At 39.6% G+C, this 144179-nt stretch overlaps 1 protein-coding gene across 9 annotated transcripts; it reads right to left on the reverse strand.

Moving 5' to 3' along the window:
• Window positions 1-1601: 1601 nt before the first annotated feature.
• dock10 (dedicator of cytokinesis 10) lies at window positions 1602-104484 on the reverse strand. Of its 9 annotated transcripts, none has more exons than XM_026282959.1 (57): window positions 104034-104484; window positions 48252-48371; window positions 43062-43151; window positions 42208-42290; window positions 40410-40482; window positions 40151-40291; window positions 39235-39369; window positions 38950-39136; window positions 36026-36111; window positions 35074-35157; window positions 34811-34963; window positions 31889-32134; window positions 31678-31800; window positions 29960-30042; window positions 29732-29854; window positions 29197-29276; window positions 28882-29069; window positions 28355-28420; window positions 28172-28264; window positions 27947-28070; window positions 27703-27824; window positions 26251-26334; window positions 26069-26161; window positions 25804-25922; window positions 25636-25705; window positions 25434-25547; window positions 25278-25349; window positions 24178-24324; window positions 23864-23947; window positions 23425-23521; window positions 23294-23326; window positions 22776-22954; window positions 22565-22681; window positions 22324-22441; window positions 21479-21600; window positions 21253-21367; window positions 21066-21132; window positions 20915-20962; window positions 19445-19546; window positions 17414-17526; window positions 17188-17303; window positions 16578-16715; window positions 14779-14961; window positions 12763-12873; window positions 12046-12261; window positions 11280-11337; window positions 10671-10769; window positions 9157-9263; window positions 8957-9079; window positions 8770-8883; window positions 8001-8006; window positions 5325-5471; window positions 5019-5229; window positions 3645-3835; window positions 3440-3540; window positions 3099-3237; window positions 1602-2074 (listed from the first exon to the last, which is right to left on the reverse strand). In XM_026282959.1, exons 1-57 carry the CDS (start codon window positions 104139-104141, stop codon window positions 2027-2029), a joined length of 6510 nt encoding a protein of 2169 aa, XP_026138744.1. In that variant the 5' UTR covers window positions 104142-104484; the 3' UTR covers window positions 1602-2026. The 9 variants fall into 9 exon arrangements, with proteins under 9 accessions (XP_026138744.1, XP_026138743.1, XP_026138740.1 ...); XM_026282958.1 differs by lacking the exon at window positions 104034-104484 and adding an exon at window positions 61944-62650 and having other exon boundaries at window positions 22776-22942; XM_026282955.1 differs by lacking the exon at window positions 104034-104484 and adding an exon at window positions 61944-62649.
• Window positions 104485-144179: the final 39695 nt, after the last annotated feature.

Consider the following 144179-nt stretch of genomic DNA (forward strand, 5'->3'; position numbering starts at 1 on the left):
ATTATATATATGTATATGTGTGTGTGTATATAAATGATAAACTTTAATTTCACATTATGGTTGATTGCAAAAAAAAAAAAAAGGATAGATAATTAAGTCTATAAGTATCTATCAACAAACGGATAATAGTGCCGAAGTACTTAATTTCTAAGTAGAAATCTTGGCCAGCTGAAAAGTATGAGCATGTACAGCATTGGCTCCTTTTCCCTGAATTACTGCAGCAATGCGGCGTGGCGTGGAGTGGATCAGTCTGTGGCACTGCTCAGGTGTTATGAGAGACCAGGTTGCCCCTGATAGTGGCCTTCAGCTCTTCTGCATTCTTGGGTCTGGCATATCACATCTTCCTCTTCACTATACCCTATAGATTTTCTATGGGGTTAAGGTCAGGTGAGTTTGCTGGTCAATTAAGAACAGGGATACCATGCTCCTTAAACCAGGTACTGGTAGCTTTGGCACTGTGTGCAGGTGCCAGGTCCTGTTGGAAAATGAAATCTGCATCTCCATAAAGTTGGTCAGCAGCAGGAACGTGAAGTGCTCTAAAACTTCCTGGTATACGGCTGTGTTGACCTTTGACCTCAGAAAACACAGTGGACCAACACCAGCAGATGACATGGCACCCCAAACCATCACTGACTGTGGAAACTTTACACTGGACCTCAAGCAAAGTGGATTGTGTGCCTCTCCTCTCTTCCTCCAGACTCTGGGACCCTGATTTCCAAAGGAAATGCTAAATTTACTTTCATCAAAGAACATAACTGTGGTCCACTCAGCAGCAGTCCAGTCCTTTCTGAAGCGAGATGCTTCTGACACTGTCTGTTGTTCAAGAGTGTCTTGACACAAGGAATGTGAAGCTGAAACCCATGTCTTGCATACGTCTGTGTGTAGTGGTTCTTGAAGCACTGACTCCAGCTGCAGTCCACTCTTTGTGCATCTCCCCCACATTTTTGAATGGCTTTTGTTTCACAATCCTCTCCAGGGTGCGGTTATCCCTATTGCTTGTACACTTTTTTTTTCTACCAGATCTTTTCCTTCCCTTCTCCTCTCTATTAATGTGCTTGGACACAGAGCTCTGTGAACAGCCAGCCTCTTTTTGTGTCTTGCCCTCCTTGTGCAAGGTGTCAATGGTTGTCTTTTGGACAACTGTCAGGTCAGCAGTGTTCCCCATGATTGTGTAGCCTACAGAACTAGACTGAGAGACCATTTAAAGGCCTTTGCAGGTGTTTTGAGTTAATTAGCTGATTAGAGTGTGACACCAGGTGTCTAAAATATATAACCTTTTCACAATATCCTAATTTTCTGAGATACTGAATTTGGGATATTCCTTAGTTGTCTGTTATAATCATCAAAATTAAAATAAATAAACATTTGAAATATATCAGTCTGTGTGTAATGCATGAATATAATATACAAGTTTCACTTTTTTCATGGAATTAGTGAAATAAATCAACTTTGTGATGATACTCTAATTATACAGTTTGAGCTCAAAGATTTTTTTTTTATATATGTTTTGTATTTGTATTTTTTCTCATCAGTTTGTCTGTTCAGTTTTGGACATTAAAATGTTTATTCAGTCAAAGCGCTGCATTAAAACTGACACAAACAATCATATCATATTTTAATATATAAAAAGAAATTTTATACTTATTTACAATTTACAGCAGTACATGTAATAACAGTAAAACACTGTCAATCATTAAAAAACGTATAAAATAGCAGATCTGTGTTTGTAAAAGGAAAGAGCTGGGACTGTTAGGAGCTTTACATTCACTAGAGATGAAATCCATGAAACATTGAAACACTGCAGTAAACCCTAGAAAATATCTGCTTAGTCAAACACAGCTGGAGTTAATTAAGCTCACTGCTTCTACAAACAACAGGGTTTAGAAGAAAACACCGCATCCTGCTTCATCCACACGTCAGGATCACTTTTCCTTTTAGGTTATTTCTGTTTCATTAAAATCTAAGTTTTTTTAGTCCCTCAGGTCGGAGAAGTCCTGGAGCCGTGTCTCTCAAACTCTCTGGCAGCTCAGAGGGCACTGTGTCGTTCTGTTCCTGGCTGTCTCGAGTACGGGATCTGCACAGAGAAGGAGACAAATTAGGATATTAAGTAAAGATCATGCTCCATGAAGATATTTTGTAAGTCTCCTACCACAAATATATGAAATATTAATTTTATGCATTGCTAAGAACATTATTTCAACAACTTTAAAGATGATTTTCTCAATATTTAGTTTTTTTTTTTTGCTCCCTCAGATTCCAGATTTTCAAATAGTTGTATTTCAGACAAATATTGTCCTCCGAACAAACCACACATCGAACCATAAATCAAATAAAAAAAAATTTGGTAACATTTTTCTCAATAAATTCTTAATTTGCTGCTTATTAATAGTTAGTAAGGTAGTAGTTAGGTTTAGATATTGGGTAAGATTAGGGATGTAGAATAAGGTCAAGTACAGTAAAGCATTAATATGTTCTTAATTAGCACTAATACATAGCTAATAATCTAGTAATATGCATGCTAGTAAGCAACTAATAGGTGTTACCTATTCTAAAGTGTTACCATATTTTTTTTGTGCTCTAGGGTTACATTTAACATGCATTTAACTGTTTCCTTACAAGTTTTTTTTTTTTTTAAGTTGCTAGCTAATGCTGTAATTTTTTATCATTTTAACAAAACTTTCATTTATAAGTAAATAAGTAAAAAAATAGATCTGAACCTTTGCTTTTAAACAAACAACAGCAACAAAAATATTTTATTCTAGCTTTATGCATTAAATAAATTCTTGAAAGTGGACTGGTTTAATAAAAAAATAAAATAAAAAGCAGCATTTTGAACGAAAAGTACAAAAAAAAGGCTTTTATTTTAAAGACTATATTAGTACTATATTAGTTTTAGATGTGATGGTCAAAACACCCAGAGCTTCACAGCACTGAAACACTTCCCGAGTCGACATTTGATTCAGTAAGTTTAGCCAGTTTTGATTTCTATTCTGTTTTATATCTGAGGATCATGTAATGTTCACATGCGCTCGCTCGCAGGCTTGTGTTTCACTCCAGAGATCCAGTCCTCTCTCTCTCTCTCTCAGATGTGCTCTGACCTGCTCGTTCATGATGGCCGAGAGCTCGCTCAGCATGTCTTTATAGTGAGCTTTCATCTCCTCCTGATACTCCAGCTGATCTTCTTTAATGAGACGCTCGTTCACCTTCAAGGCCTGACCGCACGCGTCTGCAAACTGCCTGCAGGAACACACACAACACACACGGATCACAGTCACTACAGTCCTGGGCAAATCACTCGGTACACGCCAGAAACTCTGAGCATTGTTTAGCTGTCAGTGCATTTATAACATCATTAAAACATGATGATGCTTCGATAAACATTCTGATGCCAGTTATCATGGTGGCATTAAAATATGAACTGTGCGTGAGGAAAAGGTACCTGAAGATCTCTTTCAGGAGTTTGACTTGGTTGTCTGGGTACTTCTTGGCGTTCTTCTCCTCGAGGAAGGCTCGGGCGTAGGCCATGGGCCCAGCGTTTACCTACAACAACAAATACATTCCTGGAAATCAATCCCGAGATTTCATTTAGAAGTCCTTTTCTCATTTCTCAGTAATGTTGATCAGGAGATGTGCTGCTCCCTCACCTTGACGCTGACGCTGCCCTGCAGTTTGAGCTGCAGCCGGATCATGTCCACCTCCTCCATGCCACACAGCTGATTGAGCTCGGACACCTTCCGGCTCATCTCCTCGATGGCCACCTCGATGGGGTTCATCTCCGTGCTCTGCTGCTCCACCACCTCGATGCGCTTCTTCAGGAAGGGGAAGCTGGAGCTGGCTGCAGAGGCACACACACAGCACAGATGGGAGTTACTGGGTCTGTGACAGACAGTATTGGCCAGGCTTGCAAAGAAATAGATTTGCATCACGTTTTGTGGCCAGATATTCAGAACGGCCATTATTAGATCAGTGCTTCTGGCAATGTTCTCAATATATCCGTGCATGCATTAACAGGAGGCAGTCCAAACTGAACACGGGTGCCTGATGGATTTTACAGAACACAAGAGTGGTTTCATGAGCTGGAAAGGTGCAAGTTAAGGGTTTGCAATTAGAGAGGGGTGTATAATTCAGGCAGAAGCTCTAGAACAGTAACATCTCTAACTATGGAAGCCTGTTTCTGCCACAGGAGAAAAACAAATGATCTATAAAGCTATTTTATCTCACATTTCTGACTTTTTTCTTCTAGTGATTGTGCATTTATATCTCAAAATTATATCTTTTGTTGTTGCAAATTAATCTTTTTTTTTTATCTCAGAATAGCAATATTTTTGTTTTGACATGCAGAGTCAGAATCACAAAATAAAAACTGAATTCTGACTCTTTTCCTTGCAATTTTAAGCTTACATCTCACAATTCTCACAAAACTATCTGAATGATTTTTTTGTCCACTACAAAATTTAAATAAAAAGGTACCCTTAATTTTACGTTTCTGACTTTCTTTTTTCTTGTTATTCCCAGTTCATCTCACAATTCTTGCAAGAGGAAAGACAGAATTGACACATTAAGATATAAACTCACAATTCAGATTTTTAACTTTCAATCCTGGGTTTAAATCTCACAATAAGGACTTTTTTTCCTCAAAACCCTATTATCGCATAAATCTTTTTAGATGTTTTATTTTTATTTTAGAGTTCTGACTTTCAAAAAGACAGATTTTTGACACATAAAGTCAGAATTGCAAGATGTAAACTCAGATTTTCCAGATATAAACTTGATATAATTTTATATAATCTGAGATTTTCCGGATATAATCTCACAATTCTCACTTTTTTCTCAGAATTTAGATTTTTCGTTTCCACTTCAGAATAAAATGATAAAGGTAACTTTATATCTGACAGTTCGGAGTTTATATCTCTCGCAATTCTCATTTTTCCCTCATAGTTTAGAGCAGCATTAAACAGTTTTCACAAGATCAAAAGCTGGTGTCAGTGTTGACTGAATCTTATTCTGAAGCGTCTCACTGGTCAGGATGGTTTTTCTCTTGCACTGCTCCTCCACGTCTCCGTGTTTTTTCCCAGAAAGCGTGAAGGGCGTCTCGAAGACAAAGCGGCTGATGTTGTGATGGCGCTCAAAGTCGGTCTTCTTCTCCAGCTGTTCCTTCTCATTGAAATAAGGCACTACGTAGGTCACCTGGATGTAGGCGAATCTGGGGTCCAGGTCTTTAGGATTCACCTGCGAAAAACACACAGCAAACAACAGTCTTCCTAGATTTACTGATTCAGAATAAGAGACTGTTCATGGGTCAGAGAAGAGCCAGCAGGACAAACCTTGTTGGAGTCTTGGATCATCTTGACGTTGTCAGCACCGAACTTGTCTGAGTAGAGTTTGAGGAGTCTTTGAGAAATCTCGGACAGTCCTGTGAGCTTGGGCTCTTTATAGATAAACTCCTTACTCTCCTCTTCCTCAAAGAAGCCCTGGTGAACACAACACTGCTCATGAACAACAGATCAGCAGTTTATGGAGCGTCTAGTGCAGAGCATCCACCTTAGTTTGCACGGAAGTAAGCTAGGTTTCTGGGAATGTGTGTCTGGTTTCAGGTTGCTCATATGTTCTCCTTTAAAATCTCTATTTTATATTTTATACAATGGTATATAATAAATAAATATATGTAAATGTTATGTCCGTTTTTGACACACTATTACCAGTATGGACAGATCTGCTGTATTTCACCAATTACTTCTAAACTTTTCATGTACATGTTAAATGGCTTTAAATACATATATCAAGAGCATGCTCACAGATGAGAACAAAACAGTGTTGGATGACGTGGATTAGAGCCCTGCACGGGCCTCAAATATAGCCCCTTCTAAACTGTAAAGGGGCTAGTTTTATTTGCGTGCAAGCACAATATCAACAAAATGTTGTGCTTTTGTAAAATAAAGAAAACAAACACTTCTGCCGCCTGGGGTTTGAACAGGAGCACTTCACAATGATGAATTTAAACTCAGCGAATTGCTTCACAGACCTTATAAAGAATAAAAAATAAATATTGAAAGCTTTAAATCACTAGCATACTTTAAAAATAAATAATTCAAATTGTAAATAGAAAATCTTTCATTATGGAATCCGCGCATTTCTCTTTAAAGGCAGGTCCAATAAGGAGATGAGTAATTTTTTTTATCACAATAATTTATGGATATCTAAAATATAAAAATAAGGGAACGCCCAATTAAAATGTGTGTTTTATTTTATTATTCTGTACAATAAAAGAATAGAACACAAATTATTATGGCATAAATACAGTAGGTAAAACTTTGTCTTATAATTGCATAGCTGCTTTTTCTCATTTTTTTTATGTTGCTCTGTTCTAAATACCTTAAAATGTAAAGGATTTTCTGAAATGCTATTTTTTTTAATGATATGTGAATTACTTATTAGCCTCTTTTTTTTAACCCATGTCATGAATTTGTTGTATTTCCATTTATAAAACAGCCAACCAATTAATTGTTGTAGGCTAACCCGATTTCATTTCTCACCCAATTTTCAAGTGCGTATAGCACGATTTTCTGCTTCTATTTGGCATTATATTTCGATGCAGAATTTTATATTGGCATGCAAAAGACATGGCTGATTCAGTTGAGAAATACGGGATGCACACAGGCCTATGATAACTGCTGAAATGTTTGATGAGGTCAGTTTGAGCGCTCGTGGTACTCAAAGCCGTACACCTGCAGGCGCCACGGACTCGGACGGTTGTTGTGCTATAAACACCTTAAACATCAACCATTCATGTGTCAGCACCTAATCCACAACTTTTATATGAAAAGCATTTTAATGGGTAAGTCCGCCCCTGCCTGAAGGATTCAGCATTTCTGAAGGAATCAGGCAAGTCAAAAATGCATCCATTCATCCATTCTAAACTGCATACTCGTATGCCACTCTTACTACTTTAGCATATCTTTATATGGTAGAAATAGTAAGAGTAGTATCTAAAGTAGTTCACACTTCTGAAATCAGCAAATCACTCACTTTATTCCTGAATCAATCAACCGTTTTGAACTAATTGGTTGAATGAGTGAATCAATGACTCATTCTTTAAGACAGTGACTTGTCGCCACCTCCTTGTAGCTTTTGGTTTCATATTTAAAGTTTAATTTGTTGTATATATACATAGTTATATATTCTGTATATTTTATATGAATCTTCTAACATTATTAATGCAATTGTATCTGTGGTGTAAATGCATTCATGGCATCTCCGGGCTGCATTTATGAAGTGCCAACATGGATTATATTGATACTAATTTCATTTGACTGGTGCATATAGTGTCTTATTATTTAATAAATATATGAATTTACATGCATACATCTAATACAATTAGAAAATGTGCCTTTGTAAAGGTTCAAAAAGTTGAAAAATATAATCCCTTAATGGGAAAGTTTTTATTTTTTGCTGGTATTATTGTCACTGGTTTAGGATTTTTTTCCTGAATCCTGCAGAGTATAGAAATGGCCATCCTAATGTTAGATGAATAAATACAAGAATAAAGTACAGTTAACGGTAAAACTTTAAGAATTTACTCTGTTTACGCTAAAACCAGGGTGTTTATGAATAACAGCATATTCAATCTACAAATAACCGCACATTATGTTAAAAATAAGGTGGATATAACAGCTTTAGCTGAGGCCCAGTTGTTAACGAGCAACTGTTAAAAACACAGCAATGTTTGACAAAGCACAATGAACTCAGCTTCTGTAATGAAGGTTAACCGTTTAACATTTAGATATCTGTGTCTGAAACTCAACTTCATTTACCTGGAATACCTCACAATGTACACACACAGTATTAACGCTCAGGATTAGATCTGCAGAGGAGAACGATCACGTCCAGGAGAAACATTACACAGACCATGTGTGACGTGTGTGTGTCACACATATTAATAGCGTGTAGGGAGAGATTAGGAGAGTTAAGAGTGAGAGCAGAACAACGTAAACTAAACTTACCACTGCCTGATAGATACACAGCACACAGGAGAGAACAGAAGAGTGTTTAAACACACCGAGAGTACGACAGGTAATATCTGCTTGCCTTTGTGAACTCATACAAGCCATGCTCATCTGAGTTACTGCAATGCTTGATACTCCACACTCATTTCTATCTGTTTACCGAGTTCGTTTTTTTCATTTGTGACCCTTGAGCACAAAACCAGTCACAAGCGTCCATTTTTGGAAATTGAGATGTATGCATCGGCTGAAAAGCTTGATGTATGTTTTTTTTTTTTTTAGGATATGACTATATTTGGCTGATATACAACTATTTGTAAATAAAAAATTCTAAATATTGAGTTGTCCAAATGAATTCTTAGCAATGCATATTGCTAATCAAAAATTAAGATATATTTATATAACATTTACAAAATATCTTCATGGAACATGATCTTTACTTAATATCCTAATGATTTTTATCATAAAATAAAAATCTATAATTCGACCCATACGATGTGTTGTTGTCTATTGCTACAAATACACCCCAGAGACTCAAGACTGCTTTTGTGCTCCAGGGACACATCAAATATGACAATTTTAAACTCTTTTAAGGTTTAAGTCCCATTCACAAATCAAGACTTCGTTCTCACACCAAAACTTGTTGCAAAGTAAGTCCACCGACAAAAACGGAAATAAATCAGCTAATGCCAGCATGTGATCAGTGCAGATTTCATCAGATCTCTGCCGTTTCCTTTTCACGTCTCCTAAAGTATGAAGAGTGTCTCACCTGTCCGTAGAAAGCCACGCGGTAGTAGCGTCCGAACAGGCGTTTCTCCGAGTTCACCACCTCCGTCACCTTCTGGTACGAGCGATGGATGTCGTAGTACAGCTCTGATAACCGCTGCAGGACACACAGATACAGTTCACACACACGTCCCTGCTGTTTTCCCATCACTGATGATCAGTGGACGTACCTTGAAGTCCCGTCTCTTCTCGAAGACAGCTATGACAGGTTTGTTGATGTCTGCGATGAGCTCGTATCTCTCAGACTTCCAGAGGTAGTCCACACACATCTCCAGCTGCTCCACCAGTGTGTCCTGCAGGAGAGAGAGAGAGAGAGAGCTCAGCACATTACACACACTCGCCGCTCTGAGATGTGAGGGGGGTCCTGTACCTCTGTGTACGGGGTGTCCTGAGTGCCGGCGTCCTCCTTCATCGCTCCCTCCTCTCTCACATTAGGAGAGATGTTCATGAAGGCGGCCCAGCCCATGCTGAATGAAGCTGCGGGGTCACACACAAACACTCATTCATCCATCAGTTTAGTCATACATTAGGAAACCGCACAATAATTTAGTTTCATACGATCACTGGTTCTGTTCATTGTAAGCAGACACTGTTTGTGTTGTGATACTCTGACAGTGTGTGGCACGTTACAGGGACATCTGTGTCTTCAAGCAGAAAACACAGGGAGAGCTTCCCCTTCATTCAGATTCAGCTCTTACATGCACGCTTCACACTGTTATTTTGACAAGTACCTCGCACAAGCCAAAATTCAGGAAGACCTCTTTTTTAAAACAAACCTCATTAAAATATTTCCTTTCTAAAATAAAACAAGACAATTCCAAGAGTTCAATTGATGAGTAAAAAAAGGGGGGAAAAAGTGTATGATGAATACTATTTGGCAATATTTACATTCATACAACAAAAATGTAATTCTTAAAGGAACAGTTCACCCAAAAATGAACATTTTGTGAAAATGTACTCACGCTCAGGTAATCCAAGATCAGGATGAGTTTGTTTCTTCATCAGGTTTGGAGAAATGTAGCACTGCATCAGTGTCTCATCAATGGATGCTCTGCAGTGAATGGGTGCCGTCAGATCATCAAAAGCCACACACGTTTGTTTAGAGCTGTTTTGGACTGTTTAGGCTTGTAAACGCTGCTTGATCTGAGCAGATTTCTCTCCTGATTCAGACCAGAACACGTCTTCACTGGAGGAAGTGTTATTATGGATTATAGACTCTATGTGTTTGTGTTAAAATCATCTTAATGCTGGATGTGTTTCAGGTTTTGTCTTCTCCAGATGTTCACTGATGGACTGGAGTGATGTGGATTATTGGGATGTTTTTATCAGCTGTTTGGACTCTCATTCTGACGGCACCCATTCACTCCAATGCTACATTTCTCCAAATCTGAGGAAGAACTCATCTACATCTTGGATGGCCTGATGTTTTTTGTTTTTTTTTTAGTTATCATTTACCTAATTGTCATTTTTCATTTAATAAGGGTGTTTGTTTTATACTGTTAAAACCTTAGGTTTATGCTATGCCTTCTCTGAAAAGCAGATTTATACTGTACCGTGCAAAAGCTTACAGACAGTGTACACTGACTTAACTTAAGTTTCATACAATCCCAAGTATGTAACTAAACATTTTAGGGCATCTGTTCTTTGCTAAATTAGCTTTTGGTTCACTAACTGTGGCACTATTTTCTGTAAAGCTCCCAGGAAACGATAAGCTCTGTGAAAAGCTCTACACAAACAAAACTGCCATGACATGTGGGGGATAATATAAACTAACCCGCTTGAGAAGTAGCTCTGTAATAATAATAACTCAGTGTTTAGATTAGACAGAAAGACAGACTGGGACCCCTGATGGGGTGAAGAACACTCAGGCGCAGGTGCACTCACTTTCTCCATCTCGGGGAGTTAGTAAGGGGCTAGAGTTAATAACACAGGCTCCCTCTGTGCTCACACTTGAGATCCGACCCTTCTCAGACTTCCAGTAACCTGTGATTGCAGAGGGGCATCAGGTTTAACACAGGTTTACTCACAAGCTAGGGCTGAGCAGTATGACATTCATAAAAGTAAAAATAGCTATATTAACATTATGTTCAGTTAGCCATACTGTAATGAGATTTTGTTCATACTGCTCAGCCCATTTCATAGTTCTTCCGAAGGCAAGCGCTCCAGCCATGCATCTATACTGTACACTCATGCATCTACTGTACACCAGCCAGCCACATAATGAGCTGGAATGCATCTAATGACACAAGGCCACAAAAACTCACAGTATAAGGAATAAAGCAAGTGGCAGGAAGGAGCTAGGAGCATTTTTCATTATGAAGTGCAGCACTGAAAAAAACAACAACAACTGAGCAGCAATGGTCAAACGGCATGTCCAACGAAAGCTCGGCAGGAAGGATATTTATGCGATGTTTGCAACAAAACTAAACAAAACTATAGCATTGATATAAGCAGGCATAACTGAAAAACTGATGGCCACAAGTAGCTGCTCACCTCTCCTCCGCAGAGACTCGGCTATAAGTGCTGAGATGTGGATATAGCACATGGCCGCCTGGGGAGCACAAGGAAAAGAGTTTTCAAAATGTCATTCTTAATGAGATGCAAAAAGAACAAAATCAAATCTGAGTTTCTGCATGAAAGAACCTTTAAAGAAATGAATTGCATCATCAATGGATGTTCTGCAGTGAATGCAGCAAAAAGTGCATCTCCTTGATCTGTGCAGATTTCTCTCCTGATTCAGACCAGAACACTGTTTCACTGGAGGAAGTGTTATTCTGGATTATAGACTCTATGTGTTTGAGTTAAAATCATCTTAATGCTGGATGTGTTTCAGGTTTTGTCTTCTCCAGATGTTCTCTGATGGACTGGAGTGCTGTGGATTATTGTGATGTTTTTATCAGACTCTCATTCTGACGGCACCCATTCACTGCAGAGCATCCATTGAAGAGACACTGATGCAATTAAACATTTCTACAAGTCTGATGAAGAAACAAACTCATCCTGATCTTAGTACATAAAAAAAAATCAGTTTAAACTTTTCCTTTAAGGAATATTTCCGCAAAAAATTGTAATTCTATTATTAAATTATTCAACCTGTCATTTTTTTATTTGTTTTGCAGAATGTTAGGCACCAACAGTCATTCATCACATATATTATACTGTGACTAAAGCTATCTTCTTCTAGCATCTGGTTTTGTGTTGCACAAGCTCCATCATGCATGCAGGCAGCTAAAGATCCGCTGGATGAAGTCCTCCTGACCTCAGACAGGTCTCCGTTTCTGACGTGGATCTTGGCCATGCTCTCCAGCCAGGTGCGTCTGAGCTCAGGTGTGCTAGCGTAGGAGTTAGCGAGGCTGTACTGCAGGTCCACCAACATCTCCGGGTCCTTCTCGTGCTCTTTCATTTGGGAGGTGGCCATCAGGACGGTGCGTATCCTCTTGGTCAGGTCCTTCACCTCAGCCGGGAACGTGGTGTTCTGGAACAAATCAAAAGATCTGCTGTTTAACATTAGGTTTCTGGGCTGTTCTTGTCTGTAAATCTGGTTCTCCGAAATGGCTTGCAAATCAAATGAGTTAAAACTATCACTTTGTTTGCAATTATATTTGATGGCACAGAAGTTACACACTATAGGTTTAACCCTTATTGTCTGACTTTGCAAAAAAACATAGAATAACTACTTCCGCCCCAAAATGTAAATTTTTAGCAATTTGATTTTGGATTTGCTCCCTACCTTGTTCCACTAAAAACATAATTTATGGATTAATTTTGACAATGTTCAATCAAAAACTAAGGTGCATAAGCTCATATCAGTGAGGCCTATGATCAATCGGTTAAATCAAATAAATAGATCAATAAAAATACTGAAATTGCAAGCAATTTTTAAATGGCGAGTAATTATTATTAGTTTTTTAAATGCTAAATTAAGTAAATGATTTACAGCTCAAAGGTTAAAGTGTTGTCTTTGCTAAACCCTCACTTTGAGCGGCGTGTCTCCGTTGGCGAAGTTGTTGATGATGGCCAGAGACTGCTGGAAGCGTGAACCACCTATACCTGCATCCGCGATCAGCTGACTTACAGATTTAATCACCTGCAGGAGAACAAGACAAGAATACAGATCAGTTCCTCACATTCAGTCCCCAGACCAGACAGAAAAAGCATATTGTCATTTATCTTGAATACAAGACTGAACACACACCTGCACATAAGGCACAGAGATCTTTCTTCTGATAGTCCACGCTAGAGATTCTACTAACTAGAAGTAATTTGTAACTCCATGTCATCGAGCAGTTTTCCACTTACAGCATGTTTGTAAGTACATGTTAACTTATTCTACACTTAGGCCCAATCCCAATTCTACCCCTTAGCCCTTCCCCTTTCCCGTACCCCTCCGTTCCGGTGTTGATTCTCTGTTGGTCGGAGGGGAAGGGGTAAGGAGAAGGGCCAGACAGCCCTTCAAACGAAGATTTTTTGGGACCACACTTCAAACAAAGGGGTATGAATTATCTCTGCAACATGGCTGCTACAGCGAACAAAAAGACACATAAATGTAAGCTTTTTTGGCATAAATAAAGATTTTAATGAAAATAATCATTTGTTTTATGTACATTCATTTGTGAGTTCATATTAACGGTCATGTCAAAATCACTAATATTTGCTAACGTCATATCGTTACAGACTGCATGTCTGATCAGGGCGATAACCGCTGTAGACATGGATGGGGGTGTATCCCCCCAATAATTAGAAAACCATTTTCTCAAATATTCATTTTCAGTTTGTTCACCAAAATGATTCATTGTGATTCGTTCACTGATTTGTTCAGAGACCATTTCCCTATAGCTATTTCACAAATAGGCTAGCAAGTGGCGAAAAAGGTTGTTTTACGTGTTATCTCTTAAGGCAACGAATGTATTTACTTGTGACAAAAACTGATTTGGCTTTATTAAAATGTGTGCATAATCGCATTAAATATATAGTCTAAATAAGTTGTTCAGGTGAACAAAGCACAAGGTTTTCTTGCATAGTCAGACAGTTCATATATATTCACATGAATAAATCAGGGATTAAACGTAGAGTTATGTTCTGTATGCTAAATAAGCGCATGTGCACAGTACCTATAACTTTGTATCTGCTGATTGCTGATCGAGATTTACATGCTTGGCTGACTGAACCGGGTTACTCTCATTCATTTTGTTCTTGAAAGAGAAGATCTCTCGATCTCGTTCAGTGAAGGGCTTATTTGTTCACTAACGTTACATTCAACAAATCACATACTCCGTCCATAACTCTTTGACTTGACAGGATGAAACAGTTCACAGAGCTTTTGAAGAGCTGCGCATGCACTGCTAATAGCGTCGCGTTCGCGCGCTGCTGTGGAGGGAGGAACTTCAGTGAACGAGAAATACTGTACGAGTCAATGGTTTACGAGAATGATTCGTTTACCTAAAAGACTCGTTCACGAACGAACCATCACTATTGCAATTCCCTATAGCCTATATTAAATATTTGGAATATATATATATATACATTCATATTTTATTAGGTTCTTTGATTAAGGTTAAGTAGCAATGTAACTTGCGTGATGTCCCGGATGCACGGGGCGGGTTAAGCAATCTTACTTTATTTGCGGGGCGGGCCAAATTATTTCAGAAAAGCTGGACCCGCGGGTTGGAAAAAAGTCAGACCCAAGCATCACTATCGCATGCCTCTGGAGCAACTAGGGGTTAAGTGTCTTGCTCAGGGACACATTTGTGTCTCATAGTGGGTTCGAACCCGGATCTCTCACACCAAAGGCATGTGTCTTATCCACTGCACCTACAAGTGTCACATGATCTTCAGAAATCATAATATGCCGATATATTATCAGAAATCATAAACTTTTGAATGGATTTATACTTAGTTTAAAGTCACTTATAGTCAGTAAATGTTTAGATATGGAAAACAAAGCATAACCCAAATGCAGACACCCACTGGCACAGAGTAACTGAAGCCTGACCTGCAAGTGTGAGCGGACGATGCATTTGCCCTTGGTGAACTCAAAGTTCCTCCTCATGAGGTAGTAGAGCAGCGCAGAGGCTTCGGTCTGAGTGGAGCTGGAGCGATGGTTACAGCACTTCAGGATCTCGTAACACAGACTGCCACACAGATCCGCTGTTCCCTGGAAAAACGTGGACGGGAACTGAAGAGGAAGAGCATGAGAGTCAGAGATCAGTACAGAGATCTGCAGAGTTCAGTGTTGATGCTCCTTAATGAACCCTCATTATGTTTCTATTTATTTATGCATTAAGATAAAAAAAGTATGTCAGTTATTTTTGGTGTGGTGACTTAATTCCAGTGGACACCCAGCACTGGAAAGCACGGAGTACAGACGGCAGAGCACCGAGCACCCGTGCACCTCACCTGAACACGTGTTCAATTGCCTTCAATAAATTCACCCTCCGGGGCCTTTATTGAGTTCCCCTTGTCGTGTGATTCTTCACCCCGTTACATTATATATATATATATAGGAGTCAGAGGAAACTAAATTTTGCTTTTAAACTATATGGTTAATCAAAATCTTAATCAAAAATCTTAAAGTGGGTGAATTCCATTTTTTCACTAAAAGGGCCAGTTGTTCCATATAAAAGCAAACGTACAGTATGGGATTTTTGGCCACCAGGGGTCACTCAATCAAAATAATAACATAAGACGTACTTTGATGACGTGGGGAAAGAGCGTAGGCTCATGGGAGTTGTTGTTCATTGGATCACGCGCTCTGTCGCTCCCTATCATTCCTCACTCATTGTAACTTAGTATTTTGACAATCACGTCTTTTCGAACGGAGAGATATATGAATTATGAGACCCTTATCAAATCAATATTCCATGTAGCTAGTAGTAATATATGTTAAAAAACACGGTCGCCTTCCGTTAATAATTATAATTACGTTTATACTATGATATCGAACAAGTTAAAGAACTGCATTTGAAACTACTGTATTCAGCTAGATATAGAACAAATGTAGATTTACATGAGAGCTAGTCCGTCTGCGTTTTACACAAGACATCATCGTTTCACAAAATATACGGATAGACACAGTTAGCTGAATGGATGCATACCTGTTTATCAGAATGCAAGCGAGTTCGGCATCTCTCTGTAGTTTCAGCTTGTCACGAAGCTCTCTCTATCTTGGAAATGCAACTCCAATATTTACCCGTGTCTTGTTGCTTCTCTTGTCCCAAAACCTTCTCGGGTCATTTATTTCACCCGTGCGTTTGCGCTTCACAGAACGTGCAGGCAAAGCATAATCATGATTCATAACTAAGTTATTGATTGAGGTTTAAATACAAATATAAACAATATAAATATAAAATATAATAGTCTCGATAAAGGCTACTACTTTTTCTTCTTCGTCTCGTATTTGTTTCTGTTCACCTTTGTATTTGGCGGTTCTGCAGGACGTTAGATAAACTAGAGGGGTCAAAGTTTATATGACATCATAGACGGGCGACAAAACGGAAATAAAGAAACGTGCCGTGTCTTCGAATTAAACTATAATTTTCTCCGGATTTGAAAGTTCGTGGAAACTGTCGGGATGATGTAAGTACACAACTAAAAAATACATATAACATAGATATAGTGATTTCTGCTATTTCTAAAGCAGAAAAATTAGATATTGCGCCTTTAAAGAAACGCCCTCACAAAGTAATTGTCAGAGTGATCAGAGATGTTCTACTTTATCATCTGAATTCACCCAATCACTTTTTGCACCCGCCAATGTTGGGAAGAAGAAAGTATTTGGAGAAAGCGTGACACCTTGTTAATGAAGAGGCGCAGGGTGGTGAAGACGTGTCTGAGGGTGCTGGTGGACTGGTTGATCTGGAAGAACAGCAGGTACGTGTCAAACACTTTCTTCATCAGAGAGTTCTGCCCGTCCTCGTGCTGCAACCGTTTCTACAGAAGAAGAGAAGACGTCTTGAAGAAGATGCACCATGTGTCCATCAGATGGCCAGATAACCTCCTTACATTCAGAATCAACTGAACAGTCAGACTCATTATGAATATTGCAGTGATAATTGATTGATATCTAAATTGACATTAAACGAGTTCATGTTGGCATGTGTAGTGTGACATGAAAATACTTGTGTCCATCCAATCAAAGTGCAGTCATTATGAATATTATTATAATTACTTTTATAAGATATTTAGGCTCATTTTTTTCAGTTTAAACAGAGAAAACTGCTTTATACTCATGATAAAAAAATTACAATAATAAAAGAAAAGAAATAATAATCTCATAAAATGTTTGATTTAAAAAAAGATTGTAATGCACACTTCAAGTACAACTTAAGTATTTCTTTAATTGAAAAACATTATTATCATGAGAGTGTATATTGAACACATCACAAAGCTGTGTCTATATTACCTTGTGATGATGAACAAACAGATCCAGAACATCTAACACGGTCAGAGCTACTTCGGTAGAAAGATTGGCTTCAATATCTGTAGGACTGACGCTTTCTCCTTCAGACGCATTTCCATCTAACACACACACACACACACACACACAGTTACGATACACGTGCTTTTGCTCCGTCCAGTGATTGTAATTTTGTCGTATGTATCACAGGTCTTCACAGGCGGGTGAGTACCTGTTGTCTCCATCATGTGCAGTAGTTTGGGGTTGGCGAGGGCGTTCTTCCCCCTGATGATGGGCATGGTCTGTGAGCGGGCGTGTCTGTGCCCGTCCTGAGCAGAGAGCATCCTGGGAACAGCAGCAATAACATAATCCTCAGATGTCATGATGATAGCAGAGAAAATGATTCAATTCTCTTTTTCTCTACTTTCTTGCTCGGAACGGCTGGAAATTATTATAGTGTTTACAGAAAGTCAACCGTTGTTTTGAAAATGTGTCTCTTAACCTGTGAATGTGCAGTAGGTTTGAACTAAAAAGTATCCTAAATAGCTTTTAATTTTCTCTGTTTCAAAAGAGACATGTAACAGGGTTTCTGCAGGCTTTCTGAAGGTAAATGTAAAGCTTTTTACAAAATATATAGAACACTTTATGTAAATATGTTTCTACTGTAAATGTTTTGTATTGGCAACACTTCAAGGTTTGAAATACAACTTGCAATAATTTGATATAAAAGAGCTCTGCTCCCTAACACTAGAAAATGAAAACAGTTTTCTGGTCACATTACACTTAATTAATGAATGCACTTGATCAATCAATATTTTTGTCTTGTTGTCAGTGCAAATGTCTTAATATTCGTAAAATTAAGATTAGCACATTTAAGGTATGTCTTGTTTTATGAGAAAATTTGTCTGGCCAAAGGAGAACTGCACACTATTTCCCTGTTTAATACTGTAAAGCTGCTTTGACACAATCTGACTTGTATTTTAGGCAAAAAATCACTTCACATTTTTTCAGAAAACAAGACTTTACATCTTCAGTTTGAATCTCGGTTAAATGTAGATCTTGACTGAAAGGTATAGTTCACCAGAAAATGTACATTTCTGTCATTAATTACTCACCCTCATGTCATTCCAAACACATAAGACCTTTATTCATCTTCAGAGCACAAGTTACTTTTGATGAAATCTGAGAGCTCTCTGACCCTCCATAGACAGCAAGGATATTAACATGATATTACCACAGCAAGGACATCGGTGAAATATTATGAAGCTATAAGAATAATTTTTGTGCACAAAGAAAACAAAAACGGCAGATTGGATGAGGAGGTGAAGAATTGTTGATTTAAGTCATTATTTTAGTTTTCTTTGCATTCAAAAAGTATGAGGGTGAGTAATAAATGACAGAATTTTCATTTTTGGGAGAACTATCCTTTTACGGATGTTTGCACTGGAAAACAAGACAAAAATACCAAGGAAGATTTATTTTTTGCAGTGCATGTCATATTTAATGATTTTATGAAAGAAAGAATGAAGACCTTTATAAGACCTGCAGAAAGCCTGTATGAACTACATCAGGAGGTGAATGAGACGGGTTTACTGGATACAGACCAAAATGGTTCCCACACTATGGATGTGACATGATGATATTTACACAGGACGCTCCCACTTTATACAAAGTGTCTTTAAGCACCAACACAAACTGCACTCACTCTATGTCATGTTTTGTGTGAACTTACATTTTAAAAATATCTGCATGCAGTAATTTCTGTAGTTATTACACTGTTATTACACTGTTATTACACTGGATTTCTACCCCTTGTAACCTTCCTCAACATCAGCAAAGGTGAACACAATGAGTACACTGTGCCAGAAAATTAACGTGTTACACAAGCACAGTTAAAGACACCTGATATAAAGCGGGAGGAATGTTTAATGCATGTGTGAGTGTGTTTAAGAACGTTATATTCAGGGTTATAACTCATTTAGCTGAGAAATGCATTCATTGCAATACTTAATTCTATGCATTGCACACTTTGTGTTTCACTTTTAGAAATAAAGCTTCCAAAAGGGTTTTTTCACAGCCGATTTGGGTCAATGTGAACATTTTAATATTCTCAAGAAGCGTTTTCCAATACGCAGACCCTGAAATGGAAAGGTTGGACTGATGTTAAGGGTTCTTCATGGAAACACAGATGCCAGTCCAGAAGCTTTATTTTTAGGAGTGTAAGTGGTTTTGGGAGCTCTGTGTGGACCTGTTAGGTGTTTACCATTGGGGTAGGAGCCCTGAAGACTGGCAGGACACGTTAGACCCCTTCAGGGTGCCATTGTTCTGTGTGGCCTGAGCCAGCTTAACGGCGGCCGCTAGCTTCCTGCGCACACAACGAGCCAATTACAGCAGGGTTAACGCCAACCTTCATCCTCACAGCCAGCACAGACAGGAAAATGAAAGCCAAGCTTCTAGAGCAGCGTTTAAGAGCAGGACAAGTCAGGTTTGTCTGTCAGATGCTGGTGCTGTCAACTTAAGAGACTGCTGTGAGGATGTGAAGTTATGTGTGGAAGCCAGACAGAGGACAAGATGAACGAGGGAACAGAGAGCGTGATGAGGGAGAGATGGAAGATCAAACACACATCAGAATACAAACACAACATATGAAGTGGGAACAAAACTGCCGTTCATTTATGGCTGCTACTCATTATAAAGTATTGGTAAGCAAGAGTTCCTCTAGTTTTAGTTCGTGCTAAGAAAAAGCCTGTGCTAGATATTTCAGACACCATTCAGTCTTTATACCAGACCTGTTCAACACACAGAAAGCAGTTACATCGTGAACTTGCTATGGACCAAATTAGCTTTCTAAGAAAGGCTTTATAAAGTTTTGAAACATCTGCAAATCGTTTGTTTCCAACCATTGTTTTGGAGCGTTTGACTCAAACTCATGTGATTTCAGTAAACAAGGCCCTGTAATGTCAGAAGTGCTTTCGATTTTTCATTTTAGTTTATTTCATTGGTTGATCTCTGTGGACCCATGAACCAGTGCCTATGGTTTTTTACCTTATCTCAGATCCGTTTCACATTTTAAAATGACACGTTTGTGTAATAAAAAGGAACAGTTGTGTCTCTCTCCAGAAAGCAAACAAATGAAGCCTTGCAAATTAAGTGAGTAACGCGTGTTATACAGACACTTCATATTTGATGGTGTTTGATGATTTGTTAATTGCATTCCATACATTTCACTTTCAATAAAACATTTGCAGTTGGTTTGTAAAAGGTGTTTTTATCCATGTTTTGGTCGCAACTGATTCAAGGTTTTGAAAAAGGACTGTGATTCAAGCAAGTTATATCCACTTTGCTTCAGCCACAAGGTACAATTTCTGCTGTATTACTTGATATTAGCTTACAGGATAAAAGTTCGCATTTATTTGACATATACTGCCAAAGCAGGAATGATCTATCATTTTCAGGCTTGATTTATTGAACTCTGGCTTGTAATAGTCAGACAAATTACACATAATACATTAGAATCGTGTTCTCTGTGATATGTTTATTTCAAAAAGCACTGGAATTCAATGGAAACGTGGTTTTGTGTATTCTCTAATTCTCCATCATTCATTCTCTCATTCCTGTTTACAAGCACATATACAATCAGAAGAGAAGAGAAGAGAAGAGAAGAGAAGAGAAGAGAAGAGAAGAGAAGAGAAGAGAAGAGAAGAGAAGAGAAGAGAAGAGAAAGAGATCTTACCTGGCAATGTGACGCTTTCCAAGGAACCGGAAGTGTTGGAGGCAGAGTCTGTTTAAAACAGAAGTAAGCAAAATAATGAAAACCCGCTAGGAGTTGATTCCTTGTTTCTTCTTCATTCCTCAGTATGGTGTTTATGAACAGAGTCACTCACTCCAGGATGTTGAAGAAGTCGCTGATCTCCTGGTGGATGGCTCGATGCCAGTATGAAACCAGCACCTCTGCAACACCAGAGCAGATCATCCTCACAACAGAGCATTGTGTTACAGCTCGCTACCGTATGAGATGTGGATGTGTGCAATAGACATGTTCCTTCAAGGTTCAGTCATTTAAAGTCTCACCCTCTGAAATGCTCTTCATGATGTGCAGGAAACACATGAGCAGACTTCTGGTCTCCGCTTGGTCCAGTTTGTCAAAGCGTGCACCGAACCCAATGAGAGACTGCGGCCTGGCAAACTGAACACAGTCATCACAATCAGTCTCTGGTTATATGAGACAAACCAGTCTTTCTTTCTGAGCGTCTGTTTTTGTTCTGTCAGTCAGTCCAAATGTCATGTGCTTGCTCACCTTTTCACATCCATCCATCTTCTCACTATTGCGGTCGCTGTTGCTGGGGTTCGACTCGATGCTGATGAGGGAACCTCTGGAGTCTGCATGGTTAGCGGTTGATACAGCCAATGAAGAAAAGGCTGGGGGAAAGAAACTCAATATATGTGACCCTGGAGCACAAGAAGTCTGAAGTCTCTGGGGTGTATTTGTAGCAATAGACAACAATACATTGGATGGGTCAAAATGATTCTTCTTTTATGCCAAAAATCATTAGGATATTAAGTAAAGATCATGTTCCTTGAATATATGTTCCTACCGTAAATATATCAAAACTTTAATTTGAAAGATTTGAACAACTTTAAAGATGATTTTCTCAATATTTAGATTTGTTTGCTCTCTCAGATTCCAGATTTTCTAATAGTTGTATCTCAGACAAATATCGTCCTCCGAACAAACCACACATCAATGGAGAACTTAACCTGATGGCAAGCAACCACTGAATCAATTAAAAATAGTTGATTTGTCAATGTTAATGACTTTGAAATAATATCACGTTTGCTATTAACTGCAATTATAGTCAAAAAAAAAAATATGGTGGAATTTCAACAAACCATCATTATGGTGATCAGTGTTTGCTTTAGTTAATTCTCTTTCAGAGATGTTTTAAATTCATCTGCTCTCTTGCAATCTGAGTATTTATTCAGCTTTCAGATAATTCAAAACAATTGACCCTTATGACTGTCTAAGGAGCTTTTATTTTGGGATGTTTCTTCTGTATAATGACAGTTTATGATGAAAAAACTCCAACCCCCCCCTAGCAGTCACTGAAACACATGCACACAGTCTAGAGAGCATCACTGTACCTGTGATGGAGTTGAGCACCTCCTTGGAGAAGGACGCATCCATCGAGTTCCCATGGCGTAAAACGTGGGTCACCTGACCTCCTAAACCCACCCCGACACAGAGGTCATCTCTGGAACCCTGAAAAGGAAATCTTATGACTTATTAGGCCTCAAGAACTGCTTTCGTTTTTTACTTTAGATGTGTACTGTTCCCTGACGTCCACTTCTAATGTTATCAAAAGTTGAGCTGACGGATGTGTACCTGGTCACTGGCCGTCAGACAGATTGGAAACAGATCTCGGAGGAAAAAGCGAGGCATGTTGTCAAGGATCAGACCATAAAGAGGCAGGTACAGAGAGGCTATCCGTGCCTGTTTCTCCTAAACACACAACACGGTTCAAATCAGTTCACAGACGAACATGAATGGTGCACAACGACTGTATACTTCAAGTGTTCTCAGTCTCAAAGTTCACCTTTGTGGCATAGCGGGAGTCCAGTGAGTGTTTAGCCATGAGGTTCTTGAGGCAGGCCAGGGCCAGGTGTCTCAGGTCCTGCTCGTCTTGTAAAGCGAGCCCCAGCTCTCTCAACAACACTCCTGTGAGGAAATGTTTCCTGCAGAACTCCTCCGTCAGAATATACTCTGGAAAGTCCACTGAGAAATCAGACAGAGCGAGAAACCACGTAACCGACCGTTGCCCGTTCTTGACACTCCAGAACACGTTTGGATAAATGAGTCTTTTGGGAACTTCTGCTTGCGCGTCATTAAATTGTAAAGCACATCTTGATCCTGATTATCCTTGTAGCACAAGTTAATTTATTCCTCGTGCTGTAAAACTGCTGAGAGACTAGTCGACTAAAGAGAAGAGCGGCTGCTACTCGATTATGACTTTGATTATCAACCAGACTAAAAAACAGCATTAAACTTCCTCAGAAAACTGTGCCACAGCATTGAGGAATAAAATAAGTTCAGTAAAAAACACTTAATAGTTACCCAGAGCACTTTGGGTTTCCGGCGATGCCTTGTCTGACAGAGAGAAATGAGACAGACAGAATACATCAGGGGGTGTGGCCTATAGTATGCTAATTAATCAGGAAGTCATGTGATTGAGACACATCTCTGACCTGTGATTCGTGCAGACGGGACGGGAAGACTCAGAGGGACATAGTGCTCATAGTTACACACTTCCCTAATGAACTCAAACTTCAGCTCACACAGCGTCTGGAAAAACAACACACACACACACACGCGGTGCAACACAGAGACAGTCAGTGAGCTAGACAAAACACACATAAATGATACATAAACCCATGTCAGCCATTACATAAGTAAAGATCTTTTTAATGTGTAGTGTCTTGGTTTTAATGCTAAAGCCGTGATCACACTAGACTTTGAGCATGCATCTTCTCACAACCAACAGGATGTGATGTCACAATCTTGGGCTTGTGTTTCCACAAATCTGAAGCTTTGACATTTGCGTCATCAAGAGGTCATCAATCGATTCCTCTAGTAGTGTTCACACATGCTCACGTCCAGCGTTAACTTATTCAGAGATTCAGGTACCTTATTGTCACCGGCTGTGATCATGTTTGTGTAGTTGCTGATCAGTTTGAAGGTGAATCCTCGGTCCATGAATGTGAAGCACCGCTGAGGACGGGACATGCATTTATTGAATTAATCACTGAAACAAGTTTATAACATTATTATGAACAGGGAGACTCTGTTGAATTTCAAATGCATCCACACACAAAATACATAAACCTATTTATGTGCTTTAAAAACAGTCCTGCATCTAATTTAATTATTTACTTCATTGTGCACACATGTACAACATTTATAAGTCTTGATTATCTGAGTCGTCATGTGCCGTTCCTGACCTTCACAAAGACAGCTATGGCCATATTAGCGCTGCGTGTCTCCTCTGCCAGCTCTTTGTTCTTCCAGAAGATGTGATCGGACATGGACATGATCAGGGTCTCCAGTCGACTCTGGAAGGTGCCGGGAAACCGCTGCGGTCGAGGAAGCTGAGCAAACACACGTGTCACACATTTCTTATTAAAGGAACCGCGAGAAAGACACAGAAGCAGTTGCACTTGATGTTGATGAGACTGCAGAAAAACATCTTTCATTTATTCGGTTTTTATTCTGATTTGTTGGCTGTTTAAGGAAAACGGTAAAGATGATCACAGCTTGTGAACAGGGCAAATATTACGGGTTTAGCAGCTATAAATGAGATTCTTTGGAAAGCAAAGTCTGAGTATTTACAGTAATACAGAGTTAAGGACTGTAATGCGCATTTAAAGCAAACCCAGGTTCATTTGTAAACTCTTATCTAAATAACTAAAAAGCAAAGAAAGTACTAATCTTGTATCTGGTGTAATTTTACATTTAACTTAATCTCAAAAGCTTATATAAAATCAAACCAAGAGTTGATGACATTTTAGTTTGTGGACCATTTCCAACTATTAGCTACAACCTTTACCTTAATAAACTCCTAATTACTGCTTATTGATAGATAAATAAGTTTATGTATAGAGTTTAAGGATTAAGGGATCTGACACATGGCAATGCAGAACGAGGCATTAAGATGTGCTTTATTAGTACTAATATTCACTGTATTTGATGTCAAATCATTTTATATTTTCAAACGTTTTAAATTCATTTTAAATAAGGTTGTTTTTTTAAATCATTTTCAAAGTTTTTAAATTGCTTGTTTTATTTTTGAAATTATTTTTCTTCATGATTATTACTTTCTTTTATGTAAAGCACTTTGAATTACCATTGTGTATGAAATGTGCTATAGAAATAAACTTGCCTTGCCTTGCCTAATAAACAGCCAGTAATATGCATACTCATAAACGAAGAAGAATTAGTCCTCAGACTTCATTATAAGTCATTATTTTAGACTGAGCGACTACTGTTAAAATCACACACACACACACACACATGAATTGATGTCTGCTGACTCAGTATTTACCGTAAGCTTATCTGAGTCCAGCAGATGCTGCGCCATCGACTTGACTATGATCTCCAGAAAGAACCAGGAGAACTGCAGAAAACCCAGCAGATGTCAGTCGACAGGCTTTAAACAGTCGGAGACTTCTGTGAGAGGGAGAGGGTGATGTGAGCTCACCTTGAGGATATTGCGTATGACCGACTGGTCGTTGCTCTTCAGGTCAGAGGTCATGCCCTTGGCCAGCTCTTCATGAACCGTTCTGAAGCCACACGCTTCAGTCTTGAAGACAAACTGGTTAAACCAAAGAGAAACACAGACGTGTCCCACACACATGCCACATGTTTCCTCAAGAACAAAAACATGACTTTTTTTTGTGTACCTTTATGTAAGAGTGCAAATAGTGGGCCAGGTTCTCCTCGTGGCACTTAGCTAAGATGTGCACCAGGACCCTGATGGAAACAGGTTAAATGTGATGTTAAAGAGAGACTCAGATCTGCCATGTTGATTGAGTTGAGTGTGTTCAGAAGAGCGAGCGATGGGCCTGTACCTGCTGGTGCTGCTGGACACCTCGTCCGTGTCGTTCTGAGTGAGCACTTTAAAGAGCTGGTTGAAGATCACAGGAAGGAAGCGGATTATGACATGAATCCTCTCCATACTCAGGAGGCCCTGAGAAGACGAAAAAGAGCTACATCAGCTACATGTCTGTCTCTAGATAATATATGTATGAATGTGTATAAAATGGGTTGGATTTGTAGTTATAGCTCAGTTTCGATGCCCCAGACCTCACAGATTCAGGCCCTGGATGCACTCACTTTAAGGCAGTTGAGGAAGTTTGAGGTAGGAGCTTGAGAGAGGTCTGCCTCTCGTTTCTGGCACTGCTGGAAGAAGCGGTTTAGATGGGGGTCCTGCACACAAAAAACAGGGGAATTATGAAATCACAAAACATGAGCAAGATAACTGTACATTTTAATCTGAGACTGTGGCTCTTTTTAACCTGAGTATAAACTGTAGACAGCACCAAGGTGGACACTTTGAAGATGGGCTTGCCCCCATCGACCCACTTCACATCCGAGCCATTCTGCAAGATAAAAATGAAAAACAAACTATTGTAATATTTTGCATGTGATTTATCATTATTTGTCTTTGGGTCTCCTGTTTTAAGACTTTTTTTTACAGATTAAATTCTTATATAACATCAACATGTATTGTGTTACAGAAACACAGACTACTGTATGTCACAGTCTTGGACTTCCGTTCTCCTGTTCCCTTTGAGCTTTCCTTATTTGGTCATTTTCCTATTCTTGTTTAGTTAATTGATTACTCCTCACCTGTTTCTGTTCTTCTGATTACTTCCCTTGTCTTTATAAACCCGGTCTCTTTAGTTCATGTTTGTCGGTCCTTAAAGTATTAAAGTGTTGAGTAATATGTAAGGTTATGTATGTGTTTGTGCTTCACCCTTGTGATCATTAAAATCTGCTCCTTTTGGATTTTCATCACGCACTTGTTACACTTTAAGGGCCCTTTCACACCAAAAGTTACATTTAATAAGCCTCTGGCCGAAAGAAAGTGACTCAACACTGGGACAGGACAGCTGTCAGTGAATAAATGGGAAAACAAAGTAACTGGTATTACTTATTTGCCAAAGTAACTCAGATATTTAATTGTAAATTTTAAAGTACTGCATTACTTTTGTCACAAATCAACCCTCTCAGAGGGAACCATCACTAGAATACTGTTCTACGGACTTCATTTCCCCTCACCCCGTGATGACTGAGACTGATCACCTGCACAGGTACAAATCATTATCTTGACTGTTTAATCAGTGCCTACCCTACCCTCTGTGTGAAGTCTTGTTTTGCTTCTGCTGACCCTTCTGAGTGTTAACCCCTTGTTTGTTTACCTGTTGTCTATCTGGATTGTTTATACCCTTCTGATCGCTCTCTGCCTTCCTCTTTGACCTTGCTTGTGTATTGGTTTGATCTATTCTCTGTTTGCCGCCTGCCCCGACCCCTGCTTGGACTCAGGTTATGAATCGGTCTTACCTAATTACCCTTGAATTGATTGAACTTTGCCTGTCTGAGTCGTACTGTTTGTTAATAAAGCTGCACATGGATCCCAACGTCACTGAATCATCATTACAACTTTACTCACGTTACTTGCAATGCATTACTGTTGACAGGTTTTAGGATGGATATAAATGTACATGACATACGTTTATTACAGTATTGGCTAGAAGACTTTTTTTTTTTTTTTTTGCAATTTGCTATCACTCTATTAGAAATATGTTATATAACAAAAAGTATAGAGATATAAATGTAATTTTTTTTTTTTGCTACAGATTTATGATGTTAATAATCAGTCACTTCTACTGTATGTCTTCATCCTTATTAAATCTCCGTCTTCATCATCATGCTTCATACATCATACTCTGGATTCCTGCACTCACTTTGGTGGATGAGGGCTCTTTAATGTGTAGATATCCACCAGGCAAATTGCATGAGACTGGAATACTGAAATCCTGAGAGGAAAGACGTCCATCCTTCAGAAGAGGCAGCCACGCATAGCCCACTGTAACACACACACACACTATCAGAGCACTGTACAGCACAACACACACATACACACACTATCAGAGCACTACACACACACACACACACACACAGCAAAGGATAATGTGCATTTGCACACACCTGGAGTCTCAAGAGCCTCTTTCTTCTTAGAGCTGGTCTTGGCATTGATGTCACAGGTCACATGATAGAAGGAGAAGAGTATGTGGTGTTTCTCATGAAGATGTGTGGGCAGCTCAATCTTCACCTGATCAAGCATATCACAACAAACGGTAAAAGACCCATAACCTTCATCTTAATGTAACCTACAACAGCTGATAAAGCACTTGAAAAGAACATTTTGCAAACCTCATCACAAAAGTCTGGGTTCTGTGAGTGATGCAGAACTGTGGAACAGGCCGTCGTGGTAAAAACTGGACCTCCTGGCTTTCCATAGATGCACTGTGGAAATGCATTCACAGCATTTATATTCACGAGTCAAATTTTAAAGCAGATGTGGATGGAAACTGATGGAAACTTGTGTTACGTTACCTTAAGTGGCTTGGCATGTTCTTCATCAGAGCTTCTGAACTCCACGTAAACGGCTATGTTTCGAGCCTAAGAACAGACACAGCATGACTGTACACTGCACGTTAACAAATGAGGACTGAAACAATATAAACTGAGCACATCTCAAGCAACTTCAGCATGACCAGTCACTCCACAGCTGCCGGTCAGAAGTTAAAATTAGCTGCTTATTAAAAGTAAGATAGCTATTAAGTTTAGGTATGGAGTGGATTAAGGGATCTAAAATATGATCATGCAGAAGAAGGCATTAATATGTGTTTTATAGCTGATATGCTAGTAATATGCATGCTAATACACAACTAGATAATAGTGAGAACTGGTTCCTAAACTAAAGTGCTACTTATATTCTTCAGAAAGTCTTGTTTGTCTAGTTTGGACAGCATTTGAAGCCCTCTGTTGGTCTGACATGGGCAAGTTTATGCAATTTCGATCCATTCAGATTTCACAGCATTTGTGAGTCTGAAGGTCCAGTGTGAATGTGTCTTCCTCACCTTCGCGAAGCTCTTCTGGCTGTCATACTTGAGGTGTTTGGGGTAGATGTAGATGTGATTCTTGTAGACTCTGTAAGGCTGGGTAAACTTAGAAGAGTCCTGCAGGAACTCGTCCACCTCCACCGTCGGAGCGTGAAGAGCGCAGTCCTCGAACGGCTTCAGAGCCACATACGAGGACGTCACACAGTCTGAGGAACATGTGCATGCATGATGATGAGTGTGTGCCACACAACAGCGCTTAAAACTCAACATTTATGAGTAAAATTGCATCAAATTGGCCTCAAATGCGAGGGTTGTGGTGTTAGTTGGACGTACTGGGACACTCCATGGGAACACAGTCCACGTTTATTTCAAGGTTTCCAGGGATGATCTGGAGTTTGCTGGCCTTCTCTGCCCTGTAAATACACTTGATTTTACTGAGGTGATTTATGATGACGTGAGATTTGTAACCCTGGAATCCAAGAGCAGTCTTAATAGACAACAATACATTGCATGCATCAAAATTATACATTTTTATTTAATGCCAAAAATCATTAGGATGTTACGTAAAGATCATGTTCCATGAAGATATTTAGTAAATATCTAAGCATAAATACATCAAAACTAAATTTTTGATTAGTAATATGCATTGCTAAGGACTTCATTTAGATAACTTTAAAGACGATTTTCTGAATATTTTATTTTTTTTGGCACTCTTAGATTCCAGATTTTCAAATAGTTGTATCTCAGACAAATATTGTCCTCCGAACAAACCACACATCAGTGGAAAACAAGCTTTCAGATGATTTACACATCTCAGTTTAAACTGGTTTGGTGTTCCAGGGCCACACGTGTGTGATTTCGTCTGTACCTCCTGTACTCTGTGATGAGCTTGATGAGGTCTTCTGTGGAAATCTTGTTGCTCTCTTGTTTGAAGAGAGGAGAGAAGCGACTTTCCCTGTCCACTGTTCCCTGGTTGTCCTTAAATACTGACCTGGAATATACAGAAGGAAGAGATGCTTTAATAGTGCCAGAGCTTGTATTTGTTGAGTGTTTGATCCAGTATAGCTGAAGCACCAGAGATTTAGGATCCCCTTACCTTATAGACCAGGCGAAAGGCATGCGGTACTTTCCAAGTTTGCTACAGAACTGTTTATTGGATTTCAACATCTTTTGCACAGTCTGGATGGAACAAGCAGAGAAACTGGAGTTCAGTGTATTTGATTCCAGAAGGGACAACGCATTGCAGAATAAAGGTCAATTATGTGTAAAATAATGCTTTTTTAAACCAAACATTAAGACGTTAGACTGCTCCCCAAAAAACACAATTAAGCCTAGAAAAAAAGTGGTCAACCAGCCTTTTAAAGGTTACTAAAACAACTGGACTTTGAGTTTGTTTTCTCTCCTCATGTGTTCATTGACCTAGTTTCCCCATTCTTCCCTTGATTATGTTGGTCAGTTCACCTGTGTCTGGTTAATTCAGCCTTTTTCCTCGTTTGCCCGTGTGTTTAAGTTCCTGTGTGTTCAGTTCTAGTTTGTCGGGTCTCGTCTATGGTATACGTGTGTCACCAGCCGGTGTCCTGACATTTATCCTACATGTCAGATTTTCCTACCAGGGTTTACTGCGCATGAGCACATCAGTATCGCCTCCTTTTTCTCATGCTAAACAATGATTTTTAATGGATCTGCATTACTGTAAGGGTAGGTTTAGGGTTGGGGTACGTGTAGACATCAATAAACCATAACTTTACAGATGCAGTTTTTGTTGTTGAATTGTACTACCCCCGGTTTATTGGGAGGTAAAACAGAGCAACGGCCTGTATGTGGATTAATTAAAGACTGTGTACCCACAACCTTCCTCTCCGTGAGTTTTCATTCGACACAGTTACGTGAAAACTATTTTCTGATAATTTTATCTTTGAAGTTTATTTTTAATTAAAAGTGTTTTCTCCCAACATTAAGAACATTCATTAAGTACAAATGTTTTCTCCTAAGGACATTTTTAAGTAAAAATAACGGTATGCGGACATTCAAAGAATGTGGTTTCTCAACGTTTTATCCAATATTATATTAAGTGATAAGATCATTCTATAAACAGTACTTTAAGAACATTTAAGAACTTAGGGCCCTATTTTAACGATCTAAACACAAAAAGTGTAAAGCGCACGGCGCAGGTGCACTCAGGGCGTGTCTAAATCCACTTTTGCCATTTTACAGACGGTAAAATGACGTAAATATTTATAGATATTTAATTAGCCTACACAAATTCTTATGCATTGCATTGCAATCCTTTAATTTGTAATATTTGTCATGTTTGTGTGCTACTGTGCGTCCCTGTGTTTAATAAGCAGCGCGTGCACTCTTTAAATAACAAAGAAAAAACATTGCTCCTTAAAATAGCAATGCACCAGAAATGTGCCTGAAGACACCTCTTTTTTAGACCAGCACGCCCATGGGCGCACAAATGAGCGCAAATGCATTTGCTAATTAAACGACGTGGTGCTGGACGGGAAAATGCGAACGGTGTCGGACTGAAACTAGCAAACACACTTGTTCTGCGCCTTGCGATTTTTACAAATCATTGGAGAACATTTCCTGTTAGCTAGGACTGCTGCAATTATGGACCAACTCATATTAATGTCGATGCATTTAGAAAGCCATGCCGTTAACATTACTGTTGGTGTAATGGTCAGGTGTCCCAATACTTTTGTCCCTACAGTTTATAAATATCTACATACACATTACATGACCTGTATGCATTTAGCAGACGCTTTTATTCAAAGCACTTTATGATGTAAATTCATTGAAATGACAAACCTTGCTGGAATCTGTGTTTTTGATGTAGGGTTCTGCACCGCTGGAAATATTTCCCGTCAACACTTTCTCCACCCGTGCCACCATCACGATGTCTGTGTGTGGGTTCGTAATGGAAAAAATCGCCTGCAGAATGATCAACCACATACACACATGAACACAGATCCCTCCTCTGAAGATCCACCTCCGTATCAAAGGGCTCCTGCACTCTTACCTGTTTGGGGAAGCGCAGCCAGTTCTCCAGCTCCGGGCTCAGCTGGCAGTCCTCGCTCTTCTTCTCCACCGGTGAGCTCAGGCCATTTTCCTGCGGAGCACCATCCGAGCCGTGATCTCCTGCACTAGCAGAGCCACTGAGCATCTGCCGCACCACCTCGTGGTTTAGGTCCACATGGAAGTCAGCGGAAACCTTCCTGCCCTCACGGATGTCCAGCAGAGACACCGACACGAAGAAAGGCTCGATCTGAGGAGGGACAGCAGTCATTCAGCAAACACATGTGACCCTGGACCACAAAACCAATTATAAGGGTCAATGTTTTGGGGGGAAACTGAGAAAGCTGAATACATAAGCTTTCATTGATGTGTGGTTTGTTAGGAGGACAGTATTCAGTTGAGATGTGTAAAAAAAAATTTAATGTCCTTTAAAGGTGTTCAAAGAAATTCATAGCAATGCATATTACTAAACAAACATGAAGTTTTGATATATTAATGTTAGGACATTTACAAAATATCTTCATGGAACATGATCTTTACTTAATATCCTAATGATTTTTAGCATCAACGAAAAATTTATAATTTTGAAATTGGTTACTCCTACACATATCCCTGTGCTACTGGTTTTGTGCTCCAGGGTCAGATATAAGGAGATTAATAAATGATACACTATATACAGCTGAGGGTATATGTTTGCACACCCTTCTTGTGTCCTACATTTCTAAAGCCTTTTGTAAACTTTATAGTAATATACATACATATATCCCTCTATATAAGATATTTAAGTATTTCCCAGAAGACAGAATAATAACGATTTATTTGATCTTCGTTTACAAAAGTTTGCATTCTCTTGTATCTTTCTCGAGCAACAAGCAAATGCAAGTTTTTGTAAAAGTTGATTCCCTCAGTTGCTTTAGATGAGAAAAGCAGGATCTCAACTTCTGTAGGCATCGATGAGACAAGAACAATAATCACAGACACTGATCAAGGGGATGTAAACTTTTGAACAGGATCATCTGTGTAAATGCAGTAATTATTTTTGTCTTGCACAATATACATGAAAAATGAAATACAAAATATATTAAATGAAAGTAGTACACTGCAAATTATATTTTCTTAGTAGTTTCATTTTGTTTTTGTCTTCTCCTGTACAAATCAAGATACATGAGAAGCAACATGATTTAAGATATTTAGGCTTGTTTTTCAATAAAAAGTAAGCGAGTTTATACTTAAAGGGTTAGTTCACCCAAATAGCAAAATTATGTCATTAATAACTCACCCTTATGCTGTTCCAAACATGTAAGACCTCCTTTTATCTCCAGAACACAGTTTAAGATATTTCAGATTTAGTCCGAGAGCTCTCAGTCCCTCCATTGAAGCTGTGTGTACGGTATACTGTCCATGTCCAGAAAGGTAAGAAAAACATCATCAAAGTAGTCCATTAGACATCAGAGGGTCCGTTAGAATATTTTGAAGCATCAAAAATACATTTTGTTCCAAAAATAGCAAAAACTACAACTTTATTCAGCATTGTCTTCTCTTCCATGTCTGTGTTAGAGAGTTCAAAACACAACAGTTTGTGATATCTGGTTCGTGAATGAATCATTCGATGTAACCGGATCTTTTTGAACCAGTTCACCAAATCGAACTGAATCATTTGAAATGGTTCGAGTCTCCAATAAGCATTAAGAGAACTGAAGATGAACACAGAGCCGAGCCAGATAACCGACACACAGAGCGTCTGAACCGAACTGATTCTTTTGGTGATTGATTCTGAACTGATTATGTGCTAGTGTTATGAGCGCGGGTAAACCGAAGGCTTGAATCCGGGCAATCATCGCCGATGACGCCATTACTTCGAGCGCAAAAGAATCGGTTTATTGAATCGAACTGTCTGAAAGAACTACTGGTGATACGAAAACTGTTTAATCAAACTTTTGTTCGTTATCTGGCTCGGCTCGGTGTTCATCTTCAGTTCTCTCTTCACAGCAGTTCAGTCAGTGTACTGTTTGAGTACATGAATTACTCCGGGATATTGGTTTGTTTGAACTTAGAGGGAGTGTCAGCCACATTAAAAAAGTTAACAGCTTAAGTCATTTGTGGATTAATGCATATTAGAGATGAGAACCGTTTAAAACGATTCAGTTCGATTTGGGGAACTGGTTCAAAAAGATCCGGTTACAACGAGTGATTCGTTCATGAACCGAATATCACAAACTGCTTGTTTTGAACTCTCTCACAACAGACACGGAAGAGAAGACAATGCTGAATAAAGTCGTAGTTTTTGCTATTTTTACACCAAAATGTATTTTCGATGCTTCAACAAATTCTAACGGACCCTCTGATGTCACATGGACTACTTTGATGATGTTTTTCTTACCTTTCTGGACATCGACAGTATACCGTACACACAGCTTCAATGGAGGGACTGAGAGCTCTCGGACTAAATCTAAAATATCTTAAACTGTGTCTGAAGATAAACGGAGGTCTCACAGGTTTGGAACGACATGAGGGTGAGTTATTAATGACATCATTAAGATTTTTGGGTGAATTATCCCTTTAATAAAAAATCATTTATCCATGGAGAAAGAAAAAAAAAACCATATTTTTTAAAACATGAAAAAGCTATTTTCTTAAGAAATTTGTTTATCAAGTAAATGTCATAATAATGTCAAGTAAAGTCATGATTAGAGAATGTAAGATATTTAACAGAAAAATAAAATGCTAAGAAATATATATATATATATATATATATATATATATTTCATAATGTCCTACATTAAAAACAAAATGCATTGTTTAATGAAATCTGTTCTTTTGAATGATAAAGATTCTGCAAGGAGTATGCAAACAAATATATGTGCTACTGAACTATTGTATTTCTCTGAATGAATGTTCTGTTGTGATAGAGGACATGAGCTCGTACGTTAGTCACAGGCTCGGTCTCGGCCTCGTTGACGCAGCCCTGCAGTGTGAGGTTGAGCGAGCAGCAGGAGATCATCAGTCTCTTCCCGAGCCTCTCATCGAACGGCTGGACAGAAGCAGACTCCCCAAACTCTATCCTGGGGCTCCTCGAAACCTTCAACACAAAGCATGCGCTTCTCACACACCAAAATAACAACCACAGTGAAATGCCCTGCACAAACCCCCTCAAACAATACAATCTCTTCATGAAACAGAAAGACGTACTGGGATATCAGGATCCAGAGAGAACAGGTTGAGTCTTTCCTCTCGTCTGGCAGCTCTGGCTGATTCCTCTGTCTCAGAAATATACTGAAACATCACAACATCAGTGTTAGTCATGAACAGTGCTCTATCACAGAATGTTAATGAGATGTTTATGTCTCTATTTGTTTGGCTGGAGGTGTTTTTAAGATTCTAAACAGTAAAAGAGTGACATTTACTGAAAGGATCATGAACTGCATTTATGCATATATTTACAGTCATATAATTTATATGTAATTTATATGCATGCATTTGTTTGATTTTATATGTACATGATAAATATACACCGTACACACAAATATTATGTGAACAAAACCTTTTTTTTTTGGATGCAATTAATCAATCGTTTGAAAATATATTATAATATATTAGTAAATTCATTTCAGGGGCAAGAAAATACATTTCAGTAGTTTTATTTAAGTTAAATACAAATGTGGATGGCCTAATAGAGAATAAAAATATTACTAATAATGGTTAATCAAATATATGAATGCATTTTCTTGGACTGAAATGTACAGAGGTCAAAATATATTTTTGAAAGCTTAAAAAAATAAAAAATAAATAAAACTAAATATATATATAGGGCCAAAATATATATTAGTAGAGAATACATAAATATATTATCAGACAATTTTTAGCTAATATATTTTGAAAAATATTTTATAAAATATAAAATATATAAATATATTTTATGAAATATATGTTATATTTTATAAAAATATATTATACTTTTAAATTTTTTTGATGCATGTGAACTTTCACTCACAATATTAGCAGGATCTTTCCTTTTTCTACGCTGTTTTTAGCCCTCTGATTTAATAACTGTTCAAAGGTGAATGCATCAAGGCCGTTTCCGTTTTTTTCAGAAGGAGGATGTAATGATTGCTTCTCTAAGATGTAACAACACATTAATTACCTTGGCCAGCTCAGGGTGGATTCCGTTTTCAGTTGTTTCCTCATTTTTTTGAACAGGGACATGATTCGATGATGCATCAATGATCTCTGAGCAACAACAAAAACACATTTCAGCTGAAAATGCAATTAACAAAAGCTCAATAAAATTATATAGTGATGGTCACAGATTGGATTCACAGATTGGTCACATGGATTTTGATCACACTTCATGTGTGTTTCTGTATCAGGTGATCACTTTAATCAGACTGAATATGCTTTTTTTAGTACCAGCTAAGTATGAGAAGGATTCTGTCCCAAATTCAGCCTCTGTGGCCCTCTCCTACCACCACCAGAGGGAACCATCACCAGAGTACTAACCGGCCTTTTCAGACTTCACTTCCCACAATACCCCATGCCTGAGACTGATCATCTGAATAGGTGTTTCCCATTGCACATGGATCCTAACACCACTGTCTCCTCGTTACAGAAGACTTCCCCTTAGTGTTTTGAGAGCCTGGATGCTAGGTTATTGTGAAGTCGAATCTGGTGAAGACCAGTGACCATCGTGCCTTTCTGTGAATGAGTCTTATTGTCTGATTTCAGATATTGCAGATTGCGGTGATCGGTGAGTAAAGTAAAGAGGTGTTTGGATCCCTCGAGCCAGTGATGCCACTTCTCAAAAGTGATCTTCATTGCAAGAAGTTCTCGATGGCCCACATCATAATTTTGTTCGATGGGATTGAGCTTGCGGGAGCAAAATCTTGATGTTGTCAATAGAAAAGAGCTTGCAGGAGTAAAAGCATGATGTCTTCAATATAAACAATGACCCAGCGATTTAACATGCCTCTGAACACATTGTTGCTGAAGGCCTGGAACACTGAAGGGCTGTTGGCAAGCCCGAAAGGCACAACAACATACTCATAGTGCCCAGTTGTTGTAGAGAAAGCAGTCTTCCATTCATCACCCTCACAGATGCAAATGAGATCGTATGCACTGCGAAGTTTCAGCTTGGTGAAGTATCTTGCCTTTTGGAGCTGTTCCAGGGCTACAGGGACTAGTCCCCCCTTCCTCAAATCTTACCCTGGAGGTCCAATGCACTGCAGAGTTTAGCTCCATCCCTGGTCAAAGTCACCTGCCTGTGATTTCCTAATGATTCCAAAGACATTGATTGGCATTGATTAGCATGCTCAGGTGTGTTTGATTAGGGTTAGCGCTAAACTCTGCCGGAAAGTGGATCTCGAGGTCCTGATTTGAGGATCCCTGGACTAGAGGAAAGGGGTAGTGAAACATGATAGTGATGTCATTGAGTCCTCGGGAATCGATGCAGGGACGAAGACCTCCATCTTTCTTTTTGACAAAGAAGAACCCAGCACAGGCAAGTGATGTGGATGGTCTAATAAAACCTTTAGAGAGTTCCTCTTCAATATATGACTTCATAGCCTCAGCTTCCGGTTGAGATAGGGGAAAAACCCTTGCCATGGGACAATGTGAACCATGTTGGAGATTGATGGCACAGGCACCTGTTCTATGAGGAGGTAGTTGGAAAAGTTTGATCTTGCTGAAGGCCTCTGTGGTATTCAGCAGGGAGTTGAAACACAGGCGTGACATCCTTCTCCTCTCTGACGTGAGTAGCGTTGAGCCAATTGTGATGGCAGGACTCTGACCACTGAATAATCTGTCCTCTGGACCATGAAATACAGGGGTTGTGCTTCTCTAGCTAGGGATGATAGGGGTTCGTGGAGATTGAAATATGAAGAGGCGGATAGATTTGGTGTGAAATTTCCAGAAAGGAGATTTAGAAAATGATGACAGATCTAATAGAAAATGATGTGAATTAGGGAGATTATCAGATGATCTATCTGAAGGATTTGTGAGATCACTTGTAGAGCCTATTAAGAGCTTTTTACACACACAACAGTTCCTTAGCAGATAATGTAGACAAATAGACAAATCTTACTACATTAAATTTGGTGTTTCAAACCGGTTTCAGGAGAACAATATACAATAAATAAATTAATGAAGTCCTCAAGAGACAGCTTTGCATAAAGAATTTGTTAAATGTATTTATTGTATCTTCCTATGCATTTTTTAAAGTAACTTAACACTGAAAGTAATAAAGAATCATTTGAAGATTTTCTATTTGATTATAAAATCACACCTTCTTCATCTTTAAATTAAAATCCTTGAAAATATGTGGCCTCATTTTGGGGGAGGCTCTTGTTTTGAAAAAGACCCAGAGTACTGTGGATCTTATAGGCCAATTTCCATGTTGGACATAGATCTGAAGTTGCTTTCCAAAATCCTTGTGCTATGGCTGGAGAAAATACTTCCTTCTATCATTACTGGAGGCCAAACAGAGTTCATCAAGGGTAGACGTTGCAGTCATAATATTACGCCTGTTTCACACATGATCCGAACGCAGCACGTACAGAAGCCCACTGTGCTTTAACATTAGATGTGTTTACAGTGCACGAGCGTGTTGTTTGAGTAAAGGTGTTGTTCTCTGACCACCAGCTTTTTGCACAGATGCAGGTGTCAGGTTCTCCTTCACACGAAATCACATCCTGTGCAGTGCATTTCACATAAAACATTTACCTTATCATTTAGACCACTTTAGTTATTCTTGCAACTCCTGGTAAGTGTTTTAGTTTTCTTTGCTTTGTCAAGAGCTTAATAGGATGACTGTGAATAACTTATGGAAAAATTACTACACTTTAATTCAATGTGTGCGTCATAGTAAAAACAGAATTGGTGCAGAAATGATCATTGCACTGATCCCTTCAATGCATTTTCTGTGCCGCATCTCAATGCATGGAAAAAAATCCATGGTGCATATACAGATCATAGGTGAAACAGCATTAGACAACTTTTAATCGTCATTGACCTTTCTTGCAAATGCAACATTGACACACATCATTCGTTCTGTACTTGTCTGTAAGCCCTCACCCTGTCTGCTGTCGCTCAGGTCCGTGCTCTTGCGATCCAGAGCCGGGCCGTCCGGAGGGCTGATCTGCAGGATGCGTGTGAGAGTGTTGATCCAATCGTCCATGTCTTGCTCGTTCTCAGCAGCCAGGACAAAATATGTCACTTCGTTCATTTTCAACTCAAAGGCGTGTTTCCTCAGCCGGTTATTCTGAGGGAACCCAGAAACCAGAATAAATATCAGTTGCTGGTCACCTCAAGGTTATTAATGTATGCTGAACCGCTTTAAAAACGTATATCTTTACTGACCTGAACCACCCCGGTGCACGAGTCCAGAAATATACAGCCTTTAGGCTCTTTTGATATTTTCTCATCTTTATAGAAGTTCATGATGTAAGAGTTGTCAGATAGTTGAGTCAACTGAAAATACCTGCGCTTGAAGGACTGGGAAAACACAAGCATCAAGAAAGTCAAAAACAAGCAATGGCCAATCAGCAATATTTTTCACTCCAGTAGTTCTTCTGATAGCATCGAATTTGTGAATGAAATAAAATGAATAAATGAAAATAAATGAATGAAAATTTGATGAATTTAGAGAAGAGAGAAGTCTACCATACTAGAAAACACAGTCTGGCCTAATGAAAGTATCAGTGCAACTATGTAAGTACTCAGTTCATCCAAGAGTTTCTTCATCAGATCTGGAGAAATGTAGCACTGCATCAGTGTCTCATCAATGGATGCTCTGCAGTGAATGGGTGCCGTCAGATTGAGTCCAAACAGCTGATAAACACATCACAAAAAAATAAAAAAAGTCCATAATCCATAATAACACTTCCTCCGGTGAAGAAGTGCATTTTCTTGATCTGTGCAGATTTCTCTCCTGATTCAGACCAAACACTTTTTCACTGGAGGAAGTGTTATTATGATTATAGACTCTATGTGTTTGAGTTAAAAACATCTTAATGCTGGATGTGTTTCAGGTTTTGTCTTCTCCAGATGTTCTCTGATGGACTGGAGTGCTATGGATTATTGTGATGTTTTTATCAGACTCTCATTCTGACGGCACCCATTCACCGCAGAGCATCCATTGACGAGACACTGATGCAATGCTACATTTCTCCAAATCTGATGAAAAAACGAACTCATCTATGTCTTGGTTGGGATTTTTCATTCTTTTTAAATGATCACACGTCAAATGCAGATGTGTGAGAGATGTGCATCTCACCCGGACGGTGATACTGTTGTTGACAGTGCTGTTAAAGTTTCCTTTATAGAGCCAGCCGGACTTAAAAACCCCGATTCCCCCTGCACCTCCACTTCCTGCTCCACCTCCTCCTCCTTTAGACGACGACAGAGACGTGGTGTCCTACACAATAAATAAATCAATAAAAAATATTATAAAGTGCATTTGCGAATTTAACACTCTCCAGGTTCACTTTATTTATGAATCTTTGTGTAAATTCAGCTTGATGCGTGGTGCTGACCTCATCTTTGTCCACGTCTTCATGGTCGATCTCGAAGGAGTGCGAGGGCAACTTCTCTGATTTACACAGCTTCCTATCAGGCAGAAGAAATACAGAGAGACGAGTTTGTGATTAATACCGGCACCTTCTAACATTTTCAGGAAGGCAGAAATATACATCATATCATATCTCTTTTGAATATTTTTATATATTTCAAAAGAGATGTTTCATGAATCACTACTCCCATTCATTCAGAAAACAAAAGCGTCAGTGACAAGGCTGTGAATACACTACAATCATCAGTGTGCTGATAAATCCTGCTCTCCTACTGAAAGAGGTTGTATTTTCCACATCACGTGGTGCTTTCACTCCTTTCAGTCAGCTTTACTCTGACAGGACCCCACACAGGTGCCCTTTCTGCTGCCTGCCTCAGTGCTCTTGAAAAGCAGAGCTCTTTGTGTCTGTCCTGTGTGTCAGAGACAGTTTATCCAGCACACACACAGACACACACACACACACACACACACACACTTTCTCTGCTCTGAGCTGCTCTCAGTTCACAGCACCAGTGCTTTCGTCCCGTGTGTGTTGTTGTTATTGTTAGACTGCACATCTGGACATGTACAAATACAATCACAGGATCTTTATTTATTCACCTGTTTACTGCAGTTAAAACTATTATATTTAAGGAATTTGTTATCTTGTTACTTTCTTCTGTTGGAGATTGTTGTTATAAACTACAGCAGTGTTAGTGCCGATCTATCAACACAATAACATTCATACGGCTCTTTGTAAGAAATAATAATATATTTATACTGATAAAGCATTGTTGTTAAATAACTGTGTCAAATAATTGAATATGTTTAATATAATATTGCAAAGTGATGATGACATAATTTCAATAAATCTCCTGCAATGTTGAAGTGATACAGTTTTTGACTGTGGAGCATTTTCTGATTTATTTTTTCTAATAAACTTGACCTTTTCTTTCAGTTACTGGCAGTGTTGGGAAGATTACTTACCCTATTTAAAATGTAATACGTCTTGTAACTATTTCAGATTCTTTATTAAAATAATGTAACTTATTACATGTGATTATCTTTTGATCATTAATTCACTTTAGTTAAGATTACAATAATATCCTCAAAACCATACTTCACCTCTTTTTACTTTGAGATCGTTCTGAGGTTAATGCAATTTGGGAAAGAACTCAATTATATCTGTATGTGTGTGAAAATATTAAGATGTGACCCCTTTTGTATTTGTATCTTTTTCATAAGTAACTGTAATTTAAAGACACTTTTCTCAGTAACTGTAACAGATTTGAGTTACATTTATTTAGGGTAACACTTTATTTAAAGGTGTCTCTGTTACACGTTACATGTACCTTATACTATAATTACAATCAGTTAAGCATAATTACATCAAAGTAACACTAAACCGAATCCTAAACCTAACCATATAGTAAATGCATGTAGTTAACTAAGTATAATGACTCTGTAACAATGACACCTTAAAATAAAGTGTAACATTATTTTGTTTCATGCAACTGTTTAATCCCAAACACTGGTTACTGGATCTTCTTCAAGTTTAATCACACCCGAATATGAAGAAGAAGCAACAAATATATACCACAAATACATTTTCTACTGGTTATCGCTTCGGAAATGTGCTCCTCATTTGCATAAAGTTAAACATTATGCAAGGTCGGTTCTGTTTTGTCTTTGTCAAGCAAGGCACTTATTTTTGAATGACTAGATTAGATTTTTTCTTTCCCACATTAAAATCCTCATCTGTAAGAGAGATGAGTGAGCTGTACCTGGGCAGCGTGCGGTAGTCCCCTGCATACTCTTCATACTGATACTGGATCACATGCAGCTGAGAGTTGTAATACTGACAGGCCTGTAGAAGAAGAAGAAGAAGAAGAAGTAGAAGAAGAAGAAGAAGAAGAAGAAGAAGAGACAGAGGTTCATCTACTGGAGCAGCTGAATGAATGACAAAAAACATTCCCTGCACTTCAAACACCCTTCAGAAGTGTATCATTTATGACCGCTTGAATATTAAATATGTTTGATGTAAATTCCAAAGGCTAAACGTTTCCTAAACAACAAATAAGCAAAAATAAAACAGTTCTACAGTTTTCCCACCTGACAAATGAACAAGAATCTGTTACTAATGTTTAAAAGAATTGTAAGCAGTTGATAGGTTCTGCACCCAAACATGCTCCTTAATGAAACAGACACGCACCTCAGACTACATTATTCTTCTACTATACACTATTTTAGTACATAATGTCCCGTCAGGTTCAGAACCACTGGAAACGGAAATGTATGTGAAACTTTTGACGGTTCAAGGATAAAAATGAGGAGATAATATTAAAAATATCTACTCTTGTGTTGTTCTGTGTGTTAACGGAAGTATTAGTAAGAAATCTGGATGACATAAGTGTGAGTAAATGACGACAGTTTTCATTCCTGGCTGATGTTTCTCTTAAACTAAACTAAGTACTGTTTTATGCCAAAAAACATTAAAAATACTTAATCTTTGATTATGCATTGCTAAGGACGTAATTTAGACAACTTTAAATGCGATTTTCTGAAGATTTGTGCACCCTCAGATTCCAGATTTTCTAATGGTAGTATCTCAGTATTGAGAGTTATGATCTGAAGTCACCTGTCTGACCAGCAGACATTCAGCGTGTGTGTCGGCTCCCTCGGGGACAGTGGACTTCAGCGTTCTCCGCTCCACAGGAACAGTGGACACCTGGAGACACACAAACACAAGAGATGAAAACTGTCTGACCCTCACTTCAACAAGAAGCTGCTGGAGCAAGACGTGTGAGTGTGACGATGAAGTCAGAAGACTTTTTCAACAGAATCATCTCTGCTTTTTCTGTCATTCTTCAGAGCACCGAGCTGATCATGTAAGCAGTCGACACAGTGATATTTGTGCCCATTACTCTGATTTCAGATGTAAACAGAGTAAGCTGTGTTCTGCTGGTTTACTGAAGTGCAGATGCATGATATGTGACAGGAGAGCATCCAAAAAATTAGACTTTTTCTTGACCCGAGACATTTTTGTAAAAATGTTCTCATCCCATGCAGCTAAAGAATAAGTGGCACAGCCGTAGAAACTTGAAATATGAGAATGAGTCTCTGCAAGTTTCCCGCTGACATTTTGTAACACCTTTAATGCTTTATTTAACATCACAACTCAAAAAACAGAGAATATGGTAGTAATCCACTGAGTTTCTCATATTTGTTGCTTATTCTTCACATACATGTGTGATTTGACCTTGAATAACATCCAATATTCCAGTAACAACTTTTTATTAAGACTAAATCATCTGAAGAACGTGTATTGAGAACGACACTGAAGGAGATAAACTCTTCTGGCATCAAATAGGGACTTTTCCTCTAGAAAAGGCCACAGAAATATTTAATTATTTTTTTCCCCCTTCTGGGAAAGAACCAAATATTTTTTAGACTTGTTAGGGCAATTTACTTGCATTGATGGGATAATTTACATGCACTGGTAAATTCAATAAATTGATCTTTGGTAGTTATCAGTGTATTGGTTTGCGCAATGCTGGCAAAAAATGCCATTAAAATTTATAAAATGCCCCAGAAATTCAAGATATGGGTGCAAAAATATGAGTTCTTGTTTTAGTTCTGCAATATCACACAAGCAAGAATGTGGTGGTTACTGGCGGTTTTAATTTAGTTTCATATTTAAAAAATATGACCTTTTAATAATGTGATTTTTAATACATTAATCTAGGAGAATTATGTATGCAGTTGTAATTGCAATGTAAATGCATTCATTTCACCTGAGCTGAATAAAGCAGTCTGGGTAAAAACATCTAAACATCTTCCAGCTCATGTGCCAATTCTGCTCGGCAAAGTTGATATTGGTTTTATTCGATTGGTGCATGTCTAGGGCTGGGATAAACGATTATTTTTTAAACGATTAATCTAGCGATTAATTTTTTCAGACCGATTTGATTTCGATTATCTCCCCATTAATTGACTACTAACAATTTATACATGTTGATTTAGATATCTGAATGAAAAAAAGCATGAATTCCTTAACATTGCAATATATGTTTATTGCTCTTAAAATTACAAAATAAAAGACTGACTAAGAATGCATTACTTTGCACTTGTATAGAGATAGCGTTCAATAAAACCTTGAAGACTTGAAAACACATAGCTTACTGAAACAAGCTTACTGAACACGTAGGGCCTAGCTTACTGAAAAAAGTTCTTCTTTCAGATGAAAATAACAACAACTTGATGTCTAGCATTCAATAAAAATGGTCACCCAAAATACTTGTTTAGAGCAATTGAAAGAATACAGTACCCAATGTAAACTTGAGGGCTTTAAGCTAATACAGAGAGTGCTTTTCCACTAAAAATGAAAAAAAAAATTGAACAGTGGGAGCCAGCAGCCTGTCATAGAGAAAAAAAAAATATCTGAATGCTCCACGTGAAACTTTGGCGTTCCACCCTTTTTCTATCGTGTCTAAAGATTTTGGTTAATATGCACGAGGGAGAGAGAGAGAGAGAGAGAGAGAGCAAGACAGCGCTCGTGTAGTTTGAAGACTGTGAGTGTGAGAGCGCGTGTGAAACTTTGGTGTTTCGCCCTTTTACTATCGTGTTTAATGATTTCGATTTTATTAATATGCACAAGGGAGGGAGAGAGCAAGAAGCGCTCGTGTTGTTTGAAGACTGTGAGTGTCAGGCGCAACAGATCAATCACCGATCAAATAAGGCTTTGACAGCCGCCAAAAAAAAAAAAGATCAATGCAGAAAACCCCCTGGATTGGTTATATAACGTTGGACAGAATGGTGATCCGGCCATTGCGTATATTCAGCGCACATAAGGTAAATGTTTTGCAAACGTTTTTTAGAGAAATAAAAACAGATCGACGAATCGATGCGCATATTTTGCGTCGACGTATTTTTTGCGTCGACGTCATCGATGACCTCCACGCATTGTCTGACGCGATGCATGTCTTATATTGCTTATTATTCTTATTTGATTTAGAATTGAACTTGATTCAATTTAAATTGTTAATTCACCCCAAAAATTTTATTCTGTCATGAATAACTCACCCTCATGTCGTTCCAAAGCCGTAAGACCTCCGTTCATCTCCGAAACACGAATTAAGATATTTTCGATGAAATCCGAGAGCTCTCTGACCCTCCATAGACAGCAAGGACATCAGGGTGAGTAATTCATGACAGGATTTTTTTTTTTTTTTGGTGAACTATCCCTTTAAGAATTTTTTTTTTCTCATTAATGGAAAATTTGTGGTAAGTGTGTGTCACTGATGGTAAAAGATTATCATTACTTAAATGCTTAAAGTTTATGTCATGATTTTATGTGGAACAAGGTCTTTGTCCATCTATCTATATTATAAAATATCTATATCTACCTTATTAATCCTTTGCTTTTGCATAAAGATCTTGAAATCACTTTCTCATAACAAAACAGAAAGGCACAAGATGCAACCCTCCTGAACACCAAATATACTATTGAAATGTATCTTAGTTATATTTTAGTTACATATGCCTCGTCTTTCGAGATGAGCGTGACTGTCTAAACTGGAATCAGATCATGAGTTTTCCGTTTAGTGTCTTTAATCCTGTCAGAGTCGTTTTACATGTTGCTTCATGGAGTTCTGGAGAGAGAATAATCTTAGTTTCATTTGCGTGCAAAGCTGATTTTTAGTCTTGTGCTGTTAACTTTGAAAAAGCTGCTCAGCACAACTGTCTTCTCACTGCAGCACACTAAAAGCAAAGCGACACGGACAAAAGTGCAACATTGTAGCACAATATACCATGTGGAAATACATTATGATTGTTATTTTCTATCAGGCCTGTATTTGTGCTCAGTCTGTAGAGCTGCTGGCAGAACTGTTATTGTGGAAAGCATAAAACACATAAAAAACGAATGTTAGGATTTACTAAAGACACGCTGAGATATGAGCAAAGAAAGGGGGTAGACATACTTATTTCTGCACCCTGCCTTATTGCATATGCATTTGTAGGAGTTTACCTTTCAGATGCAATATTTATGAGAGGAGAGTATTTCAATAAATCATTTACCACCAGTCAGTATTTACGCCATTACTAAGTGCCCCCCAAAAAGCACATTTTAACCCATTTGTGCATGGGTTGTTAGCAGATTACACACACATGATTGTTGACTCGAGCTAATTAGCGCTGCTCTTGGTGGATTGTGTTGGTCATTATGGAACGGATCTGCATCTGTTTTCTTTACTTTGCACATTGTCAGTAAAACACCCACAGAACTTTCCACTTCTATTTGTGCTTTTATGTGATTGCGGTCTCAAACTAATTTGTTCTCACTCTGCAAGCGTTCACACCTCTCTCTAGTACGAGACATAGAGTTAATTCATCTTTTGTTTTATTCACCTTTATTTCTTGCCAGAGAAAGAGTGCGGCCCATTTTCAAGCCAGTAGTTAAATCAGAGATGTTCGTATTATGGAGAGACAACTTCAGCGATTGGAGAAAGTGTAATGACCGGCTGGGGTCACATGTGCCTCGATCAGAAGACATCAATCAATCACACATAAAACATGACTTAGTCTTTGCCTTTCTAATGCACTTTATAGATGCGTGTTTGTACGTGAAATTAAATCTGTTCATCATATAAAGCAATTGCATCTCTCCACAATACTTTCTATTCATATGGATTGACACCTTTTTGATGCTTGTGACCCTAGGTTTTGATTACCTGGACTGGCATACACTGTGTATTGAAGATAAACCAAAGTTTCTGTCGTCAGCAAGTCATTTCCTATGGTGCCTGTAGTTAGTGCAGTCAGAGGAAAGACTGCAACATCTGGCTCAGCCGTCTCTCGAGTTTTCTGCGTGTGTCAGCATGACATCAGAGCAACATTACTCATCTCAAATGAGCCTGCTGTTTGAGCATATCACAGAAATGAAGTGCTAACAACTGAATTCTACCTGACTCTAAATTATCTGTGATTTAAAAAAAGCACTTCGAAAAGATATGAACATAATCTGAGAGTATATTCAGCGTATTAAAGTCTCTCCTCCATTGACATTCATTTAAAAAAAGTGTCTCTCATCTCTTCCCCAGTCAACCGCAAGAAGTTTTTTTTTTTTTTGGTATTTTCTTTCCCAACCTTAGAGGCTCTGCTTTAATGAAGATGTGCGGTCGGGGAAGATGTAGCTTCCCCAACCACATGTGCTTTTATTTTGGAAAATTACGCAGTACTTTCCACACAATGACTGTTTATAGTGACCATGTCCATCAGTCTCCAAAAATATAACACAAGTTGTAATATATCCACAGCAACAGTTCCACCGTCCACCAGAAGAGGTCCCAATCACATCTGACGTGGACTCGAGATACGCTGCATCTGGAATTCATTAACGCTGTGTGTGTGTATATTCACTGTATCTACTGCCGGTTTCTCTGGATTATTTAGCTTGATTGCTGATTTGTTGGCCTGTCTTTCTCCATCTTTCATCATGAACACAGTAATACGAGGTGTTATGTTAGTGTGTGCCCACTCAGAAGTCGCACTAGCCGTATTTATATTTGTGCAATGTTAAGCCCAGATCTGTGAAAGAGGATGTGGTCAGAAAGACCTCGGCTGTTTTCAGTTTTAACGCATGCACGCAGTCATTCAACACTTACTTCATGACTCTTTGTACATTCCCACACCTTTCAAAAAAGACCCTTTTTTAGAGCACTTTCTGAATGTCAGAAACACACACACATCATCGTGAGATGTGAATGTGTGGATGCCACAGATCCGCACAGGCAAACACTCGCACACGAAGAGAGAGCGAGGCACTCACGGTGAAGTCGAGGTCTGGGAACAACAGGAGATCTTGAAGAGGATCTTCTCTGAGCTCAGGCTCCAGCTCCGAAATCACCGCCTCGTAGTCCAGAGGGTCGATCAGTTTGGGCTTCTCATGCTGGGACATACAGAGAAAAACATCATCACCAACAATATCAGAATGCAAGAGTGTCAGTGACACTGATTTTACATTTGTACCGAGTGTTAAAACTGCTTAGAGGGGTCAGCTGATGCGATTTCAAGTTTTCCTTTCTCTCTGGAGTGTTACAAACTCTTAGAGCATAGATAAGATCTGTCAAGTCTCAAACCCAAAGAGATATTCTTTATAACAGTTAAGATTCGTCCAAGACTTCTTCGTTTAAACACGCCCCCACATCTCTACATCACTATGTGGGAAGATTTGCATGACACCGCCCAGATGTTCACGGAAAGAAAGAGAGCGTAACTTTTATTCTGGCTGTGGTTTTGTTTCCTCCGCCGCCGTGTCGTGGAGATGCTGTGTGTTTCTAAATATGGTGAGGGGCGTAACATTTCCATCACATGCTTGAGGTATTCAGCCAATCACAATGCACTGGACAGCTAGCCAATCAGAGCACTCCTTGCTTTTCAGAATGATGAGCTTTGTAAAAATCAATGTGTTTCAGATGGCAGGGCATAGAGGAGAAACAATAGTGTAAAATATGAAGAACCCTACACATAAAAGCTAGTGTCAGTGTGATAGTGAACCCTAAACACATTGCATTCACCAAATACACCAAATAAAGTGATTTTTAGCCTCGTCATATGACCCCTTTAGATGTATCTTTGTATGCGCTTGCTTCATCTTTGATGATGAAGAGTGTAAATCAGGGTAACCAGCAACACATTACTGGTCTCTTTGTTTCAGGCACAACAATGCAACCAATGACCAAAAGTATTGAAATAAATAAAAATACTATACTTCACAAAACTTCTGATGGTGAAGCTTTAAAGTGGAATTAAATCCACTTCAGAATAAAGCTACACGCATGGAAAACATCCTTCACATCAGTCAAATATGAACCTGAAACAACGTTTATAAGTAGGGGTGCTCCGATCACGATCGGCCGATCGTTAATGCGCATCTCCTCAGTAAAGCCGGTTTTCTAATCAGCGGTTAATTCCATCAGGTGCGTGATTTCACATAGAGCAGCTGTTACTACACAGAGCCGTTGTTAACTGAGAAGATGGGCCAATAAACGCTGAAAATTAACGTGATTTGCGCATCTTCTCTATTAACAACGGCTCTGTTTAGTAACAGCTGCTCTATGTGAAATCACGCACCTGATGGAATTAACCGCTGATTAGAAAACCGGCTTTACTGAGGAGATACGCATAACGATCGGCCGATCGTGATCGGAGCACCTCTATTTATAAGTACAAAGATTCAGTAGACTGAATGATGAAAGGACATGAGCGATGCTCTTCCCAGATTTCTCAACTAAAAAAACCCACTGTAAACAGATCAACCCTTGTGCATATAAACTGAACTGTAAGGTTGTGTATGCTCTATTAAGGGAAATCACATTGTCCATTCAGAAAGTACCCAAGATGACACAGACTGATTCATGCTTTGTTTCAGATCCTCTTCTGCTGTGTCAGGTTGAGCAGACACAGACATTTTCAGGTCATGTTTGATTGGGTTCCAGTCTGATCTCTGACCGGGCCACACAAGCCCTAAACTACTCTTGGTTTGTCTCATCTGTAGGGTCATTAGCTCTCGGGATCATGTGTTCATCAAGGATATGTCCTTCTACCCTGACCAGTTCCCCAGAAAACCACCATCCTTCACCATCACACGGTTGTGTTTCAGGTGATAAGCAGTGCTTCGGTTCCCTTTGAAACAAAAATAATGGCTTTATACAACAATTTCTTCTCTTCCGTGTCAGTATTCACCGCATGTTCACAACAATACCATGACACACAAGAAGCATTCTTGTAGTTACAGTAATGTGACATTTCAGTGTTTTCTTTAAAAACAAACCCCAAGGGTTTCACAATCATGAAAATATGAGATGCAGAGTGTGGGAAAAGACAATATTTAAAGCAGTGGTTTCTAAGTCATCAGCTCATTAGCTGAGAATCCAAGACCTTAAACTGGTTTGTGAGACAAAGGAGACGTTCAAAATGTACCGTGACAGTCAAATGAAGGGTTTTGGAAGGAAGTGTCTAATCTGATTTCACTTCTGGTCACTTGTAATCACTTCTTAACACCCACCAGAAACAGAAGCTGTTCAACCCTGTCCCCAACATTACGAATAATAAAACAGTTCATTTTTTCTTTGTGGTAAAAAATATTTATATATCTATATATCTATAAGTGTAGCCATTTTAATCACAAACATAATGAAATGGAAAGATGATGATCAATGAGCCAGAATAACAAAAGACCCATCATATAACCAATGGGAGAAACTGTAAGCCTCAACACAGCAGATGGAAACTCCAACTATTAGTTAAAACTACCTTTTCAACAGGTACCTTTTATTAAAAATAAAACACTCCTTCCAAATCTTTAATCAAAACATGAACATGCCACTTCTCTGAAGTATGAGGGCTGTCCTCTAAAGCAAGCTGTCACTCAGGTGAAATTACTGCAGCAATTACAACAAGGATCGAGAACCATCATCCAGACAATTCCCCCTTATGTTTTATGAGTTCATTTTTCAACCCAAACACTGAGCTGAGACTGCTGGGAGAGGAAGCTGGGTTGATAATGGATCATCATCAGTAACCCAGTGGTGCAGGATTGGGAATGTGGACGGGAACGAGAGCATGCATGACCCCCAAGCTCAAACACAAACAGCTCTCTGTGAGACTATCTGACAGGAATATGTGTGGCAGATAACTGAAAACTAAAGCAGACAGAAAACTTTACCTGGAACTGAAACAGACATCCTTACAGTTTACAGAAGCTCTAAGAGGCCTTGGGATTTGGTTATTTTTCTTTATTTTTTTTCTTTCTTATACTTTTGTGATCACAACTTAATTTTCACATAATATCAACTTAATAAAAGTTGTCTTCTCATTATCACAAACTCATTTTCTTTTGATGTCGATATGACGAAATGCCATATACAGTGTTTGTGTTAAAGTGAGATGCATATAGTAGTAAACAATACTACACGTCACTAACATAGCATACTGTAGATGATAAACGAGAAGTGAACTCAGAATGAGGAGATTACGCAGCGTGTTTATGGAGTCTGGGAAAAGTTATCTTTCAGTACATCGAAAGCAGCTTGAAACTGTTCAAGAGATGGCAGTTCAGTGCCAACAATCTCCTGTGCTGTTTTTCCAACACGCTGAAGGGCTTTTTGTCAGCTTTGCACCGGACTTGACTGTCATCAAATAAGATGCTCTTCACAGCACATCTGTGAAAGATGACCGACCACTTCTGAGGAAGGTCAGCTCTCCGTAGTCTTCTCTGGGGCTGTCCCCTAATAGTCAACTAATCGTTAGTCAACCACAATGTTATTAGTCGCTTAGTCACAGAAATAATTAGTAAAAATCCACTGAAGTCACACAGTGGGTGATGGACAGATCATTAACGGTCTGCAGGATGGATCACTTACTCTTAAAATAGTCCCTCAGTTTTGCTCATATAGATAGGTGTACTACATCTTTCCAATCTGTGAAGACTGCGTTTATTTGTGTGCGCTCACAATACCGCGCTTTTGTACAATAATGAATGCAAACACCATGCGCTTTCTGCTGTCTCGGTCTCTATGAACTTTAGAAACTCCATGTGTATCTTTGCCTTACAGACATTATAATATATATCTATAGAGAGTGAAATGTCTGTTTATAAATGAACCGATTCAAATGGAAACTGATATTCTCAGATGATGTATCTGTCTGAAAGATGCATACAGGCACGTCCACTACTGCGGAGGCGATGAGTCAGTGTCGCCCAATTCATCTCTTAAACCCAAAACAAAGAAAGCACTAGTTTATCAAAGTATTAAAACGTTAATGCGGCCTCCTTACTGTTTTTCCCTGACACATTCATAATCATTACTTCTGCCAGTGTGCTGTGGAAAGCTTTATGCGTGTATTAGAGCGCATATTAAGCAATGCAGGCAACTAAAACGCTCATTATAATGATTTAAATGGATTCTTAATAAACATGTGATTAGTCGACTAATGCTTCAACTGAACGACTACGAGTCGAGCCGAAAGCAGAGGCACCAGGAGAGCTCATCTGTGATGCTGACTCCCAGAAACATACAGTTACTCCTCATGCATCTGAAATGAAATCATATTAGAGTAATTCACTGTGTTTATGATTTTGATTTGTCATGCAGGCTATCTGACTAGGACCTAAACACACTCATGATTTCTCGTGATCATTACTGCTTTATTTGGTCACACTTTAATCCAATTCTTACTATTAACAAACCATTAACTCTGGCCTCAATAAACTCATAATCTGCTGCTTATTAATAGTTAGTAAGGTAGTTGTTAACTTTAGGTATTGGGTAAGATTAGAAATGTAGAATATGATCATGCTTTACAGGTACAAACAGCCAATATGTTAATAATGGGCACACTAATAAGCAGCTAGTTAAAGTTAGCATTGATGAAATGTTCATTCAGCATGATACGTTTGAAGGAGATCCTCTCACAAGTGAGGAGAGGGAGAAGCATATCAATACACGCTCCTTCCCTTCGGACTGTGCCTAGCTCCTCGCACTTTTACGAAGTAAAAAGCTCTCAAAAAACAAACAAACAAAAAAACATAAAAAAAATTTATATACTGATTTTTTTTTTCATGAAGTAAAAACCCTTTTAAATCTCTTTTTCCCAAATAAACCAGCATACCCACATCAGACACTGACAGCAGCGGTTAATATCAGTGCCTTCAGTTATAAATCGGCTTTAAACAGGAGAAATCAAACTGACAGCGCAGTCTGAGACTTGTGCAATGACAGAACTGTAATCTCAAGATGTCTATCATGTTGTTTATTTGGAAGTATATATAAAACCTACATTTTTAAACCTGTTCTGTGAGTCAAAAAAAATGCATATACATCTATATTAAGAAAATTAAAAAAGATGTATTTTTATTTGTTTGATTATGCAGTTGATATGGTAAAAAATAAATTAAATTCAAGTTTATTTGTATAGTGCTTTTCACGATATAAATGGTTGCAATGCAACGTTACAGAAAATGAAGTTTCAACAATATATTTAATAGTAGCTTATCAGTGGTAACTGTCAGTTAAAGTACATATGTCCAGAGAAATAAATTATTATGATGCAATCAAACACCTAGCAAAATAGTTCTGTATGTTGTTTCAGCATGCATCTCTTCTCAGGTGTAAAAAAATCTGTAATTCCCTAATTAATAAACAAACTAGTCGAAATATTTTGTAATTGACTGCATTATAAGAAAATTTTCATTTTAAATATATATATATATATATTTTTTTACATACCTAAAACCATATATCAGATCAGTAACTTCTCATTAATAAATGAATGTGCACAAATGCACCTAAGTTGCATGCATCTAAATGTCTAAGTTTTGTATGGTACCGTGGTTTAATATGTTATACATTTACCCCCTTTTTATAACTTAAAAAAAAAAAAAAAGATTATTTGAAATTATGAATTTTACAAGAATTTAGGGCTGCAAGATTGTGACAAAAACATAATGGTCGATTATTCCCTTGAAATTGCGATTATTAATTACAATTATCACAATTTACACTGAATGATGTTTATACCATTGTTTGATGCATGCCGTATTTTTACATGAAAATAAACAAGCTGAAAACACTGAAAAACCTTTAGTGCTTTTCTACAGTATAGTATTAAGCCCCAATTGTCAGATATACATCAGATTGGCTTCTTCTTTAAATAAAAAAAGTATAAATATGAATGGTATTATAATGTTATACTAAAATAAAAGATATGACTAAAATCATATCTTAAGAAGATCATAAATGGCCTCTGAATGATTAATTGCCCTGTTGAATGATTACGTAATTGTGGCATCCATTGTAATCGCGATTTGAAATGTGATTAATTGTGCAGCCCTACAACAACTAGTTTTTTTTTTCTTGTGATGCAAGATTTTTTTTTTTTCAACATTCATGATAAATTTTATTTCAATATATTATATGAAATGTGTAAGAACATATAAACTGATAATTACCAGTATTATCTCCACTGGAATCAACTACATTTAATTAAATTGACACTTTATTTTTACATTATATTTAGATTGTGACACTTATATCAGAGTATATAATAACGGATAGGTTAATTTAGCAAATTACTGAATTATGAATGTGGCTAGCGGTTGCTTGGGAACGATATCCACAAAAATAATCTCATAATCTCATCGTCAAGACAATATTATCCTCCGTAAAGTCAGGCTTTGGAGAACGAGAAACAATCCCTATTAGTAACACAACAGAGGAAAGTCTCTCTCCATAGCAAATACATATTACTGTCCATCAGCCAACGGCATGTATGTTAAAGAAACAATAAACACAAGGCTCATCTATAATTCACCAGTTATACTCAAACACTGAATAAAAGAAGAACCAACAGCACTCACACCTTTTATAAAAGAAATAAAGGGAAATTTCTCAAAAGCAAACTGTAATTGTAGGCAAATCTAAACCATACGAGAGCATCAGATGTTGGGTTAACTTCAAAATGCAACAGCCTGACGCGAGTGCAAACACACATCAGAAATGAATATATCATTCAGAAAGATGAAATACATACACAGCTCACTCGATTGCAGTCCGCCCGCACCCGCCTGCTTTTTGTCTTCTTCCGAAAAGTGATTTTACTCTTAAAACTCATAATTATGCATGAGTTCGCGTGTCCGCGCTGATATGCAGAGGTCACAGAGCGCTGACTTTAGCGAGAGAAGCAGAACTTTGCTGAGAGCAAGTGAAACCTGTCAGACGGAGCACGTGGTCGAGGGGAAGGAGACCTGCAGTGACATGTGACTTCAGCAGCAGAGACAGATGGAGAGCGACAATGGGTGTAAAACACATACATCAAAAGTGCATGGCTCACTCAGGGTTTATTTGAGTCCAAATGTGTTTTTATATTATCAGAGAGTAGATGGAAGTAGTGTAATGACAGCTGTGTGTATCTTCGAGTGTAGAGTAGAGAGAGAGAGACTGATGCTGTGTGTTGGCTGGCCAACAGAGTGTTGTAGGCATGATGTATTTTTGTAAGCCAAAACCCAGAAACGAGCTGCACTTTACCACTACCACTTCCAGTTCCCTCGTCCCAAAGTCAATGGGGTTTTGGTTAAATGCCTGACGTAAGGTCTGTGGTGAACTCAAGCTCAAGATATCTTCACAATTTATTCTCTGTCATCAGTGATGCCCAATCGTGCTTTTAAAGCTTTTGTCTTGAAAAAGCAGTTAAATGCGTCTTTTAAACATCATCAGATCGAACGTGTTAACACATCTACTCCCTAGCATGCTTTAAAGGCCTCGTCATGCTCTTAAAAACTAGTCTAACTCAAACTTTCAGTAAAAATGTCTCTTAAAGACAGGAACATTTGCTTAATAGATTGGTTATAGTCTACATTTAACTTTTTATTAGTGCTGGGCAATGATTAAATTTTGTCATCGCAATCAATCACATTACTGTCTTAGCACAATTAATCGCATTGTTATGCACAAAACTAATGATGCATTGAAAAGTAGTGTATTGTGCACTTTTGTCATTTAAAGGTTTCTGAGCGGCAAAAGCGATATATTGTGAGAGGGACGTGTGTTACCGTGTTCCATATGTCTCAAAATAATACACTGTAAAGTTAACTAAATGATGTACTCCGCTGTGTTGAGCGGGAGCGCTTCTCTGCTGTCTTCACGTACAATTATTCTATAGAACTTCCTATTTCCAACTTAAAAAATAATGATTACGAGCTTGTTGCATTCTTTTCTGTTAAAAATAACAGTGACTTGTGAATTCTGATGCTTAGCTTAAATAATTTGATCAGGAGCATCCACTCCTGTGACCCATGATTTCTCTGGATGTGTATTCAGAGCCAGTGAGCAACAGACTTTCATAATAATAAAAAACTGCGTTAACACGCGATAAAATAATTTTCGGCATTAATAATTTAATGCGTTAACGCAATAATAATGCGTTAAATTACCCAGCCCTACTTTTTACTTTTGCTGATTCTATTTAGGTTTTACATTTTTATATTGATGCAATTCTGTTGTCCACAGAGCTTTTTTTCTTAAATTATCCAAAAGCCAAAGGAAAAGCCCTATTGGGTTTTTGTCGAGGGGAACCACGGTGATGCTCACTTACGGGATGGCCTACAAACTAAAGATGATAAACTGCGAAAGGAATTATCTCCAATGGTCCAATACATTTATGGTAAAAAAAGACAATCAGGAATTGTTAAATTTCCAATACAGTCTATAGGTGAGATGCAATATGGTACTACTGTAGTTGTGTTTGTAGAGACTAGAGTCCTGACCTTCATGACTGACCAATCAGAATCAAGCATTTCATGGAGCCATGTAACAAAGATTATTAACACATAAGCCATACTGTACATTGTGAGGCCCTGAACTTTTCAGCATTTTTTTTTAAGTTTAATTAGGGGAAACATCTGCAGCATAAGGCCTACATAAGTTCAGTTCGTCCTTACAACATTGCTTTCGTGCATGAACCGTGCTTACTGTAAGTCTTCTTTATTTTATGCAAAGATGATAGTTATGGTGTTAGCTGTGGCAGTGAAACACAGCGGACTTCACTTCCTTATTTAAATGGTAAAACTGCTACTTTTTTATGTCAACCCATGTTCATTTAGACCATTAACCCCACTCTCGCATGCTTTTTCTTCAGCGAGCATGGCCTAAAAACACACACAACTTTCGCTGTCAGTCATTACTCGCTCTACTCTCTCTGTCTGCATCTAAGCTGTGTTCATTTTTTCCCCACTTTGACATATATTTGGCACATTAATTTGGACTGTATCGGCAGTGCGCACTTACACATGCATATCTTACTGATAGGATCAATCAAGCAGCCAGACACACACCACGATGGTTGGGTGTCCCACCTGTGGCTATTTATCTTCAAATAACAAGTAGAGAGGGGTGCAGCGGATCACAAAACCCACAACTCAGATCATATTGCATCATTATCATATATTTTGCGTAACAGACAGTGTTTGGAATAACGGCGTTTAAAAGGACGGCGTTAGGTAAGGACGTTATTTTTTCAGTAATGGGGTAATCTAACTAATTACTTTCCCCATCGTTACAACGCTGTTAACGTTACTGAACGTTAAATGCGGTGCGTTACTATGCATTGATTTAATAAACTATTTAATCCAAGCGCACCCCTGGCTCACACAGCGAGTGAGCAGGTGGGTTAATAACGAGATAAGTGATTATGATTGGCTAAGGCAGAGTCATGTGTTTCATGGTAGCCAATCAGAGCCAGTGTTTTTACACACATGCTGGCACACGCGGCAGCGCCAGCGGCTCCAAACACACACACACACACACACACACACACACACACACACACACACACACACACACGCAACAGCTACCCAGAGATTCGCAGCAGCAGCAGAAATGGCGAGTCAGGAGCAATCCGATGAAAAGTTGGCATTTTCAAGGTAGAGATATAAGCTCTACTTCAAATTCACTGTGGTCAAAGGCAAGAATGTGCATGTAATGTGTGACACGCATCTACAAAGATAGTGGCCAAAAACACTTTTCTTACTAAGATAATACTTGAAGTGCAAGATAAAACTCTTGCTGTCTGTTGACGTGCAATAAATATGGAAAGTTATGTACAAACACCTGTCTGTTCTACTCATTTTAACTGACTTGTGAAAACTGCAAAAAAATATATATATATTTTTTAACAGTAACGCAAATAGTTACTTTCCCTGGTAACAAGTTACTTTTATCATAGAGTAATTCAGTTACTAACGCAGTTAATTTTTGGAACAAGTAGTGAGTAATTATAACTAATTACTTTTTTAAAGTAATGTTCCCAACAGTGGTAAGAGATGAGGTAATTTTCAGGATGAGGCAACCACTGCATTTTAATAATGATCCAAAAAAAGATGCTACATACATGCTATTTAGATTGCAATTAGACTGTATAATTTCCACATTTGAAGCAAAAACAGAATGGTTTGATTTATGCTTTGTGAATGAGATGCAAATGTCACTCTCTGACAGCAGGTGGCGCTTATGGAACAGCAGGTATTTATAGGCTGCTGGCCCTTTAAAGGGGTGCTATTATGCATTTTCACATTTTCAACTTTAGTTATTCTGTAATGTTGCTGTTTGATCATAAAAAAAGATCTGCAGTTACAAAGCTCAAAGTCCAATTCAAAAGGAGATATTTTATTTAGCAGAAATCACTTTTCAAAAACTACAACAAATGGGACGAGACCTGGTTGAGCCGCACTAGAGAAGGCAATGAGTGTTATCACTATGTTGAAGACACACTAGCTTTCCCAAAGCAAAGAAACTTAAGAGTGGTTACAATTGGGTTTAAATCGCGCTCAAATCTTTCAAATCAAATCGCGCTAGCATTACCCTTCCTTCCTGAACACTACCTGCCCTTCAAATACCCCGCAGCACAAAGAGAACACTAGATTCCCTGTTCGTGGTGGACAATTTCCCCTTTGGACACTTTTATTTCTTGTTTTGGTTATTTTTCTGTTAATAAACGGCTCTCCCAGGCCTGACTCCACCCCCACTGTCCCTGTCATTTGCTCCTCGAGCTACAGTGTTCATTCAGATGCAAGGATACACGAAAGAGGAATCAATTCTGTGTATTCTCACTGTCTGAAATGTGGCTCTCTGTGCACACTTTTTGCGATTTTGCGAGCCCTGGTTTACTCAATATTTAAATACCCTGGTTCAGTGTTGGCTGTAAGTGGACATCAGAGACTGAAACCCTCCACCTCCCCCAGCTCCACCTGTCTAGATCCAATATGGGATTAATGTAACATTCAAGCTTATAGCAGCATGGCTGTGTATCTATTTGCAGTAGCGCTTGCTCTGCAGTAAGCATTTTACAGGTTATTAAAATTATCATATCAATTAACATGCTGAAACTATATATAATTGCTGACCATAAATTCAGCAATTGCTCTTTACTTCAAAGAGGGTTTTTTGGAGATATGATATTCTAGAAAGCCTGATTGATCAGTTACCAGAAAAGAAACATGTCAAAAGTATTCAGGAGAGTACGTTTTAGAAGTAATAGAAGCAATTGGGGGAAAATTGTAAGGAGACTTATTTCATTGCGCAATCTGATCTTCATGTTAAGCTTTCATTTTGTGAGAGTGATTTTTACTAGAAAAAGAGCAGGAGAAATACCAGTCAGGTGTCTCATAGCCAGCAAAATCTATGAAAACAGTGACTGTTTGTAGCCAAAGAACAGTAAAGTATTTTAAAAAATATAGACTTATCATTATTCACAGTACTCAAATGATAGAATCCATGCTCTGGTCTCATGAGATGCAGTAAATCATCTGAAATGGTATGGTGTTGCTAGAGGAGGACAGTCAGAAGTGCCTGGTTCCCAAACTAAATGTTAGGTGGTAGCACGTGCTTTATCAATGCTGTCATGAATTTACGCACCACTACGTGATGTAATTGAAAAAACGGAAACAAAAGATGCTACCCTCTCCTCATTCCCTCCTTTTTTTTAACATGACAATGACAATATACATTCTCCCAAGATGAAAAACCTTCAGTGTATAATCATTTCATCCCACCATTAACACTCCTGAGCACCTGTGAGGGAATTTGAAGAGCAACACTTGATAAGGTAAAAACACTTATATTTTTAGACTTTTTAAAGTGTCAGAGAAAACAATCAGTTATCTTGAATGTATATTTGCAGTTCTGTGGCTGAAACATAAATCATTTTTTCTAAACGCCCTCTTAGAAGAACAGAGCAATAGGAGAAAAAAGCAAAATGATGAAATGAATGAAGGCATAAGTAACTCCAGATGTAGAGCTGTTTTCAGGCTTGCTTTTTTCTTTTTCTGTTGACCTGCATGGAAAATCACTGCAACAGTTGACATGTATTCTTACTCATTAGACTGAGAATGAGCCATATCAACTTAAACATAGTAAATGAAACACAGCGTGGGTCACTCGCTCTCTCGTGCATCCAAATCTCAGATCTGTCCCTACAAAACATAAGCACAGCTGTTGCTCGGTTTTTCCCAAAGATCCCAACATTTTTCCAGGAGTTTCAGTTCCCATGGGTGTGCCTGCTGCACTACTTCTTCTGCTCTCTGTCGGTCAGAAACAGGTCTGCATGCTGGATCAAACCCTCCCCAACTCTTTTCTAAACCTCTCATACACACAAGACTAGATGGACAGATACATGAAACACTATAATGTGGAATGCACTAGCATGTTAGCATCTAGCATCTGTTAACATGATAAAGCTAATTCCAATTTAGATCATTAGGTTTGGCACAGGAACATCTGGACTGAGCTGTCTCAGATAATTGAACACTTTATTTATGTTGTGCTTGTTACACGTTACATGTTCTTACTATAGTAATAACAATAAGCTATACATAAGTACATGCAACTAACCTTAACCGTAAGTACATGTAGTTAATTAATATTACTCAGTACTTAAATGTATAATTACACTGCAATAAGGACACTTTATTTAAATAAAGTGTAAAAAGTACATCTAATAACACTAAAAAACACAGAACTACTGTGATTAGTTGGTGAGACTTGCTAAATGTAAAATGTAAAACTATTGTAAATCACATAACCCATTACCAGTTAACCAGGTAATGAGAGGTTATGCAGAATTTCTGGACTTTATATCAAAAAAGCAAACAAAAAAGAAGATGGTAGGAATTAAAATTAGAATACATTGTGTTTTATTTATTTATTTATTCTTTCATTTCACATTGTTTTATTCATGCTTTTGTATTTTAGCACAGGTTTTATGTGTTATACTTAGACATGTTAAATGTATAATGGCAGGCTGTGCTTTACAAATGATTTTGTAAATGTTGCAATGCACGCAAGATTCAGATTCCTCTTTAAAACATTACTTTAACAAATTAAATATATACTAATGTTAAACTCTCATTGTTGCTCTTGTAGGAATGGCACAGTGACTGGAGCAGATGTCCAGTATCACTGGTTCTCCTGTTTATGTTCAATAAACTTGATCCTAAGCAGATTTGAGCTCATGATGACACATCTATTTAAATGCAGTTGTCCACATACAAAGAACAGGCATCAACATCCTAAACTCAGGAATTACAACCTTATATACTGAGCTGGGCTAGGATATAGTTACAAATCAGTCAGTTGAGCTCTGCTTAATGAGATACATCACTTTCCATGACTTTATGGATGCAAAAAATTTTGAATACATATGTCCAATCAAAAAACAAAACAAAACTTAACTACTGAAGAAAAAAATGATTCTATACATAAAACTACATGTTAAATTTAAAACAAAATTTCATTAAATCAATAAGTGTTGTATGTCAGAGTTATAGTGAAAATTTGAGAGTGAAGAACTAAGCATGCAAATTCCATTCTAATTCCAAAATATGCAGTTTTGAAATGTTTTAGAATTCTGGAAGGTTCCAGTAATTGCTGCATTCATCAAATATTGGGAGGTAAGAAGCTCTGGTTACCATTATGATAACGGGTTCGCTGGTGACCATCCCCTCTTCTGGTGCAGTGATTTCCAAGAGAAGTTGTTCCTTCTGGTTGGAAAACATGTGTGAATGGTTTCTTCTCATTATGGAGTGTAGCAGACTGGTGGTACAGCCCATGCCTGAAGATCCCAAAACCAGCATAGAGCTTCAGGGGATTCCAACCTGAAGCTGTATCCGCTGAAGAATCACTTCTTAGAGTGAACACTAGCTTAGTTTAAATGGTTCACAGCTAGAACTAGTTTGGGGTCATCAAAAATAATAAAATTACTTTTTAAGGTTTAAGATCAGAATTAGACTAAAGTAAAGTCTCATGATCATGTTGAATAAGTCCAGTAAGTGTGTACCCTCTCATCGTCTTCTCCTGGCATTCTGTCCCCAGCTGTATCTGTCTGCCTGGCCAGGTCTGCCTCTGCAAATCCACTAACATCCTGTGAGCGTCTTCCAAAACGACACACACACACACACACACACACGCTCTCTCTTTCTGGAGAAGTGGAGCGCCACAAACACTGACAACATTGTCTCACACAGATCAGCTGCAGCTGTGCACAGCTGGACGCACCAATCAGCACCCGCCCTCCACATCAGCTGACCAGAAAAAAGAGCCAAAATCACGCTAGCAGTATACACACTCCCACAGTCTGCTCCTGGACCCTCGCTCTCACATACTCCTATTTTTTACCCCTTATTTTCTCCCATTCTGATCTTTTAGACTAGTGAATTATGAGAAAGCTTTAGGTTTATCTCTAAAAAAAAAAAATAATATAATCAAGTTTGGTTCCGTTTAGCAAATAGATATGTATAAATGTGTCTGATTACATTAGTATGGATTAGTGGTAGACCGAAATGTGTGTGTGTATATATATATATATATATATATATATTTTTTTTTTTTTGACAACCGATGCCGATATCTTGGAAAGCAGGGTGGCCGATGGCTGATATAATTTTATTTCTTTGGAAATTGATTTAAAAATAAATGTTGTTAAATAAACATACTATTACTGTAGATAACAAAGTATTTTTTTCACAAATAAATAAGTATTTAATAAAAAATTAAAAAAGGAAGTGACCACTTGTAACCAACATGGAACTCAGTAATCTGGGAAGTTTATGTGCACTGGGAATCATATTTTTTAAAGTAAAGCCAAGATAACAGCGGCAGTATAGGGTTAAGCGAAGCACTGCAGCGGCAGTATAGGGTTAAGTGAAGCACTGCAGTAGCAGTATAGAGTTAAGCGAAGCACTGCAGCGGCAGTATCGAGTTAAGTGAAGCACTGCAGTGGCAGTATAGAGTTAAGTGAAGCACTGCAACGGCAGTATAGGGTTAAGCGAAGCACTGCAGCGGCAGTATCGAGTTAAGCGAAGCACTGCAGCGGCAGTATAGGGTTAAGTGAAGCACTGCAGCAGCAGTATAGAGTTAAGCGAAGCACTGCAGCGGCAGTATAGAGTTAAGCAAAGCACTGCAGCGGCAGTATAGAGTTAAGCGAAGCACTGCAGCGGCAGTATAGGGTTAAGTGAAGCACTGCAACGGCAGTATAGGGTTAAGCGAAGCACTGCAGCGGCAGTATAGGGTTAAGTGAAGCACTGCAGCAGCAGTATAGAGTTAAGCGAAGCACTGCAGCGGCAGTATAGAGTTAAGCAAAGCACTGCAGCGGCAGTATAGGGTTAAGCGAAGCACTGCAACGGCAGTATAGGGTTAAGCCAAGCACTGCAGCAGCAGTATAGAGTTAAGCGAAGCACTGCAGCGGCAGTATCGAGTTAAGTGAAGCACTGCAGCGGCAGTATAGAGTTAAGTGAAGCACTGCAGCGGCAGTATCGAGTTAAGTGAAGCACTGCAGCGGCAGTATAGAGTTAAGTGAAGCACTGCAGCGGCAGTATCGGGTTAAGTGAAGCACTGCAGCGGCAGTATAGGGTTAAGCGAAGCACTGCAGTGGCAGTATAGGGTTAAGCGAAGCACTGCAGCGGCAGTATCGAGTTAAGCGAAGCACTGCAGCGGCAGTATAGGGTTAAGTGAAGCACTGCAGCGGCAGTATAGGGTTAAGTGAAGCACTGCAGCGGCAGTATAGAGTTAAGTGAAGCACTGCAGCGGCAGTATCGAGTTAAGTGAAGCACTGCAGCGGCAGTATAGAGTTAAGTGAAGCACTGCAGCGGCAGTATAGGGTTAAGTGAAGCACTGCAGCGGCAGTATAGGGTTAAGTGAAGCACTGCAGCGGCAGTATCGAGTTAAGTGAAGCACTGCAGCGGCAGTATAGAGTTAAGTGAAGCACTGCAGCGGCAGTATAGAGTTAAGTGAAGCACTGCAGCGGCAGTATAGAGTTAAGTGAAGCACTGCAGCGGCAGTATAGAGTTAAGTGAAGCACTGCAGCGGCAGTATAGAGTTAAGTGAAGCACTGCAGCGGCAGTATCGAGTTAAGTGAAGCACTGCAGCGGCAGTATAGGGTTAAGCGAAGCACTGCAGCGGCAGTATAGGGTTAAGTGAAGCACTGCAGCGGCAGTATCGAGTTAAGTGAAGCACTGCAGCGGCAGTATAGGGTTAAGCGAAGCACTGCAGCGGCAGTATAGGGTTAAGCGAAGCACTGCAGCGGCAGTATAGGGTTAAGTGAAGCACTGCAGCGGCAGTATAGAGTTAAGTGAAGCACTGCAGCGGCAGTATCGAGTTAAGTGAAGCACTGCAGCGGCAGTATCGAGTTAAGTGAAGCACTGCAGCGGCAGTATAGGGTTAAGTGAAGCACTGCAGCGGCAGTATCGAGTTAAGTGAAGCACTGCAGCGGCAGTATCGAGTTAAGTGAAGCACTGCAGCGGCAGTATCGAGTTAAGTGAAGCACTGCAGCGGCAGTATAGGGTTAAGCGAAGCACTGCAACGGCAGTATAGGGTTAAGTGAAGCACTGCAGCGGCAGTATAGAGTTAAGTGAAGCACTGCAGCGGCAGTATAGAGTTAAGTGAAGCACTGCAGGGGCAGTATCAAGTGAGGCACTGCAGCGGCAGTATAGAGTTAGGTGGAGCACTGCAGCGGCAGTATAGAGTTAAGTGAAGCACTGCAGCGGCAGTATCAAGTGAGGCAATGCAGCGGCAGTATCGAGTTAAGTGAAGCACTGCAGCGGCAGAATAGAGTTAAGTGAAGCACTGCAGCGGCAGTATCAAGTGAGGCAATGCAGCGGCAGTATAGAGTTAAGTGAAGCACTGCAGCGGCAGTATAGGGTTAAGTGAAGCACTGCAGCGGCAGTATAGGGTTAAGGGAAGCACTGCAACGGCAGTATAGAGTTAAGTGAAGCACTGCAGCGGCAGTATAGAGTTAGGTGGAGCACTGCAGCAGCAGTATAGGGTTAAGTGAAGCACTGCAACGGCAGTATAGAGTTAAGTGAAGCACTGCAGCGGCAGTATAGAGTTAGGTGGAGCACTGCAGCGGCAGTATAGAGTTAAGTGAAGCACTGCAGCGGCAGTATAGAGTTAAGTGAAGCACTGCAGCGGCAGTATCAAGTGAGGCAATGCAGCGGCAGTATAGAGTTAAGTGAAGCACTGCAGCGGCAGTATAGAGTTAAGTGAAGCACTGCAGCGGCAGAATAGAGTTAAGTGAAGCACTGCAGCGGCAGTATCAAGTGAGGCAATGCAGCGGCAGTATAGAGTTAAGTGAAGCACTGCAGCGGCAGTATCGAGTTAAGTGAAGCACTGCAGCGGCAGTATCGAGTTAAGTGAAGCACTGCAGCGGCAGTATAGGGTTAAGGGAAGCACTGCAACGGCAGTATAGAGTTAAGTGAAGCACTGCAGCGGCAGTATAGAGTTAGGTGGAGCACTGCAGCAGCAGTATAGGGTTAAGTGAAGCACTGCAACGGCAGTATAGAGTTAAGTGAAGCACTGCAGCGGCAGTATAGAGTTAGGTGGAGCACTGCAGCGGCAGTATAGAGTTAAGTGAAGCACTGCAGCGGCAGTATAGAGTTAAGTGAAGCACTGCAGCGGCAGTATAGAGTTAAGTGAAGCACTGCAGCGGCAGTATCAAGTGAGGCAATGCAGCGGCAGTATAGAGTTAAGTGAAGCACTGCAGCGGCAGTATCAAGTGAGGCAATGCAGCGGCAGTATAGAGTTAGGTGGAGCACTGCAGCGGCAGTATCAAGTTTAGAGGGCATGCATTGGATTAAGTATCTTAAATGGATTGTAACTGGCCTAAAGAGATGTGTAAGTTAGATGAGCTTGTTTGAGGAGGCTGAGGTCAGAACGAATGTAAGACTGAAAGGCATCTGAGGACCACCTACCCAGCAGTATAATTTGATAGTCAGGCAGACCTTTTTTGACTGCTGTGCAGGCTGCTCCAATGCAGAAGGAGTGAGATGAATACAGGTGAGCTTAGATACCAGAGTGGGTGAGGATATGTTTAAGCTTTTCATGGAACCAACCAATGCCTAGTGACTGGAAGGTTGTTCTTATAAATAAAAAGTGGGTAGAGCAGAGGAGATCTGAACCTTTCTATGTGCAAGGAAGAAGGAAAAAGATTTATATGACTCAATGGGCGGTTGGAAGATTAAAGATATAAATGGAATGGACGTTTTTTAATTGATTGGTTTTGCTAAATTTGATGAGGAAATGGATGGTGTCCTTATCTAAAACCTGAAGTTCTGAGAATGTTGGGTGGATAGCTGGGTTGAATTTAGAATTGGTTGTGATTTCAGAAACTCTGAGGAATCCGAAAAAGGCCAGGGTAAACATAGCATCTAGAGTTCTTGCTTTATAGGTGGGCATGTGACCGGAATGGATGAAGATCAGGTATTTAGCTAAAAGATCAATGGTGAGAGGTTGCCTGGAATCAGGGTGAATGGGGTTGGTTTTTTGAATTCCTTTGATTAGGAGTGTGATCTGAGGGTTTGTTATAGCAGCAGAATTTAAGTGTTCTTTGTGAGATGGCATGAAATACTGAATCAGAGATAAGGTTTGAAGATGTGAGTTACAGGAATATCAGTCTGATTAGGATGGAACTGGGGTTGGGTCTAGGTCCGTCTCTGGGGATAATGCTCCGAATTCCTGCCAAAATCTTGGAGCGTAGATTAGTGGAGATGGGTGGTGGATCCAAACCAACTAAGTTGGAAGGACCAAGAAGAGCTGATGCAGTTGAGAGTGTTTATTTTGGGAGGTGAAGAACTGCTGAGGAAGCAGTAGATGGATGTAATGAAGCCGGAGAAAAGACTGGATCAGTTCTGATAGCTGCAGAGGAAGGGATGGGAGGAAGGGCAGGACCATTAGCAAAGGCAGCCTTATGATAGGGTCTGCTCCGATAGCATAAAAGAAAGAAATGGGGGGGGGGAGCCATTCGCAAAGGTAGCCGTAGATTTAGAATCATTCCATGTCTTGATGGATTCAAGAGAGAATGGAAGACAGGAGGAAGAGGAATATTAGAAGTGTGGACAGAGGAAGCTGTAAGAGACTCAACTATGGAAGGAGGAAAGGTGACAGTCACGATCAGAAAGGCCGCAGAACTCTTGTGAGCGACCGCAGAAGAGCGGAGGCAGAGTAGTTTGGTCATAGCGAACGAGCAGATTGTGAAGTTGCAATCTTGAATTTCTTTGCGATAAATGGATGCCAGCATTGCATAGGGCTTGCCTGAGCCCGTTGATGGACCATTTCTGAACAAGTGGGGTGGAAGGTCTTGGAGCTGAAGAAGATGAATGATGAGATGCATCGCGGATAGTAGCTGGGGAGCCCCGAGGTGATAGGTCCAAAGTAGGGTGTTACTGAAAGATTTGAGAGTTTGTCGTCAGAGGGGAACAATTAGACTTCCTGGAAGTCGGTCATCTTGTGGGATTGGGCAGGCCAAACGCTGAAAGAACTAATAACAGGAAGAGGTAAGACGCGGGTGATTAGATGGAAGATTAGATTGCCATACTCCTCCCAAAACGTACAACCTAAACAAAAAGTTTTATTTCAATTTTTTATTGAAATACCTTTTTACAGTGTATTTGTATGTATCCGTTTATTTAAGAGTGCTAGATCTTTCTGGCATGATTCTTGCTATGAATGTAGAGAGTTTTGCTCACTATTTGTATAAACCACACTCTGCAAGCCACACATATGAGTCATTCCCATGTGACTGTGAAGCAAAATAACTGGTTATTTCACATGTTGGTCACTAAAAACAAAGCATTTGTGGACAGAAAGCATTTACACATGTACTCGCAACTGCGTCAGCTCAGCATGTTTACAATGTGTTTAGCCGTTTAATGTCTGAGATCTGCAAAAGAATGTACGTGTGTGACACATGAGGTTACTTCTGTGTAAAACCTCAACACACAGGATATTGCACACCTATCAAAACTTCTGAGAAACAGAAAGCAGGAGGCGCTGTGTGAGTGTGTGTGCTTTTGTCAAGGTCCTGCAAGCCATGTGACCAACATTAGCACTCTGCAGTGGTGGCTGCATGTCAGACGTATGTTAATTGCACTGCTTTTGTGCCATCTAGTGTTTATCCATCTGCACCACAGGAATTCCCCCTTTTCAATAGTTGAATAATTCATTTAAACAGTGAATCAGTAGGTCATAATCAGCTTAAACTAGATAGCAATTGTTTTAAAAATTGATTTCTGTCCGCCTGAGCTGTTTAATGCAGAACCTGATGCATTTTTTTCACTGTGCACATCGTTCAACCATGCAAAAGTGTGAATGCATGCAAATGTGTTACGTATCATTGCTGTTTTTATTGTTCCTGTGTAAGTGCAGCCAATGTGACAGTGGCTGCTCTTGCTTGTGTTGCCAGAAATGGCTAGCTCCCACCGAACATGAATGAAGTTTGGTTGCTGTGAATCGTTGTCATTAAGAGGCACTCAGAGGGACAGGGATAAAAATCATGTTACATTCAGGTCAGACAGAGGCGACAGAGAGCCAGAGAGAGGCCTGCAGGTGGCGCTCTCAGTCTTACTTGAGCATGAGTAAAGAGATGTTTTTCTTTTCTTTTTTTTTTGCTTTGAGAAAAGGAAACTATTAATTTCTCCTTAGGGAGGCATTAATAGACCTCAGACATGAAGAAGTAGAGAAAGATAAGCACTGAGTTTCCTCTTTCTCTCTATTGCTCACTCTCTCTTTCTTAAATCTCTATTTAGTTTTACTACATTTTAAAACTTTTTTTCTACATTTGTGATCTCAGTGACTGGAGATTGATTAACTTTATTCACACTGCCAGTGTTTCTTTTTTTTTTTTTTTTTTTTTTTTGCCTTTTCGCACCCACAGCAAAACCCTTGGAGGTAAATGTACACAGTCTGGTGTCTGAGTCCAGTCTAAGGACAGTGAAAAGTAAAACTTAAGCAGTGTTGCTGTTAACTAGGTAATTAAGTTCTAAATAAAGAAATGATTGACCAAGAGTAATGGCACCTACTTTTTCAACAAGCAGAATCACTGAAGGAAAAAGAAACAGCAAAGAAAAGAAAAAGAGGAGATGAGCAGAAACACAGCAACTGCCTTTGACTTGAGATAAAATAAGGCAAATAAAGAAAACATTAATATCTCAGTAGAGGATGATTTAAGAACTCCACAAACAGCATTGCCAGCTTCACTCATTACCATTCGTGTACTAGTGTTTTTGCTGAAAACTAACAAATGTTTGGCTCTAGTTATTATTTAAGTCTCCATTATGGTGATTTGAATCTCGATTTGTTCTGTGTAAAATTGACCAGTTTATCTGAAAATTGTTTTTGTTTGTATGACAAGTGTATATGTCTAAGCATGTATCAATGCCCAATTAAAAAAGTGTTGAGATACAAAATTGCAATTTTTGTTTAAAAGTGTAATTTTCCAGGGTCATGCTGTGTGCGATTGGTGCCATTCTGAGAATCACTGATCTATTACAATAATCCTTTCTTGTATTCATGTAGTCTGTTTTATAAATCAGCAAAACTGTGCTATTCACTGAAGAGTGAAACCCAAAAGATGGCTGCACCAGCATCATGGTACAGTACAGCACTCCTCTGTCACTCTCTGAGCCCGGTGTCTGCTCCTCAAAGAGTATTTATCAGATTCAGAGATGCTCTTGTGACCGTCGGGCCAAGCTCAAGCCTCTGACAGTAAATGGTGCAACTCCAAAGACCAAGCGTACCTGAGCAAGTATCAGGACCTGGATTTTGAAATTTGAAAACTGATTAGGTTTAGGTGAATGGGTACAAAGATTTCCACTAAATGGATTTCATATCATGAACAGGTGAAACCAGGTTCCAAAGACTGTTGAAGGTAAATAGTGGCATGTCTAAATGGGTGGCCCTAAAATATCACTGGTCATGGTAGGTGACACCCTAATATTCTCCACTGTGGTTTGTCATCACCCAAATAAGAGTGGGATCTTCAGAGAAAGCAAGTTGTGATACATTATTGGTCATAGCTGACAGTGAAAAGATGATCTTAGGATCACAACCTTAGGGTTAGGAGTTAAAATCTCTTACCACTAGGCTACGACTTCCCCACAAACAATAAAATCTAGGTGGTACAACACAAAAAGCAAATAACAATTTTTTTACACTTCCCTTTTGTGCCCAACTAAAAGGCATGAGGTTTCACTCCATGAGAAAATTTAAGCTTTATCCAAAGTTATAGTAGATTAATTAACAAGGATAATTTTGAGCCAAAATGCATCTATTAAGTGTGCATGTAATGGTACAGAACTTTTCAAGTGCATCCCATTTGCATGGATAGTGCCCTCAAAGGGATGATTCACTCAAAAATAAAAATAACAAAGAATGCCTTGAATGTTTTAGTCCATTCAAAGAAAGTCACTGGAGTCCAAAAAACTGGCGCGGACTCTGTGATTCTATGTGGAACATGAATACAAACTGAAAAAACCAGTGAAATCGAAGTTGAAATTTCTAAGACTGTTCAAAAACTGTATTTATTTTATCATTTTACAATTGTTTTGTTTTCTTTAGGAATCCTGGTGATGCAAAGCAGATGTATTTTTTTGTTCAGATCAAACTGTTATGATATTGTATGTCACAATTATAAAGCTAGACTGTGAACCTTTAATTAAAGCAGGGTCTAAGAATATATAGGGTCTTTTCATAAAATAAATTTTATACATATCATAAAGAATCCTGCAAGCACTTGCACTTTTTCTTCTCTACTAATACTGCACAAAAAGTGGTTCAATAACATTGAATGTAACAGGGACAGATTATTGCAAATGCAGATCCCAGTGTGTTCTGGTTGAACATTTGGTGGTGTGTTCTTAATGACAGCTATTCCTAAAATAAGAAATATCCCAATATATTGCCTTGCTTACAGTATTGTAATGTATCACAACATAGGGGAAGCCATGGCTTAACGGCTAAAGAATTGGACTTGTCACGTCACTGTCAATATATCGTGTCTCAACCCCTGTATTATGATATGTATCACATCACCAGATTCTTGCCGATACACAGCCCTTAATTTGCCATCATTCTAAATGTATTTTAATAGACTGAATCATGCAATGAAAGAACATACTCTAAATGTGCACGCACTGCTCTAGACTTCAGGTAATATAATAGTAATATAAGAGTAATATAGGTAACATATGTAACATATTCTAATCATTCTGGAATTCCATGATTGGAAACAACACATCAGTGGACCTTCATTCCATACTGATGATCATCAATGCTATTTTGATATTTCAGCTGGAAAAGCACGGATGCTGTACAACACTTAAGTATATACCCATGTAATTCAGAGGGGCAGCCAATTCCCAGGATGCCTCTTTATGAGAACAATGAATGACAATGACTAAAAATATATTGAGCTGTTTTCTATAAGAAGAAACTTCAATAAGAGCTTTTACACAGATAAAGATACATTCTTCTTGCCCTTTCATTCACTGTTAATGCTCAGTGAATGTACATACGCCATTGTATGCACATATACACCAATTTGTCCTGTTCTGGGGGGATGGGGAGTGTGGAGGCCATCAGTACAGTGTATTAATAGTTATTCACTCCTGCGCTGCTGTTTGAATGAATTCTTGCATTCTCTAGGGGCATTCTTGAGTGGGAAGCTAGTATGCAGCTACTGCAGTCCACCTCCATCTGCAGCCAGTGCCAGCTGAGAAAGAGAAGGTCCTCATACACACTGTAAGCCTTTGATGCACTCTTTCATTTTACACTTCATCTGGGGAGGTAAAAAAAAAGCTAAAGTTACAATTTCTCACATGTAGACTGTTACAATTCTTATTAATACTATGTTTCCTAATGGTACACTATTTTGCATGATTACAGAGCTCAAGATTATTTGGTCCCCTTATTAATAGTCAAATGCAAAAATGGTGGGAACTTACAAATGTGCGAGCCTGCACTGGGGTGAGCTCCAGAGCAGACGTCTACCCTACAGTCAAAGCAGCATTACTGTACGTTATGAAAGTGTGGAATCAGAGGTAGACCACAAGGGTTTAGGGAGCTATTTGGGACAGGGCACTAGTTTAGGATGCTCAGAGGTGAAAACAAATCTTCAACATTCTTGTCCAGGTTCACTTGCAACCCCAAGTCTCTCAGATGTTTGAGTATGGCATTTTAATGCTGTCTAGCTAGTGAAACTTTAAGTGAACTGATACCAACCAATCATCAAAATGATTCGTGATGCAAATGCTGTTTTATTGGAGGTGCATTAAGACTACATCCTTACTATTTGTGAAGATGTGAGGAGCAACGACTGGAAGGACACAAAAAAACTGGTATAGCCTACTTTACCCTCTGAAAGCAAAGCTTCTCCTGTTTTTGCACAATATGAAAATAAAATAGTCTTTCAAATCTATAGTCACATACCAATCTCCTATCTGTCATATTATCTGCATCTGTGTAAGCATCCCATATAAACTATTTTCTCAAATCCAACCAATGGACCTGACGAATGGAGCCAAACTTCAAGAGGCTCTTCCTCCCAAATCTACATGCTATTGTGAGTCACCAGTGATCACGGCCTGCCTCCACACAATGACTAACAGCTGTGTGACTCCACACAGAAGGGCCTTTAACAAACACAACAGCTCTACTATATATACATATATATGTTAGGTCTGTCAGTCGATTACAATTCTTAATCTAATTAATTACAGGGCGCTGTAAAATTCGGCTGTGAAAATATACCCCCAAAAGATAATTTAAAGCTATTATTGTGTTAAATATTTAGGCTACAATGGCCTTACATTAAGTATGGAACATAAATAATTTGAGAAACATCTCAGTATTAGTATATTTAGTTCATTCAATTAAAGTAACTGGTAACCAAAACAGCTTTGTTACAAACAGTCTTAAATATTTATTCTTTTATGTTGTTCAAAAGAAAGTCATTCAGGTTTAAAACAGCAAGAGGGTGAGTATTTATTTATTTTTCTGTGAACTATCTACGGCGGCCGAAAAGTGTGAATAAATCACAATTCTGAACACAAAATAACAAATTACAAACACAAAAGCAAATCTAAAAAAATACAACAACAATTCTGAAAACATTATAACAAGTCAGAAAACAGACAAATCCAAGTGTCTTTATCCAAGTCTGATGTGGCTTTATATGTTATAATTTTGTTGGCAGAATTGAACAAAAACACACTATCGTCACAATATCATCTATTATCATGACAAAAACTGTTCTTGTTGTTGTTTCTCCCCTTAGCAAAAAGTAGTATACTTCAAGTTTCTTTTATTAAGTTTACTTAAGTAAAGTTCAAGTATACTTTTAAGTATACTTTATGTAACGAGTATACAAAGTCTTCTAGTGTTCTAGTAGTATACTTGTAAGTGTACTGTTTCAATACTCCTTGGGACTAAACCTGCCCACATTCTAGTATATAAAATATACTTTTAAATATTATTTGAGTATTACAGTAGCAAACTTTGAGTACACAACTAGTTTACCTTTAATGTTTGTAGCTTGTACTGCAATTATAATAAAAGTGAACTTGATTTGCGGATAGTTTACTAATTAAATACTTTGTACACTTAAACTCATAAGTTTTCTTTAAGTGAAATTTATATCATACTTTAAGACTACTATGTCCCTATTTAGGTTTGAATTTGTATACATTTTGTTTCATGAATATCTGAGCATGCAAAACATACAAAAAAAGAACAGTGTATCTGCTTGTAAACAAAAACATTTCATTCAAGCTTCCTGCATTCTTTTTTTAAACACTTTAATGTGGGTAAGTTACTAAAAAAAAGCAGGCTACGCACACTTTTACTACACAGAAATCCTTGCAAAATTCCAATCAGACAACGGATGAGGAGATTTCGCTCAAGGGCAATTGATGACATGGCTGAGAAGAAAATATTTAAGTGTAGGTATTATTATGGTTTTTATGACCTAGATGTACATTTTACCAGTTGTTACCTACAGTCTATACAAACATTATGGTCATCGACCAGTGATTGATATCTCAAACATAATAATAGCGGTTAGACGTTGGATTTTGGTTGAAAATGAAAATCGGGTTGACGTCTAAATCCAACGATTGTTTGACATTAGGCTCCAATGTTGGGCAGATGCTGAATTTTAGCTGAAATAACCCCCCCCCCCCAAAAAAAAAAAAAAAAACAAACGGTGAAATGCATGGCAGTACACGTATTACCAGCTTCATTTATTACTAACCAGTTTGACTTTATTTCTGTCAGATGTCTACAGAAGTTATTTTTGAGAATTTACAGAGGTTTAGATGTTGATGTTTTATTTAAAAATGTTTGGTCATCATTATTGTGATCAGTGTTTGCTTAAGTTTGGTAGTTTGACTCTTGGCTTAGTAAGTTTGTGGTTCCTGTAATAATGTTTATCAAATCACATAATTTGTTATAAAAGGAGTCATAAACAAAGATAAGGTGATATAGTTTTCATCATCAAGAAGAAAAATTATTGAGGAAAAAAAATGCATCATCATTGACCCAAAGTGGTTATTTATTATTAATGAGCAATATTCAAGAGACAATACTTTCTTCCCTCAAATCAGACATTCTGAATTTTTTTTTTTTAACACAATTTGGGAAAAAAAGCTTTCGAGACACATACACATCAATAATCAGCGTATGAATCTCAACAATGGTGACATAGTATAAAACGCATGGCTCCCAGTATGCATTGCTGCATGAAGCATGTCACCATTTTTGAGATTCATACGCTGATTGTTCATGTCTGTGTGTGTCAGCATAGGTTAAGTTTTTTGAGCTCAAGTTTGTTAAAAGATTTTAACTGATTGTTATAATACCGCTGAATCTCATGCGGCAGAAACACAGGGTTTGTAATATGAATGTATCATAGGAACAACATAATTATTAGATTTAAAAAACATCAGCGAATCAGGTTATTTCATGATGATTATAAAACCATTAACAGGTAACAGCCATCACTTGATCTCATGTCACTTTAACTTTCTTTGATGCTGCAAATGTGCTCAACAAACAAACTGTCACAATAGCCAAAACATAATAAGTGTTAAGAGCTCAACTAATGGAAACACTAAACACTGTTATGGGGTTTAACTGTTATGCTGTTATGGAAATTAAACAGAGTTAAACCCCTGTTAATTTTCAATAAGAGCTTTTGTAGACGTCTGACAGAAATAAAGTCAGTCTGGTTAGTAATAAGTGAAGCTGGTAATGCTGTTTGTAGAGTTGTTTAATCCTTCTCTGCTGAGATCTTGAGATATTTAATGTGCTGCCATGCATTTCACCCTTTGTTGCAGTGTGGTGCTTATTCCAACCAAAATTCAACGTCTGTCTGATGTCAGAGTTTGAAGTCAAACAAAGTTGGGTTTAGACGTCAACCCGACTTTAATTTTCAACCAAAATATGACGTCTGACTGACGTTGGATTAGTTGGAGTCCAACGTCTTCCTGACGTCACATTGATGCACTGTGCCTGCTGGGTGGTGTTTCTTTTTCTTCTTCACTTGTTATTTTTGAAAATTTTGTACAGAAGATGCATACTAGCACCCTCTACCATAAAACAATGAAAACACAGATTCTAGGAGTATAGCTCAAATATATTTAGACTTTTTGTAAGTATAAGTCAATTATACTTAAACGTAATTTTAAGTATATTTCTGAGAGTTAAGAGCATTTCTGAGAAGTACATACATCTTTTTCGTAAGGGTTGTGTAATATGGTTTATCATGTGATGTGACCAATCTGATGATGACACTCCTAAAGTGTTTCCACTTTTGTGTCCCATTTGCATCAGACGTTTAGCTAACGGTATGTGGGCATGAGACTTTGGGATTTGGGAAGAGGACAAATATTGACAACATGAGAATATGAGAACAGCACAATTACTAGAATTGTGTACCCTGGAAATTGGACAAAATGTAAGGAATTTTTTATTTTATGTTTTCAAGATTTTTCCAACTCTGATTTTGGACCAATTCTGTAGAATGGCCCACATACGATGAATGAGAGCATTTGATATCAAATTGTCATTATCACTACAGAGGGAGGGGGTCTCAGAGAGAGTGCTTCAAAGACAAAAGGTTGGGATCCACTGGTTTAGGCATCCTTTATCATGTAAACAGAGGAATGCTACAACACAAGAGATATAATGAGACATTAACATTAAAATTGCACAGTTGGGTAAAAAAGCACACATAAAGAGACATGTTGAAAAATGTAGTCTGGTATTGTCATCAAGATGGGATTTACATCTAACTCACCTAGAGGCCAGGAAGAGCCAGGAAGGAAGAGAGCTCACAGTGATAATGAAGAAGTACTCTTCGCTAGCAAAGAAAGCCCCAGGTCTGCTTTAAAAACATAGTCTGGATGTCTAAATTTTGGATATGATCACGGTGAGCAGGATGTGAAATCCAAAGCCTTGATCCTGGAACAGCACTTTTTTCCAAAGCTGGAAGCTACAAAGCTACAGTCACACAGAATGCATTTTTGTTTTGAAAAACTGCTAACTGTGGGCAAATAATGGGATTTTTAAGGTTTAACTTATTTTAACTTGAGCGCCGCATTTTTATAATGCAGTATCATGTGCAAGATTATGCAAAAAATGCAAGAGGTGAATGCAATGGTCAAAACTGTCCATCTACAGAGTTTACATAGCAAAACAACAGAAGGTAGCACAGTAGAATGGGGAAATGTGCTCTGTGTCGACGGCACCTTACTGTGAATCCCTTATTCGTTTTCTCTGTTTTAGAGACTGGTTCGAATATTGCATTACATACGCACAATGCTATTTATGTTTTGTACAAGCATTTAACTTCATGTTGAGTTTGTTTGTCTTTGCTGATGTCTGGAATCACATCTCTCTCTTATCTCAATAATAATGTTGTTCAGGACACAGGAAATATTTTCAAGCTCTTTCACTGGCCACACCAAGCCTCTGCACACACTGAGACCAGCATTTATAATTCAGCTTTAAATGATGTAATGGGAACTAGGTGGAAGTTATCATCATAAACTAGAATCTACAGTACAGGTTACTATATAAAAGACCTGTTTCTTAATGTTTTAAGATTAAGGTCTAAGCTTGTTTGTAGAGCCTGTACCATGTGGATATTGTAATTCTGTGTTCTTCCTGAAGCAGATATGTAGCAAACCAGCAGTGGTTATGGTGGTCGAAGCGCATTCATATTGGCTACGCATCTGAGAAACAAACTGTTCCTTTGTAACAGCTTTGGAAGACAATTCTCTCTTCAGTGGGCACCAATCTTTTATTTATGACCTCATTCTAGACTAGTGCTTTTGTCATTTCATTGTTGAAGTGTGTACATACAGAGACTCGAGTCATTCCTGAAAATTAAAAGGCACCAGTGTTTGATTGGAATACACAGTTGACTGTGTGTGTGTGTGTGTGTGTGTGTGTGTGTGTGTGTGGTTTGTGGGAGTGAATTGTGTTGCCGCTCAGGACTAGAATATGTCACTAACACTGTGCATTTAAACACAAACACAGCTTTCTCACTATATATAGTTATCTTGTGTGCATGTACGGAGCCCTGCATATAGCATACAGGGAAAAAAGTAAGCTAAATCATGCGCACAATTTACTATTTCGTTCCCTCAATTTGCTAAATCGTCTACACGATTTATAAATCGAGAGAACGAAGAAGTAAATTGTGTGCAAGATTTAGCAAATCGAGGGAACAGAATAGTAATCATGTGCACATTTTAGGACATCAAGGGAACGAATGAGTAAATCGTGCACACGGTTTATTAATTGTTTCTTGAATGTTATGTGCAGGGCTCCGTATGCATGTACGCAGTTAGTTTTTTCCACATTAGGAATGTCAGTGGTGTCCAGTGTTTTGAACACAATCTTTCTTTAAATAAATAATTTTCTGTGTTCCAGAGAACAAAGAAACTAATAAAGGTTTGGAGTGACATGAGAGTGACATTTTGACAAATGTCATTGTTAAAGCACTAGTCTAACTTGAGATTGGTCTCCTTCATCTTCGCTTCCCTCCCCTAATGTGTTAGCATCACTACCGATACTTTCTGCTCCACTCTTACGTCTTGTTTGGACACGGTTGTCTTCCAGGCCAGCCCATACCACCCCTTCTGCCTCTTGGTTATCTGATGTTCTCCGTGAACATTGTTCTAAACTCAGAGCTGCTGAAAGGGTGTGGCGCAAATCCCAAATAATAATGCTCTTTAAAACATTTCTCTAGAAGCTTGCAAGTGAACGTCGCTTGATTGTGCCATCCCAAAGAAGCACAAAGTCACTTTTATGGACTTTTAAATTAAATGTTCCCTCCTGGTGGAATGACCTGCTTAACTTAAGTCCTTCGCCATCTTCAAGAATCGGCTTAAAACCCATCTCTTCCATCTTTATTTGACTCTCTTACTCTAGCGCTCTCTGTTCTAGTTCAATTCTTAAAAAAAAAAATAGCTTTCTTATCTTTTTTGTATTCTGTCTGTTTTCTTTTCATTTACAATACAATTAACTAGGTTATTTTTCCTAACCGATAACGACGCTTGTTAACCGATTATTAACTGCTAACCACAAGATTATTTTAAATTAGAATTGAATTAAATTAGATGTGTCTGTGACCCATTTGTTTCCTGGGGACTTATTTTACATGTGCAAAAAGCAACAAACATCTGAACATGAGGATTCACATCTTCATATCACATCATGCACCTGCATCGTTTCTGCCAGCCGAGAAAAACATAGTAAACCTAGGCTATATATAGCGAAATAAATAGACCTATACGAGAAATAAATTTTAACTTGAATAATAAATTATGAAAATGAACAAAAAACAGAGTTTGGTAAATATTTGTGCTGCGCGAAAGGAAACATGTCAGAAAGCAGCATCCTATTTTTCTTAAGGCTTATTTTATGAACATCCCTAAAAAAGCAAAGAAGACCTCTAACGCTTGCTCTATTCTTTTTCTATTCTATCTGTTTTTTCTTTTTAATTATTATATTATTTAAAACCCCTTGCTTTTTTAGACTTGTTATAGCACTTGTATATCATTGCTCTTTTTGTTGATTTTGATTGCTTCTGTTGTCCTCATTTGTACGTCTGCTAAATGAATGAATGTAAATGTCTTCACTAAAGAAAAGGTATGAATGACAAATAAAGTGTTTAAAGGTTCAGTTTACAGTGTATGATTAGCTAAATATCTGAATATTGAACTATAAGAAACCCTTAAAAGTACAGTATCTAAACACTTAAAAAAGACACCAGTGTACCTTCATATTTACACTTCAATTTGCCAAACAATTTGTTACAACCCCCTTTGTGAATATCATCAATTTCTCATGTGTCTAATGTGATTTATCTTTTAAATGAGATATGACTGTGTTCAAAAAGATGGTTCATTTTCAGCGATAAAAGTTACACTTTGCTCCTCACAAATATTTGGCTTCAGAAGACTCCAGTACCTCTCATTTATTGTCACACTTTTATATTGTTCTATGATCAGTTTTTGCAGTAAACACCTGTGACTGTACTTTTAATCGCGTGTTTAGGGCAGTGGTCTCCAACCTTACTCCTAGAGAGTTAACGTTCTACAGATTTCAGCTCCAACCCCAATCAAACACACCTGAACCAGCTAATCAATGTGTTCAGGTCTACTTGATAACGACAGACAGGCTGTTGGAGCAGGGTGGGAACTGAAGTCTGCAGGACGGTAGCTCTCCAGGAGCAGGGCTGGAGATCCCTGGTTTAGGGTAAGATTGGGTTTAAAAAAAAGGATAAATTAACAATTTATAATTTGAGAAATGCATGCAAATAATTAAATGCATCTTGATGCATAAGGCAAGCAACTGGAAACAATGCAAAATGTAGTTAATTTTAGCGATGCCTGGAGGTACCCTGACCATGCTTTAGTTTTTGACTCCTTGCGAGTGGAAAATACTTGAAATTCAATATTCACATCAGCTGAGCACAAGCTCATAAGTGAAGCACATTGAACACATTAAGCACATATTGTGTCAAACACACAGGTCTGACTTTCCTAAAGGTCTAAGTCTAGTGAGATAGTAGAGAAGTAGAATTCAGCCCTGGTCAATACTTCCAAATTGTCCTGAGAGAAATCCTTCAAAGCTCTTTTCTGGGAACTCATTAGCTAAAACAGCAGCATCAGCAGCCATCTTCCCTTTTGTTTGCTTATATAAGTAGCTGTATAATCTGGAATGACAAGCAAGGAAGTTACAGAAACCTCAAACATTTTCACTTTAACCGCACTAAACCGTCAATTAAGAACCCTGTAAACCCCTGAGCCACCTCTACAGGCATTTGCTTGACTCCTTTCTTCCCGTTCCTTAACCATTGTCACCGCAGAGACTAATTTGTACTTCTGTAACTTTAAAAATTACTTTGTTCATAGCATTGTAATTGTTCCTATCCGGTACTGACAAAAAGATATAAATGTTTCCTGGGCTTTCCCAATGAGCACGCTCTGCGATAACAAAGTGCACAGCAAGTGAAGTCACTCCAGTGCTGACCGTTCGCATGTGAATTGCAACATGTTGCCCATGTTGCAGGTTAACCACTACTGTCAATTAAATGGTACATAAATCACTCAAGATATGTATATCATCTTTAAAATGTCTAAAAAATTGTATTAAAGACCAGTTTTTCAGGCAATCTTCAGGCAGTCCATCTTATGAACAGCTGATAATAACTGTGAACACACTACACTATTTATATTTATATACACTACACTTATCGAACACTAATACTTAAAGTAAAAAGGAAGTACAGACGTTCCTCTCATTAATAGCGGAGGAGCGCATCTAACTCTTGCCTTAGACCATCTACAAATGACAAATCTTAAAATAATAAAATAATACTTTAAGGTTACCACTGCATCTTTCTGAAAGAAATAAAATGGAGCAAATTACATGTATAAAGTTGATTTATAATTATTTTCAAAGCTTTCAATGTACTGTAATTATAAAATAACGTCATTTATGGTTTACGTAATTCTAACAAATACGTTTTTGTAAAAACTTGCCAAAACTAAAAATAATTTGTCTATAGTTTCTCCACAGGAGAAATATATATCAACATATTGGATATCGGCAAAAATCTAATATTGTGTATCATTAATACACAGCAAAAAAATCCGAGTGAAATTAACTTTGCTGGGAGTACATGTGAGACCACACTCAAGAGTGTGAAAGTGTTAAAATAGGAGTTTTAAATTAACACTGAAGCTGAGTTAAAGTTAATTAGATAATTAAGTGATTAATTGAGTGATGATTGACCATTATTGACGAGTCCTGATGTTAACATGCAGAATCAACAAAGACGAAAATCACTATTTTAATGGTGTCACCATTATAGTGGTCAGTGTTTGCTTTAGTTGGGCTAAAGTCAGATTTTAATTGTCAATTATAACATAGTTATAAAACTGATGGACAAGCAAAGACTATTGTTGTTCGTGTATTGCCGAGTTAAAGTTACATTGTTGATTATTGCAGCACTGTGTTTCTTCAACAACGTATTTCCAGCATTTTAAATACAACCTGAGGAATTTCATAAAAGTTGTTTGCTCAAAAATCTTTCAAAAGGAGTCTTTTAGTTAGACATGCAAACATCAAGAATCAACCTGTGAATCTCAACAATGGTGAAAATCCAAAAAGCATGTTGCAGTGCATTCTGGGTGCCACCTATCAAAATTCATCCATGACTCCCATGATGCATTGCGGCATGAATAAATTATTAGCAGAATTGTTTCAGTAATTTCCTTTGTTCTTACTATTCTATTTTTGTTTTTGTATATGTTACTTTTAGTAGTTTGTTTTGTAATGTTCAGAGTTGTTCTCTTTTTCTGAATATGCGGTTTGTCACCGTTTTTGAGATTCCTACACTAATCTTTGATGTATGTCTGTGCCTAAAACAAGCTTTTTTTATTATCAGAACAACTTTCAAGAAATCTTTTTAATTAGCTCGTACTGTACAATCAAAGGGTTGTTATAATCAATGAGGTCAATCAAATCTGTTTAGGCCTTAGTTGATTTTTGGTGATTCAGGTAAAATGCCATGTTTAATTTTTTTATTGTCTGTTTGTTACAATTCAGTTGTAACACCCAAACCAAATCTCACTTTAAACTTGTAAGGCTCAAGAGCCCAACTAAACCAAACCCTGACCACTATAATGGTGACATAAAAATAGTGATTTTCATCTTTGTTGATTCTGCATGTTAACATCAGGTCTCATCAATAATGGTCAATCATCACTCAATTAATCGCTTAATTATCTCATTAACTTTAAATCAGCTTCAGTGTTAATTTAACACTCCTATTTTAACACTTTCACACTCTTGAGTGTGGTCTCACATGTACTCCCAGCAGAGTTAATTTCACTCTGGATTTTTTGCTGTGTAAATAAAATCTATAACATGCATTTAGAAAACAAAGTGAATTCTAATTTCATGATGACTGAGATAAACGGAGTAGACAAAACTGTGAACTGTGGCTTTAATGTAGCAAATCCATATAACATTCACCCATAAGTATGTTTTCTCACAACTGACAGGATTTTGAGTATTTCACACTGCAGTTTAATGCACCTAATGACTCATTCAGATCTTTTTATTCTAATAAACATCTGAACCAAGGAATCTGTGAGTGTCCATTGCTCAGTGCTCATAATATCGTTTCTAATCAAACATCCGTTTAACTTGGCACTGTCCTGTTACATGGAGTCCAACTTTCTACTGTCTTTTTCTTAGGCCCATTTAATCATCTACTTTTTTATATCAAATGAAACTTTCATGAAGTTAATTTTATTTTAGCACTGCACTAAGCATTGGTTCAATCGGTGGGTGCAAAACTGTAACCCATGGGAGGCCCTTATATCACATGGCCATGAGGGGTAAATAAGAGGTAGCTGTTCATCAGACCAGTTTTCTTCACTATGGATCCCAACGTACTATACAACAATGATTCCCAATGATTTCTGTTCTTCAGCGACGCAAACTGTTAGGAGAATCAAAATGATCATCTGGTTCTCTGTGTTCCTAGTTGTCTTTGTATTTTGTGTTCTCCCTTTCTGTGTTTCTTTACTCCTGTAGTGTTGTTTTCCAGAATGTTTCTGGGATGTGATCCTGCTTACCTTGTGTCTTTGATTTCCTGTCTGCCCTTTTAATTGTTGTTGTTGTTGTCTGCTCACATGGCTTTGTTTCAGACTGTTCTCAGACCTCTCTGCCTTTACATCACTAGATGCGGTCACTGTCTAGCTCTCCCGGATGTCTTCTGCCAATCTCGGCCTGGCACTTGGAGTTGTGCCCTTAGCTGTGCTCACTGGAGCATTTGCCCCTTTGCCAGTTTGCTGAATATCAGGAAACTTCACTGACTGCTGCATATCTGACTGCCCTTCCCATTATGTGACACCCAAGGGTGTACTGGAAGCAAAAATCAGCCCTTGACTTACAGATTAGGTCATCACAAGTCCAGCGGAGCAGAAGTGTGCTCAGAAACAGACAGGAAGGCATCGAGTGTGACACACAAATTAGTTAGCTGGCCAGGTAGTCTAGGTAGACAGCATGAAACGATGAAAACAAAGCATTGTTTTTTTTTTAAATTACATTTTTCTTAACAGTTGCCAGTTACGATTACTCCAAACATTTACGACATTGCTACATTGCTGGTGGTAACAAAAAAAAACAAATGATAATCTTTTCTACTAAATGAATAACTATAAATCTCGATACACCTGGAGTAGGAGTTCATATGACTGTATGTCTGAGGGGAACCGACTGTCTTTAGAAAAGTTTAAGTGGTATTTTATTTTCATCTTGCCTCAGAACAATGCACATGAAAGTAGTGTACATAATAGTGATGGGTTGTTCTTGAATGATTTGTTCATTTTGAACGAATCTTTAATGTGACTCAGGAAGGACGAGTCGTCTCGGGGAGTGATTAATTCAGTCACATATGCGCAAAATTCTATAGGTTCTGTTCTGGAATTAGTCTAGTTCACCTGTTTCAGTCAATGCAGTCTATGCAGCACATCTTTGTTTGGATGATGATTAAATGCAGTGGTTGCATCTCACAGATAAAGCCTTAGTTTGTTCAAATGAAGAGATTTATTTTATTTGTGTAACTCGCCTACTTGATTTGGGGTTTAGTGTAAAATTTCAATTTAGTTTTGTTATATTTTAATTTCACAACGAAACAAGCAGCAATAGCCTATTAAAAGAACACATCATTTATTGTATGGTGTCTTTAATCTCATTTCGTTAAAAGGAAATTGTGAGGAAATCGAATCGTGAAATCAAAATCATGAATCGTGAGTTGAAAATGCACCCAATGGAAACAAGTTCATTCGCAACAACTCCCATATATCGGAAAAAAAAACATTGCACTCATATCAGGTGGTTTTACAGACAATTTGAAATAGGAATATTTAGCAAAACTGCAATGGAAACTTCTTCAATGTACAATAATTTAAAACAAACACCTCACATTGATTTTATAATATCATCAGATGTACGTACAGTATGTACCACTGCCAGAGATGCAATACAGGTGCATAAAAATATTATTAATTAAAAATGCATCAAGTGTTGAAGCAATTTGAATCATGGAATCTGCAACCTGAATTGTACTGGCATTTCAGACACATGCATTTTATTGTTTCTAGTTAGATGAGGTCTGTTGCAGTCTCTACAGCAGGGGCATGCATAATGAGTGATGACTACAGAGCTGATAGTGTTGGAGGGCACACAGATACTGTTGTGCAGTTCTAATAAAAGACATGGTTTAGTGAAAATTAAGCACAGTCGGGACAGAAAGATGCTGAGAGTGCAGCATTATTCCCTCCTGAACTCAGCATTACATCCTCAAGGGCATTCAAAAATCTGAGGCAGCGCCCCACACATCACTCGCAGATTATCTCTATCTAAACAGCACATTAGAAATGTGGGTGGGTAGTCAGTATTTAACTAAATCAAATTTGAAGAACGATTTAAAAGAATTTGTCCATATTAGTCCATATTAGTCGAAAAGTTTCAGAATGATCTTCTAGGTAGCATGATCAGGATCAGAGGCAGACAGTAGTGAAGTATTTTCACTCTGCAGTAAAAGTACTTTAGAAGTGTAATTTATCAGAGTGTTTTTCTTTAGAAAATAAATTCAAAGCATAATATTATACTTTTTACTGCACTACATTTCATATTCAATATCATTTAATACTTACATTAGAAATTTAATACTTCCTATTACTCTGGTAAAAGTCATTCAAATATTTACTTGAGTAAAAGAAAGTACTCATTTTTTTAATGTTCTTAAATATTAAAGATAAAACAACAGCAACAACTTTAATTTATGAAATAGTGCAGTAATAAGTATGACAGTGTGCTTTGGAATGTAGTGAAGCTGTCCAAAGAAAACACTCTGATAAACTACTTTTTACTAAACTTTTTTTAATTTACTTGAGTTAAGTAAAAATACTTGACTACTGTCCACCTTTTAAATTAATTCATACGACTCAACGGGTAAAGTTGATATCACTGTGATGAAGAAATCAAAACTGAACCCTTTAATCACTCTCATTGGTTCTAATACACCACATGACTTCACAAAGTTTCGGGTTAGTGGGTATTTGAGGCAAAATACGCAAAATAAAAAAAATCCCTGGTTGACCTTCGGGTAGGAACTCTTTAGAGATTGGTATACCAAAATTAATTTAACTAGCCAAAAAAAAAAAAACCATGCAACTTCAATGTGTCGTTTTATTTTTAATCTTATATTTGGTGTGAGATTTTGCTGCTAAAGGATGATCTGTAAGGTCCTCAATGTAAACGCTCACATGCTTTTTCACAGATTTTTTAATTATTACTCAATATATGAAATAGGTATATAGCATACAATAAATGTTTGTTATTATTTCAGTCAGACTGCATTTGTCAGCTCTTAAAGTGCCTTCTTGAGCATCAGTGAATGTCTTCACCAATTTAACAGTGGTGTATGAGTCCCTCTGTTGTCTTTAGTATGAAAAGGAAAAAAAAGGAGAATAAAAAAAATGTATCTCAAATGCACTGAGTCACTGCTGGAATGGGTTCAAATATGAAGATGCTGGAAAACCAAAGCATGTGCAGGACCTGGAGGATTTTTTTGAAGAACAGTGGACAGTTTAACTGTTTAGAACAAACTAGAGATTCATGAAAACCTACCACAAAACATAAAATCATGAATTTTTCCAGTTAACGATACACAGCTTTAGCACAGGTACTCTTTTTCTTCCATTTCAGCTATTATTTTGTCTTGTACACAGTAAAATCCTGAGTGTTAAATTAACACTGTTCGGAAGATATATGGTACACTCTAAAAGAGTTGAGATAATACTTAAAATAACTTAAAATTATTGAGATAATTATGTGATTAATTGAGTGCTGATTGAGCATTAGTGATGAACAGCTGCTGTTAACAAACAGAATCACTGAAGAAAAGAGAAACACAAGAATTACAACTGACTTCAGACACAGCTTTAGATGAATCTACTGAAAGATCTCAGCAGAAGATAATTAAACAACTCCTCAAACAACATCACCAGCTTCACACATTACTAACCAGTTAGACTTTTTTTTTTTTGAGTATCTACAACAGAAATTCTTTATTGAGAATAATTAAGGCTTAGTTTTTTTTTTTTTTCTACCTACCGTTTTGGTGAATAGTATTTGCTTTAGTTGTGTCTTGACCCTTGACTTTAATTTTAAGTTGAAATAATTTTTTCTTTGGCTGTTACAATAGTGTTTATAAAGCACATGTACGTGCTTGCAAAGAACCATTTCATGCGCCTGAAGTTTGTTGAGTTTCAAATTATTGTAGTTCTATGATACTATGACATAAGTCACTTTTTGAATAATGGGTTATAAAGAGGTTATGATTCCTGCACTTTTCAGCATGTGCATCCTAACAGTGGTGAGAAAATATTCTGATAATTTGTCACAATGCATGATGGGAGCCATGGAAATAGGGCTGGACGATTATGGCCTAAAAGCAAAACCTCAATTAATTGAACATTTTACCTCAATTACGATTAATGAACGATTATATTGTTTCTGTTTAGTTTTTTTTTTTTTTTTGCCCTCATAGTTCAGTGACAAGGTTTGTACTGTAAATATGATTGACTATTAAGGGTGAGATATTTTTTCCTATTCAAAGAGCGATCTGACATCATAGCATCATATCAGCAGTTATTTTATCTATGTTCGTAACATTTCTTACAGATTATTGCTCGGTGTAAGAGATGAATAAAGATCAGATAAAGATCAATTACACATTACCAGGACAGCGCTGACAACTAGTTTCTGCATTCCTCTGTGCACGTGATCTTCACAGTTACTGTTTATATGAGATTTCATGACACAATGCAGCTGTGCGAAATAGGGCTGTCAAAATGGCTGAAAAACTAAATTCAATTAATAAATGCAATTAAATATTATCCAAATTCGAATTATATTCGAATTTAAAATACATAATTTTAGTTAGGACGAAGAAAAGCTTTTGGCTTCTCTTCTGAGGCCACAAGACATACTAAATATTACTAATGCACGTTTATTCAAAGCATAAGAAAATATGACTGTAAAATAATGTTTTTAAACCAATTATAATTAAGTAGCTTAAAGAACTATAAACAAAACAGCACCATGTGTGCATTCATTGTTTAATTCAAAGGGGTGAAAGCCAATAACACAGAGTAAATTTTTCATTTTTTCATGAGATGCAGTAGGATAGGGAAAACCCACCATAAAGTCTCAAGAAATGTTTTTGAAAAAAACTGAACACACCTTAATTTTACATGGCTTTCTAAACATGCAACTTTATTGTGTGAGACGCGAGTGCAAGGGTAATAGAAGACGTCCCTTGTTTAGAAAATGCGTGAATGGCTTGGTTTTAGTTTTGATGTAAACAAGATCTTCACATTCTCTTTTTTCCGTGATATTTTGATTGAACATCGCAGCAACGCTGCATCTAGTTGCTTCAACTGTATAGGTTAAGAAAAACATTATAATGCAATGACACTTATATTGTCACTGATAAACGCCAAATGATGATGATGACAGAAGTGGTACTGCTCATCGAGCCCGTCCTCCTTCTGAAAGCTGTGTGGATGAGGCTTTGTGAGACAGAACAGAACGCGGAATGTGAAGTAAACCCGGGGCGGGCCTTAAAGCTGTATCCTTAACAGACACTTTAAATTTATTATTTATTTTTTTTAGCGCTACAACTGACAAAGTTTAGTGAAGATGCAAGGCCGGCGTTCACCTCTTGTTTTGCTTTTATGCCACTGACTGGACGGGGCAGAGTCATGTGGCTACACACGCGGTAGTATGCTTTTAAGGGGGAAGAACAGGATTAAAAAACCAAAATAACCGACATGGGAAAATTACGTCGGTTAGAGGTTATAAATTTCGGTTTCGATTACTTTTAGATTAATCGTCCAGCCCTACATGGAAGGGTTACGATTGGTGCCCCCTCAATGCAATGCAGAATGAAACAGATGATTGTCACCATTATTGAGATTCATATGCTGATTCTTGATGTCTGCATATGCAAGTGGTACAACTGTAATAATAAACAAAAGTTCTTCATATAGTTTATTTAAAATGTAGTTGTGATCAGTAGTGAACTTTCATGCATCATCATTGATGACATCAGTGAATCAGACTATTCATGACAACTCCATTGCCATAAAATTACCCATGTAACATGATCACATTTCCTCTTGAATTGTCATATAAATCATGTTTCATAAACAGTTACAGCCAGAGATAAACTGATGTTAAAATGTCAAGGGTCAAGAAGACAACTAAAGCAAACACTTATCTCCATAACTGTGACTTCACATTTTATTCTTTTAAATTAATTTCTAAATCCCTGTCAATTCTTGATAAGAAAATTTTAGATGAATTTCAAATAATTCAAACTGGTTAGTAATGAATGAAACTGGTGATGCTGCTTGATCTTCTGCTGAGATCTTGAGAGATTTAATGTCTTTTATTTCAGTAGATTCATCTAAAGCTGTGGCTGAAGTCAGTTGTAATTCTTATGTATCTCTTTTCTTCAGTGACTCTGTTTTTTAATAGCAGGTGTTCATCACTAATGCTCAATCAGCACTTAATTGATCACATAATTATATCATTAACCCTCTGAAATACCCTACCTCTGATAGGGTATTTTTGGGGCCTGGAGAAGTTTTGTCATGCCCTGGCTTTTTTCAGTTTCTTATAAATATCTAAATGGGTACAGTCTATTCTCACTGTAATCAGCACAAACTGGGCTATAATAATATGTGAAATGCATGTATTTACATGATTGTATTTTTGAGAATGTTATTTTTTGAAAATGTTATGCATGGTTAGTGAAAAACTAAAAATGTTAAATCACTTGAATAAGACAATGAAACACATACAGAACATTGGTTCCCGGGACTTTTGAGAACTGGAGCTTGTAGCCTAGAACTATTCATTCTAAATTATGTGAAAATCATCTTGTTTACTCAATATATTGATTTACATTTTCTAAGACACTTTTTGTTGGTAAAAGTCATATGCGAGGAGGCATCAACTATCATGAAAATCATTGTGATTTACACCTGAGAAGACAAAGCCCTGCATAATGAGCCGCATAATGAGCTGCATAATGAGCCTCTCAGTCAGCTGTCACTGAGAGGGAAGAGTTACAAGAAAGAATGTGAGAACAAAATTATTGTATATCATTTTATGTTTGTAGTTTATTTAGAATATATTTATTTATCCCACAGCATAATTTAATATTCACTTGCGAGTGGAGATAAATAGTTTATTATGAACATTCAAAGCTGACTTTCAAAACTGATTTTTTCGCATCATTACTCCAGTCACACAATCCTTCAGAAAATATTATTATTAATGTTGAAAAGAACATTAAGAAGAACACAAGAAGAGGATATTTTTCAAGTTTGTTTTTTTTTTGCAGGGGGGGGGGTAAATTGAAAAAAACTACATTGTTTGTTACATTTGTTACATTTACATTTGTTGTTACATTTATATTATTTACATCAAGCTTTTGAATGGTATAGTAGCATACATGCATACATATAAAGAGAGAAAGAGAGCGAGAGAGCGAGAGAGACCTACTCATGTTTATGATCTCTGCTGAATAGAGCGCTTCATTCTTTTTTTTTAGGAAATCCAAACCTCAAATCCTGAGGTAATCCACATCACATCTTTTTGGGGTGAATTATGTCTCATTCCTCTCATCGCGAATAGGGCTGGTACAACGCGTCGAGGTCATCGATGACGTCGACGCAAAAAATACGTTGACGCAAAATATACGCATCGATTCGTCGACCTGTTTTTATTACTCTAAAAAACGTTTACCTTATATGCGCTGTATATACGCGATGGCCGGATCAACATTCTGTCCAACGTTATATAACCAATCCAGGGGTTTTCCTGGATTGATCTTTTTTTTTGGCGGCTGTCAAAGCCTTATTTGATCGCTGTGCCTGACAGGGCACGTACGAGAGAGAGCCCCGGCTGCGTGCGCACACTCACAGTTTTCAAATAACACGAGCGCTTCTTGCTCTCTCTCTCCCTTGTGCATATTAATCAAAATCATTAAACACGATAGAAAAAAGGCAAAACACCAAAGTTTCACGTACGCTCACGCACTCACAGTCTTCAAACTACACGAGCGCTGTCTTGCTCGCTCTCTCTCTCTCTCTCTCTCCCTCGTGCATATTAACCAAAATCTTTAGACACGATAGAAAAAGGGCGGAATGCCAAAGTTTCACGTGGAGCATTCGGATATTTTTTTTCTCTATGACAGGCTGCTGGCTCCCACTGTTAATTGTTTTTGTTTTTTTTTGGAAAAGCACTCTCTGTATTAGCTTAAAGCCCTCAAGTTTACTTTGGTTACTGTATTCTTTCAATTGCTCTAAACAAGTATTTTGGGTGACCATTTTTATTGAGTGCTAGACATCAAGTTGTGTATCACGAATTCTGAGTATGGGTCAACATACTTGGCTGAATGTCATGTCATTTTTTATTTCACTCACTTTTTTTCATCATTTAACAATCTGGCCACTGCATTCTGGACCATTTGCAAACGAGCCAGTTAAGACTTATGACCGTTATTAAAAATAATCGCTAGATCAATCGTTTAAAAAATAATCGTTTATCCCAGCCCTAATAGCGAAGCAAACAGTAAATTAAAAAAAACTTGAACAGTCTGGCTGGGTTGTTTTCTGTTGTGCGGGCGTATTCAAGCAACGTATTTCAGTGAAACATTAGAATCTGAATAGTGCGTTTAGCGCGGGGGCGTGGTCACATTAGAAGATAATGAAGGGAGACGTGAAAAACTGACATCGCGTTGTTTTCATATGGATTACTTTATCACAGAATATCTGTTTTAAAAGTAGACATATCAAGCTTTCTAAAGATATCTCTTTCATGTCTCTTCGTTGAGTGTTCACTGAGTTAAAGTTCATTTTAATTACATGTTTGTAAATGAAGATCAGCGCAGATCAAGACTGCAGGCAGCACACCTTGTTTGTTATCTTTATTTTATAAATGCACAAAGTTTTATTGTTATTTTGTATGTATACAAAAAAGTAGACCCTTTACAGATTCGATTGATGTATTGCTCTTATCTGTATGATGCAAACTGAAAGTTTAATTTAAGTTCTTTTCGGGGTTTTCAGGATAACGCCTCATAACACATATGTGTTAATCGACTCCAGAGAGCTAATTTTAACACTGCTTCAGTGTTACTTTAACACTCTTTTAGAGTGGGACCATATATCCTCCGAACAGTGTTAATTTAACATTCAGGAATTTACTGTGTACTTAACATACTAAAAATTATTATTTAGCACTTCTTAAGATAAACTTAAGACCATCCACTCTTGTTGACTCTCATTAAAATCTGGATGGTGAATAATTTCTTGACCAAAACACTGAGGTGATTTATTTTGCTCCCTCTAAAACCAGAAACTCTATTAGTAGCTTAGACAGTCTTACTCCATATGTTAAATCACATGCAAAAAATGTAGGTATATTTGGGACTCATATCTTTGCCTTGAAAAGCAAATTAGCTCAGTTGTTAAACACCGCTATTATCAATTGAGAATCATTTCTAGACTTAAATCAACTTGGAAAAAGTTATCCGTACATTTATCACAGCACGATTGGACTACTGTAATTCCTTATAACTAGGTCTTCCCCAGTCTTAACTGGCTCGTTTGCAAATGGTCCAGAATGCAGTGGCCAGATTGTTAAATGATGAAAAAAAGTGAGTGAAAAAAAAAATGACATGACATTCAGCCAAGTATGTTGACCCATACTCAGAATTCGTGCTCTGCATTTAACCCATCCAAAGTGCAAACACACAGAGCAGTGGGCAGCCATTTATGCTGCAGCACCCGGGGAGCAGATTGGGGTTCACAATGCCTTGCTCAAGGGCACCTAAGTCATGGTATTGCCAGCCCAAGATTCAAACCCACAACCCTAGGGTTAGGAGTCAAACTCTCTAACCACTAGGCCACGACTTCCCCTAAAACGAGATCGTATCACTCCAATTTTAGCTTCGCTCCACTGGCTTCCTGTCTCCCTTAGAATCCAATTCATCATTTTTTGATTGTTTTTTTTTAAGCACTTATTGGACAAGCCCCATTATACATTTCTGATCTTATTCATTTAATTCTGCTCCTAAGTCCCTCAGATCTGCTCATAAAGCTCTCTTATACGCCCCACGGTCACGACTTAAATTTAAAGATGACAGAGCCTTTGCAGTAGCTACTCCACGGTTATGAATCAGTTGCCACCTGACATCGAGAGTGCTCTGTCTGTTTCGGTCCAAATTTAAAACGCATGTTTATTCTATGGTCTTTCCTGATTTTTAATTTATGGATCGGTATTGTTATTTAGGATTTTAATTAGTATTTCTATTTTATACTTGACTGTATTTTTGTCACGCTGCCAGTCTTTGTTTTCCTGGGTGTTCCCTAGTGAGCTCACTTCCCCTTAGGCACTTCACCATAGGCACTTTAATTCCGCTAGTCTGGTTGTGTCTTCACAGTAATTGCACTCCAATTAGAATCGCACAGGTGTTGACAATACTCTGTCATTAGTTTCCCTATATAGAGCTGTCTTTCTCTGTTGTCATGATGGAGTCCTTACCCTATGTGTCTCATGCTCTCGTTCCCCCGAGACTTCCTCTACCTTCTCATTCTTCCGAGTTCCCCGTTTCATCCGGTTCCCTCTTTTGGTTACGTTTGTCTCTCATGACTGTTTATTTTTGTAGTTACCCCTCTGTTTAAATAAAAACCCTTACCTGCATTTGGATCTACCCTCTCTTTGTGTTTTCCCAAACCCAACCGTGACAGAAGGACTCCATCATGCCTAGATCCAGCGGTGTGAGATTTCGAATCGGTTCCCCAGCCACCATGGAGGAACGGAGGGGGAGATTCCGGAACTTAACCACCCTTCATCAAGAGGGAAGGGAGGTGGGTGGCCTGGCGCAATTGTTTTGGACTTTGGCAGTCGGGTTAGGTTACAATGATGCAGCACTAAAGGATTGGTTTAATAATTGCCTGGATGATCCTTTACCTCAATGGGAGATGAAGGGGTTAGAGATCCTGGACTTTTGGGGGTTTACCAATTACCTGCACCATCGTGCTCAGTGGAATGCAACAACCACACCAGAGTTTCCAGACAAGGCTGCCAGCTCAGCCCCACAACCCAAGATGGCCACCAGCCCAGCCCCACAGCCCAAGATGGCCGCCAGCCCAGCACCACAGCACAAGATGGCCGACTCAACGCCACCGACTCTCCATCGTAGAGGACGGAGGAGGAGACAGGCAGCTACTGTTCCTCAGGACCCGGAGAACGTTCCCGAGCGGGCGGCTGCCGTCCATGAGGCCATTCCCGATGCGGTGCCCGCTGCTGTTCCGGAGGCGGTGGCCGAGGCTGTTCCCGATGCGGTGCCCGCTGCTGTTCCGGAGGCCGAGGCGGTGGCCGAGGCCGTTCCCGATGCGGTGCCCGCTAATGTTCCGGAGGCCGAGGCGGTGCCCGATGCAGTCTCCGAGGCGGTGCCCGATGCAGTTCCCGAGGCGGTGCCCGATGCTGTTTCCGAGGCCGAGGCTGTTCCCGAGAAGGTGCTCGATGCTGTTCGAGAGGCCGAGGCAATGCCCGATGCTGTTCCCGAGGCGGTGCCCGATGCAGTTCCCGAGGCGGTGCCCGATGCTGTTCCCGAGGCAGTGACCGATGCTGTTCCCGAGGCGGTGCCCGATGCAGTTCCCGAGGCGGTGCCCGATGCTGTTCCCGAGGCGGTGCCCGATGCTGTTCCCGAGGCGGTGCCCGATGCAGTTCCCGAGGCGGTGCCCGATGCAGTTCCCGAGGCGGTGCCCGATGCAGTTCCCGAGGCGGTGGCCGATGTTGTTCCCGAGGCGGTGCTCGATGTTGTTCCCGAGGCGGTGCCCGATGCAGTTCCCGAGGCGGTGCCCGATGCAGTTCCCGAGGCGGTGCCCGATGCTGTTCCCGAGGCGGTGCCCGATGCAGTTCCCGAGGCGGTGCCCGATGCAGTTCCCGAGGCGGTGCCCGATGCTGTTCCCGAGGCGGTGCCCGAGGCTGTTCCCGAGGCGGTGCCCGATGCAGTTCCCGAGGCGGTGCCCGATGCAGTTCCCGAGGCGGTGCCCGATGCAGTTCCCGAGGCGGTGCTCGATGCTGTTCCCGAGGCGGTGCCCGATGCAGTTCCCGAGGCGGTGCCCGATGCAGTTCCCGAGGCGGTGCCCGATGCTGTTCCCGAGGCGGTGCCCGATGCAGTTCCCGAGGCGGTGCCCGATGCTGTTCCCGAGGCGGTGCTCGATGCTGTTCCCGAGGCGGTGCTCGATGTTGTTCCCGAGGCGGTGCCCGATGCAGTTCCCGAGGCGATGCCCGAGGCGGTGCCCGAGGCTGTTCCCGAGGCGGTGCCCGAGGCTGTTCCCGAGGCGGTGCCCGATGCAGTTCCCGAGGCGGTGCCCGATGCAGTTCCCGATGCTGTTCCCGAGGCGGAGCCCGATGCTGTTCCCGAGGCGGTGCCCGATGCTGTTCCCGAGGCGGTGCCCGATGCTGTTCCCGAGGCGGGGCCCGATGCTGGTCCCGAGGCGGTGGCCGATGCAGTTCCCGAGGCGGTGCCCGATGCAGTTCCCGAGGCGGTGCCCGATGCTGTTCCCGAGGCGGTGCCCGATGCAGTTCCCGAGGCGGTGCCCGATGCAGTTCCCGAGGCGGTGCCCGATGCAGTTCCCGAGGCGGTGCCCGATGCAGTTCCCGAGGCGGTGCCCGATGCAGTTCCCGAGGCGGTGCCCGATGCAGTTCCCGAGGCGGTGCCCGATGCTGTTCCCGAGGCGGTGCCCGATGTTGTTCCCGAGGCGGTGCCCGATGCAGTTCCCGAGGCGGTGCCCGATGCAGTTCCCGAGGCGGTGCCCGATGCTGTTCCCGAGGCGGTGCCCGATGCAGTTCCCGAGGCGGTGCCCGATGCAGTTCCCGAGGTGGTGCCCGATGCAGTTCCCGAGGTGGTGCCCGATGCTGTTCCCGAGGCGGTGCTCGATGCTGTTCCCGAGGCGGTGCTCGATGCTGTTCCCGAGGCGGTGCTCGATGCTGTTCCCGAGGCGGTGCTCGATGTTGTTCCCGAGGCGGTGCCCGATGCAGTTCCTGATGCAGTTCCCGAGGCGGTGCCCGATGCAGTTCCCGAGGCGGTGCTCGATGTTGTTCCCGAGGCGGTGCTCGATGTTGTTCCCGAGGCGGTGCCCGATGCTGTTCCCGAGGCGGTGCCCGATGCAGTTCCCGAGGCGGTGCCCGATGCAGTTCCCGAGGCGGTGCCCGATGCAGTTCCCGAGGCGGTGCCCGATGCAGTTCCCGAGGCGGTGCCCGATGCAGTTCCCGAGGCGGTGCCCGATGCTGTTCCCGAGGCGGTGCCCGATGTTGTTCCCGAGGCGGTGCCCGATGCAGTTCCCGAGGCGGTGCCCGATGCAGTTCCCGAGGTGGTGCCCGATGCTGTTCCCGAGGCGGTGCTCGATGCTGTTCCCGAGGCGGTGCTCGATGCTGTTCCCGAGGCGGTGCTCGATGCTGTTCCCGAGGCGGTGCTCGATGTTGTTCCCGAGGCGGTGCCCGATGCAGTTCCTGATGCAGTTCCCGAGGCGGTGCCCGATGCAGTTCCCGAGGCGGTGCTCGATGTTGTTCCCGTGGTGGCCCGATGCAGTTCCCGAGGCGGTGCCCGATGTTGTTCCCGAGGCGGTGCCCGATGCAGTTCCTGATGCAGTTCCCGAGGCGGTGCCCGATGCAGTTCCCGAGGCGGTGCTCGATGTTGTTCCCGAGGCGGTGCTCGATGTTGTTCCCGAGGCGGTGCCCGATGCAGTTCCCGAGGCGGTGCCCGATGCTGTTCCCGAGGCGGTGCCCGATGCTGTTCCCGAGGCGGTGCCCGAGGCAGTTCCCGAGGCGGTGCTCGATGCTGTTCCCGAGGCGGTGCTCGATGTTGTTCCCGAGGCGGTGCCCGATGCAGTTCCCGATGCAGTTCCCGAGGCGGTGCCCGATGCAGTTCCCGAGGCGGTGCCCGATGCAGTTCCCGAGGCGGTGCTCGATGCTGTTCCCGAGGCGGTGCTCGACGTTGTTCCCGAGGCGGTGCCCGATGCAGTTCCCGAGGCGGTGCCCGATGCAGTTCCCGAGGCGGTGCCCGATGCAGTTCCCGAGGCGGTGCCCGATGCTGTTCCCGAGGCGGTGCCCGATGCAGTTCCCGAGGCGGTGCTCGATGCTGTTCCCGAGGCGGTGCTCGAGGCTGTTCCCGAGGCGGTGCCCGATGCAGTTCCCGAGGCGGTGCCCGATGCTGTTCCCGAGGCGGTGCCCGATGCTGTTCCCGAGGCGGTGCCCGATGCTGTTCCCGAGGCGGTGCCCGAGGCTGTTCCAGAGGCGGTGCCCGATACAGTTCCCGAGGCGGTGACCACAAGGCCGTGGTGGTCTTCTACTCCACCCTGGGGGACTCGGGCGGTGACCACGAGGACGTGGTGGTCGTCCGCTCCGCTCTGGGGGACTCCGGCGGTGACCATGAGGACGTGGTGGTCTTCTGCTCCGCCCTGGTGGACTCCGGCCTCGACCACAAAGACGTGGTGGTCTTCCGCTCCGCCCTGGAGGGCTTTGACTTTGACCACAAGGCCGTGGTGGTCTTCCGCTCCGCCCTGGTGGACTCCGGCCTCGACCACAAAGATGTGGTGGTCATCTGCTCCGTCCTGGTGGACGCCTCAACATGCCCTTCATGGACTTATGTTTTGTGTTTTTTGAGTTCTGTTTCTGTCTGTTCCTTTTAGTTTAGTCTGGCCCTCCTTCCCTCCCCCTGAGCCTCCACCTGTCCGCCTCCCTCCTGGACTCCTTGTTTTGTGTTGCACCTTTCCATTTCTCCTGGTTGCTCCTGTCCCTGTTTTCTGTCCCTCCGTCCCTCCCCCTGGTCCGCCGCCGTTCCACCTCCCTCCTGCCTCTTTTTCTGTTGGGGTTTTCCTGGGTTTAGGTGGAGCATCTGGTAGCTGCTCCGTAGGGAGGGGGTAATGTCACGCTGCCAGTCTTTGTTTTCCTGGGTGTTCCCTAGTGAGCTCACTTCCCCTTAGGCACTTCACCATAGGCACTTTAATTCCGCTAGTCTGGTTGTGTCTTCACAGTAATTGCACTCCAATTAGAATCGCACAGGTGTTGACAATACTCTGTCATTAGTTTCCCTATATAGAGCTGTCTTTCTCTGTTGTCATGATGGAGTCCTTACCCTATGTGTCTCATGCTCTCGTTCCCCCGAGACTTCCTCTACCTTCTCATTCTTCCGAGTTCCCCGTTTCATCCGGTTCCCTCTTTTGGTTACGTTTGTCTCTCATGACTGTTTATTTTTGTAGTTACCCCTCTGTTTAAATAAAAACCCTTACCTGCATTTGGATCTACCCTCTCTTTGTGTTTTCCCAAACCCAACCGTGACAATTTTATGATCGTTTTGTACAGCCCTTTGGTCAGTGTAAGCTGAATTTAAATGTGCTCTATAAATAAAATGTACTTATTACTAACTGTGCTATTTTGGAAAGCCATGAATATGAGCCAAATCTGCTTTTAACATACTGTCTCTGTATTGAAAAAATGTATTTTGTCACCACTTGTAGTACACTTGAGTGTACTCGTGTATGAAAGATGGTTCAAGTGTACTACAAGTGGTAACGAAATTTGTTAAAAATATGTTAAAAATACATTTTAGTTCATATTCCTGATGTCCCAAGATAGCACAGTTGAGTATACATAGATAATCTTAAGTTTATCTTAACAAAGAACTAAATTTTTTTTTTTTTTTGTATATTAATTACAAAATTAGTGCATGAAAATAGAGCATTTCAAGTACATTATGGAAGTGTTCTATTTTTTCACCTGGGAACTTATGACTGCACCTGTATGTGCTTCAATACGTATGCATAGCATAGCTGGAGCAGCTGCTTTCTTCAATTCAAGAGCAGAATTATCCTCTTGATCGCAGTTAACTAGCAGTGAGCAATTAGAGAAATTCCCCGCCCCGGTGTGACCCAGGATGACCTCGCTCTCATTATACCACAGTCTGACAAGAGTGGGGGCAGAGTTTCTGCAAGACGTCTGAGTGCAGATCAAACTAGCAGACTTTGACTTCCTCTTACCAATAGCAAAAGAAAGGAATAAAGTTAATGTATAGAGTGATGAACCAAAGGATGTAACAAGATCGAGCAAAATTAACAAGTCTTGAAAAGCAAAGAACAATATTCTGAGAAAAGAAAGAAACAAAATGTAGACACTACACTGAAGACAAAAGATTTAGACTTCCTGCGAATGTTATGGTAGAGAGGGAACATTCTCATTCCCACAGCTATGTGCTCTATTGGCCTCCATTCCCAAAACAAAGCCTTAAATACAAGCTCAGTGTGTGCCCTCTGACTTCTCACATGGCCAGAAATCTGCAAACCGCCTGCAGTGGAGAATGCAGATGTGACGCTAAGCAGCACTTAAAGTGTCTTCTTAGCATTTATGTCATTTGTTTAGAAATGGCTTGTTGTTGTTTTTTCCAGAGGGAGTCATTCCTGCCAAATGTTTAATGCAAGAGCAGTTAAAAACAGTAAAAATCTAATGTTTCATTAAAATCAAAGTGTTTTGAATTGACTCATTTAAACTGACAGTTAAAACAGACCTGTCATATCCATTACCATGCTACAAATATATCTATAGATAGATAGATAGATAGATAGATAGATAGATAGATAGATAGATAGATAGATAGATAGATTCATTCTACTAAGCATTTGATTATTTAAATCTCCTGTTTAAAAATAGGAAAATAGGTGCACTGTAGTTGAAATACCTTTCTTTCTTGCATTAAATCTCTCAAAATGATGCATGTCATTAAAATGTGGAGATAAGCAGAAATGTGTTAATGCAACCTACATAATGTAAACAAAGCTGCTTGGTTTATATTTCAATATATAGAATGTATTGCAAACCGGTTGCTGTCATAATAATAATTTTATTTCAAATATAATGAAATACTGTTCTTGTCAATACCTTCCAGCATTTCAGTACTAAAAGTGTATATCTTTAGAAATGCATTACAGCGAAGCTCAACCGTTATCATACGGTGTACAGCAGTGGTCAAAATGGACTTAATCTGTTAAATTTTAACAGATCGCTTCTTGTTTTCTCAGAGATGTGGTTTCGGGTGGCAGTTATAATATCACACAACATCAGTGTTTGTCAATAACTTTAGGTATTTTTGGCAGGGATTTTTGAATAGGTCATGGGGGGAAAACCCAGTCATTCTGGGTTAGGACGGCAATAAAATCACTATCGAACCTCTGCAAATGTTGAAAACACTTAACATCCCCATGAGAAAACAATTATGTCTTCCTTATTTAACACACCTGAATCAGATCTTCAGCTCGTTAAGAGAGACCCCATGTGTCAGCTGAGAGACATGCAAAATGATCAAAGCATTAGTTAAGAGACACTATAGTTTAAACTATACTGTTTAAGCAGTTTACATAACATATTAAACTTATGGTTTAGTAAATATATTTACTTTCACATTTGCATATTTTGAGAAAACTAAAGTTTTTTTTTTAACCTTGCATGCATGTAATCCTATTGTAGGAAACTCAAAAAAATATTAGGAACTGTAAAAATGGCATGATGTGGGAATATTTGCATAACGCTACCCAAATGTTCATGCAAAGAAAGGTGTAACCTTTGATTCTCGCTGTTGCTGTCTGCGCCATTTTGTGGAGTCGCAGTGTTTCGTTGTGAAAGCGAAACTACTTTGTTTATCCAAAAGAGGACACAACTAGAAATCAGTTAAGTTGGTTAAGTTGAATTTACAACACTGTTCAGAACAGTTCAACCAAAATATTCAGATGTGTGCAACACATTTTATGGAGGACTGTTTCCTGTTATTCCTGTTCTGTAAGTACGTTTACATGTTTAAAAGATTTGCCACTGATGATTCAAACAGGAGTATTGAGGAGTGCAGAGAAGTGCTTGTTGTTTGTCGTTTCTCCAATCACAAATGCAGACACAGTTATATGTTTATGCAGTGCAACGCAACGCTTAAGAACACAGTATAAGTCATTATAATCTGTAATTATGTCCCCACTGAATGCAACAAATGCCTTGTTTGTAATGGGTTTTCCTGTTTTTGTCTCATTGCGCCTGAACACGGTATGACCGTATGTTAAGGGGCGTAACATTTCTGTCACACGCTTGAGGCATTCAGCCAATCACAATGCACTGGATAGCTGGCCAATCAGAGCACATCTCACTTTTCATACTGATGAGCTTTGTAAAAATCGACTCATTTCAGAAAGCAGGGCATAGAGGAGAAACAATAATATGCATCATGTGGAAAATAATGTGGTTTTTGAATCTTATACTGTATAAACACATTTCATTTCACCAAATACACATAATAAAGTTATTTTAGCAACATCATATGACGCTTTTAAAGACTGTGGCTGCATTCAAAATATGTATACTTGTGATATACTTAACCACCAATCCATGAAAAAAAAAAAAAAGTTTTTTTTACCACTAGAGGGCTAAAGTGTATAGTAGAGTGTAAAAAAACTAAACAAACCTATTTTAAGATATATACAAAATATTAACTCCATAGCCTTATTCATTTATGCAATTGTAACTGCATGGTAAATGCATCCATGCCTTCTCTGAAATGCATTAATCCGTTTAAAACAGTTTTTAAAAGTGTAAAAAATCTGTTAAATTCTAGATACTGGTTTCCTTTGATTGGTATCCCTATAGTATCTTATCATTCTAACTGAATTTGATTAATTGTAAGACAAAAAATGTGATGCATTTAATAAGGCTAGGGGAAAAACCCCATATAAATGTAAAATGCACCAGGAAATTGATTTAATGGGACGCCTTTAGGAAAAAGTTGATTTCTGTCACTATTGGAATATGTGTTGAATATGAAAACATTTGGGAGACAGACTAAACTATATACTAGCACACTGAGCAAAATATAGGCTAGTCTAAGTATAGTAATAGACTAAATCCCCTAAAAAATGATTGTTTTCTTTTTTTCTTTTTTGTCAATATCACACACTCCAAGTTTAATCCAAGTTCAACTGAAAGCATTTGTGACATAATGCTGATAACTATATCTGATAAATATTGTTGTTGTGATTATCTGTTTAGCTGGAGAAAAGTAAGGCTATGCTGATCCAACCACCATTGATAATGATGATAATATGCTACATCAACAGCTTTATTATTATTTATTTATTTTTTCATGAAATACACTGAAACGGTTTATGTTACTGGCTCTTGGAGAACTGGCAATAGCAGCAATGGTTAAAGGCTAAAGAAATACAACTACAAATTCTAAATTAGGCATTTACACAAGATCTTTGAGCGTGGTCCAGATGTTTTGCAAATGTAAAACAATAGTTTTGAGCATAAATGGAACAATGGAGTCTGAGAGTCTATAATTAATTGAAACAAGTGTGTTTGATTAAAGAGACATGCTCTACTCAGTTTTGAGTTTGAAACATTGGTGTCTTGTGCAAAACAATCTGTTACTTCTCTGACTGCATTTGTTAGCTTGTGACTGTGACATCTTCACTCATCGTATTCATACCCAGAAAACAAAACAATGGACAGAGCAACACACTGTGCCAGTCAGTGTCACTTGAAGTCCAATTTCTTGTTAATATTGCACAAATTATTGCAAACCTATACGGAAGAGTTGCACATTAACAAAGACATTTGTCAAACCCCTCATCCTTAGAATCGTACCGAGAGTGAACATCTCAGCCTATTGTCTTCTAATATGTACCTTTAGTGCAGTCAGCACAGCTGTAATCTGCTGATCGGCCAGTTTTGATGTCTCAGGTATAGTTTGAGATACATGATCAAGGTTATGCTCTTGAATTCTCCTCTTTCTCTCTACGTGAGCTCTGCCTCCATGGGCAAACAGATCATTAATTGCTAGGAAAGGCCTTTCCCAAGGCCTAAATGGAGTCTCTCTTCCTCCCATCAGTGTGGCTTTTTAAATCTGTACTTGCTCTTTTTCACATGAGCCCTGCCTTTCACTCTGTTACTCTGATCACTTCACATACAGTAACTACAATTCATAGTCCATGCATCTGTTTTGTAGCTGTTTCAAGTGTAACCTTAAATACTAAAAATGGCCACACATGGTTTGGAATCTTAACATTTAGGGGATACATTGCAATACAAATAACATTCAGTCAAAAATATGTTTTGTTAGTAATATGTGGCAGAAGGTGGTAATAGAAAAAAATATTATACTATAATGGTGTGCAATTACCCTGCAATGACACCTTTACACTCAGACCTTGCAGTGTTACATTTAAACACACTACATGTAGAAGGGCTTGGGAGATCAATGCAAAACATACACATGTGCACAAAAAAAATAAACGAGAAACGCTGTGGAATGCTGCTGGATGGTTAAATGCTTTAATTGCTATCACATGCTCCTAAAAGTTGTAGAAATGCATTACTGAATGAGGCTAGAACTACCACAAATCAATACTACTGTAGCCCTATCATCAAACCACGTCACCGTTACCAATGGCAACAGCGCACATCCTCTATCTCGGTGCTGAAAACACTGCACATTTCACATGTCATCTTAATCGTGATTCAGCTGATCGGCTCATTGACTCCTGAAGCGGGTGTGTCAGATCAGGAGACGGTGTTGAGGAGGGAGGCGCAGGGCTCGAGACCGCTGCGCTACATTCCTCTGCGGCGTTTTTACTACGAGCGGCATACGTCACCAAACATGTAAAGCCGCCGCCAGCGGCTCATTTCCCGCGAAAATAAGTCATTCGAACGAGCTGATTTTTTTTTGAGGAAGAGTTCTACATTTTAAATATGACAAACGCCGCCAAGAGAGCGCAATCATTCACAAGCACAATCCGTGTCCATTTACAACTTCCACAGTCGTTCGCCGCAGAACAAGTCGGGCATGTGACCTCACTGCATGCGAAATACAATGTGCTTGACAAAAGAGATATTTCCTTTATTAAGGAACAAGGTAATCGCAGTGCGATTCTCTTTACGCCTATCATTAAAAAATATTATCTTGTTCGACCACGGAACAGCATCCAAATAAACCGGAGCGCGCGCTGTCCTTGTCTTACCGTTAGAGTAGCGTTCCTCATAGCGTTAGATGCGGTCTGGCGAATCTCAGCTGCGCTTCCCGGCTTCAGGAGGCTTTTCGTAAATCTCCGGGTCGATTCCGCTGCCATTTCTTCATCAGTGCATCCAGGTCTAAAATCTGCAGTGTGTAGCACGAACCTCGCCGAAAGCGAAAGCTTGCTTCATGCAGACTGTAGATGCGCGTCCTCCTGCTCTGTCTGCTCCACTCCGGCGCGGTGGGCAGGGCTCTGTTTATTCAGCACTCACACACATATCAGCAGATGTGGATCATGTTCCTGCAGCAGATCGTTTTAAAATCATTCTCAGGCGCTAGTAACGATGGATTAATAATGCAAAGTCCGAGTATTCAGAGTGTTGCAGGCAGACAGAGCGATCCCATCAGCAGGATGCCCAGTGTTTTCGTCCAGGTCAACAGATCAAGTGCATAAACCTTCGAACGAGAAATAATATCAGAGAAGTAATGAGTAACATGACACTGTGTAACGTTTTTAACGACTGATTCCTCACGTTATCAGTTTATGTAAAGGTGCGGGTAAATCTATTTACAGATATGTAGGCCTATGCAAACAAAAAGTGGTTTTACTGCGCTAATTTGGATGAATATACCATTTTAAATAAACTGTCTAGTAGTGTACGCGAGAACATTTGTTGGACTTTGGCGCCATCGCGCGCAATAAAACACTAACAGAACAGACTGATATAAAAAGGCATGGCAAAAGTGGTTTGTTGGAGCCTCAGTAGCGTGTATTTTATTTATTTTGCATGATGATGCATTAAATAGTGCTTGAACACATATATGTTTAAACCCTACTGTAAATGTTTTCTCTGATGTGTCTCTGTGTCTTTCTTTGCTGATAAGACAAAATTGTCAAGACCTCAGTCTCTGCAGACATCAAATCCCTTGTCTGAAATAACCAGTCGCTCAGTCACCTGTTTGATCACATTTCCTTACAACCCTGTAAAGATATTATTGCACATTTAAAATCCACCTCCTGCGTTTATAATTGTATTCCTTCTCTTTTTTTTTTTTTTTTTAAGAAAATTGTCTTTTGTCAATATCTTTCTGAGTATTGGTACGGTCCCTGACTGTCTAAAACATGCTTCTGTCACTCAAACCCATTTTTGATATTTCCATGCTAAGTAACTTTACACCAATTTCCAATCTCCTGTTTATTTCAAAAATATTTGTAGAAAAAAGTGATACTCAACTAAAGTCTTTTCTGAGTTCAAATTCTGTATACAAAACTTTTCAGCCAGGTTATAGAAAATCACATAGTACTAAATCTGTGTTATTGAAAGTTACAAACAATATGTTGTAATGTGATAATGGGAATGCTGTTGCTTTGGTTCTTTTAGATCTCAGTTCAGCATTTTAAATGGTTCATCATAAAATTTTAATTTCTAGATTGGAAAGTTATGTAGGCATTCAGGGTATCGTAGGAAGTTTTCTGTATGTATTGGAAAAAATACTACTTCAGTAGTACACCTTTCCTGTGGTGTTCCACAGGGATCAATCCTTGCTCCTACTTGCTCTTTTATACATGCTACCACTGGGATCCCTGTTTTCTAAACACGTAGTATTGTTTCATTAATATGCTGATGGCACTGAACCCCCAACTGCTCTCCGGGCGCCGCAGCAAAAATGGCTGCCCACTGCTCCAGGTGTGTGTTCACAGTGTGTGTATGTGTGTTCACTGCTGTGTGTGTGCACTTTTGATGGGTTAATTACAAAGCACGAATTCTGAGTATGGGTAACTATACTCCGCTATATGTCATGTCACACTGAGTTGTATCTCAAACTTAAACGTAAAGATTATGTTCTTTTGAGGTTTTGCTAGCATGCCTACAGGGTCCATTTGCAATATTGATGATTTAAGAAACATTTGTGTTGGATAAAAAGCAAGATACATCAGCAACTATCTCAACATGTAAATATAGTATATCACAGATTAATCACAGTGGAGACTGACTCTTGTCTGGATGTTACAGGGACAGATGAGACACGTGTGTTTATTCGGTGCTGAGTGACTGATGAAGGAATGCTGCCATCAAATGATTTGTGTGAGTACATAAATTAATAAAATAAGTAATGCATAATTAAGTTGCAGTTTATTTTAATTAGTGTAATTGTAAACAACTATTACAGCACTTTTCTTATTCTTGATTTCTGTGTATTAGCTGCAGATCTTTTGTGGTGGAGCAGAACCTGCAAGGAAAGGGTCACAAAAGGCGAAAACCTGAAACAAAAGAAAGTTAAAGTCGTGACATTTGCCAAGTATGGTAACCCATACTCAGAATTGTTGCTCTTCATTTTGCACATAAAATAATTAACAAAATATTCAAGAGAACGATTTTGGGTCTTTGAAATGAAAAAAAAAAAAAAAAAAAAAAACATTAAGGATCAAACTTGATCACATTAGTGGAGTTAAAAATAAAAAACTTAAATTATTTGCTATACTACAATCACAAAATAAAAATGCAGCTGCTTCTTCAACAAGAACACAACATGGGAAAGGTTTCATCCTTATCAAGATACTTATAAATGAATTAACCTGTCACTCATATTTTTGCGCTTGATTTAACTTCATAGGTCACATGATCAACATAGCGATGATGATATCCAAATTGCATTCATAACTCATACATGCCTATATACGAATTCAGGCTGTAGAGTATGTACTCTTTTAGCGCTCGTTAAGTTAGTACTTATTAAAATTAAGTGCCTATTTAAAGGTTATGCAGTTTCAAACGCAGCCTAACAACATCTCGTTTTGAGATCTCGCATGGTTCTGTGTGATTTGAACAACTACAAGTTACGCCCCCTTCATCAAGTTACGCCCCTCTCTTGCAGTCTGTAAGTGTATCCTTCGTGCTCTTCGCACTCTCAAATCACCCACAATCCTATGCGCGCAGCTTTGCTATCTAACGTTAGTTCAAAAATGTCGAATGTTAACGTATGTAGTCGAAGCGTTAATGGTTTTTATTTACGTTACCAAACATTTATTATAACTGTAGTAAGTTTGACGTTTAAATGCCAGTACAAATTACTACCGTATTGATATTGTAAATTATACAAATACAAATGGTTAACTGAACCGGACCTGTCATTTAACAATTGGTTGCATCATCGGCATTTCTTTTATAAATAACTAGTTAAGTTGTCCAAAGTAATTTAATGATACCATTCACAGCGTTATTCAAACGGACCTTTTCAATGACGTGATGACGCAATTACGTGCACTTGCTAGCCTGTTCCATTTACGTGTTCTCCGTATGCTAAAGAGGAGTCTCACCTAGCCTCTGAAGGAAGTGACTTGGAAGGATCAGTCCTACCAAGGAAGAATCCTTGACATTGAGAAACGCCTATTGCCGTGTCTCTCGTCTTGTGTTTGTCAGAGCATTGTATGCCATTCCTAGTGTTACTTCCTGTTTCTCTCGTTCCTGTTTTATGTTCTTCTCGTTGCTAGATTGTCCTGTCTTGGAACCCCATCCACTCCTCTACATCCACAGACTTCACCACTCACCTTCACAGCTCCTCCCCCGCAGTTCCTGTGTCACGCTCTCCTGCTGCCAACTCACCAACACGCCCTAGATCACCCGTGAGCATTGTCTCTTCCCGGATCGCTACCAGACCTGCAAGATTCACCCAGCCTCCTGTCTTTGTGTTCTTTGTTTGTTTTATTGTCCAATAAATATTCTAACTCGCACTTGCTTCCTCTCCTCCTTTCATTGTTACAGAACTCTCTGACCCAAACATGGTAGCAGAGAGTTCCACTTCTCTCACTGACTTTATTCACCACAGTGTCACCCACATGGATCAGCAGCAAGAGAGCATAGTTAACACCAGACGCGCGGTCCAAGCACTGGTGACACAGGTATCTGAGCTCACCCAGCAAATCCATCAGCTGACCTCTCCCACTGTGCCACCCACACGTCCATTCCCCAGAACATCCCCCAAAGCCACTACCGGCCCAAACCTCGTCTTCCATTGCCGGAGAGTAACTCTGGTGAGCGTAATTTCTGCAGAACATTCTTGACTAAGTGTTCCATGCACTTTTCCCTACAGCCTCGCACATTTTGAGATGGAGGCGTCCAAGGTGGTGTTTGTCCTTACACTACTCTCAGGTAGGGCCGCTTTGTGGGGAACGGTGTTATGGGAGAACCACAACCCATGCTGCGCCTCATTTCACTCCCTCTCTGAGGAAATGAAGAGAGTGTTCGACCGGGTGTGGCCGGCAAGGAAAGGCCGGTGAGCTCACGGATCTCAAGCAAGAAAATCTCTCCGTGGCTGACTACTCCAAGTTTCGCACCTTGGCGGCTGCGTGCAAGTGGAACAAGGAAGCGCAGTGGGATGGATTCCTAAAAAGAGTCAGCCCTGCAAAAGAGTCAGCCCTGTAGTAAGTTTGAGGCTACTATCTGGTGGGATCTCCGCCGGGAAGTCCTCAACATCATCTACTCTCCTTCCGGTGAACTGCGGTGGGGCAACAACACTGACACCTGTCACACCCTTCTGGATTCAGGAGCCGAAGGTAATTTTATTGACACTAACCAAGCACATCACCTGAACCTTCCCATCCTTGCCCTGTCTCATCAGATCAATGTCCGTGCACTCAATGGCCAGGAACTGCCGCACGTAACCCACACCACAGAACCCATGACTCTCCTCACCTCTGGCAATCACACCGAAACCCTATGCCTTCTCCTCATGGACTCCCCTGTGTTTGGTCATCCCTGGCTGGTCAAGCACAATCCACGAGTCGATTGGGGTTCCAACACTATCACCTTGTGGAGTGAACATTGTCATGAGTCTTATCTGGTTTCTTCTTGTCCTGCTGTGTCTGTGTCTTACAGGAGGAGACTACGGTTTTGTCAAATGTGCCTGCGGAGTACCTGGACCTGAAGGAAGTGTTCAGTAAGTCCCTTTCTGCTTCTCTCTCTCCGCATTGTCCCTATTATTGTGCCATAGATTTTTGTTCCAAGTAAGTCCCTGCCTAAAGGCAAACTCTACTCTCTTTCCTTTCCGAAAAGCGAGGCCATGGACAAATATATTTCTGATTCTCTGGCATCGAGGTTCATCCACCCTTCCTCATCTCTAGTGGGGGCGGGATTATTTTTTGTTGGTAAGAAGGATGGTTCCCTGTGACCTTGTATTGATTATACTAACACGTCAGACGAATGCTCTAGAGATTACTAGAGAATGGGCTTTTTGTCAAGGCGGAGAAATGCATATTCTATGGAGGGTCTGTTCCCTTCCTAGGGTACATCGTCTCGTCTGAGGGAATACGTATGGATCCTGGCCAAGTCAAGGCTGTGGTAGATTGGCCAAGCCCAGATTCCCGTAAGGCCCTACAGCGGTTTCTGGGGTTCACCAATTTATATTTTATTTGTAATTTCAGCCTACTAGTCTCACCTCTGACCACCTTGACCTCCCCCAGTACTGCATTCAGGTGGTCTAATACAGCCGAAACTGTATTTTCCAATCTCAAGAGCTGCTTCGTTTCATCTTCCATCTTAGTAGCCCCTGATCCCAAACGTTAGTTCATGGTGGAGGTCGACGCATCAAAGGTGGGTGTTGGTGCAGTTTTTTCCCAACGTGTTGCCTCAAACGATGAGGGGAAAAAACGCACATGGTTGCATCTTGTCGTCTATCTCCTGCAGAACGTAATTATGACATTGGTTACAGAGAGTTTTTGGCCATCAAATTAGCATTGGAGGAGTGGCGTAACTGGCTGGAGGGGTCTGGGGTACCCTTCATCGTTTGGACCAATCACAAGAACCTAGAATATATTAGAACTGCCAAAAGACTCGACTCCAGGCAGGCTCGGTGGGCACTTTCTTTCGGTCGCTAAGATTTTTCCCTATCGTATCACCCGGGTTCCAAAAATGTCAAACCTGATGCATTTTACCTGAGAGTATAGTCGTCTCATTACTTGTATGGGAGGTCAAATCGAAGGTCAAGATGGCCTGGGTGCCCACCAAATTGGTTGTTTGTGCCAGAGGAGTTACGGTCACAGTGGGGTCACTGCTTTAATGTAGCTTGTCATCCAGGGACCAAGGGTTTAGTAAAACAACAATTTTTGTGGCCACTGATGGCTCGGGACGTTCACGATTTTGTTTTGGTTTGCTCAGTTTGCACCAGTGGTAAGACGTCTAACCGACCTCCAGATGGGCTTTTTCAACTGCTGTCTGTCCCTTCGGGACCCTGGTCCCACATCGCTCTAGATTTGTTACCGCCCTCCCACCCTCTAATAGCATGACGGTTGTTTGACCATAGTGGACCGATTCTCGAAGGCGGCACATTTCATTCTCTTGCCCAAATTACCTTCAGCCAAGGAGACAGTGGTTACTGTTATTGATCACATCTTTCGGTTAGATGGGCTCCCGGTAGACATGGTTTCTGACAGGGGATCCCAATTTGTGTCCAAATTTTGGAAAAAGTTTTGTAAATTGCTAGGAGCAACGGTTAGTCTGTCTTCAGGTTATCACGCTCAGAGCAACTGTCAATCTTAGAGGGCCAACCAAGATTTAGAGAGAACATTGCGATGTTTAGTCTCCAAGAATCCTTCTTCCTGGAGCCAACAACTCTCTATGGTTGAGTACGCTCATAACTCATTGCCAGTGTCAGCCATGAGCCTCTCTCCGTTTCAGTGTAGCAAAGGTTACCAGCCACCTGTTTTTCCTAGTCTGGAATCTGAAGTCACGGTCCACTCCCCTCACGCTTTTGTCCAGCGGTGCCACCGCACCTGGAGCAGAGTCTCACGGATGCGCACCAAGGCCAAGGCTGATCGCCACCAGTCGAAGCTTCCCGTATACGTCATGGATCAAAAGTGTGGCTTTATACTAACAACATTCCGCTCCCTTCCGTTTCTAATAAGTTAGCTCCCAAATTTATTGGCCTGTTTCCTGTCATCAAAATCATTAGTCCAGTGACTGTCTGCCTCAAACTACCTCAGGCGTACAGGAGGATTCATCCCACCATCCTTGTATCCAAAATTAAGCCCGTGTTTTATTCACAAATTAACCCGCCAACGCCGGTTCCCCCACTGCCGTGACTCATAGATGGGGAAACCACCTATTTGGTTAATCGCATTCTGGTCTCAAGGCCTTTGCCCTGTCTTTCGTCTTGTGTTTGTCAGAGCGTTGTATGGCAGTCCTAGTATTACTTCCTGTTTCTCTCGTTCCTGTTTTATGTTCTTCTCGTCGCTGGATTGTCCTGTCTCGAAATCCCATCCACTCCTCTACATCCACGGACTTCATCACTCACCTTCACGGCTCTTCCCCGCAGTTACTGTGTCATGCTCTCCTGCTGGCAACTCACCACCATCACCCATGAGCATTCTCACTTCCCTGATCGCTACCAGACGTGCAAGATACACCCAGCCTCCTGTTTTACGTGTTCTTTGTTTGTTTTATTGTCCAATAAATATTCTAACTCGCACTTGCTTCCTCACCTCCTTTCATTCATTACACTAAGCTAAAACATAGAGGGTACAGAGCCTTTGCAAGGGTTGGCCCCAAACTAGGGAACAGCTTACCAGGGTCAATTCGAACGGCATCATCTCTTTTTATGTTTAAATCAAAGATTAAATCTAATTTTTTGTCCATGGCGTTTAACACCAATTAATTTTACTGTGTCTAATTTACTTTTAAATTCTCTTTTTATGTATTGTTTCTAATGTTTGGTCAACCGTTGGGTTGTTTTTATAAGTGCTTTATACCTATTTATACCTGTTAAACATATTATTATTATTATTATTATTACACAACCGGTAAGTGTGTTTTATTATTATTATTAAGTTGGTGCGTTTAACAGTTTCTGTAACTTATTACACAAAGGGCAATGCTGTTTAACTTTGTTAGCTAGAAGTTAGGGCTGTGCAAAAAAAAATAATGCGATTTTCATGCGCATCCCGTCAGTAAAAACTCTGCTGAAGTACAGCACGTGCATTCTTATACTGTCTAGGGTTCAGATCAGGATTGCCAGGTTTTCAAAACAAATCCTGCCCACTTGCTTCTCAAAACTATTCCAAAACTAGCCCAAATCGTGTTTCCAGGAAGGCAGCATGCTCTAAGCTGGTGTCGAATCACAATACAGGAACCGCTAGTACAATCAAAACTCGTTACGTGTTTCTGAAGGAGGGACAAGAACAAGGAAGTCATAAGCCCGTTTTTATGACAGCGGTATACAGATAGGTGAATTGTGTGAAAAATACTATGTTTTTTACACCCGAAACATGAACACATGTTATATTGCACACTGTAAACACAATCAAAGCTTCAAAAAAGCACGAACGGGACCTTTAAGCATAAAATAAACATTTTATATAATACTGTGGTGTAATGGGATAATGTGTATTTGTAGTTACCTTGCATTCATTGGTTCCGGTTCTTATGAAGCCAGCATATTTAAATCATGTGATTGATGCTCATGTGTGTTGATATGTATTTTTGAACCTGTTGTAAAATGCATTTGATGGCAATTGATGCATTTGGCGGCAATTGATGGTCTGCCAATATTAATACATAAATTACATTTGTGAAAATGTATTTGCCCCTACTAATTCTCAAATCTATTAAACTACTTTCATAATGGGGTTGAGGGGGTGTTTTTTATGACACAATTTACCAAAAAAGTTAAAAGTTATTTTGACTGTTCTTTTACACAATAACAGTAACAATAAAAAAAACTTTTTTTTTAAACCGTATTCATGTAAACTACAAAAATGCTAAATTTGTGAAAACTGTGACATCATATGTGACATCATATTTTCTTTCATCAGAAAACATATCTTTGGACCACTCAGCAGCAGTCCAGTCTTTTTTGTCTTTAGATGCTTCTAACGCTGTTTGTTGTTCAAGAGTGTCTTGACACAAGGAATGCGAAGCTGAAACCCATGTCTTGCATACATCTGTATGTAGTGGTTCTTGAAGCACTGACTCCAGCTGCAGTCCACTCTTTGTGCATCTCCCCCACATTTTTGAATGAGTTTTGTTTCACAATCCTCTCCAGGGTGCGTTTTTTTTCTACCTCATATTTTCCTTCCTTTCGCCTCTCTATTAATGTGCTTGGACACAGAGCTCTGTGAACAGCCAGCCTCTTTTGCAATGACCTTTTGTGTCTTGCCCTCCTTGTGCAAGGTGTCAATGGTCGTCTTTTGGTCAACTGTCAGCAGACTTCCCCATGATTGTGTAGCCTACAGAAATAGACTGAGATACCATGTAAAGGCATTTGCAGGTGTTTTGAGTTAATTAGCTGATTAGAGTGTGGCACCAGGTTTCTTCAACCTTTTCACAATATTCAAATAGTCTGAGATACTGAATAAGTAAATAAAATAAATAAACATTTGAAATATATCAGTCTGTGTGTAATGAATGAATATAATATACAAGTTTCACTTTTTGAATGGAATTAATGAAATAAATTAACTTTTTGATGATATTCTAATTATATGACCAGCACCTGTATTCCATTTTGCTCTTATAAGCCAAGGTGATATCCCCTCCATTTTTACTAGAGCAACCTGTTAGTTCGAAGAGCTTTCTGATTTCACTGCATAATGCAGGATTGACTGGATCCTTTAGCACCGCACAATAGTTTACATATTAGAAAGATGGCATATTTTGTGAGGGTATCATTTGCCTGATTAATTTGTTGGATCCTCATATTAAAATTGAACTCATCAGAGTCGGGCTTTAACAACAGCACAGACTGTGTGCACTGGCCTGAGATTCACTGAAATGCAATATTGGAGATGCAGAGATTCACAAAGTTTGCCTAGACCACTTTGCCTTGGTATTTTTCAAGCCACTTACGATCTTAGGTTTAACAGGTACATTATAATTGTTACTGAAGATTGTACAATCATTATGTGATATTTCAATGCTTGTAATATTTCAGATTAGAAATAGTGTATTTAGCAAAAAAGGGGTAAAAAGCAATTGACTAACATCTCTTAGATGGTGTGTGTGACTCTTATGTTTCATATCACAAACATCAAATCCAAATAGCCTGGATCTGTGCATGATCTAAGAATCTCCAGAAAGTCAGTGTAACGCAGCAGACTATGATAGGCCCAGAATGGGTCTCCTCAGTCTACTGCGGGACGTGTTAATGTTCAAAACCCCAACAAAACGAGACCAAAAGAGATGACTTAACCCGCAGATTTTCTTCAGTGTAACTTGGTGTTTTATTCACACGTGCACCGATAAAACAACAGTCCAGCAGTGTAGATATTGACCAGTGCTCAGTCCAAACCAATATATATAAAAACAAAATAACAAAATAACGGTATAATAAATATACACAAATTTTCCACTTGTATCTACCAATATACGAAGGGGTTTTTCTTGCTCACGGCACCTCAACAGCACGTCTGCTCGACTTGGTTAACAAGCCCCATTTGAAGTCTAGCGCAAAGATTTAAAGACCAGACTCCGCCCATTTTCAGGCACGACCCTTAATAGGTAAGTTCCACCAGTATTATTTAATCATCCACTTTAAGATTTATACAAAACTTCACTTGGTAATGTATTAACACAAATCATCACTCATTTGCAACCACAATACAACCACCATATATTAGTTGTCACCAATCTGTTTCTATTTACAGATCGAAATACTCGGGTACCCCACCACACAAACAGACATGGTTTCACCGGATCCTAGGCTGCCGCGCTGGCGCGTCGTCAACCGATGACTTCAAAAGCGATCGCCTTCCAAAACCTCTAGTTCGCCAGCACGGCATCTAGTAACCCGGCTATGGGAACATGTAACGCAGACGATTAAACAAAACATAGAACAATAGACAAAGTTTATGTGTGATTTATATGGATGGCATGATAACTGAGGGAGAGAAAGGAGGGTGGATGACTGACCGAGTGCCACCAAGCAAGCGTGTGCACCCGCTATGCCGATAGCAGCACAAACTGAAACAGGAGGGGTGAGTAATGATTGTATATGTGTGTGCGTGTTCATATAATACGTGCCAGTGCTGCCGCTTACAGCGTTGAAGAAGGTCACTTCTTCACATCACCTCCCCCCTCTTCAAGCCACGCACTGTCCGGGAACCTGTACAGGTAGTCGGCCACAAGGTTCTTTCTCCCGGGGCAATGACGGATTTGGAATCTGAACGGCTGGAGAGCCAAGTACCATCGAGTCACTCTTGCGTTGTGGTCTTTCATAGAGTGTATCCAAGTTAGTGCCCGATGGTCAGTCTCCAGGTCAAACTCCCGCCCCAGGAGGTAATATCGTTGAGCTTCGAGGGCCCACTTTATTGCAAGGCATTCCTTTTCGATTGTTGAGTACCTGGTCTCCCTGGGCAATAGTTTCCTGCTCAAAAACACCACAGGCTTCTTTGCCCCCAGAGTCCCTTGGGCCAGCACTGCTCCAATCCCTTTGTCCGAGGCATCCACCTGTACCAGGAACCGGCGGTTAAAGTCCGGACTCTGCAGCACTGGTGCGGAGCACATCTTCCCTCTTAGGGAATTGAATGCTTTTTCGCAGGCCTCTGTCCATTTCACCGGGTTCTTCCCCCCTTTTTGTAGTAAGTCTGTCAGTGGTACTGCGATTGAGGCAAAATCCGGGATGAACCGGCGGTACCAACCCACAAGACCCAGGAAGGACCGGACTTCCTTCTTCGTCCTAGGTCTCGGACTTTCCCGGATTGCTTGTACTTTTTTTCATGCCTGTGGCCGTAGTTCACCATTGCCCAATTGGTACCCCAGGTAGTTGGTTTCTCGCTTTGCCCACTCACATTTAGCCACGTTCAAGGACAGGCCCGCTGTATGGATTCTCTCCAAGGTCTGTCGTAGATGGCTTAGGTGGTCCTTCCAGTTATGACTGTAGATGACTACATCATCCAGGTAGGCTGCCGCCCACTCTTCACAGCCCCGGAGTACCTGGTCCATTAGTCGTTGGAAGGTGGCAGGTGCCCCATGCAGACCAAAGGGTAGAACGGTGAAATGGTATAATCCAACTGGTGTTCTAAAGGCAGTAAGAGGCTTGGAGTTTGGGTCGAGGGGCACCTGCCAGTATCCCTTACAAAGGTCCAATGTCGTAATGTACCGGGCCTGCCCTATTCGCTCCAACAGGTCATCAATCCTTGGCATAGGATAGGCATCGAACTTCGACTGGGAATTCAGCTTACGGAAGTCAACACAGACACGCAGTGATCCATCTTTTTTTGGTACCATGACTAATGGGCTGCTCCACTCACTAGGGGAAGGTTCAATGACACCCAACTCTTTCATAGTCTCTATTTCTGCCTTTAGCGAAGCTTGTAATCGTTCTGGGGTTCTGTATGGTTGCTGTCTAAAGGGAGTTTGATTAGTGAGGTGTATGGTATGTTGGATGAGCTCAGTCCGTCCAGGCCTTGGCCGGAACAGTGATGGGAACTGATGGAGGAGATCTTGCAGTTCTACCCGTTGTGGCTCATCCAGGTGACCCAGCATCACCGTTGCAGCATCTCTCTGCGGTTGCATATCTGGGCTAGGCTCGTCATCCTCTTCCTCTACGGTTCTCACCATCGATACCATATCTTTGGGGCTTACTGTTCCCTCCTTCCACTCCTTCAGCAGGTTGATGTGATAGGTCTGGTGGGTCTTCCTCTTTTCCGGGTGGTTAAGCTCATACGTCACCGGACCCATCTTCCTCACCACAGTATACGGCCCCTGCCACTTGGTGAGCAACTTGTTGCTTGAAGTTGGTAAGAGTAACAGTACCTTCTGTCCTGGCTGGAACTGGCGCAGTCTGGCTTGCTGGTCATACCACCTCTTCTGCCCTGCTTGAGCTTCTTGGAGGTTTTCTTTGGCTTGTTCCCTATAGGTCTCTAACCGGTCTCTCATCTCCAGGATGAACTTTACGATACCTCTCTCCTCTGTTTCGGCCTTTGGTTTGGTCCAGGTTTTCCTTAAGATGTCCAGAGGTCCTTGGACTTGCCAGCCGTAGAGAAGTTCAAAGGGTGAGAATCCTGTTGATGCCTGCGGTACCTCCCGGTAGGCAAACAGGAGAAATGGCAGCCACTTATCCCAATCGCGTCCTGTGTCTGCGACAAACTTCCGCAACATACCCTTCAGCGTCTGATTGAACCTCTCCACCAGTCCATCCTTCTGCGGATGATAGGGGGTCGTTCGAATGGCTGTACTGCCCAGTTGCTGATGAAGCTGTTTCATCAATTGAGAGGTAAAATTTGTCCCCTGGTCAGTGAGGATCTCATCTGGGATGCCTACCCTAGAAAACAGCTGGATGAGAGCGTGAATGACCTTTGGTGTAGTAATGGTACGAAGTGGGAAAGCTTCTGGATATCTTGTGGCATAGTCACAGATGACAAGGATGTATCGGTGCCCTACACTGCTCTTTTCTAGCGGGCCCACAATGTCCATGGCGATGCGACGGAAAGGGGTGGAAATGACAGGTAATGGTTGCAATGGCGCTCTACCATGCTGACGTACAGCACTGGTCTTTTGACATATTGATCATGTGGTACAATATGTGTGCACGTCAGTGTACATGGTTGGCCAGTAGAACCGTGAACTAATACGCATGTATGTCTTTTGTAGTGCTAAATGACCTGCCCATGGAATGGTGTGTGCTAGATACAACACAAGGGGTCGACAAGACAAGGGTACAACCACACGTAGAACATCAGCAGTTTGGGCATACAAAATACCATCGTTTATCACATACTGTTCCTCAATCTTAGATTCCTTTAACCCTTCAGCTTTTTCGAACAAGGCTTTTAACGTTTCATCCCCCCTTTGCAACTCAGCTAGGTTTTCTGGGATCTGCCATTCATGAGTCTCAAGCCCTTTCGTATCGGGTTTGAAGACTGGAGTACCCATATATTTACATAGTCGCCTCTGACGACGTGTTTTTCTTGGGCCTTTGGTCCCGCCCTGCAACAGACTATTGTCTAAGTCTGGCAGAGGCTGCAGACCCGCCTTGGATTGAGCCCTTGTTATTACCGGAAAGGAACACATAGGCATGGTATTCCCCACCTCAGTGACCTGGTTTCCCCTCTCATTCACCAGTTCACTTAAAATTGGGAGATCTCTCCCCAGAATCATGTCGGCCGGTAAGGTGTCAATTACTGCCACTCTTAAAAGATACATCTGACCTTGCACACCCACCAACACCTCAGCCTTTGGATACGGCTTTACATCCCCGTGCACGCATTGTACCTTAGTGGTGGTATCATAGTCAATATTAACAACATGGCATGATTTAATTAGAGAGAGTGCACTACCAGTATCTAGCATTGCCTTTAACGCATGTCCATTTACCGTAATGTCCAACAGCATGTTATTACCTTGCCCCAGCCCAACAGAGTCTACTTCCCCATCATTTTCTCTGGGCACATAGCAAAAGCCAGTCAGTTTGGCTTTACGTGCTGGACATACAGAAGTTTTGTGTCCTGGCTGTTGACATGCAAAGCAGATCAGTTTCGGTGTAGTAGCCAACTTAAGTTCATGGATAGCGTCTTGGGAACTATCTGTGTGTGCAAACCGTGCTTTACCTTTGACAGGTTGAGTGCGCGGGCCAGATCGATGGGCATTCTGGTACTGCTGGGCTAGCTTTGCAGCTGCTAATCCTGATTCTGGTTCATGCTCCTTTACCCAAGTACGGCTGTCGTATGGCAGTACACAAAGTAGCTGTTCCAGGATGATCAGCTCTCCGATCTCCTCTTTAGAATGCAGATCAGGACGCACCCATCTCTGGAAAAGATTCCACAGACGATGGTATGTTTCGGTTGGTGACTCACCCTCTGGGATGTTCACTGCCCGAAACCGCTGACGATACGTCTCAGCTGAGATGTTGAACTTCTGCAGTAGGGCGTCCTTAAGGTGGTCGTAGCCATCTGCGAGATTCTCATCCATTGCGAGGTATGCCTCAAGTGCTTGCCCAGTCAGTAAAGGTACGAGTCGACAGCTCCACTCTTCCCTTGGCCACTGCCACGTTCGGGCCAATCGCTCAAACCTCCTCAGATAACTCTCGATGTCGTCCCCTGGCTGCAAGACAGGCACCGGTGTCTCTGATCGATGTATGGGCCCTCTATGCTGTGTTAGTGACCTGGTTGGTGATGTGGATATTCCTGAAGGCCCCGGCGTTGGGAGATTCATATGTATGCTCCCCATGTCACTCGGAGTTGCTACGGTTGATCTCACAGTCTGCTGGATTGACTCACGAATGCCCTGCAGCTCCCGCACATATCTCTCCTTCCTCACTTGCTGTGCCTCAAGGAAATCTCTCATCAGGCTCGCCAGGCCCCCGCTGGGTACTGTGGATGGTCCACCGGTCGGTGCTAAGCCGGGTTTGCTCGACGCTTCAGGAGGATCTACCCATGACGCCTCCTCTCCTTCCGATGTCAAGCTGTCTCCGGTCTCTTCTCCTTTAACCACCCACTTTACTTGTGAGCGCAGACCAGGCCTCTTGCCTTTTGGTGTTTTCTTATGGGAAGCCATCCCACCACTGCCACCAAATGTAACGCAGCAGACTATGATAGGCCCAGAATGGGTCTCCTCAGTCTACTGCGGGACGTGTTAATGTTCAAAACCCCAACAAAACGAGACCAAAAGAGATGACTTAACCCGCAGATTTTCTTCAGTGTAACTTGTTGTTTTATTCACACGTGCACCGATAAAACAACAGTCCAGCAGTGTAGATATTGACCAGTGCTCAGTCCAAACCAATATATATAAAAACAAAATAACAAAATAACGGTATAATAAATATACACAAATTTTCCACTTGTATCTACCAATATACGAAGGGGTTTTTCTTGCTCACGGCACCTCAACAGCACGTCTGCTCGACTTGGTTAACAAGCCCCATTTGAAGTCTAGCGCAAAGATTTAAAGACCAGACTCCGCCCATTTACAGGCACGACCCTTAATAGGTAAGTTCCACCAGTATTATTAAATCATCCACTTTAAGATTTATACAAAACTTCACTTGGTAATGTATTAAAACAAATCATCACTCATTTGCAACCACAATACAAAACCACCATATATTAGTTGTCACCAATCTGTTTCTATTTACAGATCGATATGCCGATAGCAGCACAAACTGAAACAGGAGGGGTGAGTAATGATTGTATATGTGTGTGCGTGTTCATATAATACGTGCCAGTGCTGCCGCTTACAGCGTTGAAGAAGGTCACTTCTTCACAGTCAGATTTATGGCATTTACTTTTTATCATTCTAGAAAATGCAGCATTCGGTCATATTTACCTGCAATAACAGACATCGTTATGTTTAGTCAGCAGTCTTACTCTGTGAAATGGTGTATTTGCACTTATTCTGAAGTTCCTTTTGAAGCCTATCAGTAGCTATTTATAGTTATCATTTATAGGTGTTTTGTCTTGCAGTTTACACAATCAAGCAGTTTTAAGTCATTCCAGTGCAAGAAGAGGTGAAGGAAATTATGAAAGAATACCTGTTTTGAAAATCTTTGGTTGGTTATATTTAAAGTGAATGGAAACAACTGAGCGAGAAATCTGATCGGTATTTTGGATCCATGCATTTGGTCTTAAAAGGACAGCAGCCTATAAATACATGCTGCTGTGTCATTAAAGGGGTCATTGGATGCCCATTTTCAAGAAGTTGATATGATTCTTTAGGGTCTTAATGACAAGTCTATGACATAGGTTGGTTACAGTTTCTTAAAGGTAGTGTAAAACAACACCATTTTATCCCATCACAAACAGTTCTGTCTACAGCACACAGTTTTATTGCATGTCGCTTTAAATGCAAATGAGCTCTGCTGACCCTGCCCCTCTCTTCCGGGCTGCTCTCTGGGAGATGGTAAACTTTAGCGGTATTCATCATGAAACTAGCACGTTATTAGCAAGGGTGATTGCCAAAGAATCATTTAAAAACCTTATACTCTGGAAGCTGGATCACAAATGATTCACACGATCATAGACACATTTAGGTAGATGCCAGTCCAGTCTGTGCAGAAATGCTACTGTCAATCAAACTATCATGGGAGGGGCTTTCATCCATGTGACATCACACTGACCGGAATCTGAGATCGGCTTGATTTGAGAAAGGGGAAATTATTTAATGAGATTAAAAAAAACAAAAAACGAGTAGATCTTTATCATTATAGGGTGGTTGTACACACACTGCCAACACACATTTAAGATCTAACACCTTGTAAAAGTCCATGTCACAACTGATGATCCATTTAATGTTAATCAGACAACAAAACATAGTTTTAACAAAAGTTAATGTATATTTGATTTATACAGAGAACAAGATGTAGTGTTATTTTACACTTAATTATTACATTTCTGTAGCTAACTATGTGAGGCTGCTGTTTATAGATTACAGCTCAGCCTTCAACACTATAGTCCCCCACAATCTGGTCTCCAAGCTCAGAAACCTCGGACTGAATGTCCCCCTCTTTGACTGGGTTCTTGATTTCCTGTCATGGAGACCTCAGGTAGTGAGGGTGGGTCAGACCACCTCCAACATCATCACCCTGAGTAAAGGAGCCCCACAAGGATGTGTTTTGAGCCCGCTGCTCTACTCGCTCTACATATATGACTGTGTGTCTACTCACATCTCCACCTCTGTCATCAAGTTTGCGGATGATACAGTGGTGATGGGCCTCATCTCCAAAAACAATGAGGCTGCCTATCTTGATGAGGTAGTGAGTCTGACATCATGGTGCCAAACAAACGGTCTCTTTCTGAATGTCAGCAAAACCAAGGAGCTGGTTGTGGACTTCAGGAGGAGGCAGCAGTGGATCTACATCCCACTCATCATTAACAGGACCCCAGTGGAGAGAGTGAGCAGCTTCAAATACCTTGGTGTACACATTACTGAGGACCTGACTTGGACTAACCACATTCAAGCTCAATTTAAAAAAGGCAGACAACAACTGTAACATCTGAGACTCCTGAGAAAATTAAAAAATTCCCCTAGAATCCTGAAAACTTTCTATATCGGGGCTATAGAAAGTATATTGACTCATTTCATCATGGTATGGAAACCGCTCAGCCCAGGATCTTAAAGCCCTGCAAAGAGCCCTTTAAAGCCCTGCAAAGAACGTCTCTCCCCTCTCTGCAAAACATCCGCATCAGGAGATGTAAATCTAGGGCTGTTAAGGTCCTCAAAGGCTCCACCCACACTGGAAATCCACTGTTTAATCTGCTACAGTCAGGCAGACGCTTCCGCAGTCTGATGGTAAAAACAGAGAGGCTCAGGTGGAGTTTCTTCCCTCACACTATCAGTCTACTAAACAGTGGACATTAAACACAATACATTTTAGAGACTCTGGTAGTGTAGGGTTACCCAATAACACTCTGCACAGTGCACTTTTTTTATGACAACCTAACTATGCAACTCATCTGCACATTGTTTGCATCTCTGCACATCATCTGTATAGCAGTTCTTGTAACATCGCTACACAGCATCTGTGTAGTGGTTTAATATATTGTGTATATTCATTATTTGTATTTAATTATCTTTTTATTTTATTTATTATAATGCATTCTGAATGCATTGCCACAGATTTCGCTGAGTAGATCTCTGTTAAGCCCGCCCCCACCAGAGGTTTGTGTCAAAACACCAAACGAAAAACTGAGAAGCATAAGCGAAATCTGTGGCAATGCATTCAGAATCCACGATTAGCGAAAACGAATCTTTGAAAAACATCAACAAAAATGAAGCATATTTGAAGAGCCTGTTAAATTTGTGCGACAGATTTCATTTCATTTTCATTGTGTTTTTATTCTTCTGTAATGGCATATTTTTAATAGTTTCTGAAAAAGTTACGTTCAGTTTTATAAAGTTCTGTATTTTTTTTTTAATGAACCAAATGTAATTCCATACTGAATGAAGTCCCACCTTCAGTGCAAAAGAACCAATCCCTAATTGGTTAAATTCACTGGTCTAGACTGAAATATAAGCGTTTTTTTAATGCTATTTGACAAAAAAAAAAGAACATTTATGAGACAGTTGTTGTCAGATTTTAAATGTGATTTCCAATATGAAATTTGATCTTAAGTTTTGCCAACAGTTTTGGAGATTTTGAAGTTTCCCCATTCAAAGAGATAGGGACTGCACTTGCATGCCTGAGAGGTGTTTCAAAGATGACATGACTTGCCTTAAAGGGACTTTGACTACAGTCAGATGAAGTGAGCGAAAAGTATTTATAATGTTTTAAATAAGTTTTTTTTTGTTTGTTTTTTTTTTTTTTTTACATAACCACATCAATTTGCTACAGAAGGCCTTTATTCACTGCCCAGATGCGTGTGAGGCACGTTTTATAATGAATAGCTGCACTTTATTTGTCTACTTTTGAAATGTTGAAAAAAACACTTGCCCACTGCTATTATAAAACTTGTAAGAACAAGGAAAATGTTCTATATAAATCTGGCTGTATTCATCTGAAAGAAGAAAGTCTTATACACCTAGGATGCCTTGAGGGTGAGTAAAACACAGGTTAATTTTCATTTTTTGATGAACTAACCATTCAATCTGCTCTCATCTCTTTACTCACATATATAAATATATTTTTATTCTCTAGAGAAACTCTGGGGACATCTAGTGGTACAGTTCCACATTACATTCAATCAACAAAACACTCTTCTTCAGCACTCTGCTGAGAATGTGTTCGCCATGATAACCATGAATAAGAAAAAATTAGATCAATCATCTGACACTTCAAGATTTATATCATGGCATGTTTAGTAACTTTTTTGGAATTCCCCACAATTATGAAGTAACACCACAACCAGTTTTCTTGTATCTTATTTTGTTCAGATTTATTTATTATGTGCCTCTCTCTGGTTACCACACAAACAACTCTTATTAGAGTCGATGTGTGTCATTGTAATATTCTAATCCCAATGAAAGCTTTCACATAACAATATGTTTCTGTTTCATCTGTCAATTATCAGTTTGAAGTATTGATGTTCCGCTTACATGTCACAATATGGTACAACTTAAAGAGAAAAGAGTCCAAAAAGATAGGCAAAGCAGCTGGTGAGGCTTCAAACGAGCTAAAGCCCTTAAAGTGAAACAATTTTTGTTTCATGTCCTGTAGCCAAGGCGGATGCAGAGGACCCTGGGGTCTGTAGTGTTTTCAGATGAGAGAGTGGATGGGTCAGAGAGGGGAGAGAACGAGAGAGAGAAATGCTTTGTCTGAAGTTCTGTAGATTAATATACAGCTGTCACGGGCCCAAGTATCCACACCTCATCAGAAGCCTTTCATCTCAGTAAAAGCACCTGAGGCGTCAGACAGAGAGCACACACACCCACAAGCATGCACACTCATTACACCAATATGCTGCACATATTCAGTCTTTTTTAAATTAAAATAAATATCTGTTTAATATACATTTAATATTGTCTGTTATGTGTGTGCAGTGTGTTAGTTCATGTCGCACACCTTGGACTGCTGCCAATAATAAACAGTTTTCTTCTGTGTAATTAAGGGAAAATGACCCTTCAAAAGACATCAAGCTTATGAGCCCCAACAGTCTGAAAGATCAAAATACTGATTTTAGACCTTAAAAATATTGTAAAACTCCTTATTCAGCCACAAAGCAAAGAGGAAGGACCCGTGTCACTCATTTGACATGTTTACAGTTAGTATTAATGTGTAGCTTTTACCTGGATGTTGTCCAATTCTGGACAATCAAAAAGATACATGTAAACATGTTTGTCATAGGTAGTTGGTGACACCATTGTTTTTAGATTTCAGTGTCATTAAAATACTGCTTAGCCTACCCACTGTATCATTGTGTGTAAAGAAATAAAATAAAATAAAAATCAGGCTCCTGACAGGAGTGGGTGTGTGAAAGAGGAGGGGCGCTGGATGAGTCAGGGCTGGTGGCGTGTGATGGGGCACACCTGATGTGAATGGAGCCTCATCACTGCCGCTGTTTAAAAGCCCAACACACCTCTCCTCAAGAGACTGGTCTCTTTCCCATGCGCACATTGGTCCTCGTGGGTCCAGGAAGGGTGCGAGCGATGTGAGCAGTCGCACCTGCTGTCAGGACGAGAACCACACCCGTTTACAAGGCCATCAGGCCAGAATGCCAGGCCGTCTATTCCCTGCAAGCACCGCGGGCAGCGAGAAAGATGCACCAGACTAAAGAGGGGAGTGCGTGCGGCTGCTGGACTCCACCCCTTACCTGGACCCTTCCTACATGAACACTGCCCCACCTACATGAACCGCACAGCACGACGAGGACAACAGATTCACTGTTTGTTTTGGACACTCTTCCCCTTTGGACACTTTTATTCCCTCTTCGGTTTATTTTCTGTTAATAAAGGCCTCTCCGAGGTCTGACGCCACACCCACTGTGTCTGTCATTTGCTCCTCGCACCACTATATATCAATTCACTTTTATTGTCACATCAACACAGCACATTTGCCTTGGTGAGTGAAATTCTTGGGAGCTTGCTCCAGAAATTGCAGAAACAATTAACATATAACCGTTCAGACTTCAACAGGTGAACATGTGCAATTCACTTCCTGATGAAACACATTACAGTTTCTGAGTACACCTCTATGTCATCATCAGACGCTGCCCGGAACATGTCCCAGCTCCAATGATCACCACGCGTGTTGATGGCATTTGAAATTCCAGATCAGGGGAGCAGAAGGATTTAATAGAGTGTAGGTTCCTTTCATCACACCACAAGTTGTTGATACAGAAACAAATGCCCCCACCTCTGCTTCTCCCTGTGAGCTCTTTTGTTCTGTCGGAATGGTGCACAGAGAACCCCGTAAGCTCGATGGCTGATTCTGGAACCTATGCTTAGAAGTGTGTGTCTGTCGTAGACAGTTATAAAAACAACATCCAACATGAAGAGCAACAAAACAATAAGTAAAACAAACTAAAAACTGCAAAGTTTACTCTGAGCTCGCAACACAGCTGCCATGTTCGGCGCAGTCTTGCCCATGTATATATATATATATATATATATATATATATATATATATATATATATAGTCCCACATTTACATAAGGGTTTTTAAAAGAAATCCTATAGCACTTTCTCAAATAGAGAACATTTATTTTATAATCACTGACTCCCATTCATTTCATTTCAGTGAGACCCAATGTCACAGTCTGCAGCTGGAGTGCCCAGGTCCGCCACCAGAGGGCACACTCCTGTGGTTTTGTTTTTGTGACCACATGGCTTGTGTTGAGTTTGTTCGGTACAAGGTGCTCTCTCCTGTCTTATTGTCTGTCCCCTCCCATCTTGTCACCTCATTATTTTTTTAAGTTGCTTGACTTGAGTCTCCCTCGTTACCCTTCTCATTTGTCTCCCTATTTATTCTCCAAGTAAGGTGGCCATATGCACCACTCACACTACCTGGCCAGGATTTTAATATTGCCTAAAACAGCCAATGCAGTTTGACTAATAACATGCAGCTATTGTACATAATCGACAAATCGTGGGGCTGTGCGTGAAAATGTGAGCTCTACAGGGAGCGATCAAAACTATGCAAGTATGTGCAGGTGTTTGTTCCTTCGTTTGTCGCTGAGCACCCATCAAAAAGACACCGAAGTAAGTGCAAGAGCGATTTGAAAGCATAAGGAACCAATCTACTCTGCCCTCCATATCTCTCATGAATGTCACACAACAATCAACCTGCACAGTGCAAGTCCTGCAGTCCTGTGCTGATCTGTTTTTTTTTGTCATCTAGTATGCTCATGGTGTGTATTATGTGTGTGTGTATTGTTGTCCCTGGCTTGCCTGCCTGTTTTACCCCTTGGTATTGTTTTTGTTGTTGTTTTGTTTCATTCTATTAAATAATGCTTTCTTCCTGCAACTTGAGTCCTCGCCTCAACTCTCCATATGCACCTTGATAGAACAAACCAGCCAAGATAAGGACTCAGTGGGTGTACGCCATTCAGCTGTCTCCACTCACTCTAGCCCCCTCTACCAACACATGCTCCATGCTTCAGCAGAGGACTGACTTGAGGGAGTTTGCTGTGGAGTTCAGGAGTCCTGCGGAGGGGTTGGACTACAACGAAGCGGCTCTCAAGGACCTGTTCAACTATGCTCTTGATGAGTCTATCAGCATTAGGAGGAGGTTCAGCATGGAGCACCTGTCTTTTGGGGCGTTTGTGGACTCTCTAGCTCACAGGGAGAGACAGTTAGTTCCAGAGCCTATTCAAAAGGTCCCTGCCAGTCCAGAACCTCTCCACCAGGTGTACCCAAGGCTTTTGAGACTGGCTTCAAGGTTGGCGGATCCACTCTTGACCTCAGCCAGAGCAACTGGCATTTCTCCAGTCTGCTCAAATCTGGAGGACCTGAATCTGGTGAGCTCAAGTCCGGTGGTTCTGGAGGACCTTACTCTGGTGGTCCCAAGTCCAATGGTCCTGGACGACCAGACTCTGGTGATATCAAGTCCGGTGGTCCTGGAGGATCTGACTCCCGTGGTCTCAGAGGTCACCACCAAGCTGCTTGATTTCACTGCTGCCATAATCAAGAATGCCATCTTTGCCTTTCACCTGATGGCTGTTTAGTGGGCATGGGCTGCTTCAGAGTCCACTCATGAACTTGCTCTAGTTGAGGAGCCTTCAGAATACACTCAAGAGCCAGCTGCATTCCGGGAGCCTTCAGAGACCACTCAAGAGGCAGCTTCAGTTAAGGAGCTTTCAGAGTCCACGCTAAAGCCCACTCCAGTTCACTCCAAAGCCTGCCTCAGTCCAGGAGCCCTCAGAGTCCACTCCAGAGCCCACTCCAGTCCTGGAGCCTGCAGAACCTCCTAAGGCAGTGGCATCAGCTCCTCTCAAGTGGTTGTTCTCTTCTTCACCTGCTCCACTCTGGTGGGCTTCAGATCTGCCTGCTCCATCCTGGTGGGATTTAGATCTGCCCTGGTGGACTTCAGCTCCACCTGCTCTGCTCAGGTGGGCTAACACTACACCAGCACCACCTCAGGATCCAGGCTCTCTTCCACTACACAGGCTTTGCTTGCCCTCCCTCCTCCTACTCCACCTTTATTCCTCCTCCGTCCTGGATTCCTTTGACATTTGGTGGAGCACCTGGAATCCTCTACTTAAGGTAGGTTATGTGTCACAGTCTACAGCTGGAGAGGCCAAGATGGCCACCAGAGGGCACTCCTGTGTTTTTTTTTTTTTTGTAAGCACATGGCTTGTGTTGCATTTGTCTGGTGACATGTGCTCTCTCCTGTCTTATTCTCTGTCCCCTCCCATCTTGTCACCTCATTATTGTTTAAGTTGCTCCACCTGAGTCTTCCTCGTTACCCTCCTCTTTTTTCTTCCTATTTATTCTCCAGGTGTCTGCAGTCCTGTGCTCATCCATTGTTTGTCATCTAGTATGCTCGTAGTGTGTATTATGTGTCCCTGTATTGTTGTCCCTGGCCTGCCTGCCTGCCTGTTCGGTGTTGTTGTTGTTTTGTTTATTTTAATTATTAAATAACCCTTTCTTTCTGAAACTTTAGTCCTCACCTCATCTCTCCACACACACCATGACACTCACTAACAGAGTTTTGCATGGCCATGAAAACCACAACCATTGACAAAGATTCACAAAAATCCAATAGACTTTAACATGCACCTGGACGCTGTCGTACTGAACTGTCCTTGTTTTTCACGTGTCAATGTTTACAAATAGATTAAATGAAACGGGACAAAATTAATCTTGACAAACTATATATCATTATAAAGATCTAAGCTTTAAGTATCGATGACAGATCAATGTTTTTCAATGGAAAGCTTATAAAAAATGTATTTGTTACATTTGTGCAAGCAGGACACATCAAAACATAAAGAATTAAAAATGCAGAACATTTTTAGTCATAAACACATCCACAGCTGTAAATCCCACTTTATCAGTTAGAAAGGTAAGGGTTCACTGAACGACATCTCATGGAGCACGTTTAGTCTAATGCAGCAATAACATTGTAATATGGATGTTAATTCCTTTGTTTACATTTCAGTTCTTCAGGGACAGTATTGTTTGTGTCCGTTATGGAATAACACACTCTAACTGTGTGTTGGTAGTAAAAAAAGGCATGGTTTTGTAGCGGACACCAAAATGATGTGTGTAACAAACATATGTAAGGAACTTTTGCAATCTGAAATTTCTGAATTAACATATTAATTTATTTCAAACACTGAACCCCATTCATTATCGTGTTTCCCAGGCACACTCACTGGTAAGTTGATGAAATGAATGCATTTTTCTTCACATATGAATACATTAGCTGTCCTCTCATGAATTTCATTAGTAGTGGTATCTTCTGTAGACAGCTTTAGTTAATGTTCATAGCTAAATAACAACTAGTTAGATTCTAACTTCAGTTAGTTAATGTAAGAAACACTTTACTAGCTATCTCAGTATATACGGACAATGGAAAATGTTTTGATGATTTTTGCTCTGTCCTTCAACAAATCAAATTTAAAATGAAACAATTGATCAAATGTGAGTTATGATTAATTAAAAAAAGTTAATAATTCTTTTAACTATTATTTTAATACTCATTGAGGTTTATTTACAATGTTAATAGAGTTTTTTGCAAACAACAACATAAAAGAAAAACAAAAACATAGATAAATATATGGATAATTTTCAACCCTCATTCTGACCCTCTCTCTATCAACCTGTTTTAAGGGGTGTGTCCTTCAAGGCTTCTCAGTAATTGGCTGCTGTTATGATTGGCTACAACACTGCATAGGAAACAGTATCAACACCCCCTTGTTGCATGTGAGTGTTTTGACAACATGATTAAAATACAACGTTTCCAGACAAAGCATTGTAAAATAATTAATTATTTTTATGGTTTGTGAGGCAGCTGCAGTCAGATCTAGTACTGCTTCATCTCTCAACAAATGTTTCTTTGTGAACTCTTCATGACACCGTGCCTAGTTTACAAAACAAAATACTCAAATCAATTCTCAGACACAATCCGGGGTGCCATTAAAAATAAACTATACACTTTTTCTTTACGCTGGGATCCTTCTGGTATCTGTACAATTATGCAGACAAGATGTTCAACTTCATCAAAGCGAACATTATTTCACTGCATGTGTCCTGATGATAGTCTTGAGTGTGATCAGTGGTGGAATGTAACGAAGTATTTGTGCTTAGTTACTGTACTTAAGTAAATTTTTACGTATCTATACTTTACTTAAGTGAAAGAAAATAATGCATACTTATACTTTTACTCAAGTAGATTTTTCAGCAATTATCTGTACTTTCTACTCCACTACATTATTAAAATGCGTGTCGTTACATCCTTCCGAATCTTGCATAAACATTTTTTTGGTCGACTGACGTTTTGGCGTTGCTGGCCAATGCACGTTGAAACAGATCGGAGATCTGATTGGCCAAAGAACTCACGCGCTCAGCGCGTGTTTTGAAACAACACAAGCGGAACTGATGTAAATCGAAGATATTATAATATTTGTTTGACGTAAGTTAGTGGTAACTCTTACCCTAACAGGGCAACTTCTTTAGCTGGTTATTAGCACAGCAGGGACGATAGCTTGCTAGTTACATTTTTGGAGATGAGCAAACTACTGCTATATCTGTACATTCGTGGTTGGCTAAAATAGCTGTTTGTTTTGACTCGATGAAAAAATGTTAAAACTATTCATACGGCGTCGGCTCCTAGCTTCTTTACCATACAACATTGGGTATTTATTTGACATTCACAAGTAAGCATGCAGGCAAAACTATATCTTGGTTTGATTCGATTGTGAACAATTTTGAACTATGACAGTGGTTTTTCGTCAATATCATGATATTATATATATATATATATACAGTACAGGCCAAAAGTTTGGAAACATTACTATTTTTAATGTTTTTGACAGAAGTTTCTTCTTTTTATCAAGCCTGCATTTATTTGATCAAAAATACAGAAATAAATGTAATATTGAGCAGAATAATATTGTGCAGAATAAACTGGTCATACAAATTTGATTAAAGTGTTCAGCATAACACTCACCTGTGTACTTTTGAGTTTTTTTTACTGCTCTTAATAGTATAGTAAAAATAAAATAAATTGTATGTCATAATAAAATAAATTGTACATCATAATTGGCTTAGCCTAATTATTATTTAATGAGTAATAAGTAAATAACCAGATTTTTACAGTGTCAGTATTGCACAACAACTCTTTCCAGTACACAATAGATATTGTTTGTGATTGTTACAATTGAACAGCCCAGACATTGAGACAACTGATTGTACTTTTACTTAAAAAAATACTTTAAAGTAAATTTAAAAGTATGTACTTATGACTTTTACTTAAGTAAGATGTTGATGTAGTAATTATACTTTTACTTAAGTATATATTTTGCAGGGTAGTTGTACTTTTACTTAAGTACTAAACTTAAGTACTTCCTCCACCACTGAGTGTGACTGTGTCAGAAAGTGAACATGCATCTGTATACTGTATCCAGCGTAGACAAGATAGCAGAAGTGATTGTACACAGCAAAATCCCCAGTGTTAATTTAACACTCTGAGTGTGGACTCATATAAACACTGAAGCAGTGTTAAAAGTAACACTGAAGCAGAGTTGAAGTTAATGAGGTAATTAAGAAATTCATTGAGTTATGATTGACCATTATAGAAGACACCTGATGTTAACAAGCAGAATCACAAACGAGAAAATCACAATTTGTGTGTCACCATTATATTGGTCAGTGTTTGCTTTAGTTGGGATCTTGGCTTGTAACTTTTTAATTTTCAAATTTGTGTATCAAGCCAAGGGCAAAAATAATTATGTTATTGTGTTAATTAATGTTCACAATAATGTTATTGTAATCATTGCTTGACCTTAATTACTGAACTCATTTACAGTTTTTCCTCTTCTTATTGATCATTATCGATTGTAAGAGCATTGATTCTGCAAAGAAAGTCTGTATTTTCTATACATTTTGAAGGCATCTCTTGTGATTCTGTGATTTATGATTTTTTTCTTTTATTGAAGAGTTTAATTTTAGGCACACACAGATAACAAGAATCAGCGTATGAATCTCAACAATGGTGACGAACAGCATATTCAGATAAACAGATCTACTCTGAACATCACAAAACTAGATACAAAAAAATCACATAAAAACAGCAAAAATAAAATATATTTAGAATAAAAAGTTAAAAAGACCATTCAGCTCATAATTTATTCATGCCGCAATGCATGATGGGAGCCATGGATGAGTTTTTATTGGCTACAACATGCTTTATTGATGGTCACCATTGTTGTGATGATCGCGCTGATTCTTGATGTCTGTGTGTCTAAACTAAAGAATTCTTTCTTTATGAAGAGCTAAATTTTAAAAACATGTCATATTATGGCAAAAATGCTGAATCACTTCTTCCACCTAATTTATGTACACAATAAAGAAACCTGAGCTCAGGCATTCAGGTCACTCCATGACAATTAGCCCAAACCACAATCAAATCCATAAGAACGCATTGGCTCTGGTCTGTCTGTATGATATAACTCAGTTACCACAGCCACACAAAATCTAAAGTTAATAACTGAAGGCTCAAGATCCCAACTAAAGAAAACACTGACCACTATAATGGTGACACACAAATTGTGATTTTTCTCAGTTGGTGATTCTGCTTGTTAACATCAGGTGTCTTTAATAATGATCAATCATAACTCAATTAACTTCTTAATTGTCTCATTAACTTCAACTCTGCTTCAGTGTTACTTTTAACACTGCTTAAGTGTTTTTATGTGTCCACACTCAGAGTGTTAAATTAACACTGGGGATTATGTAAACGATTGCGCCTGTGACGTACCTTGCCCCTCTGATCCAAAATGAGCCGTTTTTGGAGCTTAATTAAATAAATACTTTGTTTATAATGCAGAGAATTTAAGATATGAAAATTTAAGGATGTTTTAATGGTACAAAGACCTCTTATATGGCAAAAGATCAAAGCAAGTTTTATTTCTCATGTCCCGATCCCATTAATTATGTTCTCCATCCGGGAGACTCCAACATTAGCAAAACAATGTGTAAAAAGGGTGAGACAGTAGAAGCACCACTCAGATCTGTTGGTGATGCCAAATTATGACTCCGAAGGCTGTTCAAAATCCTGCTGCATTACTCTTATAGTGTAAAAAAGCAGTTATATTTATTTTAAAGGCTGTACAACTGTCAGATTATCATTGATTTGAGTTGAGGCGGTGTAGTTAAATCAGAGAGTGTGTAAAAGCAACAAGTGCATCACATTCACAAGATAATACATTTTCCTGTTAAAATTGGATGTCACATGTTCAAATTTAGTTTTTAACCAAACAATGTTTGCTTTTCTTTCTGTTCATCTTTCATGTTTGCCATGCAAAAATCAAAGTTGAGCAGTGATGTGATCAAAAGAAAAGTCCACGTTTCACTGCCAGGCCTACTTGAACTCAATCAGCTGTGTGCTCACATCACAGGAGAACAGGGTGACACAGCCCAGGTTTGGCATTAACTCAAGACTGCCGCTGGTCTCCCATCATGAGGCCTGGCAGCATCAAAGCAGTGTCAGATGCAACTACTGTACATAATATAGTTTCTGAAAAAGACACAAATGAGAAGACCACTGCCAAAATAAAGACTGGCACCAACCTGAAAGTTGTACAGAAGACATTTTACTTAAGATTCCACATTTATTAAATGGTCTACTATGACACTTGACTCTTTATGAATTTTATGAGCTGAATTAAGTCGGGGCTAAGTTCATGCAACTGGCCCCAGGGAAACCTGGCTGGTTCATTTCTTAAGATGAAAATCAAAAATGTTTTAGTCATTTTTTGTCATTTTCTATTCATTTCTTAATCTTACTCATATGTAATAGTGTAGTAAAATTACAATAAAGCTTTTTTTCTGCAAGACAAGATTAACGGTGATTAACAATTAAAATGCATTACTTTATAGACTTGACTGCAATGGATGCAGTTAACAAACTTAGCCTATCTGTGTAATAAATTAATATATGTTTACTATTTAACAAGCAAATGAAATGTAATGGGGTATAATGGGATGATAGCACCAATGTTAACCGATATGCATTAATGCTTTTGTTTGTTTAAATAATGCCACAGGCAGTCAGTTTCAAGTCATTTTTTGTTCTCAGCACACATTATATATAAAGTTGGGGAGAGTTGTTCTGTAGCACTGGACTTTCATATTTCATAAATTGTATAAGCACTATTGGTTTGTTTAAACAAAATTTTAAATGTCCTGGAGAGGCAGCAAAGTAGTCCTGTAAAATAGCCCTGCTTTTTGCAAAAACTGATTGAAAAAGTATGAGCATATAAAAAAAGTATGAAATATGAGTGCAAATTTGGCCTGTTGATGGTGCTATAAATGTTTAAGTTAGAGAAGCCAACATTTTTTTTTTGTTTTAAAGGGTTAGTTTGCCCAAAAATTTAAATTATGTCATTAATAACTCCAAACATGTAAGACCTCCGTTTATCTTCAGAACACAGTTTAAGATATTTTAGATTTAGTCCGAGAGCTCTCAGTCCCTCCATTGAAGCTGTGTGTACGGTCTACTGTCCATGTCCAGAAAGGTAAGAAAAACATCATCAAAGTAGTCCATGTGACATCAGAGGGTCAGTTAGAATATTTTGAAGCATCAAAAATACATTTTGGTCCAAAAATAGCAAAAACTACGACTTTATTCAACATTGTCTTCTCTTCCGTGTCCGTTGTGAGAGAGTTCAAAACAAAGCAGTCTGGATATCCGGTTCGCGAATGAATCATTCAGTTCACCAAATCGAACTGAATCGGTTTAAACGGTTCGCGTCTCCAATACGCATTAATCCACAAATGACTTATGCTTTTAACTTTTTTAATGTGGCTGACACAAAAGGTTTCTGAGTTCAAACAAACCAATATCCCGGAGTAATGCATGTACTCAAACAGTACACTGACTGAACTGCTGTGAAGATGAACACCGAGCCGAGCCAGATAACAAACAATAGACTGACTCGTTCACGAGTGAAGAACCGGTTGCATCGGTGTTCGGATCACCAGTAGTTCTTTCGGACAGTTCGATTCAATAAACCGGTTGAAGAAAACGGTTCACCGGTTCTTTTGCGCTCGACTTAATGGCGTCATTTGCGATGATTGCCCTTGATTCAAGCCTTCGGTTTCCCCTCGCTCATAACATTAGCACAGAATCAGTTCAGAATCAATCACCAAAAGAATCAATTCGGTTCAGACGCTCTGTGTGTCGGTCTGCTTCACGCTGAAACACACATGCGCAGTATCATTGTTCGTTATCTGGCTCGGCTCGGTGTTCATCTTCAGTTCTCTCTTCACAGCAGTTCAGTCAGTGTACTGTTTGAGTAAATGAATTACTCCGGGATATTGGTTTGTTTGAACTTAGAGGGAGTGTCAGCCACATTAAAAAAGTTAACAGCTTAAGTCATTTGTGGATTCATGTGTATTAGAGATGTGAACCGTTTAAAATGATTCAGTTCGATTTGGTAAACTGAATGATTCGTTCGCGAACCAGATATCCAGACTGCTTTGATTTGAACTCTCTCTCACACAGACACGGAAGAGAAGACAATGCTGAATAAAGTCATAATTTTTGCTATTTTTGGACCAAAATGTATTTTCGATGCTTCAAAATATTCTAACGGACCCTCTGATGTCACATGGACTACTTTGATGATGTTTTTCTTACCTTTCTGGACATGGACAGTATACCGTACACACAGCTTCAATGGAGGGACTGAGAGCTCTTGGACTAAATCTAAAATATCTTAAACTGTGTTCCGAAGATAAAAGGAGGTCTTACATGTTTGGAACAGCATAAGGGTGAGTTATTAATGACATCATTTTCATTTTCGTTCATTTAAATGTTGAGACTGTCCTCTATCTTTGTGCTAAATTTCATAACTTTCCCGCAAGCGGTTCTTTATGTTTTGTAGTACTATGCTAAAACATTCTGAAAATACAGCATTTTACCACAAGATCCAAAATGATCAACTTAGGAAAATTGTGTAGCACTTTATTTTACAGTCCTTTTTTTGCATATATACACTATATAATTATAACAATCACAGTAATTGGGTAATAATTAAGTACTGACACTGAACCTGTATATTTTTACTTTCTAATACAAGTTCTAGAAAATAAAGTGCAAACGTAAATTGGGTACTGTTTGATTCAGTATGTTGAACCCAATCTAAAGCAAGTTATTTTTAAATAACACCAGTTTCAAGCCAGTTCTTGTTATTAGCACATATTATGCACAATTAAACTGGGCCTTCATGCTTTATAAACATTTGTTTTTGTTGGTTTAAACAAACACTTTAAAGAAGCCTAATAAATGTCTTGGAGAGGCAGCTAAATATTCTTGTAAAACAGCCCTACTATTAACAAAGAAATAGGACTGAGAAGGAGTATTTCAATAGAGAATATTTCTGCACTAGCTGCTGGCAAAGAAAGGGAGAAAAAACAAGAAAGAGATAGAATGTGTCCCGTTATGAGGAGTAATATCCATGTGTTTGACAGAATCCAGTGCATTTCATGCTGATTGCATTATGTAAAAATAAATAAATAAATAATGTATATAGAATAATGCACTTTTCAGAGTCTATCCATCATTGTTTCATCACACTCTGTCCTTTACAAGAGGAGAGAGAAAGAGATGAGGAGGAGACAAAGGGGGGAGTGCCTTTCCTCCTCTGTCTTCTATCGGACACGCTCTCATCTTTCTCAGACAGCCAAACAGGAGCTGGTGTAATTGAATTGAATGAGGCTATCTCCGAAATTGCCCATATGAATTATATTGCATTATGCCAAAAGCGTGACCTGTAGAAAGCAAATGGTGCAGTAACTGTTTTATCTTTTCCTCTGTTGCTGTCCAATAAAAAGTTCAGTTGATCTGTATCAAGGTAATAACCCAAAACTAACCAAAACATTTTTCTTCTTGTGTGATGCTTACAACTGGCTTTTTATCTCCAGTGATATTTCCATATATGTTACCTATAACATTGTCACATGCACTGTATTCTTTGGAAATCTGAGTTATGTGCTATGGATATATGTGTTATTTACATTTCCCTAAAATTATCCTGGCGACCGATTTTGTAAGGTCTGAAAACATGTGGTCTAGTCCAGAGGTGCCTAATTAGTATATATTATATACTCATATGTGACCATAGACCACAAAACCAGTCTTAAGTATCAATTATCTTAAAACTGAGATTTACAGGTGCTGGTCATATAATTAGAATAGCATCAAAAAGTTGATTTATTTCACTAATTCCATTCGAAAAGTGAAACTGATATATTCATTCATTACACAGAGACTGATATATTTCAAATGGTTATTTCTTTTAATTTTGATGATTATAACTGACAACTAAGGAAAATCCCAAACTCAGTATCTCAGAAAATTAGAATATTGTGAAAAGATTTTAATATTGAAGACACCTGGTGCCACCCTCTCATCAGCTAATTAACTGCAAAGGCCTTTAAATGGTCTCTCAGTCTAGTTCTGTAGGCTACACAATCATGGTGAAGACTGCTGACTTGACAGTTGTCCAGAAGACGGCCATTGACACCTTGCACAAGGAGGGCAAGACACAAAAGGTCATTGCAAAAGAGGCTGGCTGTTCACAAAGCTCTGTGTCCAAGCACATTAATATAGAGGCGAAGGAAAGGAAACAAAAGTGTATAAGCAATAGGGATAACCACACCCTGGAGAGGATTGTGAAACAAAACCCATTCAAAAATGTGGGGGAGATTCACAAAGAGTGGACTGCAGCTGGAGTCAGTGCTTCAAGAACCACTACACACAGACGTATACAAGACATGGGTTTCAGCTGTCGCATTCCTTGTTTCAATCCACTCTTGAACAACAGACAGCATCAGAAGCATCTCGCTTCAAAAAGGACTGGACTGCTGCTGAGTGGTCCAAAGTTATGTTCTCTGATTCAAGTAAATTTAGCATTTCCTTTGGAAATCAGGGTCCCAGAGTCTGGAGGAAGAGAGGAGAGGCACACAATCCACTTTGCTTGAGGTCCAGTGTAAAGTTTCCACAGTCTGTGATGGTTTGGGGTGCCATGTCATCTGCTGGTTTTGGTCCACTGTGTTTTCTGAGGTCAAAGGTCAACACAACTGTATACCAGGAAGTACCACTTCATGCTTCCTGCTGCTGACCAACTTTATGGAAATGCAGATTTCATTTTCCAACAGGACTTGGCACCTGCACACAGTGACAAAGCTACCAGTACCTGGTTTAAGGACTTTGGTCTCCCTGTTCTTAACTGGCCAGCAAACTCGCCTGACCTTAACCTTACCAAAATCTATGGGGTATTGTGTAGAGGAAGATGCGATATGCCAGACCCAGCAATGCAGAAGGCCCCTAAAAATCCATAGTGAAATTAACTCTGCTGGGAGTACATGTGAGACCACACTCAAGAGTGTGAAAGTGTTAAAATAGGAGTGTTAAATTAACACTGAAGCTGAGTTAAAGATAATTAAGTGATTAATTGAGTGATGATTGACCATTATTGACGAGACCTGATGTTAACATGCAGAATCAACAAAGATGAAAATCACAAATTTGTGTCACCATTATAGTGGTCAGTGTTTGGTTTAGTTGGGCTCTTGAGCCTTAAATTTTTAAAGTCAGATTTGATTTGGCTGTTACAATGACATTTTTGTAAATGTCATTAGTCATAACATAATAACATCATTTAAATTAAATTAAATTTCATTATATATATATATATATATATATATATATATATATATATATATATATATAATTACATAGCAAAAAATAAATATTAAACTGTAACTATGCTTCTACTATTCGAGCTCGCTGATTGGTTTAAGAATAAACCGTTAATTTACCTTAAATATTTTTGCTGCATATGCTACAGAACAACAGCAGTTGTGCCAAGAGGTGCCAGCCAGACTTATTTTCTGTTCATTGCCAGTTCAATCAACAAAGATAGTTAACAATCTAGCTCCTGAGTACTAAGTTATTAACCCAACAATAGCAGGTCAGTTAATTTTTTTGCAGTGGTGCCGCACAAACATATGTTTGGTTGTGTGGGCCGCGAGTTGAAAAAGGCTGGGAACCACTGGTATAGATTTTAAAACATTGCTTATTACTTATAAAGCCCTGAATGGTTTAGCACCTCAGTATTTTAACGAGCTCTTGTTACATTATACTCCTCTACGTCCACTGCATTCTCAGAACTCAACTGTGGGCGGCAGATCCTTTTCTTATTTGGCACCTAAACTCTGGAATAATCTACCTAACATTTTTCGGGAGGCAGACACAATCTTGCAGTTTAAATCTAGATTAAAGACCCATCTCTTTAACCTGGTTTACACATAGCACACTAATATGCTTCTAATATCCAAATCTGTTGAATGATTTTTTGGCTGCATTAACCTGTTAGCCAGCACCACCCATTATGGGACTCACAGCTGAAAGGGCCCTACCTAACTTAAAATTGAAACAGTTCCTTACTTCGGTGTGTTACACACATAATCCCTTTGGGCTGTACATTTTAACAACCAGAGTTGATAATGCTCAAAAATATTAAAAGTTATAGACACTGGAGTGCCTTGAAAATTTTTTTACCACACTGAATTTTTTGTTTTATTTGATATAAAAATACATTAAATCAGTCCTGGAGCAATCTAGAAAAGTAATGGGATGAAAGTCAAATGTCTCATGAGTTTCTATTTCAAATCTGAAGAAGGTGCTGTGAAAATGAGATACCTGCAACCATTTTTGGAGACTATGTCTAATCAACCCCACCCCACCAAATATAAAAAATATTTACCAATTGTATTGAAGGGTTCTACAAACTATTTTAGGGATTAGACATACCACTGCATATTTTTTTCACATACAAAAGACAGAAACTTAGACATCAAATTAGTGATTTCTTTGAGCACAAAAAAAAAACAATACAATTTTCTTACAATAAGAATAATTTGAGTAAATGCACATGCACGGTGAACATAAAGGCATTTTCAATGGAACGCCGAATTCAGGAGTCACCATGGAATCTAAGGGTGAAAAGTCACATGCCGCGTACTTCTCCGAAGCAGAGTTAGAAGTTTTAATGCTAGCTTATGAGGAGTTCAAGCCCATTATAATGAAAAATAGATAAATAAATACTGCTGCATATGCGAGGAAAGACAATTGACTTGGAAAAAAATAACTGACAGAGTAAATGCATACTTTTTTATTACATTTTAAATATGCTTGCCTTTCTTTTGTTAATTTGCAAAGTTGAACAATTGTCTTTTTGAGCATGTGGCATGGCTCGACAAGCATTTACTTTTCTCTACATCAGTTTCTTAAGAATACAGTGCAATGTATATTTACTAGAAATATTAAGCCTCTTGTGTCATGTGGAGGTAAGGGAGGAACTCAATCGCAGACAGGAATCACTACACAGAAGGTTTATTACAGACAAAAAGGGGAAAACAACGACTAGGGCAAAGACAAGATGATTTAACAAAACTAGGTTGACATGATAAACAAAGACTCTAAGTGCAACAAAGAGTAACAATATATCACAGAATCACAATGAGCCGCACAAGACAGAGAACACTAGGGGATATAAATAGGAAGACTAATCAAGACACAACAGGTGGCACAGGTAAGGCAATAATGAGCAATCTAGGATAACAAGGGGGCAGGACAGGTGAAAGGAGACAACACAAGCACATGGCCCAAAGACAAGGCCATGTGCTTGTACACAAAACACGGGCCTGTCATGATCCTGCCTTAAGACTAGAGGAAAATCAGGACATGAAGGCAGAATCATGACATCTTGTTTTATAAGGTGTAATCCTTTTGGAGCCAAAATAACTTTCCCAAGTCAAAATGAAACACAAAAACATACTCGAAAAAGTTAATATTTTATTTTAACTTTTGTAAGATCAATGTCTTAAGATTATTTTACAGTATTCTTCCTATATAGCTAATAGAAAGAAGGCTGAGGCCCGTCTAACTGGCGGGGGTCCACCTCCACCTCCTCTCACCCCATCTGAGGAGTTGGCTCTATCACTTAATAAAGGTCAACTTGTGGTCCCACGACAACTCAAATGACTTGGTACAATGTTGGTATACCATATTAGTACTTATGATTATTTAGTTATACATTTGGACAAACCAATCATTAACTCTTGTCATTAGAAAGAAAGCTAAATGCTTCCCAAATTCAGTTATTGTTTCTCTCGTGCATTATGCATACATATTCTATTTTACAGCATTTGCTGTATACAGTAATCTGTTTTTTTTTTTTTGCAGGTTCCTAATGACTTTATTCAGTGTCTGTCATACTTTAGTAATTTGCACATTGAGTATCTTTTTTTTCCTTCTTGCAGTTGGTGATGGACTAATTGTATTATTGGATCCTCCTGAAACCACGCAGTCTGTCACAATTGTTAGTGATGCATTTTAAGAACCAGTTGCTTTTAGATCTTTCACTTTGTCTGCCAGACAAAGTAACCTTGCATATTTCCACTCTAGGATGATGATGAAGAGACCACCTCTGCTGTGACTGAATTAGAAAGTGCTGGGAGACCCACAGAGGTATGATGCATATACTGGACAATGCATAGCTTTTGAGATGGAGTGAAAAATGTGACAGAATCTTGCTGGGGATGTACATGCAGATGAGGGTCCATCTACCTCTACACATAATCTTAGCAGTTTAAGAACTTGCCCCCAGTTGTCCTTATTTACATAATGTTACTATGTGGCACATTTTCTTCTTTAACCATCCTTTTTAATTTGCCTTCCTAGTTGTCTGCAAAGGAGCTGTATAAGGTCCATTTATTAAGGCAAAAAACTGACATGGACATGGACATGGACCTTATACAGCTTCAGCTAGAGGAGAAAAGGCTGGCCATTAAAAAGGCCAAACTTGAAATGGAATTACTGGAGCATCACCTTAAGGTGAAAATCATATGTGAACATGAACATTTTTTTAAGAGTATAAAGCAATGAATCCAAATCTGTCAACTCTCTTTTATTTCAGGATATGAATAAATAGAACACATTAAATAAAGTGATTTTGGCATTCTGCCATCTCTGTGGTCTGCTAGATTCAATGGGTGTTCTAGTTCATCTTCATCAGGACAGGGGGGATGCCTCTCTCCTCTTATTGCAGCAATGTTGTGAAGTACCACACAAGCAACTGTGATATCACATGCCCAATTTGGAGTGACCCTGAGCCCAGCAGACACTGAAACCTCTCCTTCAGAATGCCTATTGTCCTCTCCACCTTGGCCTGTGTTCTGCTGTGAGACCGGTTGAAGCGTGTCTGTGGCTCAGGATCATCAGGGTGTCATCATATAGGGGAGGCAAGGGTATCCTCTGTCCCCCAGCAAGTAACCATAGTGTCAAGTGTCATGTAATGTTTGAGGTGTTTTGTAAATGTAATAAAGACTACAAGCATTTGTCTAACAAAACGTACCCTGTTGAAATTTGTTGCACAGAGATGACTCTCTTAATATTCTGGCATCATGTACAGACCCAGGCCATTTTGCCTCAACATTAGTGATGAGGTGGGTTGCATCACATATTACCGCCGGTGGAGAGCAATACGTTTTTTATTTGTATCACCAATCTTAAGGAGCCAAAATAGGTATTACAGACTTCCTATTAACATAGTCTCCCTCATTGATAGATGGAGCTTTAATAGCAATGTGAGTGCCATCAATGCACCCAATCACGTTTGAGAACCCTGAAATTAAGATTAATTATAAGTTTAAGAAGTCTGTGTATACTTTACGTGTGTGTGCAGTCAAAATAAACGTATTAAGAAATGTAATTTAATTGAAGTAGATGACATAATTTCTGAGAGCAAACCGGCCACCCTGTGGAATTCTTCTTTAATAAAGCGCACAGGTTTATGGCCAGGGAACTGTACAAAAGTGTGTAGAAACCGTTTCAGTGCCATACATACTGTACGAATGGCTCCTCACACTGTTGCCTTTATCACATGCTCTGCATCGCCCACATTATAGAGAAAACTCCCCGTATCAAAAAAGCGCAGAGCAATACCAATAATTTATTCTGCGCTAAGCGCTGACCCCCGGTTTGTCACGTTTGAGATGTGTGGTTTTAGTAGGTTTGTTAAATAAATTAACGACTCCCTAGAAAAATGATAGCGTTCCTGCAAATATTCGTTAGAATAAGAAAATACATCGATATGTGGTCTTACCACCCTCTCACGGCAACACCCTTGGAACCGAAAGCAGAGGTTATCCATTTACTTACTCCTAAACTTACCCAGGTAAGTCACATAACCTGCTTTTTGGAATACCCCCCTGGTATGTACAGCGTTTCCATTGTTCATGTTTGTATGTGTACTGCTTACACAAATGTAGTAAATACAGTCTTTATAAGCTTTCCATTGAAAAGCAGCGATCTGTCGTCGATGCTTGAGGCTTATATCTTTATAATGATACATAGTTTGTCAAGATTAAATTTATCCCATTTAATTGAATCTATTCATAAACACTGACACGTGCGAGTTTAGGGGTTTTCAGGACAAGGGCGTCGGGATGCTGGCTAAACTGAGATGAGGACATCTGTAAGATTAATAAGGGAATTAAAATCAATATAACTCAAAGGGGATTGAATTCCAGTGAACAAGAACCGAATTAGTATGCAAATTATTCAGAATTAATATTTAACACTTTATCAACTATTCGTCCACCGATAAATTGAGATTAGGGTATTTTATCAATTCTGGAATCAGTAACTTGTAAGCACACAGCACAAGACACTGGTATGTAAAATCAATCAAGGCTTTATTAAACTACTCTAATACAGTCTTATTTGTAACAGTCTTTTCTGAGGTGAATTCTGTCTTATTCCACTCAGCAACGAACAGCAACATTTAAAAAACTTGAAGTACAGTCTCGCTGCTTTGTTTGCTGTGTGGGTGTTTACAAGCCACGTGCTTCACATGGACTACTGTAATATCACAATAGTGCACTCAATGAGTGGGCGTGGTTGCATTAGATATAATGAAGGGAGACTTGTAAGACTGGACATCGCATCAGTGGGGACCTGACATGACTCTGTTGGGTCAACAGGGACCTCACTCGACTCTGGAGGGACCACGGGGATCTGACTCGACTCTGGAGGGACCACGGGGACCTGACTC

This window comes from Carassius auratus, chromosome 15, assembly GCF_003368295.1.
Source record: "Carassius auratus strain Wakin chromosome 15, ASM336829v1, whole genome shotgun sequence".
Classification (NCBI taxonomy): Eukaryota; Metazoa; Chordata; class Actinopteri; order Cypriniformes; family Cyprinidae; genus Carassius; species Carassius auratus.

What these genes read in the sequence shown, in the direction of transcription:
- dock10 (XM_026282955.1), bottom strand. Translation starts at nt 62,108, where the DNA reads ATGCTGGTTTTGGGATCTTCAGGCATGGGCTGTACCACCAGTCTGCTA. An exon ending in ACCCAGACTTTTGTGATGAG is followed by an intron (nt 28,071 to 28,171) that starts GTTTGCAAAATG and finishes ATGCTTGATCAG; the next exon opens with GTGAAGATTGAGCTGCCCAC. An exon ending in TCAGGGCTCCTACCCCAATG is followed by an intron (nt 17,527 to 19,444) that starts GTAAACACCTAA and finishes TGCTGTTCCCAG; the next exon opens with GATGCTCTCTGCTCAGGACG.